The following is a 127,765-nucleotide window of genomic DNA, read 5'->3' as shown; positions in this document are numbered from 1 at the left end:
CGCTGCCCCCTTCCTTGGGCGTGCACAGATTTTCCGGCACACCCTTCGGCGAGGGCGTTGCGGGGGAAGGAGGGTGGAGGGCTCTGAGGCCGGCGGCAGCAAGTTCCCCTCGTGTCGCCAAAAGAGGGCGGCTCGGGATGTTAGGCGCGCGAACTATATAAAATGGTTGTTAGATGCCAGTTTTAAGTCTGGCATGGAAAACCACATTTTTGTCCCTCTTTTTTACAGTTTCACAAGTTTAAAGATATACAAATGTTATGTTCAATAGTTTATGGACCTATTTGCACCGTCTTGCCAAGTTCAAAGCTGCGCAAAGCAACTTACTTTATATTTTCATGGCATGGATTTTTACATGGACGCTGGCTAATGCCCTGACTGACGCAATTGTGTTTATTGTGAATCACAAGTGGCCACTTATTTCCTGTGTCGGCCAGAAGAGTGAAAAAGCCCCCGTGGCATGGGCGCATCAGCGGCAGGGATCTCTTTGAGTGGCTCTCGGAGGGCCACCTTATCAGCAGCCAGCCATTCGTCGACCCAACTGTGTATCGTTCTTGAATCTTTTTTCTCGCATTTGTTTTTGTTATTGGAAATCCGCTGCTTAATTGCGGCCGTCCGATCCTTATCACTCCCCGCACGCTCCTTCCCAGCCGCACCGCCGCCGTGCTTTACTCACTCCCGCCCGTATCCTTTCCGCCGGCCATCTCCTTCGCTGCCGCCCCCGCCTCTCCCCCTCGCGGCGCTTTCCTTCGCCGCACGCGTCCCTGCCCTGCCCGCGGCCGCCGTCGTTGCCCGCGCCGACCTCGTTACGGTTGGCCGTTCGTCGCCTCGGGGCGCCCCCTATCCTCCGCTTTCTTGTTTGCGGTGCCGGACTTCCGGTGAATTCGTCTATTTGTAAGCTTGATTTTACTTCTTGCTGATTTTTTTTTGATGTGTTGTGAACTGTGATGAGACCGAGAGTTCATGTCCATTTTCGTAGGTCGTCCCGCCTGTCCGTATAAGCTTGTCCATTGTTAGAATTTTGCTTAATTTATTTTTATGGGCTTCCATTCTTCTAAAAATTTAAAATGATAAAAGTTTTAGTGCTAGATATTTGTTTATTTTGCTGACAAACAAATAGGATGTTTCATTGTTTCTTACATAAATATATATAAAAATATCTTTTGGTTATTTGGTTCGGTAATTTTGATATTTATCAAAGCTTTAATGGATTCTCTGGCAGGTTACCTTATTGAACACCTTGTGTTCTCAGCTGTATGAGTGCAAGGGGGTGTTCGTAAGAGCATTGCCATGGCATCTCCTGCTTCAGTTACCAATCTGGGTAGCAAGGGAAGGCCTGGCCCGCTGCCCACAGCGGCAGTGAGGAGGGGGCACTTGGTTTCAAGAATCAGTTTTACAGGGTTCGATGGTGTCCGGCGGTTGCCGTGTGCGCCTGGGAGGCTGTGTAGATGTATGGTCATAACTAACTTGATCGAGGAGAAGGGAGCTCAATTCTCCTCGAGACCAAGTGTGAGTGTTAAAGCTGATGATGACAAAGATCTTCTTTCAAAGCCCCCGCAGAGGCCAGTTCGGCCAAATGGGCCACCAGAGAGCATGAATACTGCAACGACATCTGCACCTGCCAGGAAGCCAGCGGTTGCAACAGTGCAAGAACGTGACAAGGTCAGAGAATCATTGGATGAGGTGCTGGAGAAGGCAGAGAAACTCAAGGCTTCGAGCTCAGGAAATGGGGATGGTGGTGAGAACCATGTACTGAGTCAGGATGGTGTGTCAAAGCCTAATAGTCCTGCACCAATGGGGGTGGAGGAGGGCGTGCATTCGAAAAGGACAAAAACACTAAAGAGTATATGGCGAAAGGGGAACCCTGTGTCATCTGTACATAAGGTGGTTAGAGATCGTCCACGTACTGAAACTAGGGGTCAGTCCATATCTGCAGCTAAACCTTCAGTGTCATCTCCATCAAAGCCAGTGCCTCAGCTACTAACAAGACCTTCTGTAGCACCACCGCCTCGTCGGCCCGTCAAGGCTGATACATCACAGGAGAAAAAAGGACCCATCCTGATCGACAAATTTGCTTCCAAGAGACCAACGGTTGACCCTGCTGTTGCCGAAGCACTGGTAGATCCTGTAAAGCCAGTACGAGGCCCACCAGCGAAAGTGAAGGATAATCGTCGTAAAAAAATAATAGCACCAGCTGCTCCCCGTCGACGTATGCCAAATGATGATCGTCGATCAGTTGATGATGATGCTCCAGTGCGCAAGGGAAGGAGGTGGAACAAGGCAAAACGTAGGGCTGCAAGGCTTGAGGCTTTAGAAGCTGAAGAGCCAGTTAGGGTTGAGATCCTTGAAGTTGGCACAGAAGGTATGGATATTGACGAATTGGCATATCAATTGGCAGTTGGCGAATCAGAAATTCTGCGGTTTTTATCTGTAAGAGGAGCGATGCTTGACAACGTTCAGACTCTTGATAAAGATTTGGTTAAGATGGTTTGCATGGAATATGAAGTTGAAGTACTGGAAAGTGACCCAGTGAGGGTGGAAGAGATGGCAAAAAAGAACGAGTTCCTTGATGTGGAAGATTTGGATAAACTGGTAGCAAGGCCTCCCATTGTAACTATCATGGGTCATGTCGATCATGGAAAGGTACATGTCACATCAAAGTTTAAGACTGAAAACTATTCCTCACTACTGTTTGACATTGCTTCTTTTATTTGTAGACAACTCTGTTGGATTATATACGCAAGAGCAAGGTAAATTATTCACATCTTATTCTTCACATGTTCCTTGTGTCAGCGACTTGCAGATTTTAGACATGTACTTGGGCATTAAAACACAGCAATAACTATTACTTACAGGTGGTGGCATCAGAAGCTGGTGGAATAACACAAGGAATTGGAGCATATCAAGTTCTTGTGCCAGTTGACGGAAACCCTCAGGCTTGTGTTTTTCTTGATACTCCAGGGCACGAGGTATAGCAATAGATATTTTTTAGTTACATGTTTCTCCATTTTGCATGTCATACCATTCCTAATTCTTTAACATAACAGGCATTTGGTGCAATGAGAGCTCGAGGAGCAAAGGTAACTGATATCTGTATCATTGTCGTGGCTGCGGATGATGGTGTTCGACCACAAACAAATGAGGCGATTGCGCATGCAAAGGCAGCTGGTGTGCCTATTATAATAGCTATAAACAAGGTCTCTTTTCTAGTTGCTTCCTTTCTTTTAAATCAATAGAGATCATTTCCTCTCTTCTCATATTTCAGTCATCTCATATGCAAGCAGGTAGACAAGGAAGGAGCTAATCCAGAACGAGTCATGCAAGAGCTTTCCCAGATTGGACTTATGCCAGAAATGTGGGGTGGTGATACCCCAATGATTCAGGTTGTTTATTATCACAATCTGGAGAAAGAAAGTTCCTTGCTGTAGCAACTTATTATTGTTTTTGAGCTGATTTTGTTGTGATGTCGGTCAGATAAGTGCTCTTAAGGGAGAGAATGTTGATGAGCTATTGGAGACTGTCATGCTTGTTGCTGAGGTATTTTTTGTTTACACTTCCTTTTTGGCTAATTTGTTGAGTGCTCCGTTGACATTCTTTTGTTGGGAATGTGATTGAAGTTGCAAGAATTAAAAGCCAATCCTGATAGAAATGCAAAGGGAACAGTTATTGAAGCATGTCTGGACAAGGCTAAAGGACCTCTCGCTACCTTAGTTGTACAGAATGGAACCCTGAATAAGGGTGATATTCTTGTTTGCGGTGAAGCTTTTGGAAAGGTTAGTTTTCTCATTTCCAACTTGTTACACGTGATAATTCAGAACATGGGCTAGCTCTTGAATTAAAACAAAAGCTAGAAGTATAATTCTGGGCCATTGCTGTATAACATGTCATGCGTATATTGACAGATCCGTGCAATGTATGATGATCGTGGAAGTCTTGTAGACCAAGCAGGACCATCCAACGCAGTGCAGGTTTCTTCCTTTCCTTTTCTCCAATTCATTTTCCTGTGATTCCTTCCTAATTCCCTAATTCTATCATATTTGTGACAAATGATTCTGCTACATTCAATTTCATTGCTCCAAAATCTAGTAATATATTTGGAAATTTAGTATCTTTCATGGAGAGTTATTAGATAAAATGTTTGCATAAATTACGGCATGACACAGATTTCTGTTATTGAGGTGCATTGGCACCCTTTGCAAGTGCACTTGTAAATCTTTTCGCCAAATAAAGAAAATTGTGCAGTGTACAAAAATTATACAAATTCATACACATGTATTGTCATGCAAGTTTTTCCTTCCTTTTTCTTTATAAATCACACAACTTTATCATATTTTTTCCCATAGTCTTGCAAGTGCGCATATTCTAAAATTTGATACTTCGATTCAGTTTCTGAAATATCTTTGAGATGCACTGGTGAATAATATGGAACAATTGAACCTGGATGCAGATGTGTATTATCAATAGGCTACTGCTTGATTCAATTTTTGTCCATTTCTATGTCAACTCCTATTCAAATTAACCAAGATGCCTTGAACCATTGGAAGAATTTCCTATATATATTATAGGAATAATACACCAACACAGAAACGCCTCTTCTCTATTAGAAAAAAATAGAAATTTCATTGCAAAAAGAAACCTGCCTCTTGGTAAGTAGTGTAAGTCATCACCTTATTCTACTTTGCTTGGTTATTAGTTTATTCTACTTTAATTGGTTAGTTAAGAATAAGTGGTTAAATGCCTGGTGAGTGAAGAATTGCGTAATTTTTCAAGTAGATTGTGGTTGGAATTTAGAAAGTCATTTTGTGGAGCCTCTAAGCAGTGCAGCAGAATGAAAGTGAACTTGATTTATGCTATAATTTCAGTTCACAGGGTAATACCATTGGAACGTGGTCCAGAATGGCTTAATTCCTTCCATAATACGTTGCCATTTCAACTTCTACATAGTCCTGAAGTATTTGCAGTGTTAGAAGCATCTTGATATTCTGTATATATTTGTAACAGATTATTGGCCTGAACAATGTACCCCTTGCTGGTGACGAATTTGAGTCTGTTGATGACCTTGATGTTGCACGTGAAAGGGCCAATACGCGTGCTGATGCAATGAGAATTGAAAGGATAAATGCGAAAGCTGGGGAAGGAAAAGTTACCCTCTCATCCATTGCAGCATCCGTTTCATCTGGGAATCAAGCAGGGATTGATACACATGGGCTCAATGTCATCCTTAAAGTGGATTTTCAGGTATCCACATTGTTTGCAAACCATGTGCTTTGATTGTTGTTATTGTTCACCCTTTCTTTCTTAAGTAATTTTTTCATCCAAATAGGGTTCGATTGAGGCCATCAGGCAAGCCATTGAAGCACTGCCTCAAGAAAATGTCTCCTTGAGATTCCTGCTTCAAGCTCCCGGAGATGTGAGTGTCAGTGATGTTGATCTGGCTGTTGCATCAGAAGGAATCGTATTTGGTTTTAATGTCAAAGCTCCAGGATCAGTTAAGAAATATGCTAAGCAGAAAAGTGTGGAAATTCGTCTGTACAAAGTGATCTATGATCTGATTGATGATTTGCGAAATGCCATGGAAGGGCTTCTTGACCTTGCTGAGGTAAACAGACGGCATTTTTTGTACTTATAACAATTTGAGTGGAAAAAGTCTAAAAGGTCATTGGGGTGTTGTCCTAATTGAGAGATGAACCTGTTGTTTTTCTTGGGAAATCCTTGATTGAAAGGAATACCTCTTAGCATGATAACCGGGTACATTGGTGTACTCTAAAGTTAATAGTTCTCATTTTAGTTTCTGAGTTACTTTGGATGTTCATCCTAATACATCTTTCTTTGTCAGGAGGAAGTACCACTGGGTTCAGCGAAAGTACGGGCTGTTTTCAGTAGTGGCAGCGGAAAGGCAGCGGGTTGTATGGTTACTACAGGGAAAGTTGTGGAAGATTGCAATGTTCGGGTTCTTCGTAAAGGAAAGGAAGTATATGTTGGTACACTCGATTCCTTGAGACGGGTGAAAGAAACTGTGAAGGAGGTATGTTAAAATTCCATGGAGCCATCAACTACTACTGCAATTCACTTTACAGTTTGCTGAACAGTAAAAAGAGATTATGGTTTCAGCATTATTTCATTATTTCTTTTTACTTGCACTCAACTTTGATGCTGAAACTAAATCTAGTGTTCACAATATGAACTAAATTTCATCTGTTTTACTAGGTTGGCGCGGGGCTAGAGTGTGGTATTGGCGTAGATGACTTTGATGAATGGGAGGAAGGTGATGTCGTGGAGGCATTCAACACCGTGAAGAAGGCAAGAACCCTCGAGGAAGCCTCTGCCTCCGTGACTGCAGCTCTCAAGGGTGCAGGCGTCCAGGTGTAGATGTTGCAAAGCTGATAACCAAGTGTATGACAACTACGGCAGCCACTGATTTTTTTCGGCAACGAAGCTGGAGTGCGTTGGCCACATTGTCGAAGAATGACAATCGGGTACTTGAAAGACAAACCATTGAAGGTCAGATGACATGCCTGCATTGCCGGAGCCTGCCTGTGCTGGACCTTATCTCCCAAAGCTGCATCTGCTGCTGCTGCTGCTGCTGCTGTGTGTTAATGTACATAGAGAAGGTGAGACCAGCTGTTTTTAGTTTGCCTCTAACGGGTAGATAAGGGGTGTGCGTGAGTAGTTTTACACCTTTTGAAATTTTTTTTGACACAAGCTGTAACCTGGCCACGGTGGCACCACATCACTATTCGATCATCATTCATCGTACTCTTCATGACAAATAAAAGATAACAAAAAGGGATGGGAAGGGAAGGGAGTTTACTCTGCCAATTTTGTTACATCAGAATGTTCCTGTTTAAACAATCTTGAATTCAGAACAATATGCTAGGGAATGTGCAGTTTTGATGTCTCTCTTCTAGTCTTGTCTCGGGTGATGCATGGTTGGTATCTTGCGAGTTTGGAGAGTAAATTTGCATGGTTGATAGCTTGGTTCCCGGTGCTCTAGTCTCTAGACAACGGTTTAACTGGTGCGAGATTTTGGAAAAAGGATACAAAATTATAGGCGAAGACCCTTTTATTGGTAGCTTTGGAGTGCTAGTGTCGAAAAGAAACTGTGGTGGGTGCTGTGCAGATTGTTCTACCACGCCCAATGTAGAGGGAAGTTGGAAGGTGATGGGCCAAACCTCGTGGCGATGATAACACGATCTAGCCGTACCATCGTAACCGTCCATCCTTGTGCTGCGGGTGGTCGAACGGCCAAGGAAATCCAGGGCTTCGACTAGGCGGTAGCTTTGATGTGACTATTTTTCTAGCCCTGTCCTGATGTGTCAGTTGATCCCACTTGTGTATTGTCTTGTCAACCGGCCCACCCGTCCGGTCAAGTTTACTGTGCGTTCGGGAAAAGGATATTTGTCTCTCTCTCCTCTTGTCATCCCCACTCTTCCCCAGTCATCCTCACTGTGCTTCTTCTTCTCCGACCTCGTTCTGTTGCTCGGCGTCTGCTCCAAATCCTACACCTCCAAGCTTCGTTCTGTCCTACCGTCTAGTTCCACGCGCAAATGTGTACCTCTCAGTCATCTTAGTACACGACAAGTCCACAAGATGAGTGAATCGAAGGTACCAACTATTATTAGTTTTTTTCTGTTCTTCCTTCTGCTCAAGTTCAAGTTTAAGTTCACTCATCTTCTGCCTTTATTACTTTTCATTGGTTTTTCTTGTGTTCAAGTTTATCGCTATCCTTTTAACTTCACTATGAACTTCATAACGTTCACTATGTACCTCCTGTCACGCTCTTCCTTCATGATGTATTGAATAAGTTTCGGTTCCCATACTTGAGGTACATTGCAATGCAATCTTATAATCATGTCTTTCCCCTACTATCTTGTACTACCATCTCTCGTGTACCTCATGTACCTAAGCTTCCTTGCCTTCATTATATACTACCATACTATGTTCACTTATTGATATACTTCTACCTTGCCTTCATGATGTACTCAATTAATAGTTCACTGAGTGTACGATTTCAACCTCATCATGCAATGTGGCATCATGTACATTGAATTTGTGCGTACTTACGTTCATATATTTACAGTTCAGAAAGTTGTCTTTGAACAATTGTTCCGAAATTCTTTCACCTTTTACCTGGTACATCATGTACATTGAATTTGTCCGTACTCTTACCTTCATACATATCATGCAATCAATAACTCTGTTCTACTCCTTCATGTACAGTCCAATGTACATCATGTACTGAATGTTCTTACATTCATGCCTTACCTCCTTGATCTCGTACATCATGTACATTTATTTTTAAATACTTATGTTCATGCACTGTAACGTCAAAACCACCAATGTACCTGCTTTAATACTTTCCTTAAATGCTTCAACCTTCATACAAAACTAGGCCCTCTCATTCTGACAACCTCCCTGTGGTTCTCAGGGCATCGATGATGCCCCCGAGTATGATAGCAATGAAGATACTCAAGCCTCTTCCAGCTCCAAGTCAGCAACCTCGAGGACATCAGCCAAGACTTTGTATTGGATTATCAAGAAATTTAATGAAGTAAAGAGGGAGTGTGTACGAGAGATAGGGTTTGGTGGAACACTGGATGTGCCGCTGTGGAACTTGATTAGCAGAATCTTCAGCACTTGGTTACTGAAGAATGTTGATTGCACAAATTGCGCAATAGTTGTTGATGCGATACCTGCTCTTCCATTTGGACCAATCGATGTGAACCGGGCATTTGGTATACCATGTGGAACCCGTGATGTCCTAGGCCCAAAGACCAAGATATCCGAAACAGCGTTGGCATACATTCGTGAGCAAGCTGGGATGCCTGCAAACAAGATTAGCCTAAAAGAAGCTGAGAAGATCATTCTCATGGACCTTACGCCAGAGAGTACCAGATTGCAAAAGGATTCTTTCAAGATGGCTTATGTCATAATTCTTATAGGTCACATGTTGTCACCATCCACTAAGTATGATCACGTTAACCCTGATTTCCTTGGTGCAGTGCGTTGTACAGACGAGATCGGAGAGTACAACTAGTGTGCATATGTCATCAAAGGTATAATTGATGCTACTAAGAGCGTACATGATGACATTTCTATGAACAAAGTTGTTTCGAACATTGCTGGTTGTCACATATTTCTGCAGGTATGACCTTGTTATGTCACCACAAAAATCATTCATTCACAATGATTGCCATCACCTTCTTATTCCTCCAATTCTCACATTCTTACATTTTTTCACTAACCAGATACACTATTGGATAATCTATTGCTTGGGTCACTTCAACCACCGAATAATGTATTTCCTCGTTGCAAGGCATTCCCAACTGATGTGCTCAATAAGCTAATACTGGCGGATACTAAGCCTGGAGGCGGCTACGGTTTGAAGCAGGTACAATGGCCAAACCTTTGCTTCTCCTGAACTTTAAAGTAACTTCCTATGTCCTAACATACCAGTTTTCTTGTACAGTTCAATGCACGAGGTGCATTCCGTGCTCCTTCCGCACCAATTTCTCATCCTGCAAAGAGTCCTCCCATCATGACAACTGCGACGACACCTCCTGCGAGGCCTCATGCACCAGCAAATTCTTCCGCAAGTGTCCCAATGAGTGCAGCAACACTACCACGATTCCTTCGAGAAAAGTACCCAGCATTGTACTATTAAATTTCACATATATTACAATGCAGCTGTAAATATGCTTTATCCTCTATCACATGTATTTTCCATGTACTATTGTAGAGCAATTCAGCACTTGCAACTGCTTTCAAGAAGTACAATGCAAACATGAAGAGAGCAATGCATGAGAGGCACACAGCTGAGAAAAACAGCACACTTGAACAGAATTTGTGGCTTGCTGATCAGGTCTTTGGTTTAATTCATTCCGGCAACCTTGAAAATCAGCCGTCTGTATCCGGTGCTCCTAGCGAAGGTATGTGTTCTCTAACGCAATGTTCATACCTTGAGCTCAAGCTAACTGCAAGCACCTTCTCTTAGCTTCTGCGCATGGTTCCATCAACAGCCTCAAGAATCAAGAACATTTGACCTCTCAAAATGAAGGTACGAAACATGTCTCAACACCTCTTGCAAATTATATCTCTAACCTTTGAGTTTTAACAATCAGGTGACAACAAAGATTGTGGGGCTGAACCATTCCACTGGAACCAACGATCCTACCATGAAGAAAGCTAAGCCAACCACGTCAGGTACATGAAGTACCTCCAATGTACTTACTACTTGCAATTGAATATTTAACAATCATAGCTTCGACGTTAGATACTACAAGATGTACCTTCAACCGCATGGATTTTGATCCACCTTCATTTGATCTTGGGATCGACACACCACACAATATCACTGAACGAAATGTGACATCAATCGCAGCTTCAAATGATGATGCAACCAGAACTCCACCACCCACTACTCTCACCCCATGTTCTCCGGCTGCTACAAAAATGGTCAATGAAACTGTCATGGCAGATTCTATCTTCAGGACAAACTACTTAGACTGCCCTGAGAGTAGAGTCCTGTTTGGCCACTGCTCTGTATCTCCACCAGACAGGCGCCGGACCAAAGTTGGACAGTTTGCCCCATCCCCTTGGTCAGATGGGTACATCCATCCCAAACCAGACAATGATTTAATGGTTGCTCTCATGGACTGGTGTGCCGACGCAGGTCCACAATACTTGAACATGTAAGGAGTGCATACATTACTTTCCTTTTACTTGTTTCGGTCATGTTATCTACTCTGTAATGAGTACATCTTTGTTCTCAGCACATGGTTGACAGTTGAATTACCTCGTTTCATAACTATCTTGGGTACTCATGTGAGGGATCAACTTGTCCATTCCGAGATGCTCGACTTTGAGATGTGTGACCTACTTGTAAGACAATTAACTCAGCTAGACACAAACATGATGTACAGCTGCAAGATGCGTTGGCGTCATATGCTAGAAAGTGATTTCTCGGTACATTTTTTAATCTTCTCTTTTAATACGTGTCTTAACAAAATAACAAATTGAAAATGCATTGACTGTGTCTTACGTACTTGCATCTGTCAGATCTCTATTCTTGCAGCAGCTGAAGTCACGTCTGCGGTGTCTATCCGACAACAATTCATTGGTGACAGTATCCAGTACAACATGTCATGCACCCGAATGGTACGGATCGCATCCAGTACAAAGGCTCCCCACACGTGTTCCTTCCTCACACTCTTTCTTGTTTTAAATTTGTTTCCAGTTTGCAGTCCCTTCATTTGTTAACGAATATTGGTCAGCCTATATGTTCGACATGAAGGAGGAAATTATCCACGTGCTAGATCCATTCGTGCAGCAGGATTCTACTGGAAAAATGAAAGATCTGCATGTACACACATCAGGTCTCATCCATGAGAAGTTGTTTGATTGTTTGAACACCCTTTTTGAGAACTGGAATCCTACGAAGAAAGATTGGTCCCTAGTTTTCCCTGTGTTGACAGCTGACACGTTCGACAAGTAATCGTAATCTATCCTTTTTCACCAACCATCATATCAAGTACAAAATAAATTTTTTGTGTACTAATTACATAATAAATCTTACCTGCAGGAAGCAGAGTGGCCTCTGTATGCTGCACTGCACTAGGAATTACAACGGTGATGAGCTAGAACAACCACTGACATTGGTAAGATGTCAACAAAATCATCTGATGCAACAACTTCTGTATTCAGGTACAACAATAATAACAGTGTTGCACTATTGCAGAAAGGTTACACGAGGATGAAGCACACGTTCCTGTTTGAACTCCTCAGTATTGAGAAGAACAAGACCCGACTTCCGGTCCTTGTGTTGAAGATCATCGGTGAACCAAAAGAGTTTTGATGCCAATGTCCCTGGGAACCCTGTTTTATCCTGCCCTTCAAGTAGTACCTTGACAATTCCAATATGTTCATGTCATAGTTGTGATGAATGACAGTACTATGTATGCACTTCGTACCATTGTCTCATGGATTTATTTCAACGTATGGTACTATGTATGTCGTATACTCTTCGGGTCCAACCGTTGTGCTGCTATGGTTTCATCCATACGTCCATCTTCCATATATCTTCATATCTTCCATATATCCATCTGTTGTTCCAAACAACAACCATCCAGCTGCTTCTTCAAATAAGGTACTGCACTTTGTACCATCTATGTAACATCCCAGAATTTTCCAATTCTGGAATGTTAAATAAAATAATTATTTTAATTAATATAAGGGTTTGGAAATATTTTGGTTGTGAATTTCGGAAGGATTTGAAATTTTTAGGACTTATTTAAATTTTTCCACACCCTGTTTGAATATTCAACAAAAGAATGGATGAATATGACTATCCAAATTATACAACATGGTTGGGACATTTATATAAATCCAAAGTATTCTATTTGGAACCATTTGCATATTATGATTTTAGCCGAACTATTATTCGCATCTAGTAAATCGTATTTTCTTTCTGAAGATTTTACTAGAACACTAAGTTTCCAATTTGGATGCCATGATCATTTGAGAGCATCGTTGAAATACTTAAATTGATTAGAAATATTCACTAACATTTATTTAAATGTTAAAGAAAGGGAATAATATGACTTCCCAAGTATAAGGTTGGAAAACATATATAATGATTCACCTATATTTCTCTCGATATTTGCTTTGGCGTGTTCATTTTGTTTCGAGAGGAAACTATCAAATATTCGAGAAAAGTATAACGTGACATCCTCATGTGCAAATGTTATTCCAACATTTATTCCATTGTTGAGAGCGGGATAACGTGACTTCCCAAACATATATAGTTGGAAACATATGTGATGTTTACATGGTTTGTGATTTGGTGTTATAAAGCCATTTGAGAATTTTATTAAACCGTATAATTATTATGAGATTTTATTTGGAGTTCAATCCAATAGGGTATTTAGCTAAGGAAGGGTTTTAGTGCAAAGTATGCCAACCCAATATTGTATTGGAGTTTAAGTTAATTTATGAAACAAAGGTTTCATAATAGATTTCAAAATCTATTTTGTTTATTACTTATAAAGCCCTAATGACATTTATATAAGCAAAAGTATTTTTACTTATTTTATTTTGAAAGGATTTAAGTCCTAAAAGTTCACACTTTGAAGGATTTGAATTTACAAATTTACTGCAGTTTATTTGGACTTATTTGGAGTTAGGAATAAAAAATTATTAATAAAAACAGAAATGGAAAAAAAAAGAAAAGGAAAAAAAAAGAATGGACCGAGCGCCCCAGCCAGCCACGAGCACTGAGCTGGCGCTTCTTCCTCCTCTGCACGTAAGGAATACTCTCCTTCCATATTTTCTTTCTTCGATTACTTTCCTTCCCGCGCGTCTCTCTTCAAAAATAAACCACCACATCAATCCTCACCATCCCGGGAACCCATTCAGGAAATCAATTTGAAATTTCCTCTCATTATCGCAGTTTCCAAAAGAGATGCCCTGAATGTCGGCCGTCGACATCCATGCCCGATCTCCCTCCTCGGCCACTATAAAAGAATTCCACGCGCGTCACTTTGAGCATTTTCCTCTCCTCTCCCATTCCCATGTAGAAAGTTTGGCCTCAAAACCTCTGTACAGCCGGCTACGACGACGTCTTCCTCCGCCGGTCACCGCCACCATTGTTGTCGGTGAGATCACCCCGAACCTCCGTTCTTCGATTCCTTTCACCGGTAGACTCATGTGACCCTTACCTACCTTTGTGACAAGGTTTCGTGACCTCTTGATGCTGTTGGTCGCGCCGTCCCCGAACCCATGCCGATGCCACGCCCGGAGCTCCGCCCGTCGCAATCCAGAGATGCTACGACCGCGCAAGCCGCGTCACGGTGTCCTCTTCGACGTCTTCCACGGCCCCATCGAACCCTAGGTCAACATCGTCGCCGTCCTCCTTCAAATCCGGCGAACTCCGTGTCTTCCGGTGAGCAACGTTTCAGCCGCAGCAGTTTTGATTAGCCATGTTTGCAAGCCCATATCTTTTGTTCTGTGTATCTTTGTTGGCCGATTCTTTCGTCTATGGTTAGATCACGTCATCCACTATAGTTCAGATCAGTTTGTATACCCCGTCTCCATGATCTTCAGTACGGCATCTTCGTTGGACATTGCTATTCACAGTATGCTGTTTCTGGATTAGCCACTTTTCGAAATTAATATAAACTGTTCCATTGATCCGTTTGGTTCCAAATCTTCTGTAGTTCATCAATTAGATCATTTTCTACACATTAGTGTACGCCTTGCACAACTTAGGATTCATCTACAGAGGTGCATCTTCAATCAAAAGTCGTATCTGTTAACACTGTCACATCAGTTAGCTATTTTTCGGAGCCTATATCTTTTGATCAATTACTTCAAATTAGATGATTCTTTCTTTCATGTCAAGATTAAATCCAAATCTAAATCCTAGACCTCTTTTAACACCTTTCCAAGTTCATCCACACTAGTGCATCGTCATTGCAAAACAGTACGTTCAGCAGTTTCCCACACTGCCAATTCTAAGCCTTTAGTTACGGAAACTTTGTTATAGATTAGCCTGTTTTGTAAGCCTGTATCTTTTGACTCAAAACTTTTATTTAGATTAAACCAGTGGCTTTTGAAATCTTGTTAGATCTAGTTTAATTCATCCCATTGGCCCTCTGTCTTTTGAAGCCATTAGTACCAGTACATTTTCAGTATAAGTTAGTATCTTTAATTTGTCAGAATCAGACTAGCCAGCTTTGCAAGCCAGTAGCTAATTCTCTGTAGATCCTTTTGGGATGAGACTTGTTGGGTTAGCAAGTACAATCTTAATACTATACATTAGTATACTTTTCATCCCATGTTCTGCCATTTAGCACCATTTGCCAAACAGCCAAAGTATGTAAGTTATAAAAGTTCCTATAAACTAAAATTCCATACTTAGCCACTCTAGTCTTAGCCCGAGGACCTAGAACTTTGTTTAGGGTTAAGGTATTACTAGCTATACGTTAAATTGGTACGGTTATTGATTACTTTTCATGTTGACTTGTGTTTGGTGTTCATTTGGAGTTATATCTGAAGTTATTTAAATTGTGTGAATTGTGCATTTATATTTGGTTATTCGTTCTCTACAATAGATCACTTGGAGTGCGATTGTAGTGATTGTGTGTCGCTTAAGAAGAAGGCCTCAACAATCTTAACCAAGGCAAGTTCACTTTGATCATTTACCCATTATTTCATTATGCACTAGATTTTATTAGTTGCATTGTTAGAATTATTATTGTATCTATACTAGCTATGATCTGTTCTAGTAGTATAGGATACCTTTGTCATGACCTTAATACCAATTGCCATCGTAGTAGTAAAATGCTATGCTATGAGATTATACGAGGGTGGTATTATTAGAATGTGATACTATTGAATTACAATATGATTTTCCTAGCATATGGCAAAACAAGTAATTCAATGAACCGTTCTGGGTGGGCTGCTTTGAGTTTTCGGATGTCGTGACGTTAGGTCCATTTCTATGGGTCCCTCTGAGTCGAGTTCCTGTGGATTCAGGAATGGATCGTCCATGGACGTCTCTTCCGTGGATTCGGAGAGCGCCTGCGTCACAATGTGGGATGCCACCCGGGATAACCAGAGACTGGACTAGTTTCCTGTTTAGTAGCTTCCAGTACAACCACATGGTAATATGGGCTCTGCCTGGATGGAGTAAGAAATGTTTACCCAGATCCGAGGGATTGTACTGAGGTAGTTGTGTAGGTGGGAGCGCGGGTCCCTCAGGTGGTCTGGGTGAACATGTTCTGAAAATTCTTGAAGTCGATGCCGTTGCTACTCCACCCGGAGGACAGCAAGGGATTAACACGTCGAATTCTTGTGGGAAATGTGTACAACCTCTCGAGAGTGTCAAACTAAGTACTTAGCCGTGTCCCCGGTTATGGACAATTATGAGCAACTAGATATTGGGGCTGTAAGGAAGGTCTCGCTCATTCCAATTTCATAATAAAACGAATGGATTGAACTGGGTAGGAGCATTGATGTTTCTACTCAATGTGCCTAGGTTAATAGGAGCATGGGTGTTTCTACCCCGTGTCCAATAGAATTCAAAACTATTTTGGGTAAAAAAAATGATAGGATTAAACATTGACGCTTTTATGCAAATAGCCAAACCCCCACTTAGCCAAACTATGCATGTACTTGATAGGTTCTGTTATAACCTTTTGGTGAACTTGCCAATACATTCAATGTATTGACCCCCTAGTGGCTGCAACGTTTAAATGTTGCAGGTGAACCAGGTGAAGAGTGAGGTACGAATTGTTAGGGTTGCGAGTTTACATTCCAACATGTTTCGACTGTGGAGTTGTTATGGGACTCCTGTATCTTCTGCCTTCCGCTGCAAGATTTTATTTTCTTTCGAGATAACCCATGAGGTTATGCAATATGTAAGGTACTATTAAATTCTGGATCAATGCGATGTAATATACTTTTGACCTTTGTATCTTGATATTACATCTTGAAACTGTGTGTGTACTAGCGAGTCGATCCAGGGACTAGCACGGTAAGCACAGAGATCGAACCCTAGTGAGGGGGAGGATCGCTTCAATCTAACTGATCGAATAGTCAGTTATACAAATCCCCCGCCTAATGTACCTCCAGTACGTGTGATGGTAAAAAAGACTACTCGTCGCAGTCTCTCATAATCATGACTACGTGCGGTACATTGACATCTCATATAGTGCATACCCACAACATAATGACTAATAAAATTCTTCTCCTCCATACAATGTGAACGAAGACAAAATATAGTGCATAGCCACAATAACGTGCATACTACCATCATTCATACAGTTCTTCCAAACACCCACAAATGGTAATAAAGTCTAAATATTATGTTACTTCAACAGATCACAAAGTACTTGCTCCCTCACTCTTCGCTGGTGCTGCCATTTCTGCTTGTTTCTTCAGTGCCTTGCTCATGTACATCTTCTTCGAGAACTTCCGCATTTGATAAACCTTGACACCAAGAATTTTAACTGAAGAATCTATAGGTACAATAACAATAAGCGTTCTCAACATATAACGATAAATCTCGTATTACAATATGTCAAAATCAGAACCTGATAACCCTATGTTTGCTGCCTCCTCGTTTTTTTTATCCGCACTGCTGTTCTCAGCTAAATTCTTCCCTTCTTCACGTGGGCCTACATCATTCCAAAACTTATGTACACGAGTACTGAAATATTGCTGCTAATTTCTATGCAAGTACATGGAAACAACTCACATTGTGGTGTCCTGTCAAATATAGGTGCTTCGCTTTCGAGTTCCTTCTCTCTACCACCTACATCATTAGCACCAATGTTTCTCCTATCTAAATCACCTGGCAGTGTTTCATCCGCAGGAGGTGTCATGAAAAAGCTATTGATCAAACCATTGACATTATCAGAGTTGTTACTTCCGGATCCTGCATTCCCACTTGGTGCCTCATATGATCTCCTCTCATTCGCAGCCTCTGTTTGCACACAAATCATCAACGCCTCATGAAATACAATTTTTCCATAATCAAGTCCTAAAAAATATAAGATACCTTTGAATTCTGGTACTTCGTTCCCAGGAATCGATGATCCAGCATTAACGGCTTCCATACGACACGGGCGAATTGTTTCTTCACAGTAACATAAAATCCGATTACATATTGTGTTTCATGCAACTGCCATGAATTACATAAGTTAATTGAGTTATGTCAAATCAATATCATCTTCTGTTGCAACTGCATTTCCAAACGCCTCTTCCTCTTCTCCGAACTTACCATGCACACCAGCTTCAATGTCTGCCATGTGCTTCCCAAATTATACTCAAAAAATATAATATCCTCCAAGGTATACTCCATAAATGTATTGTCCTATAAGTTACGTCTCATGTGCTTCCCAACTTGAAGGTACGAAACAACGTACCTGCCCGACACTCTTATTCCTTGGCTTCCTCCATGTTACATTCCGTGTGTACATCATCTGCGTGCAACAACCTTTTAGGTTCACGTAAAAATGTTTCATCCTAACTACGAAAGTAGTAAACAAACGCAATCACGTACTGCCTGTTGCGATGCCATGCATAACATCTTCTCCAGCATCTCCCACTGGGTGGTTACCTTCATCACCTGACACATCACATACATATTATGTGTTTCAACTACAAGTATGGAAGATTAAGAAGACTGTTCTACTATATTACGTTCAATATGAATCCCCACTTCATCAGATGGATTTTCTGATTGATTCCTACTCGTCCGTGCCCTACATATTTGAATAATTTGTACGGTACGTTCACATAACCATATTTATTAGCAGGAAAATTTATTCACCTTCTATGTACTTTACCTTTTAGACGTTTCGCTTCCTTCCGGTCCAATGTATATGCTACCTGAGTTTTATGTATATGTTACATTCAAAAACCATAGCAACAAATTCATTCATATCTTACCTTCTCTAGCTCGCTTCTCTCCCACTTGACTCAGGTTGCTGCTCTCTCGGATGTTATCATTCTTGTGCATTGGTCCAACTGTGAACTCATGTTAGTCATATTTCTCAAAAAATCCAATGTAAAACCCAAATGCATAATTTCTTAAAATGGTACATTCACCTGTCTGTCCGCCCACTGCTGCCGGCCTTTCAGTTTCTTCGTCAGTACATTGTCTATTCGCACTCTTCAACGATGGATTAGCTGTATGAATTAGTTTTACCTCCATTACATACATATCTTTTTATCCAATGTATAAAAATTTGTGCTGCTCTTGAACATCTACTAACAGATAACTTTATTATACTGAAAGATGATACCATTATACCATGTTAGATTTGCAGATAAATTTCATGTACCTCCCATTCCATGCACATTAGAGGTTGTGCGCTCTTCTGATTCGTCAGATGAAGTCTCGTTCTCCAGGAAATCAGTTACCCTTTGCACCAGAGCACTTTTCCTGCTCTCCAGCTTCTTTTTCAAATCTTCAATCAGAAAGACATCTCCGTCATGATGATATTTTATCACCTTCATCAATTTAGTATAATGCTGGAGCTTCTTTGCTTGCCTTCCAGTCTTCTCCTTCTTTTTCTTATCGGTACTCTCATTTCTTGGTCCGGGTAGACCAGAATGTTGTACCTCTGTCTGATCATTTCGCTGCAAAAAATACAAGACTACAGTTACATCAAGACATAATAACATAATCTATGACTGTAGCTAAAGGACGCAATTATGTTCACGTACTGACCTTGTAGTACCCATACCGATTCCTAACATCAACACTGTGTGTGTTCTTATCCATGCTGATCAGAAAACCGAGTTTAGCCTTCGTATAATACTTCACTCTTGGGAATGCCAAAGATTGCACCTTGTGTTGTCCAAAATCTATGGTATCCAGGTAAAAGATCTGCAATACGCATCCAGGAATCACCGTAAGCTACCATAATTCATTGCAAATACTTAATACCAGAAGTTACATATATCAGATCGACCTGCGAAACAATGGAGCATCCTCCCACAGTGCAAGTTGAATGCCCCTCGTTCTTCACCTCATGAACCTTCCTCGCGGCTACACCAAGGCTGTCAAGTACACACCTTGCATAGTTCAGTTCACAGAGTTTTGAAACGTCTGTAACATAAGGAAATAAGTATTTTGGCATCCTCGGATCACGATCTCCGCAGTCCAGCATAAGAGCAAATGACAGAATGATAACTGAAATCTGGAAAGCATGCTGCTGCTCTTTCGGGCTATTTTCGTCAATGCTTCTTTCAACAATGCCACGCCCACTGGCAAGAGTTAGATCTTCCACACCCCAGCAACACTCTCACTTCATCAGCAGTTCCTTCTGTCATGCTATCTTCCGTCAGACATATATGTGTACCCTCCGCTCTTAGACCTAAAATGTTTTTCACGTGCTCGGGGTACATTGGAACCCTTGTGCCATCTGAGTACTCAAACTGAATTGGCTCACCATCTGCCTTCGTATGGATCAAAGTCCAGAGAGAGAATTGCCGGTTCAATAATATTTTCGGCATTTCAGAAAGTCCATGAAAAGATATATCAGCCATCAACTATAACTTGAAGTTGTTGAATTTAGAGAAGATGTCATACAAGGTACTGATTTTCTGACACCCAAAAAGCTTGGGAGACCATATTTCTTCCGCACGTACGTGATTGGTACGTCCTCTGTGCCCACGGCCTCTGCCTCTTCTAACACTTGAAAATGATTCCATGTCTGCGCATTTATTTAACAGAAACGAAAGATTAATATTACAACTAAACCAACGATAATGTTCTCAATTAAGTAACGATTTCTTGATTTGAAAAAAACAATATCAAACAACTAAAGCAACCATTCCTTGCATTTATTTGACAGGTACATGTCTATTGCTTTATTACGCGAAATTAAGTACTATCAAACAATTAGTACACCAGGAGATGGTAGGAAAACAATATGAAACACATGAATTGCGCAAAATGGTTCTACAATTCTTACACTTACCGGCTTCTGCATTCCTGAAAGCAGATGTTCTCGACAGCCTTCCGGTAGCAGACGTAACCATCTCTAAGAAACAGAAGGCAAAATAACATGTGTGAACATGCATGTACATGAAGGTACGGAAAGTACTTTTCCAAAATGGTACTTCAAGGTACTGTTAAAAGGGAACAACTTAACAAGTACTTACGAAATAACAGTCCGCATTACTAATTCGACAAAACGAAACTTCTACTAACATGAGAAGTACATCATTACACTTCAGTTCCTAAAAGCATACAGATCTGTAATAGACCATACGAAAATGCTAGATACTAAATGTAATACATCAGTTTAAAAATACAACAAAACCTTGTAAATCAGTTACGACTGCAACAAAAAATAACATCTAACAGAAGGGGAAAGCGAGTTACAATTGAGAACAGAAGCAAAGGTCGAGGGGAAAGCGACCGGCCGTGAGGTCCAAAACAAAACATAATAGTAGAGTGAAAGATGAGGTACAGTACCCGACTAGTTGAGAAGGTACAGTCCAACGCATAAGATGGACAGATCCGCTGAATACGAAGGGATTAGGGTTCTTGTCGCTAACGGCCGCCGATTTTTCTTCCCCGGTCTCGAGAAAGGAGAGGAAGATGGAAGATGGCAATGTGCCGGCAGTACAGGTCTGTGGAAGTAGATATTATGTTACTACCGGTGGTGGTCCCCACGAATATAATAATACATTCGTGCAAAAGATTCTGTAATGTAATTATTACCGATGATATTAAGGGTCAGAGAGTTACGTGATTTTCAGAAATGACTTGATGGCAATAAAAGATAGTTAACACCAACCTTCAAATAACCATGAACGTTTCGTTCATTTCACATTGGACACGACTGTCTAAATGCATAAATCTGTAAAATTAATCTGTAAAATTAATATGTCCACATAATTGTACCAGAACCTAATTGTACTAATATGTACTACCTCCGTACCATAACTGTACATTTCTCGTACCCACTAGTACAATGCATGTACATACATTTTATCTCTGGAGAAGAGGAAAGACTATACAATAGGTACACTTGTGCTGTCTGTGTCCACAACCATGTACATTTAGGTACATATGGATTCGCAGTTACATAAGTTCACTTCTATGAACAAAGTTGTCTGCAATGCAGTTCCATACTACCTCTGATCCATATTTCATTGTATTGAGCATCCTTCCGATTGTCTACGACTTGCATACGTACGTATAGTACCCTCGTTCAAGCATAATTTTGCAATGTAAACTATAGTTTCTGCATAGAGTACTCTTTCAGTACCATACAAATTTGGAAGCTTCACATGACAATCCACTAGTTCCATCTAGCACTAACAAAAACAAAGTATCACCTCGCAATCACTTACATCTTACAACAACGTTCAAACTAATACAACCATAACAAGTACCATGCTTCTAATGAGTGCTTGCGCCTTTAGTCATTATGTTGCGCCTTTGGTACACTTTCAAATCTTCCGACTTCATAACACCAACTGCACGTGTGATGGCCAAACAAACTAATTAGCATGGTTTGGAACAAATAATTTCTAGCTACACAAAATTTGTATTCTAACCTGGATGATCTTTATCTACCATTGAACCTTCAGGTCCGACCACCGGACTGTCAGCATGAACTGCGTCTATGGTTGACATCTCTCCATCCTTTTCTTGGGCTAAACAATTGAAAACAAGATTAAGTACGAGAACATACATCCTGCTATCTCATTAAATAAAGGAGAGCTCATATAGTTTTCAACTAATTATTTCGTACTTCAACTACCAGTAAGCGATGAGTCTGCTCCACCCACATTGACACATCGTACAGTCATCAGTTCTTCACATTGTTCTGCGAAAACGGAGACATATCAGATATCAAATATGCATCCTTCCTTACTCATCAGCAAAATATCATCACCTGCTATGTTCTTGATTAGTTCTGGTCCTTCATGCCTGCTGACTTCAGCAGCAGCTTGGATGTCTTGCAGCATGTCTTTAATTATGACGTCTTCATTCCATTGCGTACCTGTCATCCAAAAGGTCGGAGCAAATATCTAGTACATAGAAAGTACCACAACATATGAATCAGAAATCTTCCACAAAAAACACACCTGCCTCACATATCTGGTTGTTGCTGCACTCGACGTTTCGTACTGAAAATACAGAAGTGTATGTTCTTCCAGAACTATGTTTGAGGGACATAATAGTACGGTACTCAGCTGTAAGTACTCACTTGATTCAGGTTGAACAACAGTGTGAGAAATTGACCCAACAACATGATGAGAAACATGTTGTTCTTCGCCATTATGCTCCCTCAATTTCTCTGGACGTCCCGCCTTGCATGATACTGTGTTTTCACTTACAAGAACTACACAACTTACATTAAACACATGTAAATGGCACTAACCTCCTCACGTTTTTTTTTGAACTTGATGGTATCAGGAACCCGTGGAATTCCTGGAGGTCGAGCACATGAGTCTTTCAACAGTCCTAGTGCTTGCGCAATCATAATAGTTATTGACGAATGGACATCTAAATTGTTACCTTCATCACCAACTGTACCTGCATCTGTGAACAACACAATACCGACATTTTATATCTTTTTACAGATGTATCTCAACAACTTTTTTTACCACTAAAGTAAATTCAAATAAGAAATAAGTACCATCCATTCCAATATTTGTCATGTCATCATTTCCAGCCTCTTGAATAGGTTCTGGACCTGCTGGTACTGAAAATTTACGTACCTCTTGGTAAATTGAAGCTACAGTTATGTATATTAATTTAACGAATGAAACCGACCTTCCACAATATTTGTTTCAACAGGTGTCGGTGTTTTTTCTTCTACTCTAGTACTCTTGCATCTACAGATTAAAGGATTTTGTGTCTCAACAGACGTGTCATAACACAATGAACAACAACCATGTCAAGGTATGGGCCATACCTTCTAGAAGATTCACTTCCCGAGTTCGTTTGAACTAACATAAGCCATGAATTATTGATCGTTACATGAATAGTGATATGTGTACGACAACACATGTTTAACTCCTTACCTTCTGCAACACTCTTATCTCCAACTTGACTCATGTTGCTGCCCTGTCCAATGTAATCATCATTTCCGAAGAGACATACTGTACATGGTACAGGAGTGTTATTACATTTAAGTACGTTATCTATATTACCGCCTCCGTTGCGGAAAAAAAATAATGAATTGCCTTCCGATCCTTCTGTTCTAATTTCTTTTGGCCGTTGCCAAACACCAGCAGTTAGCGGTAGTCGATTAGGCCTCTTGCAGAAACGTTCACCAATGCAAACATGAAATGAAAGTACTAGTTAATCACGAAAAATTAATAAACAAATTGTGTGCTCCTTTATAAGTGAAATGGAAGACCTGATGTCACATCATCAGGAAGTGAATGTGTCACTCCTGCAGCAACGCAAATTTTTTCCATCGGAACGCTTGTGTTTTATATCAAAATTAATACAAGAACGCTCCATCAGAACAAATAATTTGATACGTACCTTCCATCCCATGTGCTTCATACGTTGTATCTTCATCGGACGAACTCTCATTCTCTATATGTGTTGCTATTCGGTACAGAAGAACGTTCTTCCGTTTCAGGTCATCAACAAGATATCCATCGGTAGTGTGATGCTCCTCAACAACCTTCATCAAAGCACTGAAACGCTGCTGCCTCCTAAATTGCCTTCGACTCCTATACTTCTTCTTCTTAGCTCTTCTTGAACCAGTAGCTATGCCCTTCCCTTTGTCTTCAATTTTGACCTGATCATTCCTCTGCAAGAAATATAACATATATTGTAACAAGTTCAAAATGTTTAACAAACTACACGTGCCAAATAATGGAAACATGTCATCACATGTACCTTGTAGATTTCCTCTCCATACCGATAAGCATATCTAGTTTTGATTTGTCATAAGCCTTGACTCTTGGGAATACATTTTGTGCTGCTTTGTATGCACCAAAATCGATGCTATCCAAATAAAATATCTGCACCACAAGAACATTGCATTATGTGTTGCACAAAAAACATATTTCGAAACGTACGTACAACTATGTACTATAAAATAATACCTGAGGAACAATGCAACATCCTCCCACTGTGCATGTTGAGTAACCACCTCTCTTCGCTTTGTGAACCTTCCTTGTAGCAATACCAAGAATGTCGAGTACACACCTTGCATAGTTCACTTTTTTAAGCTTCTGCACATTGCTGACATACAGAAGTAGTTATATCGGTATTCTGGGATCACGATCTCTGCAGTCTAGCATGAATGCGAAGGATAAAATGACAACTCCAATTTGGAAAGCTTCTTGTTCCTGCTTCCTATTGTGTACATCGATCCTCCTCTCGACCACTTCACAAACACTCGAGATTGTTAGTTCCTTAACTCCTACAGCCATGCAGACTTCTTCAGGCACATCCTCGTCTTCTACAGAAATATGTACACCTTCAGATTTCAGACCGATTATATCATGCACATGTGATGGGTACATGGGTGCTCTGGTACCATCAGTGTACTCAAACTCCATAGGATCCTCATCCGCATCGGTCTGATTTAGGCAGAAGAGAAAATTGCCTGTTCCATTGCACTTTCTGCATTTCTGCTAACCCATCGAATGTAATATCTTTCATCAACAATAGCTTCAAAGGATCAAATTTTGAGAGCATCTCATGAAGAATCATTGGCTCCTGACAGCCAAAAAGTTTAGGGATCCAAATCTTGTCAGCAGGCAGCGGAATGCTACGTCCTCTACCTCCGTGACCTCGAGCCACAGATCCCACACTTCTTCTACGTCGAACCGTTGAAGATGATGCCATTGCTACCAAAATTTGTAAGAGCAAGTGAGCAACACTAGAATCCAGTCACATCATACTAGAACATGAAATTTGTATATTTCTTTTCCATGATAGAACGAATGTTTCAAAATAGATGCTTGTAATGAGAAATTGAGTTAGTAGAACAATAATAACGTACTTCAATATAGTACCTATGAGTACAGTCAGATTAATTTAACCGGATCATTACTGTACTTGTCTACAAACATAAGTACGTATGGTACATTGCATCTGAATTGTACCTTCATGCACACTCCCAAAACCAAATCCTCTACCCATGGGCCTTCCTCTCGAGAGCGACGTAACCATATCCTAACCAATTAACACGAAATTATAAACATTCATTATGTTCAATAAGCTAACTAAATTGAAATGTACATCACGTAGCACGTGTCCCTTCGCACGAGCTAGTACCTACATTTTTAATACATAAAATGTGCTACTGCCATATTAAGTTGTGCTATAGGTAACCCTAATAACCATTAAACTAAAATGTACTTGTCAAAAGAATGCTATGACAACTTTGACACTAAACCAGTCAAGTGCGTATGTATGGAAGCAAATAAAATACGAGGACAGTACAGTGCCTCTGTATGGAAGGACAGCAAATATGACTGCACATATGTACTTGACATATCAAATTTAAACCAGGTTGTTTAAAAGTATGAACCCATATGTACTGCACATATGGAGGAAAGAGATAGAGGTGCTTGACGGAAATAAATGAAATCGCTGAAAGTTAATGGTAGATCCAAAGCTAGTTTATACGTATGTGTTCAGTACATATCGTACCCATGGAAACACCGAAATCAATTCGATCAAAAATCACGATAAATGGAAACCGCACCGGATTAAATCAGAATGGGGGATTGATGTACAGTACCTATTGCCTGCGGCCCTCCCTCCTCAATCTGACCATGCACGCCGTCAATCCCTGGTATTGCGACGGCTGGAGCTCCAGCCGTGTTCTTCCAAAAGCTTCTTCGCCGCAAAGTTCGCAAACCCCAGCTATAGGAAGCAGAACGACCTAACCTGCTTCTAAGATGGAGGGTCTGGTTATTATAAAGCTCCGGTTGGTGGTCCCCACACCTAATTGATTGTCTTAACTCAAAAATAACAAATAAAGAACCAAACCTGAACTAAACCATTTTGAATATAAGCAAACGTACCACATCACCGAGCTCAACACACATATTCATACTAATTATTCATTGTAAAAAACACATATAAACGGTGGTACACATAATCTGGAGTACCCATGGAATATTTGCAACAATTTACCCAAGTATGACGTGCTAAGCTGTACCAAGTACATATGTTTCAATCCTAGGTACATACATTGCTGACAAGAAATCCGCATACAATGTTACCATCAGTCTAACCAGGTAGGACGTACATATTTATTAAAAATTCAAAGCAGTTTACTAAGTACTTTAGATTGCAGTTCATAACACAGCAAACAGAAAGAGGTACGAGGGTACATATTTGTACAGCAAGATACATGGAAGTACTACAGAGTAATTCCAAGTATGTACAAAACACTAGAACAAACCACACACCATCGCCACACAATACGTTATTCCAACTTCCTCCTTTTGGCGTGTCGACCTTCAGCTCCAACTTTGGCTGAACGCTCTGTGCTTGAACCTTCATCGGAGAGCTGTGTACCCTCCTCATCCTTCCCTTCGGTACATCTTTGGGGCTCATTCCCACTAGGTAACTTAATTCCATTATCTGCTACTTCTTCCTGCAGGTTCACAAAATTCGGTGCGTCCATACGACGAGGAGCATCTGCCTCAAATTCGTACTCCTGCAGATGAAAATAATATCATGATTGCGCACAGATAAATTTGTAAGCTCTATGATGTGTATGGAAGCTTACAGAGTCTGATTCCTCCTCAAGGTCAGATTGAAATTCAGTCTCGTTATCTGCAACGTCGTGCAGTCCTTCCAAATCTGGAGCATATCCAGCTTCATCCTCTGAGTAAACTTCTCCAGAAATCACCTACAAAATGAGACATTAAACTCCAATTCAAAAATGTACTTATGTACTGTTTGAACGCAAGGATGTACCTCTGAATGATGAGGAATACGTCCGTTCACCAAAGAAGATGAAGCACGACTAAGAATTGATGATTCTGGAGAAGACATCACAGGTGGTGACCGAGCCTTGATTGTTCTTTGCTAAGGAGAAAAGATCAGCTAAGCAGAGATGTGCTTATATAGGGTTGTTCTTATAAAGGGATGTGCTTTCCCTCCCATGTATTTCGAACTTACTAGCTGAGCATAGCCCTCCCCTTTTCAAGTTCCCCCCAAAATAGGATATTTGAAATTTACTTACTGCACAGGGCCCAGTCAACTAAGAATGCTCGATTCTTACTTATATTTGTTCAACGAAGTACCATACCAAACGGAGCTGTAATGCAGGTATACACTTCAATTTAATTCAACTTGATATATTCGCATCATTTTGCCTTGCCCGTACTTCAGGTACTTAAGGTCCTATGTTTCCGCGATACTTCTAATGGAGTACCCTAAGTACTTAGTTAGCACCGTACTAAGCACTATGAAAATATGTACGGTACATTGTTGTACTTGTGTACACACAAAAGTAAGTATGGTACCAGCTAGTAATAATCCTACGTACTGGAGGTGTACTGTCTTACAGGTGCATGACAACAACTACAATTAACATAAGTTTATCATAATCAAGTCTGTTGCAACTTAAAACATGCACATCAGAACAGATGTAATTGTTCATATAGAAATCTCCCTGACATTAACAAGCATAGTACATGCATTAACCAACAATTCCATAGGTAACATACATGAACCATATTGCAACACTTGATGCAGAATAGCATAGTCTGATTAGAGTCCTAATTGAAACTCCACCATCTGCACATCAACACTTGTACCACACACGTTCCTTCGATGACCAGCTACACCACATTTGCCACACTTTGGCTCCGTTCTCTTCCCTGGTACTTTATCTACGTTTGATTTACAGGCTCCTCGGTTATGGCCACTCAGCTTGCAAATCGTGCAGAACTTGGTTCTCTTTCTCTTCAGCTCATAACATGGTTTGTCTCTTGTGTTCGTTGGCCTTCCTTCCGGTCGATTACGTACTGGTGCAATCACTCCCACATGAAGTTGCCCTGAATCAGTGGGTGCAAGACTAGGCAGTTCTGTTTGTGCAATAATCTCCTGTAAACTGCGTCCATCTGTGTGTTGGTACATCTCATTAAATTTATCCTTCCCATCACTTATATATTTTAGCACCTGATGATAGCACTCAATATTCTTATCTCCAATGGTAGCAAGTTCCAGTGCTGCTACGTGCAGTGATGCGTGACGGTACGACTGTGAACGTAAGGATCCTCTGTCCTTTTGTAGATGTGCCAAATGATGAGGAAGAACATCGTTTGCTTCTTTGGTCCATCGCTTAAGAATATGGGAGTCAGGTACCTTGTTGATCCCAAGCCGCAGCATAACCTTTCAAAGAGTAATAAAAGTTTAGAACACAGTAAATATCAAAATATATCAACTTAATCAATCAAAACATTTTCCTTAAATCATACCCGTATAGCATGACAGCACAGCATGCCCATATGCTCAGTAAGACCACACTCGCATTGATAGTGCCCTCCATCGTCACTTATAGTGATCTTGTAATGTACTTTAGACCATTTCTGTCTCCTCGACGCTTCGGAATGTACTGTCAGATACTTCTTATTGGGTGCCACTTCAATGGCATTGTACGCAACGCTATCGAATATGTGATCACTAAACATCTCCAGCATAGCACTCGTGTAAATTGTTGCAGCATGTTTCTCGATAGGCCATCCTGTTTTGAGAACAACACCACCCTGCGGAACAAGGAAAACATGTATTAAACATAGTTCAATTGTATGATATGGTACTATTAGAGTAGTGCAATATAGTTCCGTACCATTCGACTTCCTTGATTCTCAGCATCTTCCTTTGAAATTCTATCAGCAATAAGTTTGTTGTACTGTTTTACGAACAAATGCATTGGTGCACCTGGAGGTACATATCCTTTCAACATGTGATTTGTACTCTCACTACGCTGCGTGCTGGTCATTTTGGCACAAAAAACACCACTGAAATATGGTTCAGCCCAACGATGACGGAATTCATAAATTGGAGTCAGAAAATGGTGTTCCTTCAGGTCATATTTCTCAATAAGTTCTTCCCATGCAGACTGAAATTCAACAACAGTGATGCTATAATTGATCAGTTTATGAAACTCTGATTTAAAATTACTGTACTTGCTGTAAACTGACCCAAGCTTCTCTTTCGCCATTTTTAGAACATGCCACTTGCACCATCTGTGAGTTGTGTTTGGGAAGACTCGTGCAATCGCAACTTCCATTGCTCTACATTGATCTACCATAAGAAATAATCAAAATGGCATACATATTAGGTACTTCCTACACAACTGTCATAAAAGATCAAGGAAAGCCGGTACATGTAAGGTACATACCTGTGAGTATAGTTCGAGGAGCTTTTCCACCCATCAATGATGTGAACTCGCAGAAAATCCATTCAAAACTTTGAATGGTTTCTTGACTCATCAGCACTCCACTAAATATGATACTCTGGAAATGGTTGTTGACTCCAACAAAGAGTCCAAATGGCATCCCATACAAATTTTTGTTTTGTACGTCGTGTCAAAGGTTATAGCGTCTCCAAAATATCTATAATCCAACTTGCTCTTACCATTGACCCAAATCAATGTTCTAATTTTGCCATCCGAATCTAGATCAGTTGTGTACACAAACGAAAGATCCTCATCTCTCATTTTTGTAAATAATTCCATTGTCTTCCATACATCATCGTTAGCTTCTTCTTTCGACAACTGCTTACAAAGGTTCTCCAGGGATCGCTTGTTGAATGGTACGTCATCAGTTGAACCGAAGTATGTGCCAAGTATGCTGTAAACCTTTGTGAGCGGTACATTGTTCTGTCTAAGGTTTCGAACTAACTCTCTTGTGTAACGATCTATATGCTTGTGAGATGGCCAACACAACTTCTCCCCAATGTTTTGAGATAACGGATGATTATGTTGAAGCTTGCAGTCCTTAATGTACCAACCATGGTCATCACTCCTCAAGAGTCTTATGAATGTTCCGCAGCCACATCTAACAGAGGATGTGTTTTTCTTCGTTGGAAATTCCTGAAATACATTCAAATTTACTAATAAGCATGAAGCAAAGATTCAACTACTTAAGTACATACTGACAGGAAAATTATTCCTTTTCAAGAAAATATGATATGTTACCTCACAACCACAGACAATGTTCTGCATTGTTCTATATATGACATCCTTCTTTGGCCCAGATTTACATTTGTAGTTGTGGCTCCTTTCGTAACGAATGCCAAAACCAATTTCCCAAGAATACAAATTGGAGTACTCGTAAGCCTCAGGCAAAGAATCAAAGCATAGACCAATTTCAGAACATAAAATATTATCAGTCGTCCTGTGCGCGAAACCTCTAAGTGAATTCTCAAGAGCGCTAGCTCTGCCAAGTACCGTAGGACGCACCGAAGGGCCAATTTCAAACTTTTTCCTAAGGTACCAGGTCAAATTTTGAATTAGTACTGCAGTAATATAGAAGAAGGATGTAAACGAGAAAAGTACAAACAGAGCAAATTAACAAGTAAAAATGTGTCAAGTACATCTGACTGTATGCTTTCAGAAACTAAATAGGTACTCCATCACAACCTAAAGTTATCAATCTTAATATTGAGTACTCAATCCTAATATTAAGTACTCAATCAAAATATTGACATGTTCATAGTATTTTGTTGTCTACAAATTGCTGAGAACATTACATGGCACTAAATCATGTGCTGAATATTCGGAGACTCATCATGTCCACATTTCTATCTGGTACATCATGTACATGTATTTTCTCCATACTGGGCTACAGAATGTCTATAAAAGTACAATGTACCTATTACATTCCCTAGCTACTGACTAGATCAAATAGTGAGGCATCAGTACTAATATTAAGTTTCGAACCAAAAATATAAATACTCAAACCCACTGTATGATTTCACAAAGTAAATAGGTACTCCTATTGAGAACTCAATCACATTGTTAACTACTCAATCATAGTGTATGGTTCAAATAAAAACATAGGTAGAATAGTACTTCTGACCTGCGTGAACATGCGGAAACACCACTGTCATCAACTAATGCCCCAATCTCGCTCCACTCTTCGTAAGAACCTTCCATAAATGGTGGGGGATGAATTGCTCCATCTGTACCATTTGTTCGTCCACCGACTATGTTCACATTCAGAGCAGCGCTACACTCTGAAGAAGATTCACCCGGTGCTTCCATTAATCTGAAGAAAAATTATTTGTTCCAAAACATCACTATCGAAAGATACAAAGATGTTGATGAGGACATGAGGTTTCCAAACATGTACGTGATGTACCTTGGTCAGTGAACAGAAAGCTCTCATCCGGTGGGTTCGGGACTTTGTCGACTGGCAGGATGAACCAACGGTACTGGTAAGAACTATGACATTGCGAGGGGGCGGTACTTCGATTTGAGAAAACAGAAACTCAAATGGGCGCCGTACCAGGATCGTCGGTGCTTTTTGGGAGGGAAGATGAACAGGTTCTTTCTCGCTACTCTCTCTCCGGGCAGTGAAGTATGTCAGTCTCGGTCAGGGTAGGACTTTACGTGGGCCACCTAGTCTACTCGTGCTGCCCTATACACATGTCCTGACATCTATGAAGTGACATTTTAATTCAGTTATGTTTTCTCAGAATCAATTGTGAACATTTCTTGCACACATCTCAACGTGGCATCGGACGCTCAAGACGGTACGGTTAGATCGCGTTACCGTTACGGCCTCCGCGTTAAAGGTGGTGACCTGACAGTATGTTAGCTTTGAAAAAGGCCGTGACCTGAGTACCTCACAGTGGCTGATAGAGAAAAGGGGAGGCTTGGTTGCCAACCTGCCGTACTCTTTCTCCAGCCTAATATGGCCCATCTTGCATTCTTGTTATACAAGTTTACGTGTCACGCTGCTACAACTATTTCCCTCCGATTCATAAAAAGTGTCGTCCATTTTGTACTAAATTAGTACTTCTTCCGTTTCTAAATACTTGTCGTGGTTCTATTACAAATTTGCACTAAAACCACGACAAGTATTTAGGAACGGTGGGAGTACGGTCTCCGGCATAGCATCGAGTTTTTTACTTTCGCAGGGCCAAATCAATACCTTAAGTCTCCGGCATAGCATGGAGTTTTTTACTTTCGGAGGGCCAATGACCTAGTGGGATCAAACAACTAGCATCTGTCAAATTAGTCCACAACCTATGCTTTCTTGTTCACTGAGGTGATACCGTGATAGTCTCGTGTGATTGCCATCTAAGGTTTTGCAACTTTGTGTTGTCAGTTTGCCCTCGGGGACAGTATAACATGATAGGATCTTAATGAACACTTCCCCGCTAGTCTACCGAATGGCGATCTGTACAACTAATGCACGCTTCAGTGAGTTCACACGTCAAATAAAATCTACTCCATCCAGCATCGGTTGGATCGAGCCAATAATCTCGACGCCTGAATTCCAAATGAGACAGCCTTATTTTGGAGTGACCATTTTTAGATATTCAAAATTTCGTACAGATCGTAGTTTTTGTCTTCCACTAACATATGCCATAACTGAAACTTAACTTTTAATACTACATGAAAATTGAGCAAGTCTTGAGATCTGGGAAAAATCCATAACTTTTGGTTATTTGGAAGTCTAAATTTAGAATTTTCAAAATATGTCTGAATGAAAGAAACTGTCCATAACTGCTCCGTCTGCAGAACTCGTCCGTTGAACACAACAATAAATTGATGTAACCCAACGCAGCACCTGGCTGAACCTGGGACGCTAAAGAAGGCTTTATATATTGTACACTGAATAGTTATGCTTTGCTGAACATCCACCTTTGCGGTCAGGGTTCAATTGGAGAATTTTATCTACTACAGGAATTTGCCAAAATGAATCTATTTATCTCAGCTGCTGACTGCTACGCTATCGCCCCTAAAACGCACGTTTTTACACTGCCTTAACTTGGGGAGAGCTTCTTGCGTCTTCCCTTGTACAAGATCCAAATAAACAGCTGCCAGCGTCGCTCTAGCGTCATTAGGCAGCAGTGCGAAACCCCGATCCACCAAATAGGTTGCTCGCTCGATATCACCTTGCATCGCGGACAACATTCCCTGGTCGATGTACAGAACACCCAACGCCTCCTCAGGCTTGTGGCACACGGAGTGCTGTGCTTCTGGGATTGGTTTCATGGCTGCAGGAGCTACTGAGTCCTCGCAGTCGCTGTCTTTATCTACAAGGCCCCCCTTCTCAAAGTTCTCGATGACAAAAGGCACCTCAAAGTTGTTCACATCTGTCATATAAACAGATAGCTCCTCAGCGGCTTCATCTGGTCTCTTCAGTACACATAAAGCTTCCGCGCAGTACACACGGCTGAGGAACACGTACATCCTGGAACAGTCTGGCAACTGCTGCAGCAACTTTGCAACAGATAATGCCCTCGAGGGATTCTCGAGGCACAGTTCAACAAATGCCAGATCTGCTAGCACAGCTTGCTTGATTTCAAGGTTCTCCTTCCTACAGATCTCCTCATATGAAGCAATAGAGTTCTGCAAGGTGATATTGAAGCCTGTCATTCCTTTTTGATCTCCATTTGCATTAGCTTGTGCACTTTTAAGGCCTTGGCCTTTTGCTTCACTGGGGTCCTCTGTGTCTGACATAAAAACTTGATTATTTTGCTCAGAATAACCCAATAACAGCTGGGCGTTGAGTAAACACTGACGAACAAATCTCAGTGATAGGAAACTTTTGTTCCCAGCTGCACTCATGCCATTACCACTCATTATATCTTCAACTCTTGAGTTTACCGGGTTGACAACTAAGTGTCGCCATTTTCCTGACCCCACAACATGGAGATCAATCTCATCAATGCAAACACTGGATGAACTCAGAAGGCCCTTCTCCAACGCAAACAGACCACACTCTGCAAACCGGAGCCAAAACAAAGATTGATTGTAGAAAAGCGGAATGGCTTCATGGAAACAGCGAGCTGCCAACAAAGGTTTCCCACACATCAAATGTTGTATGCCGCAGTTGTATGAAATAAGACAAGATTTGTCCTGTGAGATTGCAGGCAGCTTCAATGGTTTCTCTGAGCGAAGGGACAGGCTATATCTCAGCGATTTGCTAAAGAACCAAACTGATGTATGGTTGGATTTTTGTTGGTGAAGTATACAACCAAGGTTGTTGTAGAACATAGCTAGCATTGCTGGCTCAGTTCGGTTATTTTGTGTGCTCAATAGTTTCACAGCTTTTCGGTAGTTTCCTCGAGCATATTCCAACTGTGATTTCAAGAGGAGTTCTGTTGAAGAATCCCTGCCACGTGCCATATTCATCAAAACTTTGAGCTCACGCTTTGCAACCTTGAGGTTCCTAGTGAGAAGTAGAAGACGGACTTTATATATTTGCAGTCTAACTTTCAAATCAGCTGCTGTCGCAGCAAGATCAGCTGATATCCTTGAGAAATCATTCAATATAGATCTGCTCAAGTTCTGATTTCCACTGTCCAAAGTTGAGTAAAGTGTTTCAAACTCAAGTGTATCATCTGATAAATTTCCCACTAGGTTCTCGCATCCAGTGGGAAGAGCATTGGGATCAGCACTACATACATCTGGAGCTGTGCTTCCTTTTGCGGGAACCTTTAGCTGAGCTACGCTAGCATTGTCATTCTGACTTGTCATGTTAGCTACTCCAAATGACTTCTCCAAGTATTGAATTATTTCCTGAAAACAGAACATTTATGTCTATTCAATACTGCAACTTTGATTATAATAACATGGCCACAACAAGATATAATAAACCCAACTAACTTCATATATGTTATAAAGCTTATTGTGATTGTAATATTGTCAAAAAAACTGAATCGAGATTGCATACTTGTATCCATACAACAGGTCACTTGGTTATACTACAGGCCAATCAGAACTGGGCACATGAACAGAAAAGCCACATGATTGTTCTTCTGAAATGCCTGTGATGAACCATTGCTATATCTAGGGGATCCTAATTGCAAACTCAACAATAAAGCCAACTAACTTCATGTCTTTACTCCTACAGAAGACTCAATTGGTGACGGTGGTCCATCACACCTTCAAATTACATCACTTGTTTATTTCACACGAATCAGTGAGATGAGAACAAATATGGATTATATGTGATCTAAGGCAATAGACGATGGAGGCTGGCGCCAAGCATCTAGAGTGGATCACCAGCAAGGTTACATCCTGGTTTGGGTGGCGCGCTAGTTGCTTAGTTTGCAGGTCAGCTCATGGTGTGGCTTGTCACACTTTTTGATTCGGTCACTTGTTTTGTGTTTTTGGCGAATAATGTAAGACTTTAGGCCAGGGGTAATAAAGCTTCCATTTCTATTAAAAAAAGATAATAGTACACCATTTTCTGTAAATCTTTAGTGTATTTTATTTAGTCTGAACCAACGCACAGGTATTGTGCTAGCATGTCATAAAGCTTATGGTGATTGTAATATAGTCAAAAACCTGATACTAAAACTGAATCAAGATTGCATACTTGTGCCATAGTCCATAGAACAGGCTCACTTGGTTATACTGCATCCCAATCAGAACAGGGCAAATGAATAAAAAGGTCGCATAATTGTTCTTCTAAAATGTCTGTGATGAACCATTTTGCTATATCTAGGGATTCCTAATTGCAAACTCAAATTACTTTTCAGTCCACAAACATGGTTCAATGCTTAAAAGCCACTGGTATCGTAAATATGTGTAGCCCATGTGACCAAGTTTATTATGGAATGTAATGGCAATTAAACAATAAGTAGGATGTATTTATTAAACATGAGTATGTTACACCAAAGGTCCTTTATCTGCATGATGCAATCAAGTTCAAGTACATCTATGAACCTTAGCAATGCAAATCTACATCCATGAACGGAAAACAAGATGCACCAGACCATCCACAACACATAACAAACACAGAATTTCCAATCCAGTAGTTCGAGGAGAAAATTGATCATATAAGTTGACGAGCATCCCATAGCCGAAGTTGACCCTCCCTCCTTCCCTCCCAAGAGCAGTGCTGAGTTACCAACAGGTGACATGGTCTGTTCATTCGGTTCACGATTCATTCACTATGTACAAATCGAGTTTGGCGGGGGGGGGTATACATCTCCGATTCATGCATCTGATGAACGATTTGTGAATCGGACGATTGGGCTGACCCCTATCAGTTTTCTAGAAAAACTGAAAAAGAATCACTAGTTGAAAAAAAAGTTGTTTTTATATCTCAAAACTCTTAATTATATTACATAGCTCGATAAAGCATCGAGTAGCCTGACTATTTTTTTGTAGGAAGAAGCCTAATTAATTATGCTAAATAGAAAATCGTGACTGTATCTCTTTCAAGCCCACATAGGCCTGTTAACCCTCTCAAGCCGCGCCGCCACTTCAATTTCTCCAGCTGCTCTGCTCATCCAACTTCCCGTTTGCCATTTCTGCTGCATGTCTGCTACTACTCCGCTACATCCCCACAGCCAAGCTGCTCCGCTCCTCTGCCTACAAAAGCTGCTACGCATCTCCGCTTCTTCCAATACCAATAGCGACCAATTGAGAAGAATGGAGCACTGATGATGGCAAGCGGAGGCATAATAGTTTTCTTCCTCCTTACTCGACCACTTTACACATCTTTCTTCACCCTCTCAAGCCCGCTGCCCCCACTGCAGCCACCAGCGATTTCTTTCTGGTTTGCTTGAGATCTAAGTATCGAGCAACGAATCTCTTACGATCTGCAGCGATCTCAAACCCTGATCTAGATCGATCGATCGGTATCAGGGATTGATCTAGATCAGCGTTTGGCCGGTTCAACTGAATCCAGTAACTATAGTCTGTTCTACTCAGCCCCCACAACAGCAGTGATTTATGGTGCCAGTAGGAACCACCAGCTACAACAGCAGAAGATCTGGCAGGAGCAGAGCCATATGTCCTCTTGGAAGTGGCGATAATGGGGCTGGAAGATTCAGGGAGGACCAAGGACATATCGTAGACCTGCTTGATGGAAAAGGAAGCTCGGAATGAGCGATGTCTGAAGTCAGGAGAGTAGGGGATGTCGGAAATAAGGATGGTGCTGGCTGCTGCTCTGGATCGACGGATGTCCCTCTTGACAAGTTGACAGTGAAGAGGCCACAATCAAGCTACATCTGAGCTGGCAGCGAAGGAAAGGGTTGATCTAATCGATATCTAAGATCATCTTGATTTCCTGTATCAATCTAGATTTGGAAGTTTGATTTGCCTCAATCTGAGGATGAAGACAATTGATCACACAGATGATGGCCAGAGGAGGTCGGCGGCGGTGTTGTTAGTTCTGACTGCAGTGAAGCAGCATGGTGGCTAAGGTTCAGAGACTCTGATGCTGTGTTAACTTTAGGGTTGCATCTTATTCGATTAGCATAGCTTTATTTACACACGAGAAATAGGCCACATGGGGCTAATCTGCTGTGCAGTTCCTAGTAGGCCTAGTCAACATAAAGCATTACGTCTGACGGGTATGACAACAGTTTTCTGGGGCATGTAATCACAGAGCAGCTATGATATAACAGATCAAATTTTGCATACAAGCAACTGCATTCAATGAAGCAGACAGCTTTTCTTTTTGAAATGAAAGAGAACTTACTGCAGCTTTTGTTGCATCTTGCAAAGCTAGCGCAATATCCAATAGGAGAAAGCACACACGGAGAGCAGTTGTCTGCAATGGTGAAGAACAATCAGTGAAAGGTAACAACAAAATGAATAATACGGAAATAACAGCTATAGTACCTCATCGATTGGTTCAATGTTTTTGTATAATGGCTCTAGCACAGACAGCGCTAAGGAGTAATCATGAAGATAATAAAGGACAGCTGCCTGGAAAGAATCAATAAACAATAATATTCAGCAACAAACAACAAACCCATCAACATGCTTCCAGCTAATCTTTGCATCACTGTATTGTCTAATGGACATTACTTACAACACCTCAACAAACGAAAAACCTACGGAACCAATGTAAAAAAGTATACCAATGTGAGTACATACAGTGTTAAATGTTATTATGGTTGTGTCAAACTCATCCCCATATGCTGTCATTGCATTAGTTGCACCAGAAGTTTGTGGTGGAATGGTATTCCCTCTAGATCCTGAAGAAGCATTGATTCCTACGCCATTGAGAGATTCAGCTTTCTCTCTAGATGTAGAAGCAAGATCCTCGCTTCCTTTCTGAAAATGTTTTTGCAAAAAATTAGGGATTTTTCCAAGTAAATATGATATTTGGAGGTTGCAACATATTAAGAAAATACTGAAAAATTGACCAAACTACAAGCAGCACACAATTGCAGAATTTCCAGCTCAAAAATACTAGTAACCTTTCATTATTACGCAAAATGTAATGCTAGCTGGACATAACTAAGTATGATTGTATGCGATGTTAGAGTTAATTATATACAATAAGGCAACGTGACTCAACAGCAGCTGGTAACATTCAGAAGCATCCTACATGGATCAAATTTTCTAGCCCCTTCTGATTAGAGATGGAACGGAACTATGTTTAACTTGCAGTAGACCCATATTTGTTTGAAAGAAACTAAAGTCTTGCCTAAAACATAAAGCGTCATAAAAATCCTTTGCTTCATTTCATGCCTGTGCTAAAAATATACTATGCATAAACAACAAAACAAATACAAGTTAGTGATACTGCTACCAGAGGTTCTCCAGAAAAAAGTAGATGAACATCATTTAAGGACAGAGAATCTTGGTAAAAGTGTTGTTTATGTCTTTAATAATGACGCAAGGGAATAATCATCTCACAAAAACTTATAATGATACATTTTTCAACCAATTGTTCGATGTAGCTTGCTTACTTCCAATCTCCCAGAAATGCAAGCATAGCATGCCAATTCGTGAAACAACTAATCAAGTATGCAATTCTCCACCAAACAAAAACTAATGATAAAAGTAATCTTCTCAACTCTAAATTCTGTTAAAAGTTCACTTTTCAACACTTACGAATTCTGAAACTGTTTGAATTGCAACCTCAAACTATTGAAATTGCCTATTTCACCATCAGGAGGTTTCACTAGTGGGTTTTGGGAACATAGCCGTATTGGGCTGTCAAATCAACTGAGTTGTCTTCCCTGATCTGCCATCCACCCAACACAGGCTCTGATTCCAACCTTACATGCTCTGCCACTACTGGGACCTCCCTCAAACTCCACCACCACCCTCTACCTCCTGTTTCTAGCATTAATTCGACCAGTCCCTGCTAAAGTATAAACGCCTAGGCTAAGCAAGCCAGGCGTTAGGCGACCACAAAATGCCCGCCTAGAACCTAGCGCCTATTTGAACCTTGGTGCCCATAGTTTTACTTGTAGTTATCTTTATCGATGAGATAAATAGACACCATATATTTTTAAATAATTGATTCTGGAATTCAAACGGTGCAGCTGTTCTTGGTTTTTGTGGGTCAAGTTCCAACGTTACTTTTAAATTAGAGATGCACCTTGGGAAAGTTTAGGCTATTTGAGCATTAGAATAGATCAACGGATGCAGATTTGGTTACTATTGCTGGATGGAAGACAAAATTATATCATTCCATCAATAACATAACATTTCAAATTCACCTCTGCAGTATCCCACATTCAAACAAATAATGTGTGGGACAACTACATAGGGTCAACATAGGATAGCTGTACAGGTTTTGCTCTTTCAGTTTTTTAGGATTCCGTAGCTTTCTTTTTTCCCACTGTTTGGTTTTGGTGTATTTTGGCTTAACACATAAAACAGCATTCACGTGGAACAACCAAAGAAGCATATAACAGGTCAATAGGCCATGTAGTGAATAAACAATGAAATAAAGAACCTACCTTAGCCTTGTCAAGGATTTCAAGCAATTTATTTGGATCAGAGCAACCGTCCAAGAAAGATTCTGTGATGGCCATATTGTGAAGGACCTGAAATTGAAGTTTGTCAAGTGATGCAATAAAACGGAAACAGATGAGCATATTAGAATTTTACAGCATACTTTCCTAGTATCTATAGGCCATAAACTATAATCTGAGATTGACTCAAACCAAAGGCTTATGAGCAATTTATGTTTTTCATCAACTGATAAAAATGTGCAAGCATTAGAAAACAACAAAGTTCTATCCTACAGTTCTACAGATCTGGTGATTGATTCTAAGGTAGCTGAAAAAAAAATGAAAAATCTAAACTTCAGACACAAGCTTCAGGACAAAAGTACAGCTTTTTTCAAAGATTTTTTTTCATGAGCAAAAATAGCATATCTCCAATATTCCCAGGCCAACATTCTTTTTATTTTTCCACAGCTAATAACTAGGCATATTAATCAACTCTATGGCATCTTTAAACTGCCTTGTAAGGAGAACTTGTCATCACTTTGGATAAACTTTTCCAGCAGAAATTGTTTATGGTAAAAATTTGTCAAGATACAGACATAGATAATCTTTTATATACACAGCACATACAAGCACACCAAGGGTACTCCCTCCATTCCATAATTCTTGTCGAAATCTTACATGTACCTAGACACTTTTTAGGAATAGATACATCTATTTTGGGGCAAATTTGAGACAAGAATTATAGAACGGAGGGAGTACATGATAGACTAAAAAAACAAACTGATAATAAAATTACAAACACAATTACAAATAATCTTAACTTCCAAGCACTTCCTAATGCTCCTCCTGGATTTTAACTATGCAGTACATGAAATTAAGTAAGACAGAAGAGGTAAAAGGCAAATTTAGATCTGTGCAGAAAAAATATAAACATTAATTCAACTTATATCCAAATTTTCGATCTAAGCTATTGTCGTGCATCCTAGTTTTACTTAGATTAAATCCAATCATATATCCTAGGTGGATCATAAAAGTGCAAGCTGCAAACAATGTTCAAAAAGCACAAACTACTAAGCATATCATAATACTTTTTCTTTCAGATCATTAAATTGTTTCACAAGGAATTGACAAAAAGAAACTCAACTATGCAAAATGTTCATCCTATGCAATGTCTTTCACTTGACCATGAACGGTCTTAGACTCGCTGTATTTTTATTTTCTGACAACACATCAGACCTTCATCACACAACATGCATCCCTCATAACTTCCCCAGCACATATACTCCACCATGCACCATCCATCTCCACCTGATTAACTCTGCCACAACTATACTTTGCAGTCCTCAACCTACTTCACTGCTAAACAGATACTCGTTTGTTCAGTGATACACATATGGTTAATATACTCCCTAGTGTAAATATGTAGTTTATTTTAAAAATCACATGTTCAGTGGTCAATATCTAATAATAGGGCATTGTTGAGTTCTTTAATCTTACAATGATACTTTCCACAATTTAGAAATCATCTATGCCTGTCTATGCTCCATAATACATATAATCATGAACGGCTTGCTGCCGTGAAGTAGCTAAATGCATGACTTTTGGTAATTAACTAGACATGTCCTCTTAAGATCGAACAATCATAGAATGTCTTTCCTCAAAACTTTCTATAGCTTTGATTTACTTGCCAACAAAAAAAGTAAGTTGATGGAAAGTATATTCATCAAGCAGACACATAGTTAGTAAATCTGCGATGTACGTCTCTCGAGGGGTGAGCTTTCAGACAGCATGAGCAGCTCAGCGCAATTTCAATAGCTGGGTAGAACAGTGGTAGTCCCTTATATGTAGTTGTTGTACAACAAAAGCCCATTAAGATCTCACAGACACTGATGTGGTATAATGGAGGCATCTAACAAACTGAATAACTGATTCAATTTTTCTAAATAAAGTTTGACGTTAGTGGACCTATGGTCAATGTCACAACAAACAATTCAGCCAAGTACAAGCTTACCACAAACCTTCAGGGTGTTACTCAAAAGGCACTGTAACAACTGCCTAGTAACAGTCATTTGTAACGCTGCTACAGATACAGAGCAGATCACTTGAATTAGAATCTGGCAAACTAACCTAACTTTAAACGGGCAGCGTATCCAACCAGAAACTCGCAGGCTCTCTGACGAGGTTATGAGACCTTGAATAACAAAAACCATCTAGCACGCACATGCATGTCCTCATGGCACATCATTCTATACAGATACAAATCAAACTCGAATTTGAGCTAGTACACCCACTCCAAGTCACCCAAACATCAGTGCCCAAACAGAAGCGTAAATTTCCTATTCCCCATGCAACCAACGCGACGGCGCGACGCACAAAATTCAGCACGACTGAGCTAAGCTTTGCAGTTCAGAATCAAGAAATCCCCGTGACCAGAGCTACGGAGACTTCGCCCTACCTTAGGGTCGCCGGACTTCTTGCTCCAGATCTGTCGTAGCACCTCGACGCACTCGCCGTAGCGGCGGCTTTGGAAGTGGACAGCCGCCTCCCTCGCCATCGCGGCCGTCAGAGACATCAGCCCATCCTCTTCTGCTTGCGGCGGCGGCAACGGCTCCTTCGTTTCCTTGGCCGTCCCTGCCGCCGCGGCAGGGGGAGGAGGAGGTGGATCCATACGCCGGATAGGAATAACCCAAATCTGGGAGGAGGTAGGTAGTGGAGGTGTACTGGGTCTGGGAGGGCTGGAGAGAGGGTGACCCGTAGCAGCTAGGGTTTGGACACGCGTTGGGGATGAACGTGGAAAAAAAGGAAAGAAGAATGGTTTCTTTGTTATAAATCTAAATAAGTATAAATTTATATCATCCTCCGTGTAAAAATATTAAGTTTCAGAAAAAATTCAATTAGCCCTTTAGCATTCAATGATACAGCAAATAACGGCGCTGCTAAAGGCTTTTAATGGCAGTAGATGAAAACCGGACTAAACAAAATTTGTAGATTGGCAAAAAAAATTCAGCCCATTAGCACACGTGAGGCCCAAAATCACACCTCAAACTCGTGCTCGTGGTCCGCATCATCTCCTGTCCATGTAGCCATCACGGTCCTCTTGAGAACCATAAACCTATAACAACTGCGACATCGGCTTGGTGCTAGCGGCAACTTAGTGGCTGACTCTGTCCTCCTTAAGAAGCACACAGGCAAGCACAAACACATGTGTGAGAGGTTGTAGGCAAGTTCTCATCCTCAACCATGTTCTGATCTTCTACATGTAGTTTGTTCTCTACTTATCCTCAATAGTTTTATTTCAAAATTTTGACTTATCTTGCTTCTCTGTGTTTGGCAAATGGAAATTGGACTATTGGCGTATGGTACACGACAAAACTGTTTCAAACGAGTTTGAACTCGCATGAGGGAAAACTTATGGCATCAAACTTGGACTCAAACGAGACAAGACAAAACATTTTATTTATAAGTTGAGCAAACAACAATTTTAAGGATCACTAAAGTTGGTTAAATCAAAGTCCCATGGGACAATGCATCTGAAACACTATAATTAAACATTAGTTTCTTAACTAATTTGTCATGAAACATCCAAACCCAAACAGAGGTACACGATTCCCTTTCATGAAACTTGTGGTTAATAGTGCTTATGGGGTCTATTTTCTGGATGTAGTGAACGGTTCAACAAATAAATAAAAAGGATGGAAATACATCTTTGAGATTGTTGACCAAGGTTTTTGAGTCGCCAACTAATCGGCGACTAGTCTCCGAGTCTGTACCGCAGGGAGACTTGTGTCGGCAACTCAACTCAAAGACTCGCTGGAAACGTGCTCCAACTAGTCGAAGGGATGTCTAGCTCGTTGTAGAGAGTAAATCAAGCGGGATCACCAAAAAAGAGGAGGGAAAGGGCAGGAATTGGCAGGAAGACATGGCACAACGTTGCCACCGCCCCTAGACAAGGCCTCCAAGTCGTTGAGGCTGCATCCTCCGCCTCTAACTCCTCCACCTTTGCAATCTTCTTCTGCCACCGCCCAAATTCCTCCACCTCGCCTCAGTCGCCGACGCTCACACCAAGAGCCACCAGGTCAGCCCCCTCTAATCTTTTTTGCTTCGCTTCTCACTCTGTCTAGGACTCCTTGTTCAAATCTCAACTTCTCATGCTCCAATCTAGAAATCACTCATAATCCTGTTGCAAACTAGTAAACTACACAAGGGTACAAGGTACAATCACTGTCAAACATATTCCTACTTTCCTGATGCACTAAACAAGCTTGAATATGTCGCTACATACCTTCTGCAACTCTCATAAATAGTTAGAGTAGTCAAGTCGACTTGATCGACTAGTCTAGGCTAATCAAAGACTGGTATGAGGAGTCATCTAGCTAGTCTCTGAAGGGATGTTTTTTCTATAGGAAAAAGTGTTATATTACTCAAACAACAATGTAATTACACTCCTTATTTAGCACGGCCAACAGCTTATTAGGGCCCAACCCTGGCCAAACAACTATTCACAAATCTGTCCTAGCAACATTGGCAAGAGTGTGGCTAGCAATGCTATGAGATTGTGTGATCTTTTCAAACTTGAATGCCCTTCCATCATCTATCGTGCGCCAAACCTCCTATATCAGGAACACATATGAGGGACTATCCATTGCTTTGGAGCTAAGCATGGAGAGAGCCGCAACGCAATGGAGCTCGACCACCATCGGCCTCCAGTGGCTCCCGACATGTCCAAAGCTTCCGATTTCCGACACGCCAAGAAAGTTACATGTTGTTTCCTCATCTCGCGGGATCATAACCGTACCCACCGTGTTAGTCTCAAGTTGGAAGAATCATAGCAGAGTGAAGCACAGCCAGCTGGAGAATTAACCTATGCAGTAGTTGTCGGAGCGTCTTCCGTCCACACTTGGTGGCCTATCCGCCAACATGGCAAGATGCACTTACGTTTAGTCAGATCGGCCGTAAGTGGATGACTTGACTCGACATGGCAACTCAAAAACCTTGTTGTTGACAAATGCATCCTCATTGTTGTGATTATAATATTGTTAGGCTCGCACATGTTCGGAGTGCAATTGAACGGTTTTTGTCCGTAGCATGTTTTTTTCATAATGACCCTCGAGTAACTTACTAGTTGCATGCACATACAAAGTACATATAAGCGAAAGAAAACAGTTCGAAAAGAGAGGAGGTGAATGGAGCAAGATTAGAATCATCGTCTTTCCATTTGAGGAACAATATTAGAATCATCGTACGTATTTCCATTTGACCTCACGACGTGGTAGGCAAGCTCACCATCAACACCATGAAAAACTTGCCCATCTATCTCACAAACTTGCCCATCTATCTCACTACGCGGCAAACGTATGGAGACACGGACACACTGTAAAAATTTTGCATAATTTTTTTTAAAATTAAACAATTTACCGGTACGAGGACGCCACAGCAAAGATGATAATTTCACCAGGTACGCAGATTTATCGTTATGTTACCCTGAAATTTTGCATTTTGCTAAAAACCCCATCTCATGAAAACCTATAAAGCACTCCACCCGCAACGCAAAGCCTAAAGACCCAAAAGAAAACCCACAACGTCTCTTTTCCATCTTCCCTTTTCTATCTCCCCTCCATTTCATTTTTAGGTAGCCAAAGACGCCCGGCTCATCCGTCCGTCTGCTTCCTCCGCCGATCCCAAACACCCACCCCCCGCGCCTCCGCCGCAAAGGCCCAACCCTAACCGTGGCCGACTCTCGGGATCCTAACGCGCCCACCTCCGAAGGTGGTGGCGCCGGCGGCGCCGGCGGCGCTCCGGCCATCAACATGTCCGCAGTAGTGTGCGGCAAGCGGGCTTCTTCCATCTTCGAGGAGCTCTCCAACGGCTCAGGGTCCCCTCCCGCCGCCAAGCGCGCCCGCTTCTTTGGCTCCGCTTCCGGGCCACTGCCCGCCTGGCCGCGCGCCGCCGCCGACCCCGCCCTCGTCGCTGACCTCTCCGCGCGCTTCCCAGCCATGAGCATACAGGTGAACTCCCTAAGAAACTGTCTCTCATTTTCCCTCTTTCTTTCTCTCTCTCTTTCGTAACTTGAATATAGACTGAAGCAATTTTTAAAGATGTGTTATTCATGTTAGCCCAAAGTAGGGGCAGGAAGCAATGGAATAGGTCATAGAAGTGGCAGTTATGTGAAATTCGCCTAACTTTAATTATTTAGGTTGTTTGCGTTTGAGATGGGAAGGATATGTGCTGGATTCATCGTACAACTTTGGGTTAGGTATGGTGGCGGCACTGAACAATTTTTGGTGTGAGGAAGTTTAAACATGTACGAATTTAGTTCCACCCGATTGGAATTGAAGAGCCTGAACCCATTGTTTTGAGTGTTCACTCAGCGAACGAGTTTTGGATGTGGGTCAATTTTATATGTTGATTGCACGCCAAAGAATAAGATCATGTGTTCACTTGTAATTGAATTGTATGCTAAATGATAATTTTGTCTGTTTATAATTCTTAGCTTTATCGTGCTCACAAATAATTTTAACACGTGCGACTGTCTGGAAATGAAAATCTGGTAGTTTTGTTTAGTCATACCTGTCAGGCTGTCACCTTTAAGGTGCATACAAATGAGCTGAACACCCGCAAAAAACTCTCGCTAAATTCTAAGCTTCCTTGGAACCTTGTTCCAAATTTGAGGATGTTTCTGTGGAAATGGATGACAAGATGTGTCAACTTTTGATTCTGGTCCAAGAAAAGCGGATTTTTGTCTCTTATGGTTAGGCGAGAACTTGGAGTAATGGGTGCATGACTTCCTTGTGTTATGTGAGCTCTTATCTGGAAAAACATGTGATTGCTTTACAAATAGCTCTGTTGTATGTGACATTTGTGCAGAAAGTTCAGGTGCAAGTAAATTTTCTCTCAATAAAATATCTCTAATACAAATTATTCTTGCTTTCAGTTTATTGAAAAGGCTCTAGAAGAATCTGGAAATGATTTGGATTCAGCAATTAAGAGTCTGCTTAATCTACAATTGGATCCCGTGGAAAATATTGGAGACCATGCATGTGAACGTCCCAATCAAATAATTAATGAGGTTCAGGCGTCAGTTCAAGGCAAGATATTAACTCCCTTGTGTGTTTTGTCAACTGTGTTTGATATATTTTACTAGTCCTCTAAATAAATTCTCCAATATCAAAGTTTCTCTTCACATGACACAGATTGACACCAGATCTTGTCTTTCGGAACACTTAATAAGCTGTACGTAATCCTCATGGCTTTGTATAGATATGAAGAATGTCAGCACTATGACAATATCTATCAGGCTATGTTGCATTATATTGCTCTCTTAGTATTTTTTAATTCAGTGCAGTCTTATTTGTGCTATCGGAATAATCACCGAGGCTGATAATCTACGCATGTACTGCTCTTACGACCTTTCATAGATTCCATCTGCATACATATGGATATGGTTTTCATGTTATCGTACTCCCTCCGTTTTTCTTTATAGGGCGTGTATACTTTTGCATGAAAATTAACGCAGTCAGTGATCGTTTTGACTCGATGCTTATCAACCAGAGAGCAACTGCTTGTTCCCTGCATGCATACGTGCAGAAAAGGAAACTGCCTTTTTTTTCTCTGCTCACGCAACGGCTGGCTGCCGATTTTTCCGTTGGCATGCAAAGGTTGGCTCGCTTGGGCCGGTGCAGTGTTTGTGCGCCTTATATTTTGAAAATACGAAGAAAATTTCATGCGCTTAACGTAAAAAAACGGAGGGAGTACATTATTAGTATATAGCTCCGAGAATATTAATTTTATCTTACACAAAGTCGTGGTTATCTCTTTGACAAGGAAAAAACATGTTTCCTGGTGCCTTTTACCCTATAGTAATTTACACAAGTGCTGATGTGCTGTGAGGATTAACTGTGCAATGATATTATACTTGCTATTGTCTATATAAGTACATCCACACTGTTTTTTTCCCAAGTTTACCCCAAGTATGCTTGTAGTTTATTGTATTTTGTTTCAGTGTATGTTTTACCTCTCCTGATGTCCATTTTTCACTTAAGTGCATCACCATGGGATTGTGTAACTTGTATCTGGTTTGCAGGACTTTCAGATGGTGACAGGGTTACTGCACCTTCGGAATGTGCCCCTTCTTCTGCAAACCTTATGTCAGATGGTTCAGGATGGGTTGAGTATTTTACAAATCAGATGGCAACTGCTGGTAACATTGATGAGGCAAGGGTTCGTGCTGCTAGAGCGCTGGAAGCTTTCCAGAAGGATGTGATAGCTCGCAGCAATGCACAAGCACCACATGAAATTCAGAAGGTATTTAGAATCTTCTCTTGCGGGTCCTCCATGACTGCCAATTCATGTTGTAAATCTAGCTATCATAGTGTATTTTAGCCTGTTGATCTGGTCTCGGTTATAGGCTGAAATGACAAATGCATATTTAATAAACTTTGAGGAATATACATTTATCTGTATGTCTCCCTGAGATGACGTGTCTGTGGAACAGGAAAATATAGCGCTTAAGGTGCAACTGGAATCACTTATAAAAGAAAACACCATCCTGAGGAAATTATTCACAAAACAGCATGAGCGGCAAAAGGATTACGATGAGAAGAATCAAGAGCTACAGCAAATGAAGCAGCATATTGCTCAGTACCAAGAACGAATTAGAACACTTGAGGTTTGGATGATTTGCCTACCCCTTTTTTTCCGTTGTTACATTTCAGTTCCTTTATTGGTCACAAAGAGTGAAGTGATGTTCATTGTATTTGCAGATTGTGTTAGGATGATGCAATAATAAATGATCTGTTGTTTCGTGCATTAATTGATTAATCAGTGTCTTACTTATTGGACAAAAGCCTTGTACACGCACACCGGACTTGAAATGTCTTAAACTTATCCCAGGTTGCTGGGACAGGAATAGTAGACATAGTTTACGGATTTGAGTTGTTAGTTTTTACAGTGACACATAACACACACAAATTTCCAAGTAAACCTTGACTTGAAGTTGAATTGTGCATGTCATAAGTTGCACCAATTTGAGCATAATGTAAATTATATATACGCAAAAAATATGATTAAGTAATACTGCGTATGCTCGTGAAGATCATGCAAACTCGTGATGTTTGAAACTAAACCTGGTACACCTAGATAATCGTTGTGGCCTATTTCATGATTTTTGGTAAATGTTCTTAGCATTTGTCGGTCATCTCGTGCATACTAAGTAAACAAGAAGAAGTACGAGTCAAGACTGATGCTCTTTACTGACCTCATGGAAAGTTATTAAAAAAAATTACTAATCAAGAGTCATGACTGATGCTTGTATTTATAATGGTTTTGCAGGTAAATAACTATGCATTGAGCATGCACCTTAGGCAAGCTCAGCAGAGCAGCTCGATCCCAGGGCGCCACCATCCGGATGTTTACTGAGACAGCGCCAACTTTTCACTGTGTTCCCTTGGCATGACAGCATGTGTCTTACCCAGCTGGGGCTAAGACGCTGCTGTGCCTTTGGTCATCCAACGAGCAAATCTTGAGCTTAAATTTTGTTCTGGATGTGTAAATTTATATCTCAGACGATAAAATCTCACTATATAGGTGATGGATAAATCTATGGCCACCAGTTTCAAGTTCTTTTTCCTCTGACGTGCTATTTTATGCTATATAGTAATATATCTCTGGTTCAGACATTCAATGAATGATGGCATGTTTGGTTCCCCCCCCCCCCCCCCCCCCCCCCGTGCTAAACTTTGGCACACAATCATTTTAGGCAGGTACAATGAATATTGTGGATATCAGAATATATGTCCTCTATTGTTCCAAAAAAGAAAAAAAAACACATGCCCTCTGTTGAATGGGATCCTTGGAGTGCTAGTCGTTCCTTGAAGAAAACAAAAATAGAAGGAAGGCATTGATGCTAAGCCTGACAACGATTAATTGGTATCCAACCATGATCGCGCTCTGTTCTGTAATACTTAAAGCAATGTGCTATCTTAAGGCAGTACAGTAAAATGACTATAGCTCGACATTTTTTTGGGCGAGAATGTAGCTCGACATTTCAACTGGGCGGGCAACTCTGAACTGCAGTTCTGGTCCAAGCGACAAATGATTCAATTGTCAGATCTTCCTTTGATGCTCAACTTATGTCTAATAGCTGCAATTCAACAGCTTCTGTTGCCTTTTCTGCCGTTCCATTATTCACATCAACCACACGCCTTATTTCTGTATCGTCAAAGAATTCCCTGTCCTAGGATCCAGGTTCATACCCTTCATCTAACAGCTGCTCAGTTAAACCAAACCTAGTACGGAGTACTTCGTATATGTGTGTGGTTGCATACATGCATTATTTGTGAAGCAGGTCACCATAAAGAAATTTGTGGAGCTCATTGTTACAAACTTTGATCCAACTGTAACCTGGACAGTTCTTTATGCCCTGTCTTTCATATCTGCTCAAAGTTGTACAACATCATTCCACCTCATGGCTTTCGCATAATATGTTTACCAGAATCAAGTAACCGGAATGCTGGGGGTCAAGCTCAACAGTCTTCTTTGTACAAATTCCCAGACGAGGTGGTGTAATCAACGGTGGATAACAGGGGAGGTACCAGTACCTTGTGGTACCTCCCAAGCACCGGAGAAACGATCAATTCCCAGATCTTCCTGTGATGCGCAACCTTATGTCCAATTGCCTCAATTTAACAACTTCTATAGCCTTTTCTGCTGCGCAATGTTCACAACAGCATGCCAGAAAAAAAAATATACTTCTGGCTTCAAATGTTGTTGAACAAAGGCCCAGTTGATCTTTGCTGCAACATATAATGATCACTTTAAATATTACGGTCTTAATGTATCAAGCATGGTTCTTTTGAATTGAAGTTTCTCAACATAACAATGCTGTGCTGACAAAGTGTTGCCTGTCCTAGGATCCAGGTTCATACCCTTCATCTATCATCTGCTCAGTTAAACCACCTAGTACTTCGTATATGTGGTCACATTGTTTGTGAAGCTGGTCACCAGTAAGAAATCTGTGGATCTCGTTGTCACCAACTTCAATCCAACTATAACCTGCGCACTTCTTAATGCCCCTGTCTTTCATAGCCGCTTGAAGTTGTGTAACATCATTCCACCTCATGGCCTTCGCATAAATATTTTTTAGCAGGATCCAGTAACCAGAATGCTGAGGGTCCAACTCAATGAGCTTTTCTGCACAAATTTCTGCTAGGTCAATATTTCCATGTATCCTGCAACTACTAAGTAATGCACCCCACACACAAGCATTTGGTACAATAGACATTCCCATGATAAAACCATAAGCCTTTTCGAGCTGACCTGCCCTGCCAAAACAGTCCACAATGCAGGCACGGTGAGCTTCATCAGGAGCAATATTGTAGGCTCTGTCCATTTGCTCAAAGTAGTGCAATGCTTCATCTAACAAGCCTGCATGGCTGCACGCTGCTAGGAGAGCAATGAAAGTGACACGGTTGGGTCTGTAGCCCTGATCTTGCATCTGATGGAAACGTTGGATAGCTTGCTGAGGAGAAGCACTATAGCCATAGCATGAAATGATAACATTCCATGAGATTGTATCCTTCCTGTCAGTCTCATCAAATACCTTTTGAGCATCTTCTATAGACCCGCACTTTCCATAGGCATCCATTAGAGAATTCATATCATCTAAATAGGAATGACAGAGACCCATTTTCAACATCTGTCCATGTAAAGCCATTGCTTGCCTAAGATAGCAGGCAAAGCTACAAGCATTAAGTACTGAAGTAAATGTATATTCATCAGGCTTTATATAATTATGTTGCATTTCTCGAAATAGCTTGAATGCAAGATCAAAATCATGGACCACGGCATGACTAGAAATCATGGTATTCCATGACACCGTGTCTTTATTCAGTAACGCTTGGAAAATTTTGTCCGCGGAGTCTATGTTGTCCCTCTTTGCATACATTACCATCAGAGCATTGCACACCGATGTGTCGCACTCGAAACCATGACGATACGCATAAGCATGGATCTCTAAGCCTCTCTTCGTTGCCGGATGAACTTCAGGAAGGACCAACGTAAGTGAAACCGTTGGAAGATGTTGAGCTTGAGAAGCACAGCTGAATGCCATTTCCCGGAAAACATCAAATGCCTGGCTGTGCTGCCCCGAGTTGAGAAATCCAGAAACCATCAAGTTGCCCAGATGGCAAGTGCTAACCCTGACATCACGAAACACACGGCCAGCATATGCAGCACAGCAGCTGCGCATGTACCCTGCAGCCAGGGACTCCCAGAGCCGATCCAAATCCACAGGCCCGAACCCCACAACCTCGGCGTTCCGCAGCACAAACGCGTGCAATTCCTTGACCACATCGACATGCCGCAACGCCGCAATCACATGAAGCAGAGTATTAAACGTAGCGGCATTAGGCGCGACGCCAGGTGCCGAAACCATTTCGCCGAGCAACTGGACGGCAAGCTCTGCATCGCCGGCGCGGACGCAGCCGGCAATGACGGCGTTCCAGGTGGATGTGCCAACCGGGACGCCGTGCTCCTCCATTGCCGCCATCAGCTCGAACGATTCGTCCAGGAACCCATCCTGCGCGCACCTGCCACATCATAAACAACCAAATTGCAACAAACGGGTTCGTTTTCAACAGTGGCGAAAAAATGATGTTGTGTGGGAAGGGCGCGCGTACCGTAGGATCATGGAGTTCCATGGCACGGGGGAGTCGGACTTGGGGAGCCGGTCGAAGAGCAGGCGGGCGCGGGGGAGGGGGCCGAGGGTGGCGTAGAGGTGGAGGAGAGCGGAGGCGGAGAAGGCGTGGTCGAGGAGGCGGGACTTGGCGAGGAGGGCATGCAGCTGGAGGCCGAGGCCCGGGAGGCGGAGGTCGGCGGCGGCGCGGATGGCGCCGGGGAAGACGGAAGGGCGCGAGCTCGCGGGGCTGCCGGAGGAGAGGAGGGAGGATAGGGCGGCGAGAGCGCCGGCCTGCGGGGAGCTGGAGGCGGAGGCGGGCGGTGAAGTGGTGGATGGGAGTCGGAGGTTGCCGGCTGTAGGGTGTTGGCGTTGCGCGGGTGGAGGAGAGGGAGAGGTTGAAACGGAGAGAGTGGCCATGGAGGAAACAGGGCACGAAGCCACGAAGGCAAGGCTATCTGGAAACGAGCTCAGAGCGTACAACAAAGAGAGAAAACATAATGTTTTAAACTTGACCTCGTAGAGGAAGTCTAAAAAGAAATCTTGTCTTCATGGTTTCTGAATTTCCACCTTAACCTTGTGATCCCACCTAATCCAGTAAGGTTTTTCCAATGACTCGGACATAAAATATGCGTTCATGTCTGTTTATTTTGTTAGACTACATTATTATTTAAAGTTTTGTCTTAACAAAAATAAATAGGAGATGCTACGGCTCAGTCGACTGAGAAATTATCTTTCTCAGTTGAAGAGTATCCTCCTCCTGGTCCTGTTGGCTTTCAAGTTCACGAGCTTCTTTTGTGCATGGTCTGCCCTGCTAACTTGAATGCACAAGTTTCAAAAATTAACTTCTAAATTTGTGTGCAATTTAAAAAATTGCGCGTGAAATTTTATGTGCAATTTTTTAGGATGAAACTATCCATCGCACATTTCTAAAAAAAGCCATCCATTTGCATCGGGCCTCTCATTAATGGAATCATGTTTCTGATGATCGTGCTCGCACTCTAGTCTTTCTTCTGTGGTTGCAAGACCAATACGTAACACGGAAATAATATTACAGTTGAAAACATTATAGTTGCACTCATTGTGCAGCTGCAAAAATTACAAAAGTTACAGTTGCAACCTCATGCACGGGGATATTACAGGCGCAGCTAATTTTATTTTCAGTCGAAACCCCATGCAAGGGGAAAAATTGTGTATGTGAATTCAAAAATTACAGTTGCAAATGAGAAATGTAGTTGGAATGACAGTGCAATTGAATAGACGATGGTTACACAATTGGAAACAACAAAGGAAAGTCCATGGAAACAAAAAGTAAAAGTTACAGTTGCAACCTCATGCACGGGGATATTACAGGCGCAGCTAATTTTATTTTCAGTCGAAACCCCATGCAAGGGGAAAAATTGTGTATGTGAATTCAAAAATTACAGTTGCAAATGAGAAATGTAGTTGGAATGACAGTGCAATTGAATAGACGATGGTTACACAATTGGAAACAACAAAGGAAAGTCCATGGAAACAAAAAGTAAAACAAATGAAAGAAAATGAAGAAGAAAGAAACAAAAAATGCATTTTTAAAATTTGAGTTGTATATAAAGACATGAAATTTTAATGAAAATAAGAAAAATCAAGAGATAAAAAAAGAAGAAGAAGCGAAGCACCAATAAGAAAATGGAAATGATAAAGAATAAGAACATAAAAACAAAAGGAAGAAAAAACTAAAACATGCCAGACAAGGGATGCAAACTCCCAACCTCCTAGAATCCAACCCAACACACAGTATAGCGGAGGTGGTACCAATAACGGTATCTACACCCATCTTCCTTGCCGCACAATTTTTCATTAAGGTGTGTCTCAATTAATTAGCTGATTGTGTCTTGCAATAAAGTATTGATTAGCCCTTGTACTCCCTTCGTCCAACAACAAGGGGCATATTAGGGTTCGGTTCACCAAACCTTTAACAACAAATTACTTTATAAATATGTGACTAATGTGATCAAAATCATAATCATAAGCAAATATCCTTGAGTAGGAATGTAATGAATATGAAACTATGGCATATAATTGTATATTAATAGAGTAATTTGTGGTCAAAGCATTGGTCAAAGAAAATCTAATACGTCCCCTATTGTTGGACGGAGGTAGTACTTGACAGCATATTAAAATAAAACGCTCTGCATGTGACATAAAACTCTGCATGTGGATGTGAGCACCTGACACCTTTCTCTCCTCTCTCATTTTCTCTCTCTAACTGTTTGCATGTGACATAAAGCTCTGCACATTTTTCTTTCCATTTCTTTTCTACTGCCAATGAAACTTTACACGAGAACTAATGCACATATTTTTTATTTCTTCTCTTATTTTCTTTTCTTACTGAAATTTGTCATATAGGTACATAATGGATACATTAACGTACATCAAGGTACATGACACGTACATCGTTAATTTTAAGTATCTTATATGAGAGAGAGATGATTAAGAGGAAAAGTACTATTTGTGCCGGGCTGTATCTTTTTTGACGTGACCGTCTAACAACTCTTATATCTTTCTTTGCTTTCTCTCTCCTTTGTGTCACGCACTAACACTTCCGTATATATTTTCTCTTATGTTATCGCTCAAATTTTGAAAGTTGACATAATGTACTCGTCGATATATATTTCAGTGAGTCATGAAAAAAAACATGTACAAAAAATGATGGTACATTGCTCGTTCACCAATATATCCATCGGTACTAACGAGAATATACATGATAGTACTCAAATCACAGTATGAACATCTGCCAAAATAAGACGAGTACCTCTTCAATACTTAGTATCTCGTTTGTAAATACTGTGTACGTCAACTCATAATTGTGCATCAGGTACTAGAAAAAAAATAAGCACACAAATTCATCAAAACTTAGTACCTCGTCCGTTAACCGTGTAAGTCAACTCATAATTGTACGTCATGTACCCAAAAAAAAAACACAGCACAAACATTCATCAAAACTTAGTATCTCGTTATGTACCCATGGTACATTATGGTATTAAATTTTTTCACAAACATTCAAAGAAGAAACCACAAGATTCAAAAGCAAAACAAAACGACGACCCACAAACACTATGGTACCCACAAAATTTGGGGAGAAGTATTGGAGATGGAGGTTTGTCGCGATGGTGGTGGCCAGCACTGAGAGAACAAGTGGAGATCTAGCCTTCCATCCGCTACTCATCCGCCTTCTCCTCCACATCTGGGCTGCTCCACACGGCCGTGAGGGCAGCGGAGGCATGGGGGCGTCCATGGCGGGCTGCTGCAACTTGAGAGAGCAGAGGGAGAGAGACAGAGGCATGGGGTGCCCATGACGGGCAGAGAGAGGGAGAGGGTGAGGGTGTGTGGCCGATTAGCAAAGCCTGTACATGAGAGCAGAGAAATTAAGAAATGAAAGAGGACACGTGGTTGGCACACACCGTGGGTGTAGATCACGTTGAGTAGCTATCGGATATAAATATACTCCCTATCTCTGCTTAAACGCCCGCACGAATCTCAGTGTATAATCCGACGGTGCAAACCTCGCCGACTGAGAAAATCAAAATCGCAGGCAATAGCAAAACCGAAAGTATTTCTAATCTTTGTGAAAAGAAAGAAGTACTCCCTTCGTTCCTAAATACTTATTGCTATTTTAGTGCAAACTTGAACTAAAACAGCGACAAGTATTTAGGAACGGAGAAATTACCTGCTCTATCTGATTCGTAGTAAGTGTTGGAGATTGATTTGGCCGGTTCTGACAACAACGGTTCCCCGATGTCCGGTCCGGCATGGGCTGTGCAACGCCCCCAACCCGACACTTTCTCCCCCAACACCGTCACCATCACCCGCTCGTGCAGGGCGTGCCGGAGCTAACCAAACAGGCTGCACCTCCGGTTTGCATCCTCTATGTTTGGTCGCTATGTTGGTACCCCAAGTGCTGCATCCTCCATGCGATGCGAGCTACGGCCATCAGGAGTCAGGACTCAGGACATCTAAACACGCCCTAACCGCCATGTGGGGGCGACTCTTTTACAGCACCGGCCGTATATCACCGAAGCCACGTCCCATTTTGAGTTGTCGTGTTCTGTCTCACACCGTTAAGTACGGAGTACTGGAAAGATGGGAAAGTGGAATATTCTCTACGAAATATATAGCTTGACATTAGGACTTCAATCGGAGAGAACCAGTAACCACAGGTTTTAACCACGCGACCGGTAACTGAACCTATTGAAAACAGCGAACGAAACTAGTACACTGCGCTGATCGATGATGCCCGACAGCACTACAGCCTACAATGGACTGCTTCTGAACTAGTGCGCTATATAAACATGGACAAGTTTGGTAGTCGCTGCAACAATTGCTTCGTTCAATTGCCTACTCAAACTCCAGCCGCCAAAAGGATCATCTGCACCATACACTTCAAAGGCTCCCTTCAACCTTTTTCTTAAATTCAAGGGCAGCTCTGACGACGTTCCCTCTTGTAATGATCCCAACCTTTCAAACAGAACTTCGTCTCAACTCTCAAGACAACTCAACTGAGCAAAAACCACAAGAAAAATAGCAAGGTCTGGACAACTCACCAGTTTGCCTGAGCTGTCGACTACAGGCAGCCTGCGGTATTTAGTTACAAGGAGTAACCTGTGCAACAAAATAACCACTTTTATTGAGAAAGTTCTCTTGTAGGAATCAAGAACAAATAAGTTGGTGTATACATAATCTTGGAAAACTACATGAAGCGTTCTAACCATACCTTGCAGCATCTTCAAGGTTAGTAGTTTCACGCACCACGAGAGGTGAAGAAGTCATAACATCACTAATTACTTGCCCATTGGTTTTGCTCAGGAGCTTCTGTATCTCACGAAATGTCTACAGAGCGCATCAATTTGAGTAAAATCAGAAAGAGGCAACGAGAAAAAACACAAAAAATAACCAATATACCAATACAAGAAATCAAGCATGGAGTATACACATGCTTGGAGAACCCGTCACTTTCTAATTGCCATTTACTCATTTCTAACTGGTTATGGGGTCTCAGACTCTCAGTAAATGGTGAATTGGTGATGTTCCATTATCTCCAAAGCAGGAAACTGTTGTATACTTTTTTTCTCCACAACTTGTAGAAAAAAAAAGCGATATGTAGTAAACAACCCAACTAGATACAATTGACAATAACCAGACGGTTTTCGTATATCACTGCAAAATACAGGTAAACTGAGAGTGAAACTATCCCTGCAGTTCTTTCCCAAATAATATAGGAAATGCATTTACATGAAGAACAACATGAAAATGGGCTCAAATCGACATAAATCATATGCATTAGCATAAGAATTTTTAGTAAAGCATACTGTCAAATCAGCCAGTTGAGCCATCCAAATCTCTGTCAAAGGATATGCTAACCGAGCGATCAAGCAGTTATGTAATTCGTTAAAATGTAGTAACAGATTCGCTTTGCGGAGATGGATAATCTAAACATGGAAACGACCTACACCAATTAGATTTAAGAACCAGAAAATGAATCAACAGCACTTGAGCTGGACAAAAACTGAAATGCACGTAACAAACTACAGGAAGAAATCTAGATTTGCCTCCCTGAACTACAAAACCAGACATGCTACCCCCTGATGTTCAAAAAGTGGTGCAAAAACTCTGGGACGTTTTTTGGGGCGTTTTTCCAACATGGAAGATGACATGGCAGATGGCACATAAAATCCCCTAAAACACACATGCATCCAAAAGCCACTGAAGGTCATCTAAGCTTGTTTTTCTAGGTGCAGCTCAATTGAAAAGAGCCCTGAAATCACACACAAATTTAAAACCAACAGATCTGCCATGGAAGATCTCAAGAAGATTAAATTAAATATATTAAACCTCAGGAAAACCCTCAACTCCGTTCCCCCTATTGTTTAACTAGAGTACAGCATCTAAATCTGCCTCACATGTGGTTCATCTACTCCAGCGTCAGGGAAGGGGTGGAACTCTTGGGTGGTGGATGGCCTCCACACTCACAACCAGTCTCATGTGTCCCCTCCCATAGCTTCTAGGAAAAAGAAACCATAATGGATCAAGTACATCTAATCCAATCAAACTCCTTGTGATTGAATATCCATTGCGCCTGTTGCACAGATCATGAAACCGAAGAGGAGCATGCTGTTTGCCTTACTGATTTTCAAGACCAGAATTGAGATGCGCTCCAGCCATCACCCCAATATTGAGCTGCAATTGCTGGGCCCTATCTGGACACATGCAAAAATTGCTATTGGGAGGGGTTCTCATCAATCATCAGAGAGGTTGTGCAAGCCACTGATAGTGGTCGGGAGAGCTTGGGGCAAGGGTCCTGCCAAATTCGGCAGTCACCGTCAGGACAATGTCAGGGTCCATGCTGCTGCCAAGCTAAGGTGGCAGCCGAACTCAAGTCTGCGGTCACCCTCGCCATTCTGATGTCCCCACGGAGCCCAAGCCTGTCCCCATGGATGTCGAGTTTTTGTTTCCCTTTTCACAAACATTTGTTTTTTTGTTCTACTGTGGCAGTTGGCAATAACGGGACATTTTTATTTGAAGTTTTGAACTCTTGTACATGGCGTGCAGTCCATAGTGACAAAACCACTCTGGAACCAGTGTAGGGGGTTAGTTTCTCTGGTTTTGGAAATTGAGAGGGTAGAATACTAAGTTTCATAATTCATGGGGGTGGGGTTGAGTGGCACAATAAACCATGTGAAAAAAGAACAAAATTCAGGGGTAAACTGGAGTTCTGTATCCTAATGTAAGTGCATAACCATCTGATGTAATTAACTCAATGAGCATTCTAGTGTTTGAAGAAGTACCTTCCAAGTGCTGTCCACCTCAGGAAATATGTCTCCTTCAGCCATTCCATTTCCTGAAGGGGGAGAAATTCAAAATATTAAACAATGCAAGATAATCTAATAACATGACGATATTGTACAGTTAGTTATAACCAGGTAAATTCAAATATGTAATAAATTAATGATGAATGTTAGCAATACCTGATATTGAGTCCAGTGCTAACAGATCATAATCTGAGACAACACCAACCTGTGGTGGGAAATAAAGTGCAGGGCAAATGAACATCGTGTGCAATGACAATAAATTGCAGCGCTAAAACAAGTTGTACATTACTAACAGGGGTAATATGAGGTCAAGTCAACGTGATGTGCATGATTTCTTTAATGCTCATTTGAAGAACAGGAACTAAATATCTAGAGGACAAGGCATTTTCTAGATAAATGTTGCCTACTGAATATAAATATCTAAACTTCCCAAAAGCATTCATGTATGTTTACCAAAAGCTCAGAGACAGAACTGAACATGAAGATATCGATCTTGTGAAACTTTGTTACTCCCTCCGTTCCTAAATTCTTGTCGTGGTTTTAGTTCAAATTTGCACTAGAACAGCGACAATAATTTAGGAACGGAGGGAATATGTTACAGTAACATCCTTAGAACCCTTAGTACTCCCTCTCTTTCGCCATATCCGTCCTTGGAACCACCATGTGCACACACCGTGCATACAACTGCCTTTTTTAAGGCATTTAAGTACAGGTGAAGAATGGAAATATAGCAATAAGGCAATAACTACACCATTGAGTCCTTCAATGTTGAAGGCAGCAATACTGAAAAGGGCACACACTTTCCAAGATTAATTTTTGACCAAGAATTTGGTCGATAATATATGGATTACATGATGCAAAATTGATATCATTGGATTCGTATTAAAAATTATTTTTCAACGGTATCGATTTTGTATCAAATAATCCATATATAGTTAAACTAATCATCGGTCAAAGTTAAATTTGGGAAAACAATGTGAAGGTATATATTTTTGCACGGAGGGAATAGCAAGTATATGAAATGTGGCAACATAAGCAGAACCAAAAATGTATGTTTAATAAACTCCGTTCCACGAATATTACTCGTGCGGACCCATGTGGCCTGGTGTTAAAGTACAGGTTATGGTTGTTGAAGTCTTGGGTTCCGATCTCCTTTCAAAACAGATAGCTAGATTCTCCTACCTATTATTGTTCCATAAATTTTATTTCCATTTTGAGAGAATAATAGAATCTGGCGCACTCAATAACAAAGTCATCAGTGCAAGCTTGAAAAGGAATTGACCAAGCTGAATACACTACAGTGACGGGTCATGGGTATATATGGCACCAGAGTAACTAACAGTTACACCTCAACACACACGGATGATAAAGAAACTATACTCCTATCCATATAGTACAACTGATCACTATAGATGATGAATACAAAATGTGTATCTCTAGGAGACACGATTGCATATCGCTAACAGTCAGTTTGCTACAAAACAATAATAACATTACCTACCAAATTCCAGTCATCGTCGATAACAGGAAAACCAGTTATCCTATGCTCCACCAGCCTCTCAAGGGCTGCATAAAAACAAAATTAGTTGATAGCCTTCTGATGAGAGAAACCAGGACCCAACATCAAGGCAAACAAGGCACCTTCATCAACTGAAGTGGTTGGTTTCACAACGTGAAGTTCTTCCCGTTTAGTCATAAAATCACCAACAGTGTAAGTTCGACTGGTTTCCTGAGCAGCAAGAAATCCAAAGCTGAATGAATATTCAAAGCAATAATACAATTTTCCATCTGCAAACACAAAATCAAACAGTGTATGGCTTTATGCCCAATCTACATTAAAAAAAGAGTTAAGATCCTTGCATAGAAGGTTAAAACCTGTGTAATAATGTGCAGTAACACAAGAACATCAAAATGTAAGACGCAAACAAAAAGTAGCAGCACCAATACTGACCAAAGCAGTAAGTAGACATTGGATAAGAGTTATCAGCACATCAGAAAAAACCCATTATTCACTCAAGAAAGCTCTCACATGCATTACTTACATTCTCCAAAAAGAAAAAAAGAAAACCAGCAACTTTGCTCGCAACTAGTAGTAGATGAAGAAGCAACTAATTGTGTATTAACTTTTTTGTAAACATATAGGATGTAACCCCATTAGGTTGGAGGTTTGCTAACAGTTTTTTTATCTTTCAAGTGGCATATCTGCCCAAATGGAAGATGTAATCCATCATGAAGATCAATTCAATCCTGGAGGACTACCTCCCTAAGAACAAACTACTTTGCTCAAATCATGAACATTCTCGTAACCAAAGCAGCAGAGGTGATAAAATGGAAAAAATGGTAAACGTTGATGAAGATTGACATGCACATTAGAACCTGTCCAATTTCACCTAATCAATCATGCAATGCATAAATTCAGTACTTAAAGCCTTCACAGCTGAAAACCAAAACTTGACCACATAATTTGCTGGCTCTGCTTAAGAACTTTGATTAGCTCCATCAGATAGCCAGATGCTAAGATCTTGCAACCAGCTAAAAGGCTAGGAATACAGACGACCGTTTTGAAACTTGCAGTCCAAATATGTAGTGAAATATGTACTGGGCACCTTCCTCTGATCTATGTACTGAACTTGTACAACATGGGTCTCGTCTAAACCAAAGGATATGCCTCAATCCGCCGTTTCTAGCAACCATCAGCGTGCAATTGAGAATACGAACAAACAGTAAGCAACAACAGCCAAGGAGCGGAGCTGGCTCACCCCAGCCACGGAGCCGTGGTGCGGCAGATGGCCTCGAGCGGCGGTGGCTGCGGCCCCGGCGGACGCGCGGACGGATGAGGTCCGGGGAAGCGCGCGGGGTGCAGCGGGAGCCATCCGTGGCCCCGCAGGTAGACGGGACGGCCGGCCGCCGGCGACGGCCGGGCAGTCGAAGGACAGGTGCAGCAGCCTGGCGTCCATGACAGTAGCCCCTCCCCTTCTCACTCCCTCGCACCTCGCTCGCGTCGGGTTCGTCGCGGGCGGTGACCAGGGAGCGAGGGTGAGGAGGGGTGGAGGAGGAGAAACCTGTGGTTGCTGTTGGAAGGGAAGACGGATTTTTGGGGGTGGGAGTGAAAATTAAAGGTGCAGACAAAAACCATTTGCTGGAGAATGTACAGGTTCATCGCCGGGGAAAACAAAACACCACCAGTAATAATACTGGCTACATCCAATATTAAGTGACGAAACATTACATGTATTTATACGTTATTTTGGGTATAGATACATCCATATTCGAACAAATTTGAGTCAGTTAATATGGGACGGAAAAAGTAATATTTTTAAAATAACAGTAGTAGTAATAATAATGTCCATCACCTTTCCATCTTCATCTTCGCTAACAATAAAAACACAAAATGTGTCAAATCCGGATGATTTGCACCATTGATGATCAAATCATACGTTCCAGATCATCTTAATGATGTATTTATGATGATGATCCATCTATATCCTTGGTTTCCTCTAAAAATTAATCGCCTTAGACCTCTTTGTCTCATCGCACGTTGTTCATCTCGCCGTCACAGGTCTGCGGCCAAAGAGGAGGTGGTGGTGGGTACACCGTACACAACGGTCCGCTTTCTCCTCCTCTACGAAACGGCTGCCTCCGGCTCCGGCTGGGGCACCTTATGCTCGCCGCCCCATCCACCGTATCATTTGATTAGCCTATCACGACAATGAAGGCGGCGCTCAATTTCCCCTAATGAAACCTTCCACAAGGTTGACCCCAATGCAGCAAAATGCAAGGACACCTATTGCTCCATGTCCTCGCGACGAGCTAGTTACCTAATTAACGACATCGATCACATCTCGTTCTCTGTTTGTTCGATTTTGCCAGTTCGAATCGGTGTTTTGCTTGGCTAAATTAGAGGTCATCAGTGACCTAGGAGGATATAAAGTTCGAGAGCATAGAAAAGATGCACCGTTTGCATCACCTGCGTCCCAAACTGGAAACAGTGCCGCCAAATCAATTGTAGCACAGCTCATGCCCATGATTCCTCCCGGGTACAGTTTTAGAGCTTAACTATGTGTGAGATCTGACCATACTCAAGAGCAACATTGTTTTTCATGCATTTTTCACCACATTACTAAGTAGTACAAGTTTCGGTAGTTTGCTTAATTGTCTATTGGAAATTGGGATGTGGATTAGTTGGTGTCCTCTAACTTGCGTACTACAAAACGTTCTTGTTGAAAATATAGCATGTTCGCTCAAATAGGTGTGACGCCGGTGCTTGTCCACGATGGAAACAACATCCTTCTTTCGATGAAGAATACACCAACATGTGCACTCCAGAGGATGCGGCAAAACTGCGCTAGAAGAAGTGTGGGATATCGTTCGAGCTAGCTGATGTGCTGAAAGGAGTGGAGGAATTGGTATGAAGTTCAAAACAAGCACACATATAAGATTGTCGAATTTCATGGGAACGAAGATGAGATGTGGTTCCTGCTATGTGTTGTGAAGAAAAATATGGAGGAATATTGTAAAAATATTGAAGCGAAGCAAAAAAAAAACATAGTCTATTGATTTGGAGATGAAGTAGAAACACAAGATCGTCAAACTTCAAACAAGGAGGAAGATGATCAGTGATGTCGAGAAGTACGAAGATGGTTCATTTATGTAGTGACGGTGGCAGCCACATTAGTTGTTGTTCTAGCCGGGCTGATCCTCGATCAGCCTGATCACCATATGATGTGTATTTTGGTGCCATATCACAGGTGACTCGAGCCAAGTCGTAATTATGTCACAAGCGACATGTAGTGGTACTCATTATGCACGATACTGTTATGTGTGTTGATGTGTTAGGGCAACTCTAGCGGGGCGACCCAAACGGATCATTTTTTGCATCCGCTTTGGTCCGTTTGGGTCGCGGGCTGGATGCAAATCCCTTATGTGCCCGCCCTTGGTCCGTTTTGGGTCGCCCAGCTCCCCAGCGTTGCGACCCATTTTTGGCGCCCGAATTCAAATGCCTCCCCAGTGCATGGCTGATCCCCTGTTCTTTGGCCGCCGGCAACAATTGCGGCCAATCGCTGGCCAAATTAGCAAGCAAAATAAAAAGCAAATGGACATTTCAATGTTTAGGCCTCACCGGCAGACAACCATTCATTTGAACAACAAAAAATGCAGGCTTTGGCACGAAATGAGGGCGATCAACTAGATGGTGAGGCCGCATCTCGGTCATGTGAGGGCGCATCTCGATCTTGTATCATCTTCCTCCTGGCCTCGAACCAAGACCACCTCTCTTGGTCAAGCAGGCTCAAGTCGGCCGTCATGATCCTTGTCTCCTCGGCGAGCATAGCGGCCTCGGCTTCCTTGATCCTTGCCGATGCATTGGCCTCCTCGATGGCGAGCTTCCTTTTTTGAAGCTCGATGTAGCTGTTCATTTGTTCCTCCTTCTTTTGTTGGAACTTCTCCCTCCCCGCCTCCTTCTCGGCCAAAATCTTCTTGATCGTCTCTTCGAATGCAAGGTTAATTGGAGGCCTTCTTATTGGTATGGACTTTGGAGTTGGTCCTTCCTCTCAGCCGGACCGCACGTGATGCTGCCTCGCTGTGGCCAGATGCCTCAAGGTCAATGGTGGTGGCGTCCTTCTTCTTCCCGTTGGAACCGGCCTTCTTCGTGGAGACATAGAGCTCTTGCCACTTGGGGGCCTCCTTGAGGATCCGCCAACAACGAGGCATGGCAAATGGCTTCCCATGGATCTCTTTGATGTACTCCAAAGCTTGGAAGGCCTACGAGCAATGGACCATTCATGAGGACGACACAGATGGATTCATGAGGACGAGGACAGAAAAATATTCATTTACCAATTCATTGACGCCAACACCTCTAAGAGGCCTGTCCCTCACATGATTGTTGGCGCCCGCGAATTTGTTGCATTCTTGTTGGATGAGCCCCCATCTCTTTTGAAGGGACAATTCGCTCGATCGCTAGCGAAGCTGTGGGGCGGAAATTGCCGTTGCTCGTGTAAGAAATTGAAGATCTGCTTCCAATAAGCTTGCCCTTTTTGATCGGCACCGCAAATTGGATCCTGTCCAATTTCGAGCCAGGCCTCGCACAACAGCTTGTCCTCACACTCGCCGTAGGCTTCTGTCCTCTTCTTTTGCCCTTCTTCTGTTGCCGGGCCGCGTGCTTGAGGGCATCAGCATACAAGGGCTCGGAGTCTATGTTCACGCCGTCCTGCGTGTCCTCACCCCACTGCTCGCACAAGTCCTCCTCCCTGGCCTTCGTTGTTGCCGATGATGTCCTCCATGATCTGGACCGGATCCATGAAGTACTCTGGGTTGCTTGGATCAGCCGTGGCCGCAGCGGGCATTTCACTGAATAGGTTGCAGCCTGATGGAATTGAGGAGACAGGGATATGGTGCAGCACTACTCGGCAGAAGTGGCATCATCGTCGCCGGGGACGCGTTGAGGTCGATGACGGGCGCATAAGGCGCCCAGTTGGCGGTATTCGACAAGTCGGACCGCGAAGGCGCGCCCTGAACAACAGGCATCGTCAGGGGGGGGGGGGTACGCGGGGGGCGGCTCACTAGGCTGGACTCCGTGCTTGTAGCCACGGCCGCCGCTAGCCCGTCCTGAGCCGCCAAGTTGCCTTGGAGGAGGAGGTTCCGCAAGGCATCCTCCCTTTCTTTCGCAAGGAGACAAGGATGGTTGTTTGCTCGAGCTACCGCTCCATGTCCTTTTCTTTCGCAAGGGCGGCAACGCCCTCTGCCTCATGGGCTCGGCTACGCACCCGTCGTTGCCCCCTCTTCTTGGACTCCATGGCCCTCGCCTCCGAGGTCATCTCCCTCTTCGGCTTCTTAAGCTTCTCTTGGGCGGGGGCGGGGGCGGGAGCTGGAGATAGACCGGCGGTTGCAGGGGAGGGTAGGGGGCCGGTGGCGGGAAGAGTGGTGCCAATTATTTCGTCTGCCATGGCCAGCTCATGCGAGAAGGGCAGGGGAAGAAGAAGTGGAGGAAAATGAAATGGGTTCCCGCTCACAGATTTGGGTTGGCAATGCGTCTCGACGGACTGAAACTGACCGTCCGTCCATCAGTGCGCTGAAATGGGTCGTCTCGTTGGGCCGCAGTTTGGTCCATCCGGACAGAAACGGACCGGCCCAGCGGAAATGGATCTGCCCTTAATAAAGCAGTGCATTGTGCCCATGCTAATCTGAAATCCATTGTCTAGTTAGCTGTGCTAGACTTGGCCTAAGATGTCTATTGCCGTCTGACAGCTTGCCGAAGATGTCTATTGCCGTCCCTAGAACAATCTTGGTGTTCCTTGGTCGTTCCCGGCTGCTCGCAATTTTATTGTTCCAATGAAAATCGTGTAGGAGACGTCGTCCTTGTTGCTTCGTGTTACGGATGAGCTGCTCCTCCTCAGGCCTTTGTATTTTGGAGCCCTGGTAGAAACCCGAAGTTGAACTTGGGCGGTTCCGAGTCGTGCTTGATTTCTTCCTTGACGCCGCGTGAGCAACAGTGACGTATTACACCTCGGTACGCGCTGACGCAGACCGAGTAGGATTGGCTGTTTTTTTTTGAAGAAAGTAGGATTGGCTGTCCTAGCTTGCGACCCCGAGGATCTCCATCCGACCGTCCATCGCACCGCCGCAGCCCCTGACCAAATCCGACCGTCAGCGTGGCATCTCGGAGACCCTTCCCCGCACGCCCTCCCCCCCCCCCCCGCCCCCCCTTCTTATTGCCCTGCCCCCGCCGCCGCCGCGGCTCCCCTCGAGCGCAGCTTGCAGTTGGGAGCGAAACCCTCTCCCTCCCAACCCTACCAAACCCTAGAAAACCCCAAAAAAATCCGCAAAATTACCCCCAAAAATCCCGAAAAAAATCACCAGGAACCTATCCTCCGATCGGATCCGCTTATCTACCACCCCCCCCTACCCGGTTGATGATGGCGGCGCAGGTCCAGGCGGCGGCGGTGGCGGCAGCGGCGCCAGCGATGGAGGGCGGCGCTTCTCCGGTGGCTGGCGCCGCGGCGGCGGCGGGGGCCGTTGCCCCGGCTTTCCCGGCGACGTCTCTGTACGTGGGGGATCTGGATGTCAGCGTGCAGGACGCGCAGCTCTTCGACGTCTTCAGCCAGGTCGGCTCGGTCGTGTCCGTGCGCGTCTGCCGGGATGTCAACACCAGGATGTCCCTCGGCTACGCCTATGTCAACTTCAGCAGCCCTGCGGATGGTCAGTTCACGCGTTTCCTTTGCAAGTTCGATCATCTGTTGGTTAAATCGCCTTGTTGTCCTGCTTGAAACTGTTACTTGAAATAGATTATTATTAGAAGTAGTGTTTGGTGGCGTAGAAGTAATGTTTGATTATGGTCATGCTTCATGAACTGCGTTTCTCATCATAGGGATGACCCGATCGGCATATTGACGTGCATCAAGTTCCATGCATCTTGTCTGTTTTTTTTTATTCAGTAGAGCGTAAATAAGGAGATTCATTTGCGTCACTTACTTTTAGTGAAGTTCTAGCGCTGGATTAAAGTAATCAAATCTATTCTGTTGGTTGTATCATGCTGATTGCGCTACTTCTGGGCAATTTCCCTGTGATATGCAACATTGTAGCATGTAAGGGAAGAGATTTACAAGGCAGAAACATTCTTTTGCGCCATATTTCTGTCGCAATTCTTTTTTCACTTTGCAATCATGTGAGTAGTCATAACTTGGTTTAGCTCTTGGCCTCATTATTAAGGGTAGTTTATACTTTGTGATCTTGGAAAAGGGTCTGAAGGTTGTTGTGAAGAGGCATTGCTTCTAAGCCTCGGAAGCGAGGTAAACGAGTAGTGCTGTTTCAAACAGACACTTACAGATATTATCTTGTGCCCACCTACATATTGACCTCTGTCAATGCATAACATGTTCAGACATATTGAAGGTAGTTGGTATATTTTGGTAACTTGGAAAGTGGTCCGAAGGTTATCTATCTTGAAGAGACATTACTTCTGTAAATCCTGTATCAAGTCTAGTATTGCTTATATAGTGATTTTCATTCATTATTTGCCAAACTTTGATCGTCTTTTTTGCTGTGTAAAATTGCTTACAGCTGCAAGGGCAATGGAAATGCTGAACTTCACTCCCGTCAATGGGAAGCCTATCAGGATAATGTATTCTAACCGTGACCCCAGCTCACGTAAAAGTGGTGCTGCAAATATATTTATTAAGGTATGACGTGTTGTGAATTCTATTTTTCTTTGATACCACCTCAAACTCGTTTTTTTTTGCTTAACACCAGTGCTTCATTCTTACAGAACCTTGACAAGTCAATTGACAACAAAGCTCTCTTTGACACTTTTTCTGCCTTTGGAACCATCCTGTCATGCAAAGTTGCGACAGAAATTTCTGGAGAGTCAAAGGGCTATGGTTTTGTGCAGTATGAGCAGGATGAATCAGCACAGAATGCTATTAATGAGCTCAATGGGATGCTTTTGAATGACAAAAAAGTCTATGTTGGCCCTTTTGTTCGTAAGCAGGAGAGGGAAAATGTTTTTGGCAGTCCCAAGTTCAATAATGTCTATGTAAAGAATCTATCAGAATCTACTACTGAAGATAATTTGAAGGAAATGTTTGGTAAATTTGGGCCTATAACTAGTGTTATTGTGGTGCGAGCGGATGATGGCAAATCTAGATGCTTTGGTTTTGTCAACTTTGAAAATCCAGATGATGCCGCCCGTGCTGTTGAGGATCTGAATGGAAAGAAACTTGATGACAAGGAATTATATGTTGGCAGAGCTCAGAAGAAGTCTGAAAGGGAGATGCAACTGAAAGAAAAATTTGAGAAGAGCAATAAAGAGACAGCTGATAAGAATCAAGGCACTAACTTGTATTTGAAGAACTTGGATGGTAGTGTTGATGATGATGAGAAGTTAAAAGAACTTTTTGCTGAATTTGGCACTATTACTTCTTGCAAGGTTCCTTTCTTGGGTCTCTAATTTGTCCTGCATATCATTTTTAGTGTATTTTACTGCTGCTAATTGGAATCGTGCTGTAGGTTATGCGGGATTCAAATGGTGTCAACAAAGGATCTGGTTTTGTTGCATTTAAATCTTCTGAAGATGCTTCACGAGCTGTAAGTTGTCATTTGGAAAACTTATATAAGGTTATGTAGAAAGAATTTCTAACATATTTGCTGTGACAATTGTAGCTTGTGGCAATGAATGGTAAGATGGTTGGCAGTAAGCCTCTTTATGTAGCACTTGCACAACGCAAGGAAGAAAGGAGAGCAAGGCTGCAGGTAACTGTCTTATACGTGTATTAGTAGGAGGTGTTTATCTTACTATTACAAAATTATGTGTATCTAGTGCTCACCTGGAATATTCAAATGTGTATGTTTCTTGTCATGAATCATAATATTCTGTGTGTTGTTAGTGTCTAATTGAACTCTAGTCTGTAGTTATTGCACGATTGAGATGGTTCTGACAATTAGAATATTTATCTGACCATCACATCTATACGCTCTCGATGTTCTTTGGTGTTCTGTTCCAAAATGTTATGTAATTTGTGATTGAAGTGTTAAGGGTTTGTTTCAGGCGCAGTTTTCGCAAATGCGTCCTGTTGTGATGCCGCCTCCTGTTGCTCCTCGTATGCCCATGTACCCGCCTGGTGTTCCTGGCATGGGCCAACAAATGTTCTATGGACAGCCACCTCCACCTTTTGTTAACCCTCAGGTACATCAAGAAAGTTAATTTTCTTTATTCATGAATCATGAGCATCCTTTTAACATTTATTGTAAAATATGTCTGTCTACAGTTTTGCCCATGACATTTTAAAAGTATACCCAGTTTGTTCATTTTGTAGCATTCCCTTACGTTTGTATTCTTGAATGGTTTAAATTGAACATTATTAGATGGCTATTCCAGAAGTATAACCTAGAGAGTGCTGGTTCAGTTCTATTCAAGATTGGAAGCAAAACAATTTTGTAGACTTGCCTAAGGGACTAAAAATTGGAAATGCTGCTAGTGGCAAATTAATCATTTCGGTTGATAAGTCTTGGATGTTATTCTAGAATTTGCAGATGGTTGGTGTTGATCTTCCAATCTGCACTATTTGAGTATTATTTTATTTTTAGAGCTCTGAGGTGAGAAGCACATGCTTCATCATGTGATTTCTTATCGCCTGTTTAATTTTCTTGTCTGTCATGAATAATTTCTGCAATTAGGATATTTCATGCTTTGTCCTTTCTAGACACCCTGACCTGTGTCATTTCTGTAAAAGGGATGCTTCTGTCATACAAAACAAAGTTATATAGTAACCAACGAAATGCTTGCCCTTTTTGTTGGCACCATATATCCAGCATCATTTTTATTGTACTGTATTCTTACATTTTCTGGCTCAAGTCCAAGTATTTCCTTCTGATTATACAATGCAAATAGGCAACTCCATCCTTTTATTTCCTTCTGACCTGAATGATTATTGTTTTCTTTTTGTCTAGCCTGGGTTTGGTTTCCAGCAACATATGATTCCTGGAATGAGGCCTGGTGTTGCTCCAATGCCAAACTTCGTCATGCCTATGGTGCAACAAGGTCAACAACCACAGCGTCCGTCTGGAAGGCGTGCAGGTGCTGGTGGAATGCAGCAGCCAATGCCAATGGGTCACCAGCAGGTAGCTTATTTTTGTTTCCTGTTCAAGTAATCGGGATTTTATTTATTTAAATTTCTTTACTTGAACAGTGAGTTAAGCCTTCTGTTTAAACTTTTCTGGTGCAGATGCTTCCAAGGGGTGGTCGTGGTGGCTACCGTTATGCTTCAGGCCGTGGCATGCCTGATTCTCCATTCCGTGGTGTTGGAGGTATGGTCCCATCACCATATGAGATGGGAAGGATGACTCTCAATGACAATGGTGCACCGCAGCAAGTTCCTAGCGGAACATTGGCCTCAGCACTTGCGAACTCTCCTCCAGAGCAGCAGCGACTGGTGAGCTTATTTTTGCTTTCTTGTGAATTGTCATGAGATCTGCTGTGAGGAACCAGCACCATAACTTGTGTAATTTGTGCAGATGCTTGGCGAAAGCTTGTACCCACTTGTGGACCAGCTGGAGCATGACCAGGCCGCCAAGGTTACTGGCATGCTTCTGGAGATGGACCAGACTGAAGTTCTTCACCTTATTGAGTCACCTGATGCTCTGAAGTCCAAGGTGGCCGAAGCTATGGATGTTCTCCGCAGTGCCCAGCAGCAGACCAGTGCTCCAGCGGATCAGCTGGCTGCTCTCTCGCTGAGCGATGGTTTTGTTGCATCCTAATTGGAAAAGCCTTCTGGCTTGTTTTCTTTTGTGTGCTTTGGTACTTCGGATCTTATGACTCTCTCTTCAACTTTATTCAAAATACATTTAACTGTGTGGATTATGGTTTAGACAACTATTTATGTCTTAAATATTGGGATTGAAATATGATATATTCGTGGATTGCTTTAAAGTTATATGTTTGTTTTGGTAGCTGCTTTAGTTGTACTTTTTTTTCTGGGCCATCTTATGCGAGGAGTGGTGCAAAAATACAGTATTTTTGCAGTTGCTGCTGCTGAATTGTTTTCCTGCGCGATTTTTATTATATTAGAGCGATGCTACCAGCCTTACGTTTGGGTACTTTTTTTTTCATGGCAGTAATTGAGTATTTGGTTTGATCGACGATGCTGCTCTGTTGTTCAGCGAATTATTTCGAGAATTCCCCTCTTGGGGTTTGCAGTACCTCGCACCTGCATCTCTCCTATACAATGCACGCAGAAACTGGACGTGATATACACCAATCGTAGTCCCGCTCTGTCCTATTTACCCACTGGCCACTGCTGATTATAACGTTGAGGCTTTCTCCACAACCCGTTCGACTACTCCAAACCCAAAATACATACATACAAATATATATACACATTTCGATTCATTGCTTACCAGACAGTGACGGAGATCACTGCTAATATATTGAAAGCGAGCAGACAGTGACGGAGCATCACTGCTAATATATTGAAAGCGAGCAGACAGTGACGGAGCATTTGCTGGACCTTTCGAAAAAAGAAAAAAGACAGTGGCGGAGCATGACAAGAAAAGCTTGGAGGGGGCGAAAAACGTGGTTGAGAGCACCGCCTCAATATGTGATATCGTGGCATTCGCGACGTGCTGGATGGACCCTAGATATTAGGCCAGTTTTTTTCGGCATCTCGGACCGGCTGCTCTCACCTAACTTACTAAAGAAACAATCACTTAAATTTGGTTATACTTTCAAACTAGTTTGGCCTAAATTACTTTGAAAGCCTAGTTAAATTTGGGATGCGCCTTCTTCAAGAAGCTAAGGGATTCTTCAAGAAGCTAAGGGAGAGCAGCTTTTCAGAAAAGTCGCTCCTAGAGGCCGAAAAGACGAGGTGAGAAATAAAAAAGACGACCCTTCCGCGAGTGGTTTTCTGCTAAATTATAAAGCCATTGGTTATGGTTTGTGGGCACCCTTACTGACCTATACCGGATCAACGAGCCACGTAGGCAGGTCAAACATCCCAGAACCAGCTTAGGACCTCGCGTGAGCCACTTAAAATAAAATTAAGACCTAAGCATGCAATTTCATTATTTTAGGACTAAAGTGACACCAACTCAATAATAGTAGGACCGCGGGTGCATTTACCTCTAAATTAAATGGGTGTTCACAATGAAGCAAAATCCTGAAGGGAGATCGAGAGATATAAAGCAAGATTGGTTGCTAGAGGGTATAGTCAGATATATGGTATTGACTATGACGAGACCTTTGCTCCGGTGGCTAAGATGAATACAATAAGGATACTAATTTCATGCGCATCTAATTTCGAATGGCCCTTGCATCAGTTGGATGCGAAGGTTGCATTTTTTGCATGGTAATCTAGTAGCATGGAGAAGCAAGAAGCAATTGGTTGAGTCAAAGTCAACCGCAGAGGCAGAATACAGAGCTCTGTCTCAAGGGCTAAGTGAATGTTGTGGGTTAGAAATCTTCTAAGTGAACTGAAAGTGTTGAAGTTAGGGCACTTAAATGTCTGGTGTGATAACAAATCCGCTATATGCATTCCAAATAACCCAGTTCTGCATGACAGGACTAAACATGTGGAGATAGACGGGGTTTTCATCAAGAAAAAGTTAGATGCAGACATAATCAAGATAAACTATACACACGACAACAAGTTGTGGACTGTCTAACAAAAGAATTGGCAGCAAAGAAAAGAAATGCAGCATTTAGCAAGATGGGAATGATTAATATACATCACCCATCTTGAGGGGAGTGTTGACTGGACGAAGAGGTATTCCATACAAGTTATTGGTTTGGCCCATTAGAGGCACCTAACTAGTATATGTCTGTTATGTGACCCTATCCAAGAAATCCTAGCCGTCACCATGCAGGCTACAAGTTAGACACTCGTGTCCTACAGTTGGCAAGATATTTTGGTTTGGCTGCACATCAATTTTGTGGGACGCACACATTTGATGTTTATTTCTTATCTTCAACATATTTTCATCATTTCGTGGATACTGCCATTTCCTTTCCCCAGAGGAAATCAGACGTTGCCGAATTAAGAGATACTCCCTCCGTTCCTAAACAGTAACAAGTATTTAGGAACAGAGGTAGTATATCAATGAGAATCGCCTCGAACTCAGAGTACCCTGATTTCCAACTCAAAGTAAAACAGACGAAACTACGTGAAACTCAGGTTGTCTGTAATTTATTAATTTTACCCAATGGCCACTGTATCTTCTTGCCAATATTGGCTGATTGATGAACTCGAAACCTTGGCAAAAAATAATTTGTGGGGGTAATAAGCATGGGCTCGAACCAAGCACAACTTGAATCAGAGAGTTTTTATTAAAGTTGCATCCAAATTCGAGATGACACATTTACAAGAATCAGCAACTGAGTTTGGTTTAAAATACTACAAATTTACAACGAATGGGGCACAAAAAGAATACACTGCCTATACTGTAGATGAATAAAAGGAAAGAAACCAACCAGAAAGAGCAAAATTAACTACAGCTATATGGTGAGGAGTCTGCAACCAGATGTAGCTAAAATCATCATGTCTGAAATCAATCTAACGACCCAAAATCTGCGAGATCCGTCTTTCAGCATCCATTGGCATCTCTCTACCAGGCACATTGACCTTCAATACGCTCAAGTATCTACACGATCAAAGCAACTTCACATTAAACATAGTTCAACACAAACCAATAATGTAGGTTATGAAAACATTTGACATCCTTACTCTTTCGCAGAAAATAGATATTCCTGTTCAGCAATGAATCCAAGCAAAGACTGCACATGGAGAAATGGGGTAAATAATATTATAAAAATAGCACTATGGATACCGTGATCTCAGTAGTATACCTCGAAAGGCAAATTTAATAGCTCATAGAATGTCCGCACACGGTCTAATCTCTGTTGGACTGCTTCGCTATCTATCGAGGGTATGGCGGCAAGAGCCTGCATAGAGAGATACACATGTGACTATGAATTTGGCTTTCTATTCAATATGTCAAAAAACTAGTTCAACTGCTGAAAGTGTAAATAGGTATACCAAAATACAGGAGTAACTGAGTATGAAGTTCTACCTGTTCCAGTGCTATCGAATTTCTGCATATTTGTTGGACTCCTAACAGGTTGATGGACTTCATCTGTGCGAGTGCCTGATTGTGCATTTCACCATAAGCTAGCTTATATAACAAAGAAAACATGCAGAGCAGCAATTCAAAACAAACCTTTATCGACGCATTAGCAGCAACACTAGAAATCCCACCAAATATATAGTTCCTTTTCGATTCGGCAATGTAAGGAGCCATTTCTTCATCTCTACGTGCAATCTGTTCACATTGTAAAGCTCAGCACGTGTTCTAAGGTCCCACTAACACCCGTAAATTGAAGAATGTATCATTGCTTCATGTGCACTACGTGCTGTGTGAGTAGAGTAGATGAACTTGAAACTTTACCTAGATGCCTATGCATTCAAATCAATACTCCCTTTTCACTTTAGTACTCCCTCCGTCCAACAAAGGATGTCTCAACTTTGACTAAATTTGAATGCATCTATATACTAAGTCGTGTCTAGATACATCCAAAATTTGACAAACTTGAGACATCTTTTATTGGACGGAGGGAGTATTACAAATCTGGTATTGAGTGCTCTAAACGCAAGTGAGTTAAGTCATTTTCCCAAAATTGTGTACACCATGTTATTAATGATTGAAAGGAAGCATACCCTTCATATACTATGTGTACGGTGTACCACAGACTCGGTCTTGCCTATACATAGTCCATGTTCATAGCTTCTTTTGAAATATACCTTTATTTTGTGTAATATGACGTAAGAAATACTCCCCAGATCAGAGTACGAAATTTATACCCCCAGTATTCCATAAATCTGGGAGTACAGAAAATGCATTCCAGCATTCCATGCATCTTTTGGCATTATGGTAGCTTCTTGCAAGCGCTAATTTATTTTCATTTCAAGATGTGACAGTTGGTTGAAAGCACCTTTTGGAGATGTATACATTGTTTCACTGGAGTCGGTAAGTATTCCCCATAGACACCCAGCTAACTAGATTCTACAGTGCAGCACAGCACAGCTAAACAATCACAGATTGGCCATAAAGAGCACTAAAGTTGTATCCATACTAAGTTACTAAGATGAGCTGGCCTACCTGAGTTGTAAGTGAGATGATAAAGTCATCAGGATCTTCAGCATCTTGATCTTCTACATATTCTCTTTTTGTCATTTCCTGTACAAATTTGCTAATATGAGTATTGTAGCCATGACATAAATCCATCGATAACAATAGTGATTCCATCAGAAACTCGAGTGCTATTACCTGCATGTGATATATTGTTTCTAATTGCATTTCCAATCTCAAGACTCGGACACAATCAATTGCTAGCCTTCTGTACTCATTAGCAAGAGATGCAAGGCTTTTTGGAATTGCACTAGTTGAGCGAGTATGGCGACCTTGGTGGACGTGATTGTTGCTCTCTGAGGTGGTGGATGGACTTATGAATGACTCGCCAAGCCTGAAAGTTCAATGGAGACAAAACTATAAGCATGCATCCAAAAAATTCTGGCAATGATAGATCATTAACTCAATCACTAGAAAATGGATGAAGATAATACATGTTTGGTAACTATAGTTTAACTATAGTATAAATGGGAGCAGATGTATACTGGAATCTGTCGATGTTCTCATATTTGCAGTGTTTCTAGAGTAAAACCTACCCCTATTTGCACCTTCCCAATAGGCATCAATGGAATAGTACAGTAAACTAGCGAAAGAAAAGGTTTACCTTTCAACTGAATCTGCTAAATATTCCAACGAGTCGCTAAGAGATGCCAGCAATATTAATTTCTGGTCATCATGGATCAAGTTTTCCTGCATTCCAAGAAAACACTCAACATGTAGCATGGAAATATTCTCAGCACATATTGCCATTGTTCTCTAACTTTCAAGAGTATAGTTCTTCTAATGCCACTTGAGACAAATAAGCACGAATCAGACGTTTCTCTCTTTTCATCATGTATATGATGTACAAGTTTGTCTCTTATACGAGAGTGCATTTTTTGCATGTGCTTGTGGGTGTTTGCGCTACCTCAGCCACAAGACTTGTTTCTCACGATGTAGACTTTTGGAAGAAAGTAGAGGGGAAATGTTAAGTTAAAATAATGTGAGAAATTGTTTGGTCATCTTGCACTCCCTCCGTTTTTTTATATAGGGCCTATAAAAAATTCGTCAGATTTGCAAAATGTAAGGCGCACAGCGTTTTTGGCAGTCCAGGCGAGCCAGCCGCGAGTTGCATGCGAACAGCAAAACCGCAGTCTTGAGAAAAATCAGGCAGTTTCCTTCCATGGTTGTTGCATGCAGGGGGCAGTTAATTTCCTTCCGTGCTTATTGCATGGAGCCCTGAATGCATGCACGGGACAGTTTTCCCACCTGCAGTCCGCAGTTAGTTGTGTGGAGATTTGTGTTAATATTCGCGCTCAAGTTTTACGCCCTATATAAAAAAACGGAGGGAGTACTATGTTTCAGTCACTACATATAGGAGTATGTGTATATCAGAACACAACACTTTCTGCACATGATGCGATGACAATGACGTGTATGTCAAGTGATGTCCATCATGTCATGTCCGAGCATTTCGATTAAAAAAGGTTGTAAATAACATTATGTTTTACAAATTTTAAAGCATACTGAGGGGCTGTGATGGAACAAGACCCGCCACTACAAGCATGTCTATTTTTCTGTGATGGTTACAGGAACCCGACGCAACAAACACGTCTGCTTTTTCCATCTTATATTTATTTCTTCGTTTTTTGTGAGGATATGTTACTTGTAATATGTCCAAAGCCAGGATCGGACTAGAATTGCCATGTACAAAAATTTGATTATCTTCTCTCACATCATCAACTGGAACCCATTATAATCTGTACCTCCATAACAGAAAATCATGCATGTATAATAACTAGACGAATGAAAGCACATGATTACATATGGATTAAAATGCATGTTCATGCAAATTCATACAAAAAAGACAGCTTTGATCAGCCTTAATAAGAGAAAATGCAGACGAACCCAGCAAAATTTGAATTTGATAAAAGATACCTGTTTTATTGGGCACATGTCCAATAGGACATCACTTAGTTCAATCTCTACTTCAACTCCTGCTTCTGGAATGTTGTTATCAAGCTCACCAAAAGAATTTTGCAAAGAAGCATTTGCAGGGTCCAGGCGCATTAAACTTTCAACATCACTCCTTGAAAGGAGAATATAACTTTGTTTCTCAAGAACAGCCTGCATTTTTGTCAGTATATTAAAATCGTAAAGAGAACAGAGAAGAGTAGTATACTAACTTGCATATAAGGCAATGGATTAATTTACTAATCAGATGTGTCTTTCTTTAAATATTGTTATGCCTCAAGAATGAAGAAAAAGACAGCATTGACACCAACCATGGTTTTTGAGTCGGCGATTAGTCGGCGACTAGTCCCCGAGTCTGTGCAGCAGGCGAGACTTGCGCCGGCGGCTCGACTTGCAGGGCGAGTCGCGTGACTAGGGGACTCGCCGGAGACTAGCTCTGACTAGTCGGCAACTGCAAGCCACGAGCCGCTCGACTTGCCCACTGAAAACCCCACATGCCAGGAAAGTTTTGGGCTGTATATAGGTCGCCAGGAGAGAGAATTGGGCGGGATTCACCGAGGAAGAGGAGGGAGGGAACGGATGGGGAAGCGGCGGGAAAGGGCGGGGAAGACCTGGCGGATGGCGCTGCCACCACCGCCGCCCCGGGATGTGGCCTCGACGACGCTGCTTCCTCCGCAGGGTGCCTCTGCTGCCTGGATGAGCTCATTGCTCCCGTCCTCTCCAGAAATCTGCGCCCTGAGACCTGGCACCTGACTCCTCCACTTCTGCCGCCCCAATTTGGCAATTTCACCTCCATCACCACTCGCCGACGCCGCCAGTCTCCCTCTCCTAGTCCCCTTCTACTCTGTTCTCAATTTCTCATGCGGCTGTGCTGTCTGTGACATGCTGCTGTGTGCTCTGTTCTGATTCTTTTCTTTGGAGAATGCGTTCTGCCTTCTGAAATCTAGTGCCGCTCTCTTCTACTCTGTTTTGATTTCTGAAATCTGCTCCAGTGCTCTATCCTCTGTTCAATTTTGCATACAATTTCTATCTCTCTGTCCAAGTCCAGTGCTGCTCTGCTCTCCTCTGTCTCTCTTTCCCTTCAATTGCTGCTGCTAAACCTATTTCTGATTCACTAAATGATCTATAAATGTTTCTACTAGTCAAGTCGACTTGGGTCGACTAGTCCAGCCTAGTCACAGACTAGTCTACCTAGTCCCCAAGTCTGTGAGAGGGCGACTCGACTCGACTCGGCGACTTGAAAACCATGACACCAACAATAAATTCCTTTGATCAACTTGTTCGATGAGCTTGGCAGTTGTAGGGCTAAATTTAATCTAATGAAAAAAAAAATGTAGCATTGCTTCATGTTGCCAAACATAAATTACTAGTGCTATGTTTTGACATTGATGCTACATTTAGACATGGTATAATGTGGTATTTTATTTTTTATGAGATTGTTATCAAAAACAAAAAAAAATTCTCTTATGTGATCATTGTCTTTTCCGCCCACCTCATGTCAAAATCCTGGCTCCGTGCCTGTAGCCAACCGTATAGGCTCATGCAAGTCAAGCGAGTAAGGACGGCAACTGCACATGCAACCATCGATGTAGCTGAGGTGAAAGAAACCCCCTCAGTTTTCATCTTCAAGACAAAGCATGGGTTCAAACCTGGGCCTGCTAAGTAGGACCATGCTAATGTAGCCAGTTCTCAGGAATCAGATTATTATATTTTAGTTTCTTTTGACATCGCAAGTTGGATTTCGAAGTTTAAGTTAGATTAATCCCTTCTTGTAGAGATAAGTTGTTACGGGCAAAACCTATTACTATAGAGGAGTTACATGACACCATTAAGTCAAGAAATGACACACTTTGCCACATATTTCTTGCTAAACTTGTGTAGGGTTGGATTAACAAAATTGAGGCCACAAGTTTGCAAGCCTAAAAGATGCCAAATTTTTAAGTGTATGGCATGCGGGCCTATTGTTTAGAAAAGAATATTGCCTAAGGTGTTGCTTGAACCAAATACAGACCTAAGTCTGTCAAACATTCCTAACCATAGGTGCGGCAACCTTAAGCCAACTTAGGCTGAAACAAAACAGCACCTTTGTCCATCTCTCATCTGAAACTGGCCATCCCAGTATGGTCTCATCTCTATCTCCTAGATGACCCCCCGCCCCCTCCCCCGCCCCCTCAGCCGTTGCCATCAGGTCCTCCTCTCCACGGTGTTTGTCCCCATGATGAAACGAAGATACAAAATATATGTGTCCTGTACCTTCTTCTAGCTAAACAGCTTTTAGCATATTTTCTAAGCAGAAAGATAAATCATCATATAACAACTCCGAATCTACGAGCAGCAAATATGGGATATACACCAGCTTGGCAGCGTTGTTTTCAGAAGTACATTAGAAGAGTTACACAAAAAAGGGGTAGAGCCTGCCATAAATAGATAGATTTAATTGATTCATAAGAATTGCATGTTTCTAAAAACCAGAGAGGTAGGTGCATAACTATACCTCCATATATGATGCACGACATCTTTCATGTGTACGCTCTAGAAATGTGCGAACATACTCAACTAGCTCGCTGGCATAGTTCGGCATCAATTGAACCCAGCCAAGAACCTGAGGGGTTTGAGAAATAAATATGGTAAATACAATTAATACTAGTAAGAAAAGTAATGTTTCAATTACTGGTTACCTCTTTGGCAATGATATCGACAGCCAGAAGCCCTTGTAGTACAGGGCGCCCATTGTCCACTAGTGAACTATATACTGAGGTTGCATTGACACGTGGTCTAAATGCTGCTGGACCTGCCCAACGATACAATATAGTTGTCTAAATATGCACGCATGAGAAGTTGTAGAATAGGCAAGTAGGCTACTGCATGCAACCACAATTTTGGACTTCAACATTCCATAGTATGTTTAAGTGCAGTTCTTCAAAGATGTATAATAGTTTCACAATGTCATGTAAAGGCTAATTAACTGTTTGATGAATATGCCATGCGTCAGCGATAAGAACAAGGGCCAGCCAGCCCCGTGCCCAACAAATAAGGGTCAATATCCAGCTGCCTAAAAGTATCTCATTAATCAGGGATCATACCATACTGTTAGGAAAGTACGAATTAGTTAAGATTAGATTCTGTTTTAGGGGTTAACCACCTCGAAAAGAGAGGAAATGCACCGTCCATGATCAAACCATCAATCAATCAAAGAAGCCTTTATCCTTTTCGTAGTTTAATTAGTCTCTTGAGCCTTACCTCGTCTAGACTCGCGACTGTATCATGTTTAAAATTTCCTTTTGGTGATGGGCAATTTACCTCACGGTGTATGCCCAACTGATATGATTCTAATAATTCTACACACATTTATAAAATTTAGGTCAAGATCATAGGAAACTTATTCTTTGCTTGTGGTAATTGCTCCATGCCTGATCAGAATCTCTAACATGCTTACAAGACAAAATACATCAGTTTTTCATCACTAAATTGATTATCCACCAACTTTTGTCCAGTATAGTACAACAAGATGCTTCGTGTTTTAATGTAATAACAATAGATAAAGGGTCAATAACAATTGCTATATAAATGTTGACAGTAGTTGACTTACTAGATATAGCCTGCTGAACACATTTTCTGTAATCTACAAATATCGCTGGCAAGAAGTGCTCCTTCAAAAAGTTATTCACAAAAGTCAATAACCCCTCATTCCTGCACAATTTGAAGAGTAACAAAAAATTAATCGTCCAATTCCTCAAATTCTCATATTTTAAAAGTATTAACAGCATACGCCTGGAAGTGCATCTCATATACTATATTATTTCCGCGTGGCAAACCTATAAACTTCTGTGTACACGGTTAAATTTTAGAAAGATTTCATTGCATGTGTTCTGAAATGGTACCTATTTGAGAACATGAGCAGTACAGGAGGGGCAAAGACAACGATCCAAGAATTTTGAGAAAAGCTAAGGGAGTAGCATATCTCATACTCCCTCCATTCCTAAATTCTTGTCGTGGCTTTAATACAAATTTGAACTAAAACAATGACAAGAATTTAGGAACAGAGGAAGTAGTTCTGAATCACGCAAACACCAACTTGGAGCTATCTTTTGTCTAAGGATTATTTTAGAACTGTCAATCCTTGCACAAATTATTCATTCTTCATGCTGACTATAGATGAGCAATACTTTGCACCAAAGTTGAGGTGAAAAGTGGCTCAGGCAACACCTCTGCGAAGACATGTGCCTGTCTAACTTGGATTAAAAGAACACAAAAGTATGGGCAGAAACCTATATGGAGACCACAACTCTAACAAAGCCCACTCATACATTGGAGTCATCCTAACTCTCAAGGTACAGGTTTCAATTAGCCTACCAGCCACAAAATGATGGAGGAGAAAGATATGAAGGACTCAAGGAGCATGACCAGAGAAGAAGACTCATGGATGAGGGAGAGACAATGTTCTTTTGTTGAGGTCAGGAGGGAGGGGCAAAGGAAGAAGAGGGAGGGACGCACATCATATGGTCTTCTTTTGAACACATTGCGTTAAGGGTATTATGGTCATTGTACTAGTGCCTAGGTTTGGGTGTGTCCATTTGTGTCATGTATTATATATCGTCGTTTCAGCTCTTTGCAACAATACACATTTGCACACCTGGTGCCTCAATCCTTGGCATGGTTCTTAATGCGTCGAGGTCGTCATATCGTCGTTATGGCGACGCTACAACGTCGTGGTGCCCCTGGCTGCCGTGGCGTCGACCCACGCGATAGAATTCGTCTATGGCTTTGAGATGGCCTCCGCGGACAATGCAGTCTCTGTGACGGTGAAAATGCGACGGCACAGCACCGAATAAGCAGAGCAGGCACAAGCAGGCAAAAAGGCAGGCGCTCGCGCATGGGAAGAAGAAAAACAGTGCGGCATGGGAGGGAGGAAGAGAGAGAGGGAATCGACTGACTGAGTGAAATCAGATCAAAGAGAAATTGGGGAAAACCAGTCCGCGTGGAGGGAGGGAGAAAGAGAGAGGAGAGGGAATCGGGTGAACCCCCATCTCCCAGCGCCGGCGGTTCCATCCCCCACCCCCCTCACAGCTTTCAAAACTCCCCCCTCACAGCTATAATAATATATTTTACTGACTCGGTATAATAAATTATTATGACAGGATGTTAGCATTTTTTTTACATAGGTAAATGTATGCGCTAGATGGACTGACCATGAAAATACTAATAATGGTATCATGGGATAAGTCCGATGGCATTCCATCAAACCACATTATAGGTGAAGAAAAAGTATTGATTAAAGAAATTCGGTTGCAAGGAAAGTAGCTTCTCTGAATTTCATTTAAAAATAAGAACTTCTCCAAAATTGTTTTGAAAAAAGAAACAATTTCTTCTCCAAAATTGTTTTGAAACAAGAAAAAATTTCTGGTTCTGGCAAATCCAGTGCACTTCTGGAATCATGTCTTTGAAGTTCTCGGTAATGGTATGCACAATGCTAAAGAAGCAATACACTACACAAGTCCATTTTTTAACTATATATGCAAGCACTTGTCAACAAATATCCTGTTCGGATGCCATTCCGCAAGTTTCAATTGATATATAGGTTATAGAAGGAAAAACTGGTCGCAGCATCCAGTAAAGAACCTCCTTTTAGATGATACTGTTTTCTATAAGAGCTAGGAGAATCTTTTTCCCTCCAAAATGCATCTAAATGTCTGTCGTTTTGTATAGAGCTAGGAGAATCTGGTAGCTGTTGAAGGAAAAATTTGGTCAACAGGATCATATTAAGGGTTCCTTTTAAGGGGTTTTCAAGCCTGATAAGCTAGAGCAAGCTAGCCTATATTAAGCTTATCTGACAAAGAACTTGAAAACAGCTCATTAGGCAACGCTTAAGCTTGTGACGGCAGCTTTAAATCCAAGCTCAGGAACCTCCAAAAACAACAACCTTGAGTCCATCTCTACACTACCTCTATCGTTTAGGAAAAAGAAGGCTGACGGCAGAAACATGGTGAAGATAAACATACACTGTACCCCCATATATCATCAATGAACCTATATATTCAGATAACTGGAAGGAATTAAGGTAAACATTGAATATTCACTACAGATGCACAATTCCGCACTTGAATTAAAATCAGGATTGAAAGATTTAGCACATTACCCAAGCTGCGAGTACTTTTGAGGAAGCATCAATCCTATTTTATTCATAAACTGCAAAACAGAATATTGTCAAGAATAACTAAGTAATTACACTGTGATAGGATCATAGGAGTTGAGAGAAGCATGGGATAGGTCACCTCAAAGACAGGACGGTAAACCGATGCGGCTAGGAAAATCCCTTGATCAGGTATAACACTAGCTGTTCCATACCCTTCTTGTGGTACAGTTGAGTTTCTACGCCATCCTTGACCTGCGAATTTGATCATAAAAGGTCAGAATTGAACATATATGGCATATATAATAGCAAAGAGAATGCAAAACTATGTAAACAAGATTTGTAGCATATATAATAGCAAAGAGAATGCAAAACTATGCAAACGTGCATGAATAATGTCCAAAAGGCAAGAGTGTTATCTATAATTAAAAACAGAGGGCATGTAGCATGAAGGAAAAAAGATTTGAGTCCGAATGACATACATTGATCTGGTTAGATCATACCTTCATTTTGTGCAGACATTGCTGCATCTGTAACGCGAAAAGCAAATGAAAGACCTTCTGATCCATCCCTGAAGAAAGAAAGTTTACCAGTTTAGAGATTTAAAAAGAGAAGCAAACCCAATAGGTCAAAGGTATACCTATGCTACTTACAATTAATCAGTAATATAACAAGCAGATCCAAACAATCAAGCCAACCATCCAGATGATCTATGTATGTCATTCGGAGTTGGCTCCATGTCTCAAACTTAACAGACAACATAAATTAATAGAAAACCAAATGAGCTTCTCTAGTTGTCTACCTTTAGTATCAGTTTTAAAACCAGCAAGCAACAAGCTGGCTGTTAACACATGCTAGACTCAAGCATCATGTGTGGTGTTCAAAAATAATCAGATGCAAGTTAACTGAAGTGAACAATCATCTCAATGAACAAGAGTGAACAATCATCTCAATGAACAAGAGCGAACAGAATCAATAAGCACCCCCTTGTGCTGCGCTAGTCTAGCAAGGGTAATTTCCAGTGTTTTACTCCAAATCTTAGCGCAGAGAAGCATTGCCTAGCACCACAATTTTCTACTTCCATATTCTTCTAACTTCTAACACTAATTATGAAAAGCAAAGACCTTCATTTTGAAACTAAATAGTAAATAACAAAGATCATGACTTATATGCGGAGAAGAGAATGGATTGCTCAATTAAGATAAGTGAAAGACAGGCTGTTTATCTGAGGGAAATCATGTGATGTTCATTAAACTTGAGTACATTTCCAAAATTAAGACTGTGCTATATAAAAGACATTGTGCTCTTAACATGAAGAACGATCACACCCATTTAAATTTCTCGAAAAGACACCTCAATGACAATTGTCTGCGACTTTTGGATCAAAGGTTCAAGTCCAACCAGGTTTTGTTAAAACTTACTTTAGAGCCTGTAAAGCCATGTTTGGTGAGGTATATTATGATAAAACTTGGATGATGGGAACCAGTTACAGTACTAAAAATATGAGTAATCTGGGAGAAAGACATGTTTATCTGTTTATTGACGAAACCCAACCACAAATAAAATAATAAATAAATACCGGTTTTACCCAAACATTGCCGCTAAATCTTACCAACTGCACGACAAATTTTAAGTCCATTTTAGTTAAACTTGCCTAAAAAATATTTTCACAAAACGTATTAACAAATCAAAAACAACAGCTAAAAGAGGTTGTCACTTAGTTGATACACCCAAAGGCATTTTGAATATAAAATTGTACTACTTTAAAATCAGCAACAAATGGGAACTTGCCCTACTTTTTGCTAGTATGGAGGTTTATATTCTGTATCAGTTTTATTTTAGATTGTTAAAAGGTCTAAATACTGTTTATTATTTCCCTTTTATGTGGCAAGGGAGAACACATCCATTTGTAGTCTGTTAACCTAGTTGCAATAAGAAGCTGTACCATACATAGACTGTCAAAATTGAAGCTTGTTCAGCAAAAAAAAAATGTTCTACTGAAATTAACACTTGTATGTGAAATTAGAGAATAAATACATTACGATAATATAATATCATTGACCACTGTTCAAGAGATTGCCAAATTATTAGCTTAACTATAATGCTTAATTATGAACATGTAAACAGAAATAAAAATTCATCACATTAGCTCACTGATAGGTTACTTGCCTCTTTTCCTTCGCTGGGTCCTTATTTGCAAGCCTGGCTGTCTGAACAGCTGCATCAGCGGTAGCAGCTTCTGGGGTTGCCCGCAAAATTTCACACAGAAGTTGCTGGCACTCACTCTATACAAAAAAGAGAAGACAGATGGAGACATAAAAGGCATTAGAATATAAGAGAATACTGCAGTTGAGGAACTATCCATTTCACTGAACAAGGGACAACCATGCTGATGGCATATTATCCACTGCTGAATAACAAACCCATGTGTTATATTTCTAAAACCATTTCAGAGGATAAAGCATGTACTCCCTCCAATCCATAATAATTGTACTAAATCAGCGATACTTATTATGTATCGGAGGGAGTATTTGTATTCCGCAGCATGAAGGGAATGCACACTGAATTTGAAAAATAAAAAAAATGTGGATTATATATATAAACAGACGATCATAATTACAACAGCAGAGAACTTATGGCTACCTGAACAACTGATAGAGAGAATGCAACACTAAAACCACCAGTAGCTTGGGAGAATTCAGAATCTGGATTCCAGCTCACATCCCCATTTGATATGTGAGGTGTGCTTAAATTGTCAACTTCATTTGATGATTTTTGTTCAAGAAGCTCTCCGACAGTAATATGGTTCTCTGGCAAGTGAAAAACTTTTTCATCATGCATAATCACAAGATTTAGCTTTGAAAGTGCAACCCAAGAAACTGAGGTCGGAGCACTTACCGAGTATGTCTACTAAACATTCAAATATTGAGCCAAGAAGTTGACTAGCTGCACGCTGAGCATCTCCTGTGGGTGCCATAGCTGGAGAGATGGGACTAGCAACTAGTTGTGTTGCCATCACCGATGCCGTGTTCTTCGTTTTCTGTTTGGGCTGATAACGGGCAACAGGTCCATGTGAATTTGACACATCAGATGTCGTTCTGTTTACAACCTTATCTATATTGGACTTTGAAGCCTCTCCAGCATATGCTTTTATCTTTGAAGTGATAACGTCGTGAATTGTTGGGCGAACTCTTTGGCTGTTAAGAAAATACAAACAGTTAAAAACACCAAAATGTCAACTAATAACCGAAATAGCTTCTCTTGCTCCGAACCACCAATTAGAGTCAACAAAGCAATATTTATAGCAGAGAAGGGGCAGGGTGCTAGCCTTATTTTCCCCCAAAGATCTGCACTTTGTACGTAATGGATCTCAAATTTTGGAGAAATACTGTATTGCTGATGAACTTTCTATCAGTAACATATAAGGATTTAGGATTGACTTATTCTTGGGAAGAAGAATACCTATCCAGTCTCCTTGCGCGAAAACCAATATCTAATAAATGCGAAGTATACTCAGTCTAAGAAATATATAACAAAAATAGAGTGTGAATACCATATTACAGCTCCAGCAGCTGCAATCTTCCGGAGCATGGATAAGCACTGCACCAATGTTCTTAAGTATTTCACATTGAGGGGAGCATCTGCCTTAATCATTGATTCCTAAAGCAGCATTAAAAATAGAAAAACAAATCAGGCAATTCGACCCCACAAAAATGTTAAGTTGTTAACCCATGATGTACTGAGGACAGAGTAAACCATACGAGGAACTCATCTGGTGTGGCGAAAGAAAGAAAAATTGGGATTTCACGAGAAACGCTTTTGGAATTCTTCTGACCACGCCCATCTAAGCTACTGTCGTCATCTGGGCCATCAAATGAAGAACTGAAAATATGAAATAAAATCAGAGAATCCAATGTAAGGCAACACACACCAGTTGTCAGTGTACTCCATTTATTCTGATGCAAACAACAAGAAATGACATATTAGCATACTTCTCATTGAAACAACTCAGCAAGGTTAACATAGTAGCTACAGCAACTTTGTGCCTGTTTATATGTGTGCAGCTGCTCTGATTGATTCAATAAACGTGAAATGAAGGATTCAAGGTAATAATTCATGAGTTTGACACACATAGTCTGGAGCATGACTTATCAGATATGACAGCTATATGATATGACTTATCAGATTGCATGTATTCATCAACTTATTAGATATGATAGCTATATGATATAATGCATAGAAAATCGGGCAAACTATGAAATCATCAATAATCTGATTTTTACATTATGAGATGGAAGGATATCAATAACCCAATTACAACTTGGAAGAAGGATAGGGAGTTGAACATACCCTCCATCAACAGAATTACTTTTAGGGATCCCATCAGCAATGGCTGGTCCCCCAAAGTGATTTTCGCCTTTAATTGACCTAGTTCTCCTGGACAGGGGTTGCATGCTGTTTCCTAAGCGGCCAGTGGCACTAGAAGTTGGTACCTCCTCACTATCAACCATGTTTAAAGTCACCAAGCTGCAACATAAAATCTTAGAAATGAACAGCTGACGATCAATGCCAGAACTTTAATAGAGAATCAGTTGACAAATGTGGTGATCATTGCCAAAAGAGTTAGCAAGAAGTAAAAATCAAAATAAGATTCACAGAGCACAACATAGTCACTGGTGTTCAAACCATCATAATCAAGTATGTATGTAACGTGTAATTGTAAGTATAAGAAACAAATAAAAGTAATCAAGGACATAAGATTTTACCTATATTCTCCATTGTTGTATAGGTGGCAATGCAGCTCTTCCAAAATTTTGTAGAACAGTGCACCTCGCAGCTTTGTTAGATCAGAGCGAACATCTTGAAGAGCACCTACCTTTAAAATTTTGTTAATACGTAGCAATGCTAAGATGAAAGTAAGAATGTGTGCATGATAGGATAAAGGGCTGTTTTGAGACACAGCATGTGCTCAGGAGGGTGACCAGACCCACATGGCATATAAGATAATAAGAATTATAAATTTATAAATCGCTCTATATGTCTCATTATCACTTTAAAAAGGAAAAGGAAAAAAGAAAAGTTAAACCTAGTACATGATGTAGATATTCTGCATATTCTGATAAACCTAGTACATGATGTAGATATTCCAGATTTCAGCAGGCACATTACAAGTAACAATGCTGGCCTGTTTTCAAAATACTTGTATGTTAAGACTAACCGCTTGAAGACCTTCTCGCTCTAAGATCAGCATTGACTGGACATGCAGCTGCACAGCAGCATATAGCTGCTTCTCTGCCATCAAGTTTTCAATCCGAGCAGGAACCTGCAGAATTCGGTGAGTTGAGATTAACTTGATATTTGGGACAGAAAAAAAAGTACTCCCTCCTACCCAAATTACTTGTCATTGATTTAGTACAACTTCGTATAAAATCTGCGACAAGTAATATGGGTCGGAGGGAGTACATTTTTTTTGCGAGAAAAAAAAAGGTACATAGTCCAGGACCCAACAAAAAAAATATTGCTTGAATCTCTCAACTATGAAATTTTGACTGGAACAAATAACTTCCACAACAACAACTAAGCCTTTTGTCCCAAGCAAGTTGGGGTAGGCTAGATATGAAACCCAAACAGAAAATTGTGGAACAAATAACTTCCATGCTAAGCAAACATTTCTTTCAAATGTTTACCATAAAACTGCAAGGGGTTGCACTTTTCACATGATTTGTGTCAAACAATACAGGTTGACCTCAATCTCCATTATACACTTCCGGAGAAACTGCACACAAGCGCAGGACATCCATGAAGACACAAGTTTCTTTACATACTAACAAAAAATTCCCCTGGATTTATCTTTACTCCTATAAAGATGTCAATTGGTGGCGGCGGTCTGTTCATTTTTTCCCTGATATCTTTTACATGCGGAACTATCTCAATTTTTTGGCCATTTTTTTTATGCGGTGCCACAAAAAACAGGAATAGTGACTGGACATGGTAGTGATAGTCAAATTGTTAATCCGTAGCAACAGACAAGTAGTTAGCTAGTGTTCCAGATGTTTAGGCAGATCAACAAATATATGTGAAAGGTTTATCAGGTGAATTCAATTTTACATTCTGACTTCAGACACATCTAAATTAGTTTCTTCGATGTCTTGTGATAATGGCACCCAAGAAACTTTGCAGCATTTTCAACAAAACTAGTATCCTGGCATCCTACACGTGTAATGCATGGTTTTTGCAAAATATAATGGGTCGAGTGAATTAGCCACTGGACAGATAATTGAAAGAATGATACAATGCTGCCAAAAAATCTCCTCCAAAATCCTCATTGCTGAGGGAAGGGCATGAGGCAGTGGAGAGAGATAGAGGAGGTCAGTGTCTGAGGAATTTTAATTTTGACAGATAAAATCAAACGAAATACAAAACATGGGATTAATTGTGTCTTTTTGTCATGTTGAGTAGCTTAAGAAGCACTAATTGCAATACACAATTAAAACACAATTGCTGTTGCAAAAAAACGTTTCACCTTTCTTTACCGCCGTTGGTCAGGTTTTGATGGATGGTTAAGGTGATCAGTAGTATAAGATAGATAAGCAGTTTACATTAAAAAAAGGATAGAACCATTTTTCTTTTGTGATTAGTCAATGATTTTTGTCAGAATATCATAACCCACAAATCAAACAGTCTATAAAGATTTTTCCTTCATAGGTCAGACAAATGGTCACACACTGGTAAAATTTACCTACAGAGTGTGCAACAAACTAGGGCCCGTCTGATTAGTGCATACTGATCTTATAGAATATTAAAAAAATGCAATACATACTAAAATTGATGGTTTTGTCCCGTCTCAGAAATGTTTTCTTATTCTATAGGTCTTTATTGCCGACATCTGGATACAGAATACAGACAGAATCTTCTTGTAGCACATACTTCTACTACATACATATTGGATATGCATGCCAAAACAGGCTGCAACTTTAAGACAATATTTTTGGAGCAGCAGGGCACAATCTTATGAAATAATGGAATTATCCTCCACCCAACTTACATGGAAACATCCAACAGTCCGCCAGACACAGAATGTTAAACGGCTTCTTGAGTGGTGAATATCCTAAGTTGCTATACCAAATATATTTCTGCGTGCGTGTTTTCAGAAGAATAAATTGATGTTATTCCGTTCCTCAGCTCATGCAGCATCAGGGCGTATTGTATGGCTGAAACAAGTGTTTCCACATTTTGTGTGATACATATAAAAGCTGGTTTGGTAAGACTTGCTTTCAGTTCTGAGTTAAGCGATTTGTTCATATTTTGTTAGGCGGTTTGAACTGTAGCAACCAAACAAGACATTTTCTAACAATTAATTTCCCACTTCTATTTAAGTTTAACATAATGTTGTGGCCAATACACAACTGTAATAGGTGAAACGTACGCACTGACCTTAGCGACGTCCTCAACCTGATCCAGAAGGGAGATGACGTGGCGCAAAGTGAGGGACCGGTACCACAGTTGTCCAAGGTGCTTATTCTTCCTCCCAAGCAGCTTCTTGGCCTCTGCCATCTCACCCTTGAGCCCAGTGATGCTCTCGGCGGACTCGCTGAACAGCCGCAGTATCTGGCATCATACCGCACAATGATGAAAAATCAAATGCAAACAACAGCTGAGCTCCACAAATGGCCAAGGATGAATAATCCGCCTGGGAGAGGGAGGTCAAATGCAGAGGTGGTGCGGTCGGCAGGACGGACCTGGGAGTAGTTCTGGATGGCCTTGTTGAAACCATGGTGGTACGCATGGACGACCTCGTCAACGACGTCCTCGATGAGCTCGCTCTGCTCCTTGAGGAACTGGATCTCGCCCTCGCGGTCCTTGGAGGTGAGGATGTGCACGACGTGCGGCAGCGAGTCGAACCGCGCCGCCGCCCATCCCTCGTCGATCCGCGACAGGCCTTCCTTCAGGTACTGCGGCGCACGCCGAGAGAAGAGACCCCAAATTCAAATTCCATTCGGAGCTCCAGGCTAGGGATCGAAGGATGGTGACAAGGGGAGGAGGCTTACGGATTTGTCGGCCGGAATTGGGAGGCCGTCGAAGAGGCCGCGGCGGCCGCGACTCATGGTGCCGGCGTCGAGGCGGGACTCTGCAGCGGTGGAGGCGCGAGATCTGGAGCGGTTGGGGGCTCTTGAAGGTTGGGCTGGGACCTGGGATGTGGGAACCAGGGAGAGACAGGGGGTTGCGGTCAGATCACCGATGATGAAGATGACTTCTCTCGGCTGGGTTTCCTATCATTCCTGCCGCGTCATCAATCTTTCTTTTATTCCAAAAGAAATAGAGTCGGGCACAAATATTATCAGAAACTAAACATAAATGCAGAAAATATCGAGCAGAGTTTCCTTACCTTAAACATGCCAACGCACTCACGCCGCCGCACGCTCATCCATGAATGAACATTGTACTACCAAATAGAAGTTGCACAACTTCAAAATTGACACGGACACAATGCACACGTTCTCTTATCCACAGATAAGCTACTGCATAGTGAGTCGACTACAAGATCACAAATATTTTCCGCAATGATTTATTAACGACTAACAGCTGAAGTTTAACTAGATCTTATTTGAAGTTTCTCAAATTAAAGGAGTAAATATGATTTACAAAATTTGATGGTAGAGTTCGAAAGTACATTATCTATGCTTCTAAATTATAGGTATGAATTCCATTTCACTTCGAGATTGACTACTGTTCATTCTTTTCTCTTTTTTGAGGATTTGTTGCATTTTCTCATATGGGTCAAATTGGTCGTGACTCATTTCTTCTCTTCGAATTTTAATGGCCGACATATTTTGAGGAGGATAGTTCATGGGCTGGTATGTTTTGAGATGGATAGTTCACGTCTTGAACGTTCAATGTCTCACTATCTCACGGTAGACATTTGCCCGCACTATACTAGCATCACTTTGTTCAAATGTAGTTAATTTTTTATTTTAACCACACCTTTTAGCACTTCAACTGCATATTTTGCTAATAAAAGTGCGTCAAATACTTTTATCAACACAACTATATTCAACACTTTTAAAATGCCATGAATATAAATTTGACGCACTTTGGAATGCGTCCGGTTATCTACCGTCACGTAGTGTCTATGGTTGGGGTTATCCGCCTCATTTACACCTCTGCTTATAGTGCCTTGATTTCAGTTATACCTTACACTTGATTTCACCTTTTCTTTTTGCATATTACTTTGTGAATTTATTAAAAAAATTTTGCACAAAACCAATTTTAGTTATGTTGGCAAACAACATGGATTCACTTGTGTAAACCTATGACCCACCACTTTTATAAAAATCCATCCTAAATCTATAAACATTATACATTATGTAAACCTCTAATTGAAATGAAAATAAATTTTCAAAAGGGTGTTTCGCAACCTATACAGTCACACATGAGGTCACGAGCTGATGTCTTGCACAAGCAGGGGTTGATATAAAATTGCCTTCTGACTAGTTATGTAAGTTTGGACCCAAGATGAGGATACGACATGATGTGAACTAACAACATGGCGAGTTCAAGGATGACACGAAGAAGAAGGGTTAGCCCATGGATGACATGGCATGCATGTTAACACTGTGCTATTTCTCAATGATGACTTCAGATATGCAAATGAGGTTCGATCTTATCGTGGACATCTTAATAGAGGAAGCCAATGGTCTTCATTCGTGGAGGCGGAGCTTGAAGTGTTTAAGTTGTGCACCTTAGTGGTTTTGCTAATGACTTCAGTTGGATTTCATGGTAGTATTAGTTTTTGTGGTGTTGCGTGAATGAAGATGTGCACTTGCACCACAAATGAGACAACTGACCGTGAAGATTGCAGAATAATACCTATGAATTGTTTATCGTGAAGATTGCAGAATAATACCTATGAATTGTTTATCGTGTCTATTTGTTGGTTCAAACTCTGTTAAGAAAAAAACGCAGGTTGGTCCAACCAGTGCTTATACGCAATTTTATTGCTTTGCCCCTAATCTAGGTTTTTTTGCATTCGTATGGAGTATATAACAAGAATCAGATATCCTTCCACAGAGCTTCACACATTATATTATCTATGCACTTAAAAACATATAGTGTCGTGAAAGATATTTCTTTTTGCAGAACAATATTGTGGATGACAAAACTATAATAGAAATGTACACCATAAATAAAATATAAAGTTCTAAGTAAATAAACGTATATAAACTGCTGGACTACCCTGTCCCATTGGATTGGATGCTCCACCGGTTACTCCCGTCTATACGTAGCGCCACGGCTTACTCCATATAGGCAGTAGTTCATGTGGCTCTTATTTGCTCGCGCTTTTGGTTTTTTTCTCGTTGCTTCAACGTCACAACATCACTTGCGGAGTCTACTTTGCAACGGGCATCGGTCACATCATTGAGGGACATTAAGTTTAATCTGTTTCTCTCAAAAAAATAAAAATAGGTTTTACATTATCTAGTTAGGTAAACACCTCATGTGGCTCTTGAAACTTGTGCACACTATTTCATCGCTAAATCTTTACTACTTATAAAAGCACCGACATATTCATCCCAACGTCCACCCCACTGAACGTACACGGAGTACTAATAGCCTCACAATCAGGCTCAGTAAACACGGATTACTTACTAACCGTGTGCGCTTAGTGATTATCCGTTAAGGCTGAAATTTCACCCCGCAGGAGAATCTTTCGGCCCCCCGAACCGTTTTTTTCTTCGTTTTCTCCTCACCCATCCAGCCCCCAACGCCGCCTCCTCCTGCCCTTCCCATGCGTCCACTGCTGCCTCCTACCACCGCGGCCCACCTCTGCCCCGCAACCCACCCCGTCCTCCTTCCCTTCCCCTAATGCCGCCGCCTCCTCCCTCCGCGACCCTCCTCTGCCGCGCCTCAGCGCGCCTCGCCCGCTACCTGCGATCCGCGGCCGCCGTTAGAGCCACGCGATGAGGCGCCGCCGCCGCCGCCAATCCCCCCACACGTGACCAGGCATTCCGATCGCGACCCGCCACCGCTGCCGAGCCCCGCACGTGATCAGGAATTCCGATCGCGACCCGCCGCCGTCTCATCCTCACAGGAGGCACGGGACCGGGCGCTTCGCTCGACATGCGCCGACGCCGTGATTCCCCCGGTCCTTGATTCAGTCTCATCCTCACGGTGAGTCCGGACTTCTGGAGCACCGAGCCGTTCTTGTCTGTCTTGATTTGATTTTGGGGGTTGGTTTCATCTAAAACCATGCTGCAACTCATGTGTCAGTCTACAATTTTGATGAATTCCCATAAAATTGTTGAATTCATTGAACTACTCTATCCCTAATAATAAAGAAAGTAAGGTTTCCGTCATTGGTTTCGTACCTCACGAAAATTTGCATTGGCGAGCGAGTACGAACGTCGGGCGAAGGACTCCTGTTTTTCTGGGCCAAGCCAGCACGATCGGAGTCCAAGCCGACTACTATTTTCTGGGCCAAGCGAGCTTCCCACGTCCGCCTACGTCGGCCTGGTAGCCTGCATCCTGCTTCAGGGCCCAAACCAAGCTCATCAACAATTCTTAATTTCCTAATCTACACGGATACAAATACTAATCCGTATGTGTATATACGGCACAAATCTACCTTTTAACTCCTGATGTCTCCAACTACAAGACCATGGGCTGCTGTCAGCTGACCACTAGGTAGGATATAAAGGACCAGGGTCTACAGGCTGCAGCTCAACGACAACACACACATTAATATTTGAATGATTGATCAAGCTTCATTAGTACCTCACGCGGTCACGCCAAAGAACAATATCACCAAGGTAATAGTTTTTTTTCCAGTCGATGATCATAATTAAGATTTTCTGTCGCGTAGCCCCTACCTTACTCGTTAACCGTCGGTGTTTAAATTCAGAAATATTGATTCTGGGGTAGCATATGTGTATTAGATCAAGATGGTTACGCACGAATGTTTAGACATGTTCAGGTCTTCAGGAAGAGGTAATACTTACTCTCGTGGTTTGGTTCTCGAGATTGCTAGCATTCTGGTATAGATTGAGTCTTAACTATCACCACACGTGATAAGACGGTCGTACTTCTTGACAACGCCCATCCGTGCCAATAAACGACTGGACTATATTTACTGTATAATGTGAAAATGAAAAGAACTCAAAGATCGTGGCAACACACAGGCACTGTACTAATATTGTTTAATGTCTTCACGGGGTTGTCTATTGCAGCAAAGTTGTTAGGTTGCAGTCTTCCTTGATTGGTTATTGCTCTCTCAACTTGTAAAATCCAAGCTGGAAAGGAAAATATTGTTTAAAGGCTGACATTAACCCATGTATGAGTTACCTAGGAAATTTATCTATATGGGACTGTCGGTCAACAATTGCTTTTTTTCCTCTTGGGTTTTTACTTAACATTTCTACTTAAATTAGGCCATTGATGCAAGTGGTGCTCTAACGAAGTCAATTTATGCCCATTTGTTTGACTGGATTGTCGAGCAAATTACTGCTCGCTTGGAATGGGAAGACAACGTACACGAAGATTAGGCACATGGAGTCCCTTCCTTCGGAATCAGACCATAGGCACATGGACTCTCTCCCTTCAAGTTACAGGCTGAAGATATATTATTCTTCTCTCCTTGGATATATGTCAAGAGCTTTCTGTTCTATTTCCTTTCTCTTTTTACTAATCCGAAAATCTATTATTTTGCTTGTAGATCCGGAGGGTAGGGTAGATCAGCATGTCATACCCACTCAGAGGTGATCATTTGCGCAGGTACATCTATCTTGGGTTGTTTGATAGTGAAATTGAAGCAGCAAGGTACTGTTAGTAGTACTGTGTACTTCTATGGTTGATATGTTCCTATTCGTTATGAACTTGAACAGTCTCTCACTTTCATTTGTCAGTTTTGTAGAGCATATGACAGGGCAGCTGTTCGCTTCAATGGAAGGGAAGCTGTTACTCATTTTGACTCCACTTCCTATGATAGAGATGTTCTACCTGAGACTGAGAATGAGGGTACTATTTGAGCTCTCTCTATATTAAGTCTATTTACTAGATACGTTGATACGCATCGGATACGTGATACGGGATACCGCGATACGTCAATTTTTGAAAAACATAGATACGGGGATACGTTTCTATATATATGTTAAATAATAAAAAATATAAAAAATAAAGTTTTTTATATGAGAAGTAGTACAAAATGGTACTGCATTGCCAGATTGTTCCCCAGTTCTATGCACTGCTCGAGCTCGAGCTCCCAACTGAAACTGACGCTCATCTTGCCATGGCTGACCTGGGCTGAGAAAGAGAGAACTGGAGAAGAGAAGTCAAGAAATCAATCAACCATTCTGCCTGAACAGAGAAGGGCTTCTTCTAGTGTTGAGTTTCCCGTATCCCACAAGTATCGGGAGGTATCCCTCACGTATCGGATATTTTTTTAATTATTTTAGATCAAAAAATAATTCAATACGGGCAAAATACGTATGGGAGTATTCGGACGTATCCCCGTATCCATGCTGTATCCGATACGGATACGGCAGTTCAAAGCCGTATCCGTGTTTCGTAGTTTACTAGAGCAGTCCACGTCATAAATTTATACCAGAAAACCAATACCCGACCATATCGTAGTGGAACGTATCTCGGCAGTGGTTGATGAAGACATCATTGATTTAAACTTGAGGATTTCACAGCCTAAAGTACATGACTTAAAAAGTGATGACATCCTGACTGGGTTTGAGTTGAGTTGTGATTCTCCAGTTACAAGGTCCTTTGTTTCTCAGGAAAATATATTACAATATTAGGCATGTGCAACAGGTATACAATTTCACCTCATTATATTTTCTGTAACATACTGCAGTGGAATCACCCAAAGTCTGAAAACTATGCAGTTACTTGGATGGAATAGATGCTTTGGTGGGTTCTGGCCGAAACATGTGTTGTACGTATTTGCATTGGCATCTTAGCTTAGAAGTCTTATTGGCTGACTTACTGTCGATGAGGACATAATACTTTCCTGTGTGCAGATTCCTTTGATAGTGACCTGGTCACCGGAGCATTTGATTGCAGAAATGATGACCAAATGACACTTTCAGAGTTCAAACTTCAGAGATATGGTCATGGTTCTGAAAGGCAGGTTTTTTTTTACAGAGCTGCATAACTGAACATACTTTGATTTCTTAGAGATCATTTTAAACACTTGAACAACCTGAACATACTTTGATATTTTGGCACTACAGCTGAACATACTTTGATTTCTCAGAGCTCATTTTAAAGACCTTGATGCTCGGTTGCCGGTGGGAGGGAGGTCCTCGGAACGCCGGTGCACGGGTCGTGGAGGGGATGTACGTTCGCAGTCTGGAGTGTGCCATCAGCGTCCTGTCAGCCATCTACGGTGGCAACGACGGTGGTCGTGGCGCTGCAGGAGGTCGGCCGCCTCGGCCTGGGATGGCCTCGTGTGAGGGATTTGGAGGAAGAAAAAAAAAGTCACAATTTTGCAATTTACCCCCTTCCATATTATTAATTTTGGGTGTCTTTCTAAATAAATCGAATCGTTTTCGTCCACGTCAGCATCGAAATATATGAATTCGTAGTTTTCACCTCGCGCGCTCATACGTGTCAAGTTGTAACACTCGAATTTAGCATTTTGCAAGTACGATGACTAATCTGCACATGCGTGCCAAGTTAATAGACTGACGGTGCATTTACCTCTTTAACTAACGTATTGTTTGCCATCTTTGTATTAGACATAGATCACTTCTATATTAACCTTAGTACTAATTGGGATTTCATTATTCCTTGAAACCATGTGTAGTTCATACGAGTCTTGTGTATGCTTGCTTTAAATTCTACTACATGCGTGGGAATCAAGATAATTAATGATTGCAGCTCTGCATCCTGCAGAAATCTTGAATTTAACCACCAGCTAAATCATATGCCATGCCTTTCTCAGGCACCTATAATTTCTTTCCAGGTACCTATGATTGTGAATTCACATGAGATTCTATTCAAACATGCCGTGGAAAAGAAAACTTCAGGTTCGATGTCAAGGGCGAGTGAGATGGAAGGATGCTTGCTTTGTGCTGTTCACATGACGTATTATACAAACTGCTCCCTGCTAATAAGCGGCAGAAAGGGACATGGTCTGCTCGTTTGTCTCTCCCTCTCTAATCTGCTGGAATTTATTTTTTCTATTTACAATACCTTTTCTGCCTCCTGCAAAGATCGATATTCTGAAGTAGCACCTTTTTTCATTCGACGAGTTATTGGACATTCAAAGGCTGCTCAGTCTATTACGAATGAGCATGTAATATACTTGTAGTAATATTGCCGAGTAGTTGTCTTTAAGTATCGCTTTAAAGTGGGGTTGAATTGTAATATTTCTTCAACTAATTATAATTTATTGTGTCAGTGGATTTTATATGATGCAATGTACATGGATTATATATTGGACGCGCATGTTTATATAGATAGACCATGGCATCTGTTTGAGTGCCCTATAAAAGAAGATACTAGTACTCCCTCCGACCGGTATTACTTATCTCAAATTTTGCCCAAATACGAATGTATCTATGTGTAAAAAGCGTCTAAATACATGTAATATTTCGACAAGTAATTCCGACCGAAGGGAGTACTAAAAATTGAAGAGAAATGAAAATGAAAAGACATGCTTAAAATTGCAAGGACACTCGCTAGTGCTTTGCAAAATGTCAAAATTGGAAGAGCTGATCCTGATCTCGGTGGCGTCTCAGTCACCGGAAAACAGCACTCCTCTTCGGCTCTTCCAGTACTGCTGTGCTGGGTCCCGGGTGCAATGGAGCTACTGACTCGCGGGCCATGGCCAAGTCTCAGTCGCTGGCGCACCGGCACACCGCATCGCAGAACAGTCCGAAAGAAAGACCGAAAGAACCCTAAACCCCTCGCGCACCCAACCCGGCGGAGGAAGCCGGCCGCCAGCCCACACCAGCAGCCATGTTGCGCCGCGCCTCCCAGCTGCTCCGCAGCACCCCCACCGTCGCCGTGCTCGCCCGCCGCCTCCCACAGCCGCAACGGCACCCTCTTCCAACCCCACCCACCCACCTCCTGCCGGCCCCAAGGCTCGCATCATACTTCTACGCCACCCAGGCCGCGGCGGCGCCAGCGGCACGGGCGCCGAAAGCGCAGCGGCCGCTGCGGACGGTGGGGAGCCTGCTGCGGCTAAATGACCTCCGCGACAACCCGGGGGCGACGAAGCAGAAGACCCGCAAGGGCCGCGGGATCGGCTCCGGGAAGGGCAAGACCGCGGGGCGCGGGCACAAGGGCCAGAAGGCGCGCGGCACCGCTCGGTTCGGCTTCGAGGGCGGCCAGACCCCGCTGCGCCGCCGCCTCCCACGCCGCGGCTTCAAGAACCGCTTCTCGCTCACGTTCCAGGTCCCAGCCTCTCTCGCTCTCCCCGTTCCAATGCTATCTTCGCGGCAATGTGACCTCTCCTGTTTGCGATTTACGTTGCTCTGTGCTGTTCTGTTTGATCAAAAAACCACATTCCTCTTACCCGCAAAAAAAAAAAAACACATTCCTCAGCCTTGATTCCTATGAATGTGCTCTAGTTGAATTGTCTCCTTTAATGCTGCTTGATTGAATGTCGTATACTTGTATGGAACAGCTTTGTCTGCACATAAGGTGCTCGACCTATGTTCTGTGCACAGAGCTGACATGTTGCGGTGCGATTGCTACCATGATAAGAATTTTGTTCCCTTCATGTATCTCAATTAGGTGAACGAATTCTTAAGTGACCTTCAGAGCATTTTATTTCTCATTGTACAACAATGTGATAAAAGATGTCAAAGGCAGCAATCTTATAAAAATATGCTCGAAATTATGGGGAATGTGGTTGGGTGTAGACATACTTTTGACATGAGCCATGGGGATAGTGGATTTTGACCTGGCATTTGAAGGAACTAGGAGCTTTGGAAACATGGACATATTATGCTCGGATAGCACAGAAAGAACTGAGAAGATACATGGCAGGAAGAGATTATGGTTTCGTATATATGGCATAGGTTCTGCTACAGCGAAGCTTCTGCAGTATGAGCTTCTGGCGTGAAAAGACTTGGCTTGGATGCGAACATTTCATCATATTTGCATGTCTGTGCTGTGCTATATATATTCTAGTTTTTTCTGAGCAAGCATAAGGTATATGTGGGCAGTGGTGGATGTGCATGAGGTGCCAAGGATGCGCATTCATCAAATTGGTTCCGTGGCTTGTGTATGGAATTGGTTGCAAAGATTAGCACATAATCTATAGCAGCAGCGTCAATTAGCACACATTGGTTGCAAAGATTTCCTGCCCTCAACCATAGATCTTGTCCAGCCTTCAGTTTACCTGTCACCCACTGGTAGTTTTCATTAATCATAATTCACAATAGAAGGACCTGTCTTGTTGTTATAAGTTATATCATGTCACATAATCTATAGCTTGGCAGAGAAGTAACTTTTCATTTGGCATTGCATTCTTCCACTTTCCTAAAATTGCACTCCCTCCGCCCTGAAATAAGTGACATGGATTTGTATAGATTCTTGTACAAATCCACGTCACTTATTTCAGGACGGAGGGAGTATTTCTGCATGATACGTAATGTACATGTCGCTAATCTATCATGTGACTGCATTCCGCATTCTGTATGCTATTTGATCAATGCTAATGTGTGACTTCAACATCTAGGGATGCAAGCAGGATCCCTCTTAATTGACTTGCTAGTTTAAAATTTTTGCTCAAAATTTTACTTGAAGATTTGGAGGTTGGCCTAGAAGCTGGATATATGTGGGATCCTGTTTGCATCCCTATTATCTACAAAATAAAGGTGGAACTTGGTGTTTATTTGGGCAGCTGAACGTTCACTGTATAACAAATTCAATAAGTTATCATTTCATTGATAATAATTGTGGTTGTGCTTAAAGTTCGAATTTTGATTGCAATGCACCTAGGGCAAAATGTGACGTTAGTAATTTTCTCTTGTCAGCCATGTGGACTGGGGAAAATTGCAAAGCTCATCAATGCTGGAAAAATTGACTCTTCTGAATTGATCACAATGAAGACACTGAAGGTATATACAATCATTTATTTGAACTAGCTGTGTTTCTGGCGTATTTCTTTATGACATGAACTTATCACTTTACCAGGATACAAGTGCCATCGGAAAGCAAATAAAAGATGGGATTCGGTTAATGGGCCGTGGAGCAGAAGAAATCAAGTGGCCAATTCACCTTGAGGCAAGCATAAGCTAGCTAAATGAATATTTGCATTTAATCATAAGTGGTATAGAGTTTCTTGACCATTTCAAGCCTGACGTGCATGTTCTCAAAGTCCGAAATGAGCGTTTGGCCTTTCCCTTCTAGGCCTATATTCTGTTTCTTGATGCATGTGATGAACACACAATTCAAACTTGTGAATGGATCTGTTCCGTAGAGTGTTATCAATCCATTGGACTGAGATCACGGGATGAGATTATTTAGTTATTTCCTTACGTGACTTGTCTGTCCATAGCTTGTGATCATACACAGTTCATCTTACAAATATAGTAAGTATTGCTTTTCGTCATTATCAATATCGTTTGGCATGTTCCAACCAATATAATATATAAGCATGAAATGGGCGAGCCTATGACTAAGGAACCAACATATTTCTTTGCTAATGCATTTTAGCATGTTCTTTGGTTATTAAGAGATATTGCTTTCCTACTTACAAGACCGGTTACCTATGTTAGGTTTCTTCTAGCAATATTGCAGCGGTGGATTGGATTTGATATTTTATATCCAAATTTGAAATTCTGTCATTCTTTCATGATGTTGTTGGAATTCATGAATCGCTTCTCAGTTCTAAAAGAGTACATGAATGCAAATTGCCAGGTATCAAGGGCGACCGCAAGGGCAAAAGCTGCAGTTGAAGCAGCTGGCGGAACGGTAAGATTGGTGTATTACAACAAGCTTGGATTCAGGGCACTTCTCAAACCTGAGTGGTTTGCAAAGAAGGGCCGCCTTATACCAAAAGCAGCAAGGCCGCCACCAAAGCAACGGGACAGGACCGATAGCATTGGCCGACTACCTGCCCCGACGAAGCCACTTCCCTTCACACAGGAGGAATTAGAGTTTGCAGCAAAGCGCGAAGCTGCCAAAGTGATTGCTGCATAGGAGGGAGCAAGTAACAAATTGGTCCTGCACTTCATTATTCTACACACTGAAGAAGTCCCTCGGAACTTCTATTGCACGAGTCTTGAATTGGGCATGTATAAGAGTCATCTGTTCTCTGCTGTAGTTGTATTCCTTGTGGGATTCTTCCTTCACAGGTTTCTGTGTTCGCCTGTCATTTAGACATTTTCTTCTGATGCAGTCGTATCACCTCCACCTGGTTAGCGCCGGGCGGCTGGGGCGCATATGACCCCACTGCACTGCATGCCACTTTTGACCCAAGACAACAAAAACGAGCCTTGCTGCAAGGCGACACTCATGTTCTGGGCAATAAATAGTATAATACCTGTAAACCAGGATCAGGATGATGTTGACATATATGTGCTGTTCTAAAGCAACGGTTCTCTGCATTTAAGAGGACTTCTGCATTGAGTTTCGAATAATCTGATGTTTAAGAGAACATTTTGCGTTCAGTTTTGAATAATCTGATTATCTTTTTTACTCCCTCCGTACAACAAAAGATGTCTCAACTTTAACTAAATTTGAATGCATCTATACGCTAAGTTATGTCTAGATACATTCAAATTTTGACAAACGTGAGACATCTTTTATTGGACAGAGGGAGTATGTGAAATCTAATCTTTCTAGCCATTCTGCATGCTACTCTTCTATATAGTTGCTTTTGAAGACATCTTATGTTTGCTTTGGCTACGCTGCGCACTATGAAGTTAAAAAATACTCACTCCGTCCCATATTAAGTGAAGTTCTATTACATGTATCTAGACGTATTTTAGCATATAGATACATTCATATTTAGACAAATCTAAGTACACCGCAAATTTGCAAAACGTACAGCTTCGTCGTGAAAAAACTGCCTTTGGGTCCATGGCGCTAGGAGCTGTTGATCTTCTCTTGCAAGTAAAATCATATTTTAAAGTTTCAAACAATCATGAAAAAAAAAATGCATGTACATATGAGTGTATGTTATGTGTCTGAATTTTCATTATGAAAAATTGTTGATTTTGAACTAAAAAAACATAGAATTAGAATGGATCTGCAATATCCACCGATAGATAATAAGTGTCACAGATTTAGTATAAAGTTAGTACTCCCTCCGTTCCTAAATACTTGTCGCTGTTTTAATTCAAGTTTGCACTAAAACAACGACAAGTATTTAGGAACGGAGAGAGTACAAAGTTGTACTAAAACCTCTCAAACCTTAGACACTTATTATGGAGCGGAGGGAGTACTATTGTATATCCATAGATTTGTGATTTTTACACGTATCATAAATCAACGTATTTAGCGATGGAAACATACAAGTATGCGGCATATGTCTACTTGCACGGGAAAAAAATTAGAGCTCCCCGAGTAAAGATACTAAGATATTTTTAAGCGAAAAGACCATGTTCACATATTAAGCTATTTTTGTAGGCAAAATCACATACTCCCTCCGACCGGTATTACTTGTCTCAAACTTGCCCAAATAAGTATGTATCTATGTGTAAAAAGCGTCTATATATATGTAATATTTCGACAAGTAATTCTGATCGGAGGGACTAGCATTTTAGTAAAAAGGCAAAAATAAAAACCATTGTCCCAATTAATTATTTTATGGGGGTAAAGATTTTGCTCGAACAAACCAATCCACATGTTGTAGTCCTACTGAAATTTCCAATTTGGAGAACCCCTCGTGGTAAATCTCTTCTCGGCCAAAAGAAAGGACATTTAGGTAATTTTTGGTGGCAGAGCAAGGTGAGATGGAACAAACGGTTCTAGTTTTTTATATTGCAGTAACCAAACACTTGCAACCACCAGTTTCACTTGGAACCAAATGATTCCTATTCCCTCCGTCCCATATTATGTGACTCAAATTTGTCCAAATACGGATGTATCTATGTCTAAAAAACGTCTAGATACATGTAATAGATAATCACTTAATATGAGACGGAGGGAGTATATAATTTTAAAAAAATGAGATGGTTAGGCATAGTAGGAGAATATTCTCTTTTGTAAAACTAAATGATTCCATTCCAGTTTCATATATTCTAGAAACCAAAATGAGAATGATGAATGCTGCTAAAAACTAGAACCATTCCGGTTGATTCCACTATATTGGAGCAACCAAACACTACCTTAGAGTCATCCGTGTTGATTTATGTCTAAATATATTGTATCAATATCATAATTTTGTTAGACTATATAAATATACCATAATACAAGTTGTGATCAAAGCTGTACCATGGAGACATTGTTGATGTTGAAACTGTCAGTTTGTTTTGTATTGAGCGAAGATAAGTTTTGAAAGAAAAATGTTCAACAAGCTACTCAATGTCAATGAAATATCTCTTTCTGTTTTCTGACGGATCTCAGGGGTTGTTTGGTAAAAAGAGAAGTTCGTGCTGACATCGTCACATCAGGCTGCATCGACAGAGAGGCTTTCCCACACCAAGGGGGGGGCGTTGCTGCACGAGATCCCCCACCCCAGCTCGCGCCGACGCCACCATGATGGACCCCTCCTCCTCCACCGCCCCCGCGGCCGCCGTCCCCGCCCACGCGCCGGCTGCCGCCTCCATCGGCGCTGGCGACGGCGGGGGCCCCGCCGCCGCGGTGTCGGCGGCGGTCGCCACGGCATCCCGGCGGTTCCAGCACCTGCTTGACCGGTCCACGCCGCACGTCGGGCGGCGGTGGCTGGGCCTCGCCGGGGTGGTGCTCGTGTACGCGCTGCGCGCGTGGTTCGTCGGCGGCTACTACATCGTGACCTACGCCCTCGGCATCTACATCCTAAACCTCCTCATCGCCTTCCTCTCGCCGCAAGTCGACCCCGAGGTCGCTGAGGTGCTCGGTGAGGGCCCCGCGCTCCCCACCCGCGCCTCGGACGAGTTCCGCCCCTTCGTCCGCCGCCTCCCGGAGTTCAAGTTCTGGTGCGATCCCTTGCTCTCACAGTCTCACTTGCGTAATCCGGATCCAATTGCGGCTGTGGAATCTTTTGTCTGTGTGATTTAGAGGAACTGGAGTATACATGCGTTCTTCTTTCTTGCTTGATGTGTCACAGAAGGATCTTCTCCGTCTGTGCTATAGATGAATTGAGTCCAAGGGTGGAATCTTTGGTGGATTGCTAGGATCGTTGAGCGTTTCTGGTGAGATTTGAGGTGTGTTATAGAGAAAGGGAAGAGTAAATGCTGTGAGATCTGTCGATTTTTTTCTATCAATGCTGGGAACTCGAGATCTTGATAATATGCGAGGGGAGATGGGTAAAATTTGATACTCGGTACTTGGGTCGGCATGTGCAGTCCTGAGGAAGCCAATTTCTTCTTGCTTGAATTGTGGAATTTTTTGGGTATTTAGTTGGGACTGAGCTGAATCCTGCAAAACTCTTGTGCAGTTAAGCAGGGCTGATTGTTATGTACTCATTTTGTGGCTATGTTCCCTTTTTATGTTCAGTGTGTTGGTAGTTCGGGTGAGCGCTCATTTGTCCTTTGTGATTTCAGTGGGTGCAGACAGTTGAACTTAGTTGTTGGTATGTGACTTCTATTGGTTTCCTTGGGAGCTGCAATCTGGGACCCAAGTTTTTTAGGACCCTGTTCAAAGTTCTGTCAGAAAATATCCAATCTAAAAAACAAAGATATACATATTGAAATTAAAATACAAATTTGAATTCGATAACACATCTTAATGAATTAAGATATATTACAAAATAATCAATTAAAATTATGTTCACCTTAGGCGTAACAACAGAGAGAAACTGAGAGAGGCATAGGGATTGGAGGGTTAACGGATGAGTTATTAGGTTCCAGGTATCGTGTGATTGTTTAAGTGATTTAAGAAATTTGACCAGACTTAAGGCTTGCCCTGAAATAGACTTCAACTCTATGAAATTGAGCTTCCAACCCCATGCACCCAAACTTTCGACCATTGGGAACCACACAGTAATCCCAGGCCCTTACTCATGAACTTGTATTCCTTAAGGTCCCTTTTGTTCACACATTGGGGATGCTCTAAGAGACTTCTAGACAGTCTTCTGCAAAAATGATATGATGTTTACTAGGAAGTGCTCTACCACCTACCATGTTTTATCCTCCATTACATTACTACTTTATATGTCTTGGATTATATGCCCTTTACCATCACTTTGGTAATCATGTCAATATCCTTAAACAGCATCCTTCTGCATTCCCTTAAATGGCCAAATTTTGTACTCCCTCTCATTCAAAGTACTTGTTCTCTAGGACATTGACTCGGTCTCCAGTGTGATACTTTAACCCATCAGTTTCTTTAAAAATATAAGATATGACTTTAAACAAGAAATATGCATTATGAAAGTTGATAATTCTTTTTAAATTGGTAGCAAACATATACAGTTTGACCAACAGAACAAAAAAATATGAGATTTTGGAATGGAGAGAGTACCTCTTTTATATAATGTTTTAAAGATAATTTGATGGTATTTCATGTTAGTCTCGCAGTTATAACCAATTTGACAATGCAATGCTAACCTTCTCTCTCACAATTAAACTAAGACACTTTTATTTGTCACGCACAATTGGGATTTCATGGAGCGCCTCTTGGTTGACTTGACATTGACAGATGAGTATTCAGCCTCTTTGGTTGTCTTTAGTTAAATTTGGTTGTTCATATGAGTTAGCACAAAGGGCATCCTAGCTGAATAAATTCAACTATTTCAAAAGTTATTAAACAGAAAACAACATTATTCAAGGAAGGGTTCAATAGAAATGAACTTTCTTTTTTGTAGATTTATCATCCAATTAAATATATTTTGTACTCCCTCCGATCCATAATAAGTGTCTCAGATTTTGTACTAACTTAGTACAAAGTTGTACTAGATTTAAGACATTTATTATGGATCGGAGGTAGTACAAAATATATTTAATTGGATGATAAATCTACAAAAAAGAAAGTTCATTTCTATTGAACCCTTCCTTGAATAATGTTGTTTTCTGTTTAATAACTTTTGAAACAGTTGAATTTATTCAGCTAGGATGCAAGTGAGCAGCCTGCATATAAGTTACTTAATGTCAGCCATTGTAATATTTTGCTACACAGGGTTAAATTAAATATACTTGTATGTGGGCTTCAAGGGCTGCCTGCTTGCATCCTTCAACTCAGCCCAGTATAATGCTGTAATCACCATTGATTCTCTCGTATAGTAGATTGTACAGTGCAGAACTTGCTACCCCGTCCGTTCCATAATTCTTGACGCAAGTTCTTTCTAAAATGAACGAATCTACGCACCAAGACGTGTCTAGTTGCATCAAGAATTATGGATTGGAGGGAGTACTGTACAGAGTATGCTTGCTGTTTGAACCAACCAAACCATGTGCTCATCGCAGCATATATGAATTCAAGTGACTTCAACACTCTTGCCACCAATTAGTTTCTACTTTTATTTTAGCACTTGTATTGCATTTTGTGGTTTCCTGGTTGGTAAAATGTGATTTCCACCATATCCTTTTTGTTCCATAATAATTCCTCATGATCCTTGGCCATATCTGTATTTCCAGAAAGTTCTTAGAAATTTCGTGTGAAACGTGTAATGATCTAGGTTTATGTTTGTGTGCCTTTTATGTCATAAAAATAAAATGCGTTTCAGTTAGGAACTGATAAATGATTACTTTGGAAGGAACATTCAGTAGGATCTTGTTTGTTGGTATGTGCTTTATTTGCACCCAAAAGGACATTAATCTAGGAATGCCGCCATTTTGGCTGGTTTTTTCTGTGCATCTGGTTTCCTCGAAGGATACAGTTGACTTTGGTTTCAGTTGGATAAGTTGTTGGACACGACTAGTCATTGGTGTTCCAGGCTAACACTTGTACAATGTCTTCTCCTTTGCAGGTATTCTATTGTTAAAGCATTCTGCATTGCTTTTGTCATGACGTTCTTCGGCGTGTTTGATGTGCCTGTGTTTTGGCCTATCCTTCTTTTCTATTGGGTGGTGTTGTTTACGGTCACAATGAAGCGTCAGATTCTTCATATGGTAAAATACAGATATGTTCCATTCACCTTTGGAAAACAGGTACCTATAATAGTCATCTCAATTACTTGCTACTACTTGCCGACATAATCTTAATATCATTCATGTTGACACCTGGTTTGTTTTGTCAGCGTTACAGTGGGAAAAGAGCAGCTTCTGCAGATGATCTCACACTTCCCAAGGATTAAGCAATAAGGAATCTGGAAATGTGAAATGCTTTTGTTAGTTATTACATAGTAACTGGAAATTGCTTACAGTGGCTGCTGAGTCAGTCCAGAGGCAACTCCTCACAATGATCTGAACGTTGCAGTGCTAACATCAAAGCATTAGAACCTCGTTGAACCCCTGGTATCTTTACAGTGCTGACAGGATAGGCCTTGGCAGCCTGCCCTGGAGTGCTTTTTTTTTCCAATGGTGTTTCCGTACTAGAGCAAAATGACTGTACACATTTGTTGCTCCACATCTCCTTGTATATCACATAACGTGGAGAAGGATGGCCCAGAATATTGTATACTTGAGTTTTGTTAAATGCTTTATTGAACCATCGTGTCATGCAGGCTCAATCGCCCTCTCCCATTCCTGTACATAAGGTACATGGTTCGCTCTTTTCCTTGACAAATTTCATGGCAATATTGAAAATTGGCTGGCTCAAAAAACGATTTCGGAAACTCTACTTCCACGCATCTCTGCTCCCCCCCTCCTGTCTCCTGTCTCATCTAGGGCCAGTCGGCTCCTCCCCTCTCCTCAAGCGACGGCTGGCGTTGAGCAGGGCGAGAGTCCCTTCCCTGTAAAGAAGTAGTCTACTTTGCATTTTGAGTTTGCATCTGGCCTTATGCCCATTAGTTTGTGCTCCTGTGGTTGGAGCCGGAGGCGAAGAAGAGGAGTGCTGCTGACATCTCCTTCAATAAGTCAGCAGTTGGGCATCCAGGTCAGGTCTAACGCGGAGTCTGTGACTCCGGAGCCATCTAGCCCCACGGTGTGAACCACTCATTCCTGCGTCGGATTCTGTGCAAGGACCTAGCGGAAAATATTGGAAAACCCTCAATCGATTTAATATGTCCCATTATAGGCACGCAGAGGAGTCAGGATTGAGTACACCCTAAAGCAATGTCAGACCGGCCAGGACACATGGGGCCTGTCCACAGTGAAATATCTCGTCTTCTTCCCTGCTCTTCTTCCTGCGTCTCCTTTCACCCTAGCAGCCTAGGCATTTATCTCTCTTCCCATTGTAGATCACGGGGAAGAAGATGTAAGTACTCTGCTCGCCAATTTTTTAGTACATCAGTCGCCATCTAATTTGACAATACTCTTCACCTTCTGCGTCGTTCTCATCACGGGTACTCTGCTCGGTACTCTGCTCGCATGACGGAAGGCATGAAAGTACCTCCTAGGTACCGGATATATGTTCTTTTCTGTTTACGCGCCGTTTTCTCTCTTGATTCCTTTTGCTGTATTCACTGGATTTCACATTTGTTAAGGTTTGTGGACCCTCCTGAAGAGTCTTCATCTGCGCCATGTCATAACAGGACGCGGACAAAAAGTACTGCCGGTACAGGTGAGGATATTCCACAGTTCTCTGCCCAAGCATCTATAGAAGAATGGAGTGAAGTTGGTGTTTCAGCTTCGGTGGAGGAGGCCGACGAGGTTGGGTTGACTGCTTCTTCTCGAAGGTTAGGTTGCATAATGTACCCCAATAAATTTGTTTGTATAGATGTTGAAGTTGCATACATTTTGAAATGTGAGACAACAGTTTGAAAGGGGAAATTAGCAGTACATATATTTTTCCAATGATACAGTGAGAAGGGAGTAGGGAAATCAGTACATAAATTATGTCGTCATCAAGAGTATATGTTTTGGAAGTAGAAGACGTTGAGATATAAGATTTTTTTTTTACTAAGTACCAGAAGTATATACTAGCAAGAATAGTACTTTTAGAAGTACATAGCATTATTTTCCTAAGCGTGAGATAGTACTGAATTGAAGAAAGAGTAACATTTACCAGTAAGAACAATTCTTATTACGTACCACATTTACAACAAGTAAGAATGGTTTTTTCAAAGATATGTTTTTTTTGAATGAGTACCGTATACCGGTACTCCATTGTTTGTACTCCCTCGATCAATAAACAGTGTCGGCCATTTTGTACTAAGTTAGTACAAATTTTGTACTACATGTCCGGCACTTTTTATGGATCGGAGGGAGTACATCTAATAGAAATTAGTCAGTAAACTATGTTCTCATGATGAGTACATCTTATAGAAAGTAGAACACCAAATTTTCGTTACCATGAGATAGCAATATATCTGACATAGCAATATTTTCCTTAGCATGAGATAGCAATATATCTGACATTTAATTTTCTTCATTTGGTCTCATGAGTTTGAATAGGAAAAAGTTTGACGCTGGTCCAGAAGCACGTGTTCCTGTAGCTGGTAGGCCTGGTCCTCTTGAGAAAGCACTACGCGGGTTTGCGCTGAGGACAACAGAAGAGATTTTGTGCCCGCAAATTGGTCTTTGCTTTGACTCATTACCTGAAGCTTATGAATATTACAATCTGTATTCATGGGAAGTTGGTTTCGGCATCCGTTATAGTAGAAGCAAAAGCTACAAATGTAAGTCTGGACCTAGGAAGGATGTCGTGTACAAAACAGTGCAGCATATTGTTTGTGGTTCCCAGGTAAAAAAATTCTTCTATTTTCGGTTCATAGAAGTAAAGACAAATTTATGTACTAACGGTACATTGACTTCAGGGTTTCCCACAGAAGCAGAATACATCTTCTGTTAGATGTGGATGCAAAGCAATGATCAGGCTGTTGAGGAGTGAGGACCATGGATGGTACATCAAGGAATGCAAACTACAACATAATCATAAACTTTCTCGGAACAGAGGAGAGAAATTGTGCTGGCCCTCTCATAAACATATAGATCAATGCACAAGGGAATTAGTACGCAATCTCAGGGAGAACAATGTCCCCCCGACGAAGGTGTACAGCATACTTGGTACATATTTTGGTTCAACCGAGGACATACCATTCAACAAACGGTCGCTTCAGAATCTTTGCAAGCAGATTTCTAAAGAGGAAGCAAATGATGATGTTCGTAAGACTATGGATATATTCACAAAGATGAGAGATGAGGATCCTTCTTTTGTTCATACGGCTGATCTAGATTCTGATGGAAGAATTAGAACACTTATTTGGGTGAATGGCAAGAGCAAGTTGGATTATAGGTACTTTGGAGATGCAATCACTTTTGATACCACGTACAAGACCAATCTTTATGGTATGCCATTTGGATTATTTGTTGGAGTAAACAATCATTTCCAAAGCATTATATTTAGTGGAGTATTAATGCGACAAGAAACAATTGAAAGTTTCGAGTGGATTTTCCGTGAGTTCACTTCTTTGATGGGTGGCAAACCTCCAGTGACTATACTGACAGGTAATTGCTATGGTACATTATTGTATATATGATATTACTTAACTGCGTCGGAAGTCATATATGATATTATTGTATCATGCCTTCTTACAGATCAATGCCGGGCTATGGAAGGTTCAATTGAACGAGTATTTAAGAACACAACTCACAGGTTTCATTGTAAACTCAACTCATAAATGTATTCATTTTCAGCGCTTTAGAATATTTAGAGAAAAAGGTGCTTGTAGTTATTGGGCTGTTGCCCGTACCATTTTGTACCATATTGTGTCATCTTTTGAAATAGAATGTCATACTATGTACATCCTTTATGTACCATATTATTTGCACATCTGTCATTTAATCCATGTGTGTCATAGTGCATATTGCTTGTCATCTCTGTTAATTGACATGTATGTGGTGTACTTCTCACTTTTTTGTATGAAACGAACAGGTGGTGCAAATGGCATGTTCTGAATTCGAGGCTGCATGGGAAGAACTTTTGGAGAAGTATGATTTGAGAGAACATCATTTCCTCACTCCAATATATGAATCGCGTCATCGGTGGGCAAAACCATAATTTAGCGGTATTTTTTGTGCAAAGATGACAAGTACACAACGAAGCGAAAGTGCTAATCACATGTTGAAAGGATACGTACCTCCAGGTGCTCCAATGCATTTATTTGTTAAGCAGTACAACAAACTTATTGCTGATCGTATTTCGAAAGAAGATTCTGAGAACCAACGAACTAGGATGGTACGTGTACGAATTACTACAACTTTGTTTTATTTTATAACCTTACCTGATGTTATTTCTGTTTTCTCCATGCAGGGTGAAGTTGTGTTGAAAACTGGATGGCCTATTGAGAAACATGTTGCGACAGTTTATACAAGTGCTATGCTTGAGATGTTCAGCGATCGCATTTTTGATAGTGCTGCGTACAATGTGGTTGAGGTGGAAGTTAATAAGAAATATATGACCATTCATTCTGATGCAAGTAAGCGGGAAAAGTGGTCTAAAGTACACTATGACGTAACTATAAGTGATGATGGAGGTCAGTACCATTGTGAATGCGGGCTTGCTGAACATATGGGCATGCTTTGTTGTCATTCTATCCGGGTACAACGCCTAATACTTCCACTAACCTTACATTGTGTGCTTGTGAATCATATATTACTGTTGACACAACTGGTCGTACCCCATGTAGGTAATGCTAAGACTAGGAGTTGACAAAATACCTCAACCTCATATATTGAAGCGATGGACAAAAGATGCTAATGATGTACTTCCTGATTATTTGGCACATCTTCAGAAGGATAGAGGTTCAACCAGGTCACAGTCTTTTCGCCATGCTTCTCTGCACGTTGCTGCCCTTGAACTGGTGGCCATTGGTGAAAAGAATGTTGATTGTTATCATGATGTACTGAACTATATGAAGGATGGCACGAAGAAATTTGGTGAAATGTACCAACAAACAGACGGGCGTAGTCTCCAGGATCTTCTTCTTGCCCCTATTGTACCATCTGAAGTAGAAAATTGTTCCAATGTTGTCCCTGGGCTGCTTCATGCTGGAGCGCTTGCACCGGTGCGTAACCGACCAGTAGGAAGACCTACAAACACGAGAGACAAGCCTTCTTATGAGCACCGGTGCGTAACCGACCAGTACTGTTTGTAAGCTCAGTGGTCACAATCGTTCAGCGTGCAAAACTAACAAAGATCAAACAACAACAAAAAGAAGTGATCCTAAGTGTGGAAATTGCGGTGTAGTGGGACATCGCAGAAATGTTTGTGGTTCTGTAGTGAATGTTCAGCAGATTGAGTACGAACTAGGTGTTTAAATGATGTATATCTGTACTGCTGCATTGTTTTTGTGATCATATGGAATGACTAGTTATTTAAGTGCCTTTATGAACTATGTTCTTTTTTCGAACCAACCAACATGTTGTTCTGGAAGTAAGGATATGTATCTTTTATGAAGTTAGTTGTATGTACCTTTTGAACTGTGAGGGAATTTTGTACTTCATATAGTACATTAGGTACAGCTGCATGTACCATTATGAACTCTGTTGCTCATTCAATTCAGTACTATTATGTACAATGAAACTATACTCATGCAGTGTAAAGGTAGCACACAGAAGGGGCCTTTGTTCATCCTTAGTACAAGCATGACACAAATGTGCCTCAGAAGTCGTTGCCTTATAAATGTACATTTCCCTTTGTAATTTTTTGTTATAGCGCTTTTTTGTACAGGGTATCGTGCTCTTTATTCTAACAGTGTATTTTTCTTATTGTACATTTTCGTGTTGTACATTTTCTGGTTCCTGAACTATGTTTCATGCATAGCGTACAATTGTAAAATAATTGATTGTTGCATAATATTCTGTTTTTTCTTGATTGAATTGTAATGGGGGAGCACAGTATTTATGTCAGCTGTTTAAATGACGTACCTGTATGGGGTACATTTGTATGACGGAAGCACAATGAAGTACACTGAGCTATCCATATTTAGGTTGCAAGAGAAATGTTGTTTTAAAGGTACATCCTAACAGATCTTCTTTTTAAAGTAAGTACCTTGTACCATAATAGCAAGAAAAACTATGTTCAGAGAAGATGTTGGGAAACATCAGAATCATACTAATTCAAGTTGGACCTGACTAACAGATGGTCAATCGGATTTTCTAGTGGTGGGTCCTGCAAATTTGAATTATCTGTCTTTGGGGGGAAACTCAAACTTTCGAGGCCACATAGAGCACACGAATTTGAATTGATGGGTGGGAAAATAACTTCTCTATATAATGGACATGCTGTGAGCTCTACCATTCTCCTGTGCTAAGCACACAACCAATATCTCCAGAATCATGCCGCCCTCACCACCTCTCATGTCCTCTCCTGATTCGTCTGTTCTCAGCCCTTCTTCATCCTCTTCTGTCAACGGCCGTTCGCCAGACCATTCCGAGATACATCGGTTGCTATTTTACTGAGTACTTTCGTAATTGTCTACATGTGTCTTCAATCTGAGTTGACAAATCTGTTTCTAGGTTATTTCTGCTGAGTTGGACTCCGAGGAGGAAGCTGGGTATGGAGCTGATTTGGAGGAGGTGAATGAAGTAACCGATGAAGATGAAGAATTCCAGTCCGACTTGGAGGAGGAATCAGACTTTGTAAAAATCAACACCGTCTTCTGTACCTAAGTATTTAGTTTCCTTTCATGGTCATGGTTGATTGCTTTTTTTTCTTTCAGGAGTACCATTTTGAGGTACATGATGTTCATGCACTGGAGGCACCCTTTTTGGTCGAACTACAGGAAGAGGAACCTCTGGTAGGAGATAATGAGATGTTGCTTGCTAATGGCCATCACGAAGAAGATGGTACTGCGGAGAAACCTTGGAATCAGTCGGATGAAGGATCAAGCAACGAACGTGGAACGATTGTTCAAGATGAAGGGAAATCTGTTCCAAGTTTTCCAGATGGTGGAAATCTGAAAAGGAGGAAACTGGAGTAGTTTCTTCATGGATTATGCGAGTATTGTGCTATCATATTTTATATGTACCTGGAATAACATGAATGTACATTTATGTACTTCCTGGTACCTTAATGTACAAAGTTCTTTGCAACCTTTCCACATCTTCTCGAAGCGAAGATAGGATCTTGGATCATATGTGTGTAATTTTCTAGTAGTTGTTGTGTTAACTCTACTTTGTATGGAAATCTCATTCATGCTTTCCTATGGAAAATTTGTTGAACAGCATGGATTTGTGTTTCTATAAATTTGTGGTACTTGTTATCTTAATTTTCATTAAGATGCCTCATAATCTGTACTTTCTTTTATGGTCAACTCACATTAAGAAGATATTAATTCATATATTATTGCGTGGCTGTTGAGTTCGTTTTTATTTTATTTTAACGGTTTCTGTAATTTAGGTGGGGACCACAAGAGCTCCTTGTATATTAGGTTGCCTCTCGGTTGTTTTGGTACCCGCAGTACATTAGGCCCTTTGCAATCTTGACCTGTTGGACTGGGCGAAGACGAAGCCCTAGCCGAGGACAATACGAGAGGAAGGGTTATACCAAAGGCGTGACGGATGGTGGCAGGGATTGACTGAGTTTGTTGCTGCCGCATTCTCGGCGAGAGTCATTTGCTTCGAGGAAGAGCAATCTAGAAGAAGGTACTGTTCACTGCGGTTCCGATCTACTTGTTGCCGATTCTCACTCTCGATTTGTACCTCCTCTCCGTGTTGTACCTCGCTCTGAGTTTCTCTAGTATTACTGATTACTTTCTCAGATTCCCATGTTCCGCATAAACCAAATTTTGGGTTATCGGGGCATTACAGATCTGCAAAAAAGGGACGGTTCTTTGTATTTATTATTTTTAGTGCTTACTGTCGGGTCGGTGTTCCAAGTTCTTTTGCTTTTTTGATTTGATTATACTTTAAAAAATGTACGTCTTCTCTTCCTTGTAGGACTTATTCTTTCAATGGTTTCATGATTTTTGTTATTTGTTAATGTCAGTTAGGCGGTTCTTTGATTTGATTAAATTTGCACAACTTATTCGTCCTCCCTTCCTCGTATGACTTTTAATTTCAATATCTCTTTCATTACTGAAAAACCTATTTCACGTAATATTGGTACCTTCAAGTACTCTATTTCGTTATGTACTTCCAGGTACATTGAAGTTCCATAGTTTAGCGTGAAGTTGATCCTATAATACGAGAGCACTCGTTCCTATTTGAGGTACTTATTCATGGTAGTTATCATGTTTTTTTGATGTACTATGAGAGAAACTGGGTTATGTGTACCATGTACTTAGAAATTAGCTTGTACTTTATGGAAATTATTATGTGTTCCGTGATGTACATTTCATTGCAGTTTTCAGTAAAACTGATAGGTTGAATGAGGTGTATCTATTGTTGTTAGGATATGGTTTCATCGCAGTCGAGAGGACGGTCTAGAGACAGAGGACAAGGTTTTGGTAGTCTGCATGGAGGTACGTAAAAGACATAAAATACTATTCGTAGTACTGTACTAATTTTCAAGTTGGTCGACTACATATGCCTTTTTATTTGTCATTATGCATATATTTGTTGAACGATGTCCGATGTGAAACAAATATTAATTCAACTTTTAATTTTAGTACTGCCTTTATTTCTGGCATCATTACTGAGTTGTTCTATTCTTATTTGCTAGATATGGTAGGATCTTCAACCTTTAGAAGAGGAAGAAGTGCTAGTTCTGTGGCTCCAGGTCCTGGTGGTAGAGGACGCAACATTCCTTTGCTTGCTAATGAGATTTGGAGTCCTAAACTTTTTGGATGCCATAAGCCAAACATTGTGCATGAGATGTTTGCAAAGTTTAGTCATTTCAAGCTTTTGTTGTTGAAAGATATATCATTTGATGGGTTGGCCGATATACCAAAACAGGCCTAGAATCGTCAGTTTTCTCTGTTCTGCCTGAATCAGAGTGATGCAGATGATGAACCTATGGAGTTTGAGTACCCTGATGGCACTAGAGCCCTCATGTACCCATCACATGTACATGATATCATAGGTTTGCAATGTGAAGGCAAACATATTTCTGTACCAGAAGATGATGTACCAGAAGAGATGGAGGAAGAAGTGAGCAGGGCTCTAGGAGTGAAGGCTTTAACAATTTCCAGTGTTTGTCAAGTGGCCGAGACTGATATTGATCAACACAGCTCAAAGAAAGAGCAAGAAGCTTTCCAAATTGGAGTTGTCATGTTATCCTTTGCATTCTTGCTTGACTGCAGAGATCGTGACCCAAAATTGCCGAGATATTTACTTCCTTACCTCAGCAATGTTGAGAAGCTTAAGGAAGTGAACTATGCAAGATGTGTGCTTGACATTATTGGCCTTGCTGCCCGGAAGGTTCAGGAAGCGAAGAGAAATGGCTATTCAACCTGCACAGTGGGTGGATGCTGCATTGTACCTCATGTATGATTAGATAGTACTTTACAGTACATTGTGGATTTCTATCAGCCAACACATGATGTAATTTACTTCATGCAGATTTTTTATTTAGATTCTATTGATTTCGGTGTCCACAAAGTATCTCCAAATGTATTCCCAAGAATCAAGGCTTATGGGGATTCAAAATTAGATAAGCTCATAAGTTATGACAAGAAGTCTCAAATTGGTGATGTGAGCCAGTGGTATGGGAACTACAAGGTAATTCTTCTGACATTTGTGAGAAATGTAAATTTGCAGTGCCTGAACAAATCATTGTTCTCATATGTGTATTATGTGTTCAAGAGGAATGATGAGGTCAAGGTTGATAACAAAGGGAAAGGTATAGCATCAGGATCTAGAAAGATTAAGAAGAAGAAATATAGGAGTAGCAGGCGGTCTAGGAAACAACAACGTTTCAATGCTTTGATGAACGTTATTGAATATCATCATGCCTCGGATGTATATCTTGTTGAAGACCTCAGAAAAGAACTTCAGAAAAGGAAGAACCTTCTTCTTCGTCGAATTGGAGAGCATATGATGAACGAGACTTCTTCCGATGAATGTGGTGAAGATACGACATCTGAAGGACATGGGCAGGAAGGTATGTACTGCTTTTGTTCTTTATTCTAAACCGAGCTGTTATGTCTTCGATTTTGTCTAAAACAATCATGTTAATCTGTTTGTAATCAGCTGGGGACGCAGCACAACAGTCGTTTCATGATGATGCGACATCAGGTAACTTGTCTTGTACATAAGTAGGTAACGTTGTTCAATAACTTCAATCGTGTAACAAATAAGTTAAGATCCTGTTTGTATAGGTAATCCTCCGGTTAATAGGCCTAGTAGACTACCACAAACTGGTGTTTGGCAACTGTCAACGGAAGTTAAAAAGGAAGTGTCCGAAGGTACTGAAGTTCATTTCTGTCCATGTATTCCAGAAGGATGTCCTAATTTAGCATAGCAACTGACATGTATTAAAATTTGTACTGAAATTACAGTACGAGCATCTGGAAATGATGATAATATTAGGCAGGACAGCAACATGAGCCAAGTTGGAGACAAGAGAGCCGCAGAAGGTAATGATTTATATAAGTAAAATGGTTCACAGTTTAGTGTTAAGGGTACTAAAATAATTACATGTCTTATGTTAGATCCGAGGAACTCAGGAAGCCATTCCTCAGAAAGGTATGGTACACAGATTTGCATTCATCTTACTTATGTAATGATTTACATTTGTTGTAGCTAAAATGAGAAAGTTTTTGATTTTTAGATGCAAGAGTACCGGAGCAAAAGAAGAGGGACCCACAGGTTGTGGAAGAAATGTAGTGGAAGGTTAGTTCCACTTGATATTTTAATGTACCTCACAATACATTAAATTAAGCTTGGTGTACATGAAATTGCAGCACGACAAAGGCATTCGACAACTACAGAGGTTGAAATAACAGAAATGAGAAATGTTTAAACGGATAGTACGTATTTGTCATCAGCACATAGTTGGATGCTAATTTAAGTTTGTGACATTTCGTCGTCCGCAGTAATAAAATGTGGATCCTGTTTTGTTATCAGATGCAGGTAAAATTGTACATGAAGGAATTCCACCTGCTGCAAGAAAAAGGATTAAAAAACTTGCGAGGAGGTTAGTGGTAGTTCCATGAGTTGTTTTCGATTGCAGTTGTACCTGTCTTTGATGTGTTAGTACAATTAATGTAGGTGTTTGCGCCGTGAACAATGTACCAAGGGAAATGATGAAGAAAAGGTTGTCCATCCTGATGCTGTTGGATCGGTGTCGAACACTGCTGTTGCAGTTGAATCAAGTGGGTAATCGAATAACATATGTTCATCACTTTTTTTTTTGTTGAGGTGATGTACAAATGTTTGAGAACATGTTTTGTTCAGTTTTCATTACATAATGCTGACTTGCATTAACAACTAGAATTTTCACGCACGTACATTTCCTGTTATAGCAGTACATTATGCAGATGTGCATGTGCAAATAAATTTTTCTGATGGCACATAATTTGTACTAGTTGGCAGGCAGTATAACATTGATGTGTCACTTGAAATAAACTCCTTAGCTCATGAAGTACCTGAGTATGCAATGGTGTTTTATTGACCAGTATAGAAGGATGCATGATTCACCCCTGATTGTTATTTTCAGTTGCAGAAGAAAATTCTCAAGTACAGAGAGTACCCTCCGTGCATGTGGAATCGCCAATTGTTAATACGGAACAAACATTGGTTGAAGGTATTTGTGCTACGAAATAATTGTTGTATTTTGTTTAGGATAATGAAAAGTTGCCTGCATGATTGAGTATGATGGTTGGTTGTTGCGTCAGAACACCATGTCGAGACGGAATCGAATGTTGTGCAACCTGGTACTGGAGGATCTGAAAGTACAAATTCAGGCAATGTTAATGATTTAGTTATCAGTTTCTTAATGACTCCGCCAGGTGACCATACATTTGGAGGTATAGTTGTTAAATTTGATCGGTAATGTAGTGCAGTTCTTCTCTTTAGTTTTGTGTAATAACAAGAATTTTTTCTTAAGGTGCATTTGACGGACTTTCTGATCTTCAAGACCCTGAAGCTACTATATTTCATGAGACACCAGAACGTATGATTTCGTACTCATCCATATGTTTGTAGCGTTAGTTTTTTGTACTTACGGAGTTTGTGAAATGTAGTGGAAGTAGAGGATGCGAGGAATTTAGGTCAGAGAGCTGTGCATGAAGTCACTGTGGACGCTGAACCAGATCGGTACTTTGTAGACAAAGATGCTACAAGTTTGGACTCATAATCTTGGCTAACAATACTAATTTAGTTACATTGTGAACCTGAAGGTTTCTACTCGTAATCTTGACTCATAAACTTTATTATGCATTCAGATTGCTTGGTTGAACATGAAGATTTGAAGGTGTACGGAAGGCGTAATTTATCGAGTAAGATGTACACCAGAGTTGCGAAGAAGGATGATGGCGCGAGTACTACATAGAATGATGTACACCAGAGTTTCGAAATAAAGTGTACTTGTTATGGTTGTATTAGCCGGTTCAAAGTACCTGTATAGTAGGGTACTTTGTTACCGTTGGACTTATGTTTGTAATAATTTGAAGGTACCTGTAGGTGATGGTACTTGTTCGATTAAGGACTTATGTTTGTAATTTTTTGAAGGTACCTATAGGTGATGGTACTTGTTGGATAATGTTAGGATTTAATTTGAACCATAATTGTTCGTACGTGATCCTTAAATATGTTACCAATTTCTGTTTTCTCAATTTAGGCTCATGGTTGTACTGCACTTCTAGGGCACCAAACTTTCATGTACTTGAGGGTACATCATAAGCTGATGTACTTTCGGGTACATCATGTCATATGTACCTGAGGGTACATCAAAAAATATGTAGATTCAGGCACATCATAGTATCTTCCATTGACGGTATGGAATCATACCAGTGAGTTCTCAGTGCACACTAAGTTTTGTTATTAGTTAGGTTTCTGTGGTCCCAGGAGGCAACTGTGCTAATTACTTTTGTACTCCCTCCGAGCCATAATTAGTGTCGCTCATTTTGTAGTACATAATAAGTGTCGCTCATTTTGTACGAAATTAGTACAAACTTTGTACTTATTATGGATCGGAGGAAGTACTAATTAAGTACCTATTTTCATGGAAGGGTGGTACAAATAAATATTGTTAGTTAATAGGGTACCAATGATTTTTATTATGTGTATGACACATGTGCTTTTATATGTGATTCAGTTATTACTGTACGTGGGTCCGTCCCCTATAGCTTCTTCCCTAATATCTTTCCTAGGTTTTCTTCCTCGATTTAGAGCCGCAGGCCTACGCTCTCACAAAGTTGCCCGACGAGGAAGCCAGAGTAATCGATGGGCTATTGAGCGGCGGAGGCGATTTAGTCCTTGTGCCTGCTCACCGAGGATCCGAAGCCCCGCGAAGAAGAAGGCTACAAGCAGGTACTGTACTAGCAAGCCTGATGTAGATTTCGAATTTCTTGTAGGTAGATTGGTTTTTAATTGTGTTTCGAACTAGTAGAACCTTGTTTCTTTGGATGCGGCGCAATCTTTCCCTGAACTTGATGTAATATCTCGCTTCTTCTCAAACTCTCCTCTCTTCTTTCGTCATATCCTAGATCTGTATGGCAGGACTGTTGAAATCGATTCCATTTGATCCGTACCCGAATTTTGTTAGGTTTAACTAGATTTTGTTCTAGAACTTAACTTCATGTTCCATTGTGCGATGCCACTTGTGTTTATTGGTTCATCCAAATAGAGATCTGTACTAAGTATTATTAGGTACATTGATTTTAGTTCGTAGTCCTGCTTTATTAGGTCAAACTAAATATTGCAGTTCTATAGAATGTTTGAAGTTGTACCCATTGGTACTTAAATATTTTGTACCTATTCAAGCATGTAAATGCTATCAAACCACTAAGGTACAGATGTGTAGACATCTGTACCTTAGGGGTTTGATAGCATTTACATGCTTGAATAAATACTTATGGCACCTATGAATGGTAACAATTATGGTAACTGCAATGTACTTATTATGTTTCTGTTTTAGCTATGTTTGTCTATAAAAGCAACTTTGGATGTGTCAATAATTGGTTGCAAAAAATTGCCCCTGATTTATGTATCTTTTTAAGTGACGCCATATTACTTGTTTTGCTACAGATGGCATCATCTTCAACAGTTAAACGAGGAAGAGCGCGTGGGGGTACAGGACGCAGCCTTCCTGTACATTCTGTTAACATTTGGAATCCTAAACTTTTTAGTTGTCACAAGCCACACCTTCTGCATGAGATGTTCTCCAAATTTGATAATTTCAAGCTAGGGTTGATGAAAGATATCTCATTTGACGGACTGTCAGAAATACCAAAACACAAATGGAATCGGCAGTTCTCTCTTTTCGTGTTGAATTCAACCGATGCAGATGGTGATCAGTTTGAATTTGAATACCCTGACGGTACTACAGCACCCATGTCAGCATCAGATGTTCATAACATCATTGGCGTGCAATCGGAAGGCAAACATATTTCAGTAGTAGACAAGGACGTTGCTGATGATATGATGGAAGAAGTTTGCAGGGCATTAGGAGTGAATGACCTTACAACTCCTAATGTTTGTCATGTCGTCGAGAGGAAAATTGATGAGCATAGCACAAGGCAGGAGCAAGAAGCTTTCCAAATAGCAGTTGTCCTTGTGTGTTTCGCTTTTCTGCTTGACTGCAGAGATCGCGATCCCAGAATGCCGACATATTTACTTCCGTACATGAGCAGCGTTGCGAAATTGAAAGAAGTGAATTATGCAAGGTGTGTGCTTGACATTCTTGGCATTGTTGCCAGGAAGGTCAAAGAAATGAAGACAAGTGGATACTCGACATGCATAGTTGGGGGCTGCGTCATTGTACCTCAGGTTAGTTTCGATAGTACATGATAGTACACAGGTCTGAATGATATCTATTATGGCAGCTTCGATTTAGCGGTAATAAAACATTTCTATGTACATATATTTTATTTAGATAGCATCGACTTTGGTGTTCACAAAGCACCGGCCAATGTATTACCAAGAATAAAGGTTTATGGCAAATCAAAGCTGGATATGCTTATCAGTATGGACAAGAAATCTCATAATGCTGATTTGAGCCAGTGGTATGGTAACTGCAAGGTATTTGTTGAAACATTTGTACTTTTTATCAGTATGGTAACTACCATGAATGAATAGTTCGTTTTGCTCATATGTGTCTGATCTGTTATAGAGGAACGTTGAAGACAAAGATAAAGTCGTTGCAAGTCCATCAAGAAAGCTTAACAAAGGGAAGTACAAGAGTGATAGGCAAACTAGAAAGCAGAAGAGTTATACTGCTTTGATGAAGGTCATTGAAGATCAGCATGCAGATGATGTGTACCTTGTTGAAGTCCTTAAGCGAGAGCTTAAGAAGAGAAAGGACCTTCTTCTTTACCGGATAGCGGACCATATGCAGAACGAGAGTTGGCCGGATGAGTCTGATGAGGAGATAAGATCGCAAGTACCTGGGATGGAAGGTATGTATTTGTGTTATCTTTATGGTGAATGGATGTCATGTTGCTTCTGTTTGTTAAGGAACGTGGTTGGGTTGCTTGGCTTCTAAATGACTACATAACAGGCGCCATTACTTGAATTTTGTAACTCAATTGTTTCAATTCATGTTCTCATAGGCAATCCTCTGTTCAAGAAGCCTAATGTAGTACCACGAGTTAGCAAGGACAGGTCGGAAGGTAATTAAGAAGCTATGTGGCTATATATTACAATTTTCGGTTCTAATGTACCAGATGTACGTAAATGTACTTACAATGGAACAAAATTGACAGTACAAGCATCTCTAAATGATGATAATATTCCAGAGGACAGCAACATGAGTCAAGTTGGAGACAAAAGAGGGGCAGAAGGTAATGAATTTTATATTAACGTTGGTACTCCTGTTTGTTGTTTTCCTTACTGAAAATAATTCATATGTTATGTTAGTTCCGAGGAACTCTGGAAGCCAATCCTCTAAAAGGTATGGCTCGTACCATTCAATGCTTGATTCTTATGTTCTGTAAGGCAGATTAATATTAAAGAGTTTGTTATTTGCAGATGCAAGAGTACACGGCCAGGAGATGACACACGAGTAGATGTTGAGGAAGGTTAGTTTCCGTTAATAGGTCAATGTAGCTCATGTTACATAGAATTAACTATGCCGTACCCAAAATTTCAGCAGTACATGGGCATTCTGCAATTCGAGATGTTCGAACAGAAGATACAAGAAATGCTGAAACGACAGGTATGTACTTCCAATTTCGACGTGTTTGATGTTTGTCATTTTGATTCATATGAAGACATTAGATATGATCCTTTTTTTTCAGCTGGAGGTACTATGGGTCATGAAGATAACAATGTAGATATACATTCTTCCATAAAGATTATGGTTGCAGAAGCACTTGGTCTACTGAAAGAGTCATGCGCTAGACCTCTAGGAGTGCTCGCAGTTCCTGCGCGAAAAAGGAGGGGGAAAATGGTTGCCAGGAGGTTGGTACCATACACATGTTTGTTTATTTCTTTGCCTTAAGCATGGGGTCAATGTTAATTCAATGGGAGCAATTATTTCTTTGCCCCCTGTTAATTATGCAGGGGTCAATGTCTAACACAATTGAGTGTACAGAAGGAGACAGAAGAAGATGTCCACCATGATGTTGAAAGAAGTAAGCATTTCAATAACATATGGGCATTAGTTTATTGTCATAAACATGGAATACAATTGTGAGAGAAGATCTTTTGTTGATTCTTTATTAGACAATGCTGAGCACAGTCAGAACAATAATTGTGAGGCGGGTACATTTTAAGTGCTCAGTATTTGGGATATGACAGAATTTGTACTAGTTGGTACATACCACATGTTTTATATGTACCTATGGATTATAGGTCAAAGCAGGAATGTGGACGTGATTATTGATGACGTATTGAAAGATCTTGAAGCTGATGCACAGATCCGTTGTGATGAAGCACAGGAAGTACCATCTGTACATGAGCATACTTCAGGTGATTATGTTTTCATATGGAATACATAAGGTGATCATGCATGATTGATAGCTGACATATATCTTTGCTTGCAGAACAACAGCACGAAGAACAGCAAGAACCATCTGTACATGTCGGGTCAGCACTTGTTGATCCAAAACACTCGGCAGTTGAGGGTATTTATCAAACATATATTTTTGTTTTTCATGAATGATTAATTTGATGCATGATGTACTATGATGGGTGATGTTTGGAACAGGAGAGCTTAGAGAAAAGGAATCTGATGCTGCCCACGAATTGAGTGTAGGATCGGAAAGTACCCATTCAGGAAATGTGAATGACATACTTAACAGTTTATGTATGACTCCATGGCACAATGTGCAAGCACCCCACGCTCCTATCTTTGATGAGACACCACAATGTATGGTATTGCATTTGAACATATATATGTCTTCAGCATTTGTGACTGTACTTACATGGTTGTCAAAAATGTAGGCAAAGAAAAGGATGCAGTGAAATTTGGTCAGAACGTGCAAGATGTAGAGCCAGTGGAGATCGGATCTGAATGTTGTATGGGAGAGAAAGATGAATCAGGTCTGAATAAGTCATATTAATTGAAGTACTGTTTTTGTTGTACTGTAAAATTGTTAAATTCTTATGTTCATCATTTTTGATGTAGATTATCCAATTAAAGTGAAGGAGTACAAAAGGGTGTACGAAAGGCGCATTGTGTCCAAAACGATGTACAGTACGGTTGCAAGCAATACTTCAATTAGCGAAGGCGGTAGAACGATTTAGTTATTTTAGAAAGTCGGATGAATATTGTACATTCATCAGCATGCGTGCTGTGTGCAACTTAATTTGAAGTTGGTTATGACTGTAATGATGAGCATTTTAATGTAGGTGTAATAAACTATGTTAAGATGGCAGTAGTTGGTTGTGATGTGGACCATAACAATTTCTATGTTATCTATAATGAAATTTAGTTGATGGCAGTTGGTGGTTCGTGGCATTCCATGGATGTCCAGTTGCTAAATGAAATTTATCGTA

At 41.2% G+C, this 127,765-nt stretch overlaps 11 protein-coding genes and 1 non-coding gene across 25 annotated transcripts; 6 read left to right on the top strand and 6 right to left on the bottom strand.

The window, feature by feature from the left end:
• Nucleotides 1-605: 605 nt before the first annotated feature.
• LOC100829922 (translation initiation factor IF-2, chloroplastic) lies at nucleotides 606-6,824 on the top strand. Its single transcript, XM_003573647.4, has 13 exons — nucleotides 606-891; nucleotides 1,220-2,640; nucleotides 2,715-2,747; nucleotides 2,853-2,966; nucleotides 3,045-3,194; nucleotides 3,282-3,380; nucleotides 3,472-3,534; nucleotides 3,615-3,770; nucleotides 3,900-3,965; nucleotides 4,999-5,235; nucleotides 5,321-5,596; nucleotides 5,834-6,022; nucleotides 6,205-6,824. The coding sequence occupies exons 2-13, from the start codon at nucleotides 1,288-1,290 to the stop codon at nucleotides 6,364-6,366; spliced, it is 2,898 nt and encodes a 965-aa protein (XP_003573695.2). The 5' UTR covers nucleotides 606-891; nucleotides 1,220-1,287; the 3' UTR covers nucleotides 6,367-6,824.
• A 21,305-nt stretch (nucleotides 6,825-28,129) lies between these two features.
• Nucleotides 28,130-33,045, bottom strand: LOC112271727 (protein FAR1-RELATED SEQUENCE 5-like). Its single transcript, XM_024461573.1, has 6 exons — nucleotides 31,834-33,045; nucleotides 30,669-31,740; nucleotides 29,871-30,563; nucleotides 29,316-29,773; nucleotides 28,945-29,232; nucleotides 28,130-28,858 (listed from the first exon to the last, which is right to left on the bottom strand). Exons 3-6 carry the CDS (start codon nucleotides 30,025-30,027, stop codon nucleotides 28,235-28,237), a joined length of 1,527 nt encoding a protein of 508 aa, XP_024317341.1. The 5' UTR covers nucleotides 30,028-30,563; nucleotides 30,669-31,740; nucleotides 31,834-33,045; the 3' UTR covers nucleotides 28,130-28,234.
• Nucleotides 33,046-33,183: 138 nt separating this feature from the next.
• Nucleotides 33,184-43,126, bottom strand: LOC100826144 (CCR4-NOT transcription complex subunit 10). The gene is made up of 6 exons (XM_003571583.4): nucleotides 42,819-43,126; nucleotides 40,370-40,456; nucleotides 38,547-38,726; nucleotides 38,289-38,375; nucleotides 38,146-38,217; nucleotides 33,184-35,228 (listed from the first exon to the last, which is right to left on the bottom strand). The coding sequence occupies exons 1-6, from the start codon at nucleotides 43,029-43,031 to the stop codon at nucleotides 33,414-33,416; spliced, it is 2,454 nt and encodes an 817-aa protein (XP_003571631.1). The 5' UTR covers nucleotides 43,032-43,126; the 3' UTR covers nucleotides 33,184-33,413.
• Nucleotides 43,127-45,927: 2,801 nt separating this feature from the next.
• On the top strand, nucleotides 45,928-50,042 carry LOC100825830. Its single transcript, XM_003571582.4, has 5 exons — nucleotides 45,928-46,368; nucleotides 47,295-47,448; nucleotides 48,444-48,664; nucleotides 48,855-49,028; nucleotides 49,691-50,042. The coding sequence occupies exons 1-5, from the start codon at nucleotides 46,171-46,173 to the stop codon at nucleotides 49,775-49,777; spliced, it is 834 nt and encodes a 277-aa protein (XP_003571630.1). The 5' UTR covers nucleotides 45,928-46,170; the 3' UTR covers nucleotides 49,778-50,042.
• Nucleotides 50,043-50,115: 73 nt separating this feature from the next.
• On the bottom strand, nucleotides 50,116-53,513 carry LOC104583599 (pentatricopeptide repeat-containing protein At4g16470). Its single transcript, XM_010236279.3, has 2 exons — nucleotides 53,038-53,513; nucleotides 50,116-52,947 (listed from the first exon to the last, which is right to left on the bottom strand). The coding sequence occupies exons 1-2, from the start codon at nucleotides 53,451-53,453 to the stop codon at nucleotides 51,267-51,269; spliced, it is 2,097 nt and encodes a 698-aa protein (XP_010234581.1). The 5' UTR covers nucleotides 53,454-53,513; the 3' UTR covers nucleotides 50,116-51,266.
• A 3,643-nt stretch (nucleotides 53,514-57,156) lies between these two features.
• Nucleotides 57,157-62,983, bottom strand: LOC100829015 (CBS domain-containing protein CBSX1, chloroplastic). The gene is made up of 8 exons (XM_003573644.4): nucleotides 62,641-62,983; nucleotides 61,523-61,610; nucleotides 61,383-61,447; nucleotides 60,038-60,086; nucleotides 59,858-59,910; nucleotides 57,787-57,902; nucleotides 57,617-57,674; nucleotides 57,157-57,530 (listed from the first exon to the last, which is right to left on the bottom strand). The coding sequence occupies exons 1-8, from the start codon at nucleotides 62,836-62,838 to the stop codon at nucleotides 57,456-57,458; spliced, it is 702 nt and encodes a 233-aa protein (XP_003573692.1). The 5' UTR covers nucleotides 62,839-62,983; the 3' UTR covers nucleotides 57,157-57,455.
• Nucleotides 62,984-67,609: 4,626 nt separating this feature from the next.
• Nucleotides 67,610-72,317, top strand: LOC100828713 (polyadenylate-binding protein 2). Its single transcript, XM_003573643.4, has 9 exons — nucleotides 67,610-68,077; nucleotides 68,939-69,057; nucleotides 69,144-69,803; nucleotides 69,884-69,961; nucleotides 70,037-70,126; nucleotides 70,422-70,559; nucleotides 71,324-71,494; nucleotides 71,599-71,805; nucleotides 71,888-72,317. Exons 1-9 carry the CDS (start codon nucleotides 67,792-67,794, stop codon nucleotides 72,128-72,130), a joined length of 1,992 nt encoding a protein of 663 aa, XP_003573691.1. The 5' UTR covers nucleotides 67,610-67,791; the 3' UTR covers nucleotides 72,131-72,317.
• Nucleotides 72,318-74,665: 2,348 nt separating this feature from the next.
• Nucleotides 74,666-92,871, bottom strand: LOC100828410 (exocyst complex component SEC8). The gene is made up of 26 exons (XM_003573642.4): nucleotides 92,684-92,871; nucleotides 92,375-92,587; nucleotides 92,070-92,243; nucleotides 89,854-89,958; nucleotides 89,402-89,511; nucleotides 88,986-89,162; nucleotides 88,397-88,517; nucleotides 88,189-88,295; nucleotides 87,534-87,832; nucleotides 87,279-87,445; nucleotides 86,805-86,920; nucleotides 85,139-85,206; nucleotides 84,778-84,890; nucleotides 84,642-84,691; nucleotides 82,095-82,195; nucleotides 81,184-81,296; nucleotides 81,000-81,107; nucleotides 78,470-78,658; nucleotides 77,157-77,242; nucleotides 76,691-76,886; nucleotides 76,523-76,600; nucleotides 75,584-75,685; nucleotides 75,437-75,511; nucleotides 75,213-75,308; nucleotides 75,091-75,140; nucleotides 74,666-75,007 (listed from the first exon to the last, which is right to left on the bottom strand). The coding sequence occupies exons 1-26, from the start codon at nucleotides 92,738-92,740 to the stop codon at nucleotides 74,920-74,922; spliced, it is 3,159 nt and encodes a 1,052-aa protein (XP_003573690.1). The 5' UTR covers nucleotides 92,741-92,871; the 3' UTR covers nucleotides 74,666-74,919.
• MIR5175B (microRNA MIR5175b) lies at nucleotides 82,445-82,585 on the bottom strand. The gene has a single exon (NR_126921.1). It is a non-coding gene; the product is annotated as a microRNA MIR5175b (primary transcript).
• Nucleotides 92,872-95,362: 2,491 nt separating the features above from the next.
• Nucleotides 95,363-99,434, top strand: LOC100825522 (AP2/ERF and B3 domain-containing transcription factor ARF14-like). Of its 14 annotated transcripts, none has more exons than XM_010236276.2 (6): nucleotides 95,363-95,804; nucleotides 97,061-97,210; nucleotides 97,345-97,448; nucleotides 97,543-97,646; nucleotides 98,657-98,762; nucleotides 98,893-99,434. In XM_010236276.2, the coding sequence occupies exons 3-6, from the start codon at nucleotides 97,369-97,371 to the stop codon at nucleotides 99,089-99,091; spliced, it is 489 nt and encodes a 162-aa protein (XP_010234578.1). In that variant the 5' UTR covers nucleotides 95,363-95,804; nucleotides 97,061-97,210; nucleotides 97,345-97,368; the 3' UTR covers nucleotides 99,092-99,434. The 14 variants fall into 14 exon arrangements, 7 of the variants coding, with proteins under 7 accessions (XP_010234578.1, XP_010234580.1, XP_010234577.1 ...); XM_010236278.2 differs by having other exon boundaries at nucleotides 97,061-97,233; nucleotides 97,345-97,403; XM_010236275.2 differs by having other exon boundaries at nucleotides 97,061-97,233.
• A 1,067-nt stretch (nucleotides 99,435-100,501) lies between these two features.
• LOC100828109 (50S ribosomal protein L15) lies at nucleotides 100,502-104,266 on the top strand. The gene is made up of 4 exons (XM_003573641.4): nucleotides 100,502-101,039; nucleotides 102,629-102,712; nucleotides 102,789-102,878; nucleotides 103,515-104,266. Exons 1-4 carry the CDS (start codon nucleotides 100,602-100,604, stop codon nucleotides 103,794-103,796), a joined length of 894 nt encoding a protein of 297 aa, XP_003573689.1. The 5' UTR covers nucleotides 100,502-100,601; the 3' UTR covers nucleotides 103,797-104,266.
• A 1,945-nt stretch (nucleotides 104,267-106,211) lies between these two features.
• LOC100827800 (protein RER1A) lies at nucleotides 106,212-110,342 on the top strand. The gene is made up of 3 exons (XM_003573640.4): nucleotides 106,212-106,717; nucleotides 109,648-109,828; nucleotides 109,918-110,342. The coding sequence occupies exons 1-3, from the start codon at nucleotides 106,299-106,301 to the stop codon at nucleotides 109,972-109,974; spliced, it is 657 nt and encodes a 218-aa protein (XP_003573688.1). The 5' UTR covers nucleotides 106,212-106,298; the 3' UTR covers nucleotides 109,975-110,342.
• Nucleotides 110,343-127,765: the final 17,423 nt, after the last annotated feature.

The sequence above is a fragment of the Brachypodium distachyon genome, chromosome 3 (assembly GCF_000005505.3).
Source record: "Brachypodium distachyon strain Bd21 chromosome 3, Brachypodium_distachyon_v3.0, whole genome shotgun sequence".
Classification (NCBI taxonomy): Eukaryota; Viridiplantae; Streptophyta; class Magnoliopsida; order Poales; family Poaceae; genus Brachypodium; species Brachypodium distachyon.
This window is presented reverse-complemented; position numbering and strand designations above follow the sequence as displayed.

Excerpts from the sequence above, each read along its gene's own strand:
- LOC100829922 (XM_003573647.4), top strand. The coding sequence starts at position 1,288 with ATGGCATCTCCTGCTTCAGTTACCAATCTGGGTAGCAAGGGAAGGCCT. Across the intron at positions 3,195-3,281 it reads TTATAATAGCTATAAACAAG|GTAGACAAGGAAGGAGCTAA; the intron begins GTCTCTTTTCTA and ends ATATGCAAGCAG. Across the intron at positions 5,236-5,320 it reads TCCTTAAAGTGGATTTTCAG|GGTTCGATTGAGGCCATCAG; the intron begins GTATCCACATTG and ends TCATCCAAATAG.
- LOC112271727 (XM_024461573.1), bottom strand. The coding sequence starts at position 30,027 with ATGCCATTTGGACTCTTTGTTGGAGTCAACAACCATTTCCAGAGTATC. Across the intron at positions 29,774-29,870 it reads TCCTCGAACTATACTCACAG|ATCAATGTAGAGCAATGGAA; the intron begins GTATGTACCTTA and ends TTCTTATGGTAG. Across the intron at positions 28,859-28,944 it reads TGTGCTGTCATGCTATACGG|GTTATGCTGCGGCTTGGGAT; the intron begins GTATGATTTAAG and ends ACTCTTTGAAAG.
- LOC100826144 (XM_003571583.4), bottom strand. The coding sequence starts at position 43,031 with ATGGATCCACCTCCTCCTCCCCCTGCCGCGGCGGCAGGGACGGCCAAG. Across the intron at positions 40,457-42,818 it reads AGAAGTCCGGCGACCCTAAG|GTCCTTCACAATATGGCCAT; the intron begins GTAGGGCGAAGT and ends CTTCAATTTCAG. Across the intron at positions 38,376-38,546 it reads CCATAATAACATTTAACACT|GCAGCTGTCCTTTATTATCT; the intron begins GTATGTACTCAC and ends GATTCTTTCCAG.
- LOC100825830 (XM_003571582.4), top strand. The coding sequence starts at position 46,171 with ATGTCCGCAGTAGTGTGCGGCAAGCGGGCTTCTTCCATCTTCGAGGAG. Across the intron at positions 46,369-47,294 it reads TCCCAGCCATGAGCATACAG|TTTATTGAAAAGGCTCTAGA; the intron begins GTGAACTCCCTA and ends TCTTGCTTTCAG. Across the intron at positions 49,029-49,690 it reads AACGAATTAGAACACTTGAG|GTAAATAACTATGCATTGAG; the intron begins GTTTGGATGATT and ends ATGGTTTTGCAG.
- LOC104583599 (XM_010236279.3), bottom strand. The coding sequence starts at position 53,453 with ATGGCCACTCTCTCCGTTTCAACCTCTCCCTCTCCTCCACCCGCGCAA. Across the intron at positions 52,948-53,037 it reads TGGAACTCCATGATCCTACG|GTGCGCGCAGGATGGGTTCC; the intron begins GTACGCGCGCCC and ends ATGATGTGGCAG.
- LOC100829015 (XM_003573644.4), bottom strand. The coding sequence starts at position 62,838 with ATGGACGCCAGGCTGCTGCACCTGTCCTTCGACTGCCCGGCCGTCGCC. Across the intron at positions 61,611-62,640 it reads ACCACGGCTCCGTGGCTGGG|GAAACCAGTCGAACTTACAC; the intron begins GTGAGCCAGCTC and ends CTTGCTGCTCAG. Across the intron at positions 57,531-57,616 it reads TCGACAGCTCAGGCAAACTG|GTTGGGATCATTACAAGAGG; the intron begins GTGAGTTGTCCA and ends TCTGTTTGAAAG.
- LOC100828713 (XM_003573643.4), top strand. The coding sequence starts at position 67,792 with ATGATGGCGGCGCAGGTCCAGGCGGCGGCGGTGGCGGCAGCGGCGCCA. Across the intron at positions 70,127-70,421 it reads AAAGGAGAGCAAGGCTGCAG|GCGCAGTTTTCGCAAATGCG; the intron begins GTAACTGTCTTA and ends GGTTTGTTTCAG. Across the intron at positions 71,495-71,598 it reads TGCCAATGGGTCACCAGCAG|ATGCTTCCAAGGGGTGGTCG; the intron begins GTAGCTTATTTT and ends TTTCTGGTGCAG.
- LOC100828410 (XM_003573642.4), bottom strand. The coding sequence starts at position 92,740 with ATGAGTCGCGGCCGCCGCGGCCTCTTCGACGGCCTCCCAATTCCGGCC. Across the intron at positions 85,207-86,804 it reads GACCCAGCGAAGGAAAAGAG|GGATGGATCAGAAGGTCTTT; the intron begins GCAAGTAACCTA and ends TTCTTTCTTCAG. Across the intron at positions 81,108-81,183 it reads TCGATATCATTGCCAAAGAG|GTTCTTGGCTGGGTTCAATT; the intron begins GTAACCAGTAAT and ends CAAACCCCTCAG.
- LOC100825522 (XM_010236276.2), top strand. The coding sequence starts at position 97,369 with ATGTCATACCCACTCAGAGGTGATCATTTGCGCAGGTACATCTATCTT. Across the intron at positions 97,449-97,542 it reads AGTGAAATTGAAGCAGCAAG|AGCATATGACAGGGCAGCTG; the intron begins GTACTGTTAGTA and ends TCAGTTTTGTAG. Across the intron at positions 98,763-98,892 it reads TATGGTCATGGTTCTGAAAG|AGCTCATTTTAAAGACCTTG; the intron begins GCAGGTTTTTTT and ends TTGATTTCTCAG.
- LOC100828109 (XM_003573641.4), top strand. The coding sequence starts at position 100,602 with ATGTTGCGCCGCGCCTCCCAGCTGCTCCGCAGCACCCCCACCGTCGCC. Across the intron at positions 101,040-102,628 it reads GCTTCTCGCTCACGTTCCAG|CCATGTGGACTGGGGAAAAT; the intron begins GTCCCAGCCTCT and ends TTCTCTTGTCAG. Across the intron at positions 102,713-102,788 it reads TCACAATGAAGACACTGAAG|GATACAAGTGCCATCGGAAA; the intron begins GTATATACAATC and ends TCACTTTACCAG.
- LOC100827800 (XM_003573640.4), top strand. The coding sequence starts at position 106,299 with ATGATGGACCCCTCCTCCTCCACCGCCCCCGCGGCCGCCGTCCCCGCC. Across the intron at positions 106,718-109,647 it reads CTCCCGGAGTTCAAGTTCTG|GTATTCTATTGTTAAAGCAT; the intron begins GTGCGATCCCTT and ends TCTCCTTTGCAG. Across the intron at positions 109,829-109,917 it reads CATTCACCTTTGGAAAACAG|CGTTACAGTGGGAAAAGAGC; the intron begins GTACCTATAATA and ends TTGTTTTGTCAG.